Raw genomic sequence first — 144,179 nt, forward strand, 5'->3', positions numbered from 1 at the left:
TGTATTCTGCAGTTTTCTAATACTCAATAAAATCGCTATATTTGAATGTTAGACGTAGTTCCTTGAAAAAAAATGAACCAGGATAAATCATTGTGTTATGTTATTATTTTATGCTTTTCTTGTAACGTGTTTGTTTTAAGTTTCAACATTCACATAGCTAGTTTGATGAAAATTTCCATTTTCTTGAAAAAAATGTTTCATACGAAATTTTTCCCCATTATCAGAACTAATTTGCTTCACTATTCGATCAAGCTGATTTTGAATGACTTTAGCAAAGGCTTGTATAAGAGAGCGAGTTTCAAATTTACGAGACATAAGATAAACCCAAGTAACACGGCTATAATCATCAACAATGGTTAAGGAATATTTGGCCCCAGAAATTGATTTGGTTTGATACCCTCCCCAAATGTCGCAATGAATTAGTTCAAAAGGAGCATGTATAGAACTAGAGCTATGGGGAAAAGACAAACGAGATTGTTTAATTGTAATGGAACTTCTAGAAGTATGGAAGGAAAAAGAGATATAGAACTTGCAATATGATGAGTAGCAGCACTATCTATTATCCAATTGATATTTTGAGAAGAGAAAGAGGCTTAAAGGAATACCTGAAAGGTTGATAGTAGGTTGGACGATGCTACCTCCTTGATTTGCCATAGCAGGAGGTTTGAGGAGAGCAAGTAATTGTCGAACTTGTTCGGTTGTGAAAGGTGACCCTAATGATCTTGATCAAATTGGGCTGCTTGATTTATAATGGGTTGAAAATGTTTGTGTAGCCTATGTCCCGAAGGATAACCATGGAGTTTATAGCATTTTTCATAGGAGTGAGCGGTTCCGGGTACCCTGCATTTTTCGGGGGAACCAGAACCGCACAGTGCACGTTCCCAAAAAAAAGGAACCGGAACTGGAACCGCATAGTGCAGGTTCTTAAATTCAAGGAACCATAACCTAAAATGCAAGTTCTAGTTCCTCTCCCAGGTACTCTATAAAAAATCAATTACCCCCCTATTAGTTTAACAAATGACAAAAAATACCTTAATAGTTTACAAATACACCCCTAACAAATTTTGATTACTCATTCATTTGTGTCCAATGTAACTCATAAATCCTCTAATCTTTAGGCAACACTTGAATTCAATCAATTCATCAAAATTCACATAAAATTTCTCAATCAAAACCAAAACACAAACAATTATTCATCTGTAAATTGTTAATTTAATGTTATAAGTTGTTAATGTTTATAATGTAATATATTAATATTGTAATTAATTAAGTAATTATTTAATTATAATGTAATGTTATAATTAATTCAGTAATCATACTATACATGTATAATATAATGTTATAATTAATTAAATTTCTAATTATTTAATTAAGTATTGTACTAATGTTTATAATGTAATATTATAATTAATTAAGTAATTATACTATAAATTTATAATGTAATGTTACAATTAATTAGATTTTTTAACCATTTAATTAAGTAATGTACTAATGACTAATGTAGTAAATTAATAATGTTTATAATGTAATATTATAAATTTATAACTAATTAAGTAATCATTTAACTATGTAATACTATAATTAATTAAGTGATCATAATATAATGTTATGTAATAATGTTATAATTAATTACGTAATAATTTAATTAAGTAATCATTTGTTTATAATGTAATGTTACAATTAATTAAGTAATCGTACTATAAATTTATAATGTAATGTTAATATGTACTCTTGGGCCCGTTTGGATGGTTGAAATTTTTAACAAGGTATATTTGTTTAATTGAGAGTTACTGTGTTTGACTTTTGTACAAAACATTACTGAAAATAAATGACAAAAGTGTCAAAAAGGGTAAATCACCGGAATTATTACTGTGGGGGGGTGGTTTAAAATATTACTTCGGTAATCTAAATTTCTGTCCAATTTCCCCAAAATAGTGGACGAAAATAACTTGGCTTTGTTTAATTACAAAACACCCAATTTGTAAAATGACAAAAACACCCCCACCACACCAATGCCAGATTTCATGTCTGGTCGAATCTCCGTTAGACTCAACGGTCAATCTGGCCGGTGGTGTGTCGATTGGCCTTTCCGACCAGATCCACCATGGATTTGGCCTGAAAAGGCTAGATCTACGGCCCGATAGGGTCATCGACAACCGCACAAGGCAATCACCACGGATCTGCCAGAAGGCCAGATCGTGAATAAATGACCATTTTCGCGTTTTAGGCCTTGTGATAGATTTCGGCCACCATGAAGTGGTTGCGGAATCTGGCAACTAGGGTGGGTGGTGGGGTTGTTTTTGTTAATTTTAAAACTTTTTTCTGGGGGTGTTTAATTAATTAATAAACTTAGGGGTCTAAAATAATTAAAAAATAGAATAGTATTTCCCAAATAATTAAACAAACAAGTATTTTGAAATAGGATAGAGATATGGTTTTGAAATAAAAACAACAAGCCTTAATTATTTATATCTAGTAATCATCTAAAGGCATTCTATAAAGGGTATTTCAGGACATGTTATTACTATCAACCAACACATTAATTATTAATACATCCCAATTGACCAAGTACGAATAATTTAAACCGATAATCTACATTAATCTTTTTTCAGTAATCTTATTACTAAATAAAAAACATTATTGATCCAAACGCCACCCTTATATTACATTGTAATTATTATTGTTTTTAAAGATTACCAAATCTTATATTACCAGTAAGTAATCAAGTAATATAAAATGACATTACCTTAGTAATGGGGGATTACCCCCACCAAACACACCGCAAGAGTTTTCAAGAAATATTGGTGTATTTAGTAAGATGCTGATGAGTTTTCTGGGATTATCAGAAATTGATCATGACCATTGGTTTTAGTTTTCATAATGATTCTTTACATTACAAAAATAAAAAAAATAAAAAAGGCGATTTTTTTTTTTCGTTTGATAGAACAAATAAACAACCTTGTTCTGTACCAATAGAACTAGGACGTTACATAGTTGTTGAATGCGCAATCTCTGATAGCTTGCATATTTCTCTGATTAATAAATTTAAAAGGCATACAGAATTAAAGCATAATAACTATTCCATCACCAGGGCTATAAAGGACTACGATGGCATGCAGAAATAAATAATTGAGTCGTCGGGAAATCAAGTGACTGTAACCTTTAGCCATTAGGCGTGCCTTATAAAGAGTTCTCCATCATATTATATTAGGCGTGCTTTTAGGTGGGAGATTGATTAAGTGTCCAAGTTTTATTCGTCTTAAGAACACGAATTTTAGAACCATAGCATCACACCATTTTTGGTCTTGAACAGTCAACAGCCTGCTTAAAAGATTTGGGTTCTGACATAGCAAATTGCAACACAAAAAGCACGGTGAGAAGGAGAAATTTATATGTAATAAGTATGAGACAAGGATAGGGCTTACTTACGACATGACCACTATCTGAGTAGATGATGGATTATCGGAAATAAAGTGGCTAAATCACAGTGAATATCATGTAAATAGGATGTCTTTATGACGATGCTTGGAGTGACGAAGATTTTGAGGTCTTGTGATGGGAGGAGTGCTAAGTTGAAGGATGAGATCATGTTTGTTTGATAGCAAGGGATAACCATATCAGAATTTGAACTCTTGAGTTACCTAACTAAAAGGGAATATTTCTTCACAAAATGTAACATCAGGGAGACAAAAATATCATTAGTTTCAAATCATAAACCTTATAGTATGCTACGGACACCGAAATTTAACCGAATTTTTATACCGAAGGACATGGCACCTTCAGACACGACCACGTTGAGTCTTTCTGAATAACAGTCGTCCAACATTTATGACACCCGCCATATTTAATAACTCCGTTCATATTGTTGACGTATCCATTTACTATGGACAGATGGACGCCTGTCCAAAAAATTTAAAAGAAAATAATGGACGCCCGTCCATATTATGGACGTTGTTCTTTTACTATGTATAATGGACGCCCATCAAAAAATTAAAAAAAAAATATGGACGCCCGTCCATTATTCAGTGGACAGCTCATTATTAAAATTTCATTAAATTTATGACAGTTTTTGAAAATAAATAATCCAAATAACGTATCTATGCACCTAAAGAATTCAGTCAAACATTTAAACAAACATGTTCTTGCTTTATAAGTTTCCCACAATATATATCAAAAGCAAGCAAAACTAATTAAAACAAAGTACCTCAATAGCGCTCACTCAATGAGGACGGGAGCCCGTTCGTTCCAAACTGAACAAACTGTTGCCCTACTGCAACCAGGAAGAGGGAAATGCACAAGGCAGGATGCTTCTAGACATCATTAAGGACTAGAGACTCTATATCTTGTCGAAAGGGACGAACAGCACCTATGCTGGTGATGTGGCTTTCCCAAGGGAAAGAGAATTTGGCATCTGTTCTAACGCTACAAACGTCGATTGGCCAAAAACCTACTGGCAATCATGACACTTCTGGGTCACAGAAGGTAGCAACATCAGCTCCATAGGCTCAAACTTTGTCCACACCTCAACTGGATCAATGATTTTGACGCTTCTGATTTCAAAAGTAGCTCAACTGTATATGAGATTGCTAGTTGTTACAAGACACTCTCACTGGCAATCTCATGTGTATTAAAGTTCATGCTACAATTTTATCGCCATGTATGTTAATATACTAAGGATAACATATGATTTAATTGTAGCAGAATTAATGAAAATGGTTAGAAGAAAGATGGAAATTGATTAATTGTAGTGCAGATTCTATAATCCATTTAGTAGTGGGTCATAACAGATTCCAAATACATGGGTCATAAGCAGATTCCAAACTGAACAAACATGTTTATGCAATGACCATTTAAGCATATTTTTGTACCCATTTAAGAGTGAGGGACGCCTGTCGACTGAATAATGGACGGCGTCCATAATTTTTTTTATATTTTATTTTTAAACTTTACAGTGCCCATAAACATTTAGGCCAATTTTTTAAGTTTAACTGAATGGGCGTCCATTCAGGGATGACCGTCCATATAATATGGACGGGAGTCCATTTCAAATGAACGGCACATCCAATAACAATGACGTTCTTTGCCATATTTGATGAAAGCCCATTAAAAGAACCTCTTCTTGGTTTCTTTATTTATTTATTTTACCCTTTGTTATAATTAAAAGATACTAAGTAGACTTTATCCTTTGTTTATAGGCCCTGGGCTCTTCATTTGACTTACGCCCCGTCATCATTTCATTAGGCCCTGGGCTTTCTATTACAGGAAAATTGGAATACCTTACCTGAGGGCCGGCCTAAATTCTTTTGGTTTTAGTAGTACATTATTTGATAACACTATATATAGTCCCTGTCAGTTCATAGAATTTCCTATTATAAAACACTGTAATATATTAATAGATTAGGCTATTGTAACAAAAATTCGAGACCGTTGATTCAATATAATCTAATGGATTCAGATGACAAGTTAAGAGTTGGTTGTTTTTAATGTCACCTAAACAATTTCTTAGCGATTGGATTACCATGAATCAATGGTCATGAATTTATGTTTTATATATATATATTTCTTTCTTGATTTTCTTTGTGTTAAAAATTTATATATATATTTTTAATGTCAACAACTCGCCAAATACGTCGTCGATTTGTTTTCACTTCTTAGTAGGAAGCTTCATACTGACTTTGACTTGCTGGATGTGTTGGATTCTTTGATTCTTTCCATTTTAATTTCTTGATCATTTTACATAAGCGATGACGCTATTTAAACAAATTTTTTTTCCCTTTAATTATTAACACAAATTAATGATTATTCATCCCTAATAAAATTACTAATCCAGTACTACTTGATAACTGTTATTAAATTACTCTAAGTTAAGGGCTTAAATAAAATTAGTCAGGCCTCGACTTCCAGTGCGTTTTGGGAGATATGTTCCGGTAATGGCTTGGGTATCTCCTTCTCTATATTTTTTCTTTACCCCCACCTATCCCAAGCCACTGTTAGTAGCCAACGACTACTGCCGACAGTCGTCAGAATGACGCACGATGGGTCACTAGCCGTGCATCGGTAAAACCATTTATGGCGCCAGGCAAATCCGGTCGACCTTGTGTCATCCCAACGACGACCAACGGTGGTGGCTAGCAATCCTCTTAGATGGCTGGGGTGGTGGCTAGGGATCGTTGTGGTTTTGGGTAATTTGGTTGAAGCACAAGAGTAATTATGTCTTAAAAATCTTGAATATGAGGTTAAAATTGTCCCTAAATTTAGGGTAAATTGTTTAGATAAGAAGAGTATTATTGTTCTAAAATTTTATTAATAAAGGGTAAAATTATAATAAAATTAAGATTACCAAATAAACTCAAAATATCTTAAAAAATATAATTAATCATATTAGATCTTATATTGCCAATTGTAATTATTATTTCATCACAAAGGTGCTACAAAGGACCACGATGGCATGCAGAAATAAATAATTGAGTCGTCGTGGAAATCAAGTGACTGTAACCTTGGCCATTAGGCGTGCCTTAAAAAGAGTTCTCCCATCATATTTATATTTTATTGAGTAAACGACATATTCCCACCCAAGGTTTGATGAAATCCCAGGTTAGTACCACTGGTTTCATTTATTCTAGATTCACACCCTTAAAGTAACAGTGTTATGAATTTTTAGGGTTTAGAGGGTATAATTACCATAATGCCCTTAACCCTAAATTAATTAAAATTATTTTTAACCCCTAAAATAGTAGTATTACAAAACTTACTATTTTATTTTCAAATTATATCAAAAACACCCTCGGTCACTATACACCCGGGCTGTTTCCGGCGACGTCGAACCCCCTGGTCACCTCCATCACCTTCCCCATAGTCCGTCGTCCAAAACCCCTCTGGTTCCTGACTCATTTGCCCATCCAATCGCCGGCACCGTTAGGCTTAGGGTTTCGGTGTTCTTCACCGGATTCCGGTCGATTCCAGCGGTGAAAATCCAATTGGACACCACCAATGTAACCACCGTCCCCAAATCTATAAAACCCCTATGTCCCCAGCAACCGTTTCGTCGTCATTCGCCAGCCGAGAGTTCATGTTCATCGACCGTTTTTCGTTGCCGTGGCCGGAGATCGGCGAGTGATGAGGGGTTGTGAATGGTATGGTTTTGTAGAGGGGAGGATGGGGGTTCAAATGGTGGTGACTAGGGTGATTTTGGATGGAAGAATCGCCGGAAAAGAGCGAAAAACGTCGGGAACGACGGTTGCTAACGTGCGCCGGAGGACTGTTAGAGGCGGTGGTCTGCTAACGTGCGCCGCCCATGTAAAATGACCAATTTATCCCTTTACCGTTACATCAAACGTTTTTCCGTCACTTTAAGGGTGGGAATCTGGAATAAATGAAACCAGTGGTACTAACTTGGGATTTCGTCAAACCTTGGGTGGGAACATGTCGTTTACTCTATTTTATTTTATAAACTCATTTAGGTGGGAGATTGATTAAGTGTCCAAGTTTTATTCGTCTTAAGAACAGGAATTTTAGAAGCCATAGCATCACACCATTTTGGGTCTTGAACAGTCAACAGCCTGCTTAAAAGATTTGGGTTCTAACATATCAGAAATTGCAACACTAAAAGTATAACACAGACATCCAAATACCTTTAAATGTGTATAAGAAGGTTTGATACCTAAAAGTCTTTCATATGAGGTTTGCCCAGAAAATACAGTCGATGGGGGTACATAATTAAATCTGTGGCTGTAAGAATGCAATCACCCCAAAGTTTAATAGGTAAATAGGCTTGAACACGTAAAGCACTTGCCACATTGAGAAGGTGTCGGTGTTAACGCTCCACAATTCCATTTTGTTGAACGGTGTTTACTGTTGGATATGATGTATACTTCTCTTAACCTTGACGGATTTTCTGCCTACGGTGACTCATTCGGGAGGTCCCGCTCCTCGGTGAGTGGGCGACGGTCCCACTTGCCGGTGAGTGGGCAAGGGTGAGGGGGTAGCGCCCCCTTCATGGTAAGCCCAATGTATAATTGGATTTAGAATTAGTTTACTAATATTCGGGTCTTAGTTGGGTTAGATTCGAGTAAGCCTAAATGAGGTTAGGTTTCTATCATGTATTTTCTGCAATAGTGAAAGACCTAAGGTGTGAGAATAGAGAGAAAAGAGAGCTATCGATATTGTTCATTTTTGTATTCTGCAATTTTCTGGTACTCAATAAAATCGCTCTATTTGAATGTTGGACGTAGTTCCTTGAAAAAAAAATGAACCAAGATAAATTATTATGTTATGTTATTATTATAAGCTTTTTTTGTAACGTGTTTGTTTTAAGTTTCAACATTCACATAGCTAGTTTGATGAAAATTTCCATTTTCTTGAACAAAAATGTTTCATACGAAGTTCTTCTCCATTATCCGAACTAATTTGCTTCAATATTCGATGAAACTGATTTTGAATGACTTTAACAAAGGCTTGTATAAGACAGCGAGTTTCAAATTTACGAGACATAAGATAAACCCAAGTAACACGGCTATAATCATCAACAATGGTTAAGAAATATTTGGCACCAGAAATTGATTCGGTTTGATACCCTCCCCAAATGTCGCAACGAATTAGTTCAAAAGGAGCTGTCATTCTTTTTGCAAGACATGAGAGTAGGCACGATTTATTGTTGCCATTAAAAGGATTTGTCCACGAATTGCTGAATATGAGTCATTAAGACCCATAAGAAATTGCATAAGTCGATGTTGTTGATGGTACTCATTCACTACTGCCTTTTGAGCTTGACATGTGCAAGTAGGAAAAACTTTTAAACTACTAAGTTCATCCCATAAAGCTTTTAAACAAGAGTAAACGATTGTTTCCCATCCAAGTAATGGTTTAAAGATACTTTTCCACCAACGGATTTTTAAAATACTATTTTACTACTCAAATTTATATTATGTTTTCAATTCTAATATCGTTGCGATCCTATACCACCACCATTTTCTTTCCCGATCATCACTCATCAAAATGTCTCAAGCCCTACACCCATCGATCCCTTTCAAGTCAAATTCTAATCAATCCTAACCACCAAAATTCAACCTTCTACCACTAAAAAACTCATCGGTCTCCCCTCTTCAAAAACCCCAACAGTGTGGACCAAGTTTGCTCTCTATTCGCCGCTGGAATATAGGATAGTAAACTGATATTTTAAAATTTTGTGGGTAAAAAAGTGTCATGAAGTCATTATTTGGGTAGGAAAAGGTCCTTAACAAGAATTAGCAACATGTAACTGGTCTTGTTTCATGACTCTTCCTATTTCGAAGAGACGAGGTGTATTTTGTTGAGAAAGACATTCTTTAAGATCTGTCCAAATCTCACGCGCACTATCCGAGTATATCACACTAAGTGCTAATTCTTTGGACATCGAATTCAAAATCCAAGAATTAATCATGTTACTGCAACAAACCCATTCACTATAGTTTGAACTAGTCGGGTATTTTGCCTTTATGGAACCATCAATAAACCCAGTTTTATTTTTAGCACTTAGAGCCATAGTCATAGCTCTGCTCCAAAGAGAGTCAAAAGTTGGGGTACAAGAACAGAACCTGAATTATCAGAGTGATGAAGATGAAAGGGATGTTGATATCCGCGGTTGTATTGGCATCTTGTGATCCTCCAGCATCTTTACTTTAATCATGTTGATAAATCACCACTAAAGAATGAAACTGAAGCAATAGAATTGAAAAAGAAAATCAAACACGGGAGCTTAACCACTAATATTATGCTACACCACTTTTTTTCTTTTTTATATGAAGAAACTTTATTAAAGAAAGTGTTGTATAAGAGGATAGAAAGGTGGCGGTGGAGAATTGGTTTACAGGAAGACAAAGAGAGAAAGTGGGTTCACATTGTACAAAATTTGTTTATTTAATTTAGATTTTGTTGTTAGGTTAGGCGTGGCTTCTCATTACATTCTAAATTAAACCAAACCATTTTATTATCATTCAAAAAAGTTTAATTTGTCACATTCTATTTATAGTTTCTTTCCTTTTTATTTACTTTGTCTAACTTTATTAATTAATTTTGAGTAAACGTTATTTTCCCACCTAAAGTTTGCCTTAATGACACTTTCCCATCCAAAAAGTTTCAAATACCACTTTCTCACTCAAAGTTTATATTTCGTTAGTACCCAAAGCCGATTCCAGCGATGAAAATTTTCTCTGTTACCACCATTTGAACCTCCAGTCTCTTTTCTACAAAACCCTTCTCAGTTCAACACCTGATTTCTCGTTGATTGTCGACCACCGCAAAGCTAAGGTTTTCTGTTCTTAGCTTATTTCGGTAGCGAATATTCAATTAGTCACCACCATTCAATCCATCGATCTCCACTCTACAAAACTCCTCTTACCTTGGCTTCTGGTAACTCACCGAATGTCAGTTGAGAAAGTGAGTATATTTAGGGTATTTACGGAATATAAACTTTGGGTGGTGGAAAAGTGGTATTTTGAAACTTTTTGGATGGAAAAATGTCATTGAGGCAAACCTTGGGTGGGAAAAAGTTGTTTACTCATTAATTTTTATTATAAATTAAGTTGTGTGTTAATACAACCTCCTCATCTTCCTAGAAGCATCCATAAATTTCTTCTTCTTATTTAAACTATCCTCTTTTAAGTATTATTTATTTTTTAATGTCATATATCTTACTTATTCGAGTTAATACATTGACCCTCCTTCAGGGTTTAAATGAATTAATTTCTTAGAATATGGTAGACAATTTAGTCAAATAAATTAGAGTCAATATGTTGAAATGAATGAAGGGACAAGGGAGGGTGAAGAAATGAATGGTTAATAAGTTGAAGATAAGGAGACAAATAATAATAATAATTGTACTTAAAAGTTTTAATGAAAAATCTAGAAAGATATGGAGTAGTGTTGGTCCACTACTTTCAATTTTAATTTTTATTTTGGAAGTTTGGTTTCTCCACTAACCCAACTCAAATCTTCATTCAAAATGTTTTACACGCCTTTTTCATTTTTCACGCATCTTTCAAATGCTTTCACATCCACATTATTATCAACCATACGTTTTCATATACCTTTCTTTTTTTAATTCAAGTGACATATTTTTAAACGGGAGATTCTCATATTTTACCCTTACCTTTATAGAAAGAAATTTAGCATATAAGGATATTTTAGTAATTTAATCTGACATCTTTTACAAAAATAAGTGAGAGTAAATTAGTAAGTTTATATAAACTTCTAATTTTAATTTAACAGGTTTACATGTTACTAATGTTTAAGGAAACAACCATAGATCTGATCAGAAATGGTTAGATTGGAGCACGGTCGCTTAGATCTGACCAGTCGTGCGTCGTTTGACGACTGTCGGCAATGGTAGTTGATAGTCAACAATCGTTTTGAGTGGTTGAGGGTGTTTTGACTAATTTTTAAACTTTTATTGTGACTGAGATGTTTTAGCAAAATTTCAAATTTAGGAGGTTAAAATAATAATCTAAATAACAATATTATTATTATTGTAATATTAAAAATAAGGGCAATTCGGTAATCTATATAACATACCCACCAAATAATTACAATCTAACTGAACATATTTAGGGGATGTTTGTCTGAGCTTATGAAAATTAGCTTATAAACAACAAGTGCTTATAAGCATTTGAAATTTTAAGCTCAAACATGTTTGATTAAAATACTTATAAGTGACTGATAAGTAATTGACGTGTTTGGTAAAATGTAGCTTATAAGTACATTTTATTATAAAATGGCTAAAAAATGTACTACATTAAATAAGGGTATACTATAGAATTTTAAAATTAAACAAGGATAATGTGGTAATATACTTGGTCAAACTAGCTTATAAACATAGTGCTTATAAGCAAAAAAAAAAAAAAAAGTACCTCCCCCTAACTTTTTTTTTTTTTTTTGCTTATAAGCTCAACTGATAAGCTTAAAAAAGTTATAAACAAACATGTCAGTTTAATTTTAAAGCTTATAAGCTAGTTTGACCCGCTTATAAGCTTAGACAAACATCATATAACATTCCTAATTATCTTCAAGGTAGTCTATCTTCTCATTAATTAACATTCTCAATAATATAACATTCTTTTAACCAAACGCTCCAAAGGATATTTTATGAAAATCTCCCATTTTTAAATGGTTAAATTTTTTTTTTTTTGTATTTATGTTAATTATTATTTATTATTTTAAGGGTGGATTATTATAAGAGAAAAAGGCACTAATTACATTTCCTCGCAGTAAATCAAAAAAGGGTTTCAAAAAATTTCACTCGATTGAACCCTCTTCTCCCATAATTATTGCATATAGCACTCCATCCTTTTGAATTAAAAAAAAAAAAAAAAAAAAAAATTCCAGGAATTTTTTTACCAGTCTCTTCTTTATCGGTCAGCTCTGGACACCCAAATATTCTTTCTCTTCTTTCTTCAAAAAGAATTTTCTGCTTTACAATTACAACTCTCTAAACGACACCTTTCTTTCATCAAACGACACCTCTAACACCTTTCTTCTTCTTCTCCTCCTCCTCCTCCTGTTTTCTCAATCCATGTTATTATTATTCTCTCTCTCTCCAACGCCTCCTTTATCTTCTTCTCCTTATCGACCTTTCAGTTATAGCCGTTGACTTTCTTGTTCTTTGGTCAATTCTTGTAAAAGCTAAAGAAAATGGAACAAGGAGTTATTGATGATATAATCAACCGGTTATTAGAGGTTCGCGGCCGACCCGGAAAGCAGGTCCAGTTATCAGAGTCCGAGATCCGCCAACTTTGTGTTTTGTCGAGAGAGATTTTCTTGAAACAGCCTAATTTGTTAGAACTTGAAGCTCCCATCAAGATTTGCGGTACATTTTTATTTTTATTTTTTCAGTAATATGTGTATTTGGTCTGGTTGTGTTGACAGACGCTTGTGATATTTTTCCAGCAATTCTTTTTTTTTTTCCTTTTTCTTTGCAAAACCCTATTTTAATGTTGTTTCATTGATTTGTATTAGTATTTTTAGTGACTCTAGATAATATATTGACTGAATTATTAGGCTGTTTGTTCAGGTATTGGTATGACTTAGTTGTTTATCATGGATTTTTAGTACTGAGGTTGTAGAACTAGGTGAACTCTTACGAATTTTCGGGATATTTCGTGGTCTTAAAAGAGAAAGAAGATTGTGTTGGGTGCTGGAGCTTTTCATGTACTCCATTTTGCCAGGCTAAGTTTTGTTTTTTTTTTTTTTTTTTTTTTTTTTTTTTCTTTTTGGTGCTATGGTTTTATTGCTTCATTTGGAGCGCGGTTGGTGAGCTATGGTGAGGTTGTGGTGAACCCCACGTTTTCTTTTGTTTTATGGATGAATGATGTGTTTTCAATGATTTGGGCCCCTTTGTTTCACTATATTACCCTATCCTATTCCACTATTCTATCATAAAAACCCAAAAATGCATTTATTTCAATATTCCAAAATCTAATTCTACTTAATTTAACTCCCAAAACATTAATAATACATTTCTCATAAAAATAACTCAACTTTACTTTTTCCAAAATACTATTATAAAAAAACACAGAATATTGAACCAAACGGAGCATTTTTTTATCTTGATTGTTGTTAGTTTGATTAGTGAAACAAAGTATGTGTTTGATTGCTAGTTCATGAGACCCCAGCCCATTTGCTGTCTTCTTTTTTTCAATTTTGTGTCTGTTGTTATTTTGTCAGTTGGGGTATTTTTGGTGATTAATGTGAGAATATCCAGGTATCTGGTGTTAGTGGCATCTTTGTGATTGAGAACTTACATATTAGATGAACACTGCTCTGTTATAGTTGTTTTTGTTCTGAGATTAATTTGTGGTTTGGTTGTGGTTGTACTTGTTATGTTTGAGTATTGTAAGTAACCCATGACCATGAGTGTAGTTTTGATGAACTCACCCAAATGGGTTTTGTGCTGATAGTAGATTTTTTTTTATTTCTTTGTTGGGGGTTGGGGGGTGGGGGGTGGGGTGTGAATCAGAGTGGTTTGTTTTAAGTTTGTAGTTATCTTATCACAATCATGAAAATGCAAGTTTTACTGGATGAACAAGTGAATGTTATAGTGTTTCTGTGATGCGACTTTGTGCTGTGCTTAATCCCTTAAGTTTCATTGTTCTTTACTGTGGTCACCCTTGTCCTTTGCATTTATTGGCCATGGAAGGTTGTTTTTCCCATCTAAAGTGTTCATTTTATGAACCCTTAGTATATTGAATGAAGTTGTGATGAGTGTGGGTGTAGTTTTGTAATAAGGATTGTGTTTGCTTTAGGAGACTTTTTTGGTTTATGAATTAATTGTGTCACGTGGCTGTCATTAAGTGGCTTCTTTTGCTATAAATTATGATAATTTCTTTTATCATTGTGCTTTTATTTTATTATTATTATTATTTCTTTTCTTTTTTTTTCTCTCTTTTTGGTGATGTCATGTCTTGCATTTGCTAGTTTTGATGAATTTGTGACATGGCTTCAAGTTTGTTTAATGCTGTTCACATCATTGATTCTTGTGCTTTGGCATGGAATCTTTGCTTTCTTTAGATTTACTAAAACAAAAATATATGTTGTGTTTACATCACATATTGTTTTTAATGGATTTCTTGGAGTTATGGATTGAAATGCTTAATTTGGTTGGATTTTGGTCTAAGTTGGGACTTGGGCTGAGTAGTTATTTGATAGCAACACCATTCATTCTTTCAATTGGTCAGAACAATTTACGTGTAATGTTTCATCCCTTACGCTTCCTTTGTCCTCCTCCTTCAGCTTTTTCCTTTCTCCTTTCTATTTCTTTTGTTTGTGTGTGTGTGCGCGTGTTGTGTGAGGGGATCTCATTTGTGGAATAAACATTAATTTCCAGTTTCTATTTAATTACAAAGTTTTAGGATTTCAGTTGTGTGACCTAGGGGTGTAAGTCGAGCCAAGTTTGAGCGCGCCAATACTCGGCTCGACAAGCTTGCAAGCTTCAGCAAGCTCAAAAGGGTATATATGATAGTTTTGAAACTAATAGAAGGCTGCATGTAATTTTTCATTTTTTGAAGTGACAAACACACCCATATTCGAAATATGTAAAAATCAAATTGGGGATTTAGAACATAAAAAAAAAAACCCTAAACGCTGAAACCTTCTGATCTCTGTGTCAATCTTCCCCTCTCGTGATGTCGCCTGTCTCGTCTCATCGTCCTGTTTGCCGTCTAGAACCAGTAGAAGAAATTGTAACTTTAGAATCAGTAGAAGAAACAGTTGAAAGTCAACACCATTTATGTTCTTTCTCATTTTCAGCTTCTTTTTTGTTTCTCAAAACCCTCTTTCTCCTCTATATTTTCACCTGCAATTTTGGGTGTTTTCTCCTCTTTTTAGCTTGCCCCAGGTGGGTATTCTCTCTAAAGTTTGTAATATTTTGTTTTTGCTTTTGGTGAATCAGGCTGATATGTATTTCATTTTGTTTGCTATTTAAGTGTTGCAGCTTTGTTACCATATGTTTTTGCTTCCTCTTTGTGATTTGGATTTGGTTTACATGAAGACTTTTTGTTCTAAATATGGGAAAAAGGTTTTTTATCTACAAGGAAATTTTTGTTCTAAACAGGAGCAAATTTTTCATTGTATACTTAGCATATTTACAGCAGTTTTGTCGAATTTGAGCTCTAGCTCGACTCAGGCTCGATGGCTGCTCGAGCAAAAACTGCACGAGCTCAACACTGTAGCAGCCAAGTCGAGCTCGAGCAGCCAGATACTTGGCTCGGCTCATTTGCAGCCCTAGTGTGACCTGACCTATTTACCTCTATGTGATATGTGGAGAATTGTTTGATTTTCATAAAACTTACCAATAGTTTCATAAATGCATTTGACTATAACTTATTATGAGTTAATGGGCTCCATTGATCATTGTTGTGGTCCATTAGATTTTTATTTGTGGCCAATAATGTGTAAATTCTCATAGTTTGTGACTTAGATGATTGTTTTGACCGTTGATGTGCTGCTGTTTCTTGACAAGGGATACATGTTCTTATGCCCAGCTGATAAGTGATGGCACTTAGAAGATGTCCATTTGAGTTCATTTTATAGAAAATTATATCCATCTGTTCTGATGACGAATTCTGTTTATGAAATGCAGGTGACATCCATGGTCAATACTCTGATCTCTTAAGGCTTTTTGAGTATGGTGGTTTACCTCCACGAGCCAATTACTTGTTTTTGGGCGATTATGTGGACCGTGGCAAGCAAAGTCTGGAGACAATATGTCTTCTTCTTGCATATAAAATAAAATATCCTGAAAATTTTTTCCTCCTGAGAGGAAACCATGAATGTGCTTCTATAAACCGCATCTATGGTTTTTATGATGAGTGTAAGAGAAGATTCAATGTTAGGTTATGGAAGACATTCACAGATTGTTTTAACTGTCTACCAGTGGCTGCTTTAATTGATGAGAAGATTCTCTGCATGCATGGGGGCCTTTCTCCAGACCTACATAATTTGGATCAAATTAGAAATATACAACGTCCAACTGATGTACCGGATACAGGTTTGCTATGTGATCTTCTCTGGTCAGATCCCAGCAAAGATATTCAAGGTTGGGGAATGAATGATAGAGGAGTTTCATTTACGTTTGGTCCTGACAAAGTGACCGAGTTTCTGCAGAAGCATGATCTGGATCTCATTTGTCGCGCTCACCAGGTTTTGCCTGTCATAGCTGTTCCATTTATTTTAGACAATTTTCAAGTTGGGTTAATGTCCTCTTGAGTATTACTCTTTAGGGTAGTAGAAATGTAACATCAGGAGCCATGAGCATTTTATATTGGAATATTTCTTTCTTTCTTGAGCACTATTGTAATTTTATGTCTGTAGGTCATCCATTTTATTTTTGTCTACAATAAGCATTGTATCGCAGGCATTCACTCATTTAATATGCCTAAGCTGATAAGCTCCTACCCTGTGTAACAGTGTGTTTGGATCTGGCTGGATTTGATTCCTTTTGATATTTTTGTACAGTGCTTTGGGTTAACTTTAGCTGATGAGGTTCCTTATTAGTTTTAGTGTATACTTGATTGTATTTATATCGTTTTGATTATATTATTTGCAGGTTGTGGAGGATGGATACGAGTTCTTTGCCAATCGACAGCTTGTAACTATATTTTCAGCTCCTAATTATTGTGGAGAGTTTGACAATGCTGGTGCCATGATGAGTGTTGACCATACACTGATGTGCTCTTTCCAAATACTAAAGCCTTCAGATAAGAAGTCCAAGTTCGGTTTTGGAAGCACAACTACAGCAAAGCTTGGAAACCCTTCAACAGGTGTTTTTGGGAGCACAACTACAACTAAGCCTGGAAATACACCAGCAGGAGTCAAGGTAAATGCAAAATTTTATTTTCAAGACAAGAATTAATGTTGAAGGATGAAAGTTTATTAGAATTCATCTCATAGGCATTATCTGATAATTTTTAGTTTGAATGTAGATCTTGTGTTTCAGCATCCATGATTGTTGTTAGCTTCCCAGTTGTGTAGTATGCTACATCTTTTTACTGTAAAAAAAAAAAAAAAAATGCATATTGTAACAGTAATTTGATTTAGGCGGAGAGGATGGAGGGAAAAAATTACAGAATATTTCTCCATCTCTTCCATGTGGGTAAATGTGAAGAAGATTTTAGATTTTCAAGGGTTTCACCCCCTCCTCTTCAAAAAAATAAAAGAAAAAAGAAATTAAAAAAAGAAGAGATTTTGATGGTGAGGAGCAACTATACTTGAAATGAGCTTTCTCTGTGGTTTTAAGTGTGTTCATACATCATGATGTTATCCAAGGGATGCAAATACTTGTAAAATTTTCTCCATGTCTGCAAGGCTTTAGAATGGGTATGTCGATGTTGTAGTTAAATGGTTAAGCTTTAGAATGGGTATGTGGAATTTCTCCATTTCTGCAAGGTTATAGAATGGGTTTGTGGAAGTTGTAGTTCAATGGTCAGGCTGCTTGTATTGTATTAATTTTTCCCTTGAACATATGATTATGATGTGGTAATTCGGATTTTGTTCTGCATAACCACTTAGAGAAGAAAATGTGGTTCTCGGTAACCTTTGAAGTCAAAGGTTCCCTATTCCAACCTTCTATTTTTTTTTTTTTTTTTTTGCTGGTGGGATTAGTAAGTTTATGTTTATCAATAAATTTTCTTACACCCATTCAGGAATTTGGAATTGGTAGTGCAATGTTAATGGTAAAGAAAGCATACATAGAATGGGAGTAGAATTTTGCATCAATGGAGGTGAGGATTTGTGTGGTGGTTTTTAATGGTTGTGCCATTATGTTGGTGTAGACTATGTAGTTTCTTTAGTGAATGTATGTATGGATTTCAGAAGGCACTTTGAAGTTGTAGTTGTAGATTGGTTAGTCTTGTTGGCATTGATGGAGCACGTCCTTAATCATAGTACTTTCTACTGGTAGGTGATTGATACTTGTATTAGATATCTGAACCTATTTGATTTTACATTTAAGTCCCATCCATGATCAACGCAAAGATTTGAGGCTCTGCAGGTTTTGGTCTGAGTGTTGAGCCTTTTTCCTTAATTTGCTGTCAAACGTCAAGTGTCCTTAACTTCAAAGTATCTTCTAAGAAATTTCAAATCGTTTTTGTTTGGAAACATTCTAATAATTTGCTGAATATCTGCTTATGTTCCCAATGCAAAACTCGGTTTCACTTTGGACCTCAATTTTTGAGAATATTACCATGTGTGACTCCTGAATTACAAATACTTTGGTGCAATGAAATAAGTAGTTTTTCCCTAACTGGAAGACTGGAATTTTTGTGACAAACACTGGTTTGATCACATCATGTAATCATATACCGACTGGGAAACCTTTTTTCACTTAAATGCAACCGAAATCTTGGCCAAATCAGGGTAACTTACGTTGGAGATGGAAATATGATGATCTGATGATGCTTAACATTCTATTTCATTAGCATTTAACTGTGTGGATGATCGTCTTTCTTGATTTGTGCACAAGACATTTAAATATGGCATTGCTGCATTTAACGTGTGCATATGTATGCTTTCATCTGTTGCTAACTCCCTTTTATGTTGTGGATCCTGCAGTCCTTCCTTGGTACCAAGGTATGACAGACTGGTTCGCGAGATAATTTGATTGGATAAAGGACATGCCAGGACCGCCATTAAAGTAATATTCAGGCCTTTTTTCTGTTCACTATATAGTATTCTGAATTGTAAAAATTTCGGGAGGGGCAAAAAGAGTCATTAGAAACTAATGCAAAAAAATTATTTCTTCCATATAAAGTTGGGTTTGAAGATTGAAGGTTAGCAATTCCTTCTCTTCTCCATGTACACTAAACTGTGTTCAACCTAATTTTCATCCGATCTCATCTCCGAGGCAACAAAACGGATGTGATATAACTATTTGAATGCTTCATTCATAAAAGCCCTTTCTATTTGTATTTTTTACATGAATTCGATGATTTAGGCTGTGCACCAGAATGCATCTGGAAATGTAAAAACAATTGAAGCACCTGTTGGAGAAGCTTGCCTACGACGAAGACTTCTCCAAAAAGTGCTTCATGCCCTTTTGTAAAATCCTTTTGCTTGGAAGTTAATATTGTCAAAACTATGATGGAATGTGATACCGATACCATTAAATTCCATTCCTACAGACATTATTCTGAGAACCTGCACATGGATTTCAATTACAGGGCCCAAATAGCTTCACAATCCTCAGTATAATAAACCAAGAGACTTGAGGCTTCGTCTGGATGGTTCAGTATGAGGAACATGCAGGAGCTGGATGGCAATCCATGCTTCAGGAATAAAAGCTACAAAATCTTTAGCTCTTACATGTTATGGTTCTATATCGTGGGAATTCTTGGTAGAATTCCAGGGCTTTTATGAAATTTTAAATGGTTTTTCCGGGAATCAATAGTGCAGTCGAATTAATATTCAACTGTTGCACGATATCATGTTGATTGAATACCCACTATTACCCAGAAGCCCAAGAGATCAAACCATATTAAAGGGGTTTATAACTATTATTTTAGCTTATTTATTTGATAAAAAACGAAATTAGTTTTTTTTTTTATTTTTTTTTTATTTGAGGCATGTGTTACAAGTCTATTGATAGTTTTTGGTATAAAATAAATGCCTAGTCAATATTTCGACGGAAATATTATTTTGTTATAAGTTTGTTGGATTTAATTTTATTTTTCCCATTGTGACATCGCTTAATATAACTTATTCATTCTATTCTGAAATTAGACAATAGACTTATCAAAAGACAATGGTATCTCCATGTCAAGCTCTTAATGGAGTTTTTAAAAAATGCTTCTTTGAAGTAACTTTCAATTATCTATAGATGGTTCAGTAATTCCATAGAGACTCTTAGGTGTATTACTCAAAAGATTTTGAGTTCAAGCCCTTCCTCGGTTGTTAATAGATATAGTCATTAGAGTTTTTACCTGGTCAATAGTTTAAGATCTCGAGAGATTAGTTGAGGTATGCGTATGCTGGCTCGAACATCCCTGGTTATATAATAATAATAATAATAAAAGTAACTTCCACAAGGCCAATAACTTGAACCATCATGAAAAATTTGTGGGAGCTGTTCAAATTCATCAAGCTATATTCATTTTAAGTATAATATCTGACCCATCAATCCTAAAAGAAAATGTGTTGATGATATATTATAGCATGCACAGGGCCGGCAGAGGCTTGTAATTTGTATTAATGATATATTTAATTGCAAGATAATTCTGGAAGTTTGGATTAATTAAATGACCAATACTTCGTGCTCCCCACTATTATACATAACAAGGTTTTTTAAACTTAAATTTTTCATACATAATTCTTGGGGATATTATATCGTTAACCTTCATATAAAACTAAAATAAATAAATCTCAATATATATTTAAAAATTAAATAAAAAAGCCAGCAGGCAGGCGATGATTTTGTTCATCATCCTATGTCCTTGTGTTCAATATCAAATTTCTGGCGTAAATTAAGGAAAATTAAATAAAATATACATTAATTTACCATATCATATGGACCGCCATTTAAATTAGATTACTACATTTAATAATTATCTAATTGATCTGCTATTCAACTGATCTGACTTACCTAATTTGTCTCCGCATGTCTTCACATTCAAGCTTCTCTTCAATTTATTTCTGCCGTATAGACTGGTTTTATATTTATATTCATGCACATTTTTTTTTTAATTAATTAAATATGATTCTCAACACCATATATCGGGTTATAATTTTTTTCTTTTTTATGATCGGAAGTATTCAAACCAGTTTATACGTACCTCAATTAATCTTTCGGAACCCTAGAACTATCAATCAAGTAAGAGCTACAGTGACTACCTCTATTAGCAACCGAAGAAGGACTCGAACTAGAATCTTTTGAGTAATATACTCAAAAGTCTATATCAAATCTTTCAATCACCCAGAGGTAGTTGGGTTAGATGATTTCATTGAGTTATAGATTATTTTGGATAATTATTTCAAATATTTGACAATAAGTCTACATAGCTTTATATTTACGCTAATTTGAATACTTCATCTATTTTTTCTCGAAATTTTCTTTTTTTTTAAATATAAAAAATTAATAAAATTCTCCTAAAGTTTTGTCAAATAATATTTATTGAAATTCTAGAATGTTCAAAAGAAAAACCAAATCAGCATATATTCAGCATACTTTTTGAAGTCAATGCCCCAAATACTACTTAAGTCAAAAGAAAAATGCTGTAAATCAAACTTTTTTTCTTTAATTATGGATTCACTAAAAAGAAAACCTTGTAGCCCCATTAGCAGTGACCATTGGGAGACAAATTTTAATGTTGTGTACACGAAAAGCAATTGGTGAGACCAAGTATTAGTTGCTAGTTTCAAGTTAAAGAGATTTCAATTTATCAAAGGGAGAAAGACATTTGCCCACCCAAGGTTTGACGAAATGGCACTCTCTCACCCTTCAAGTTTAAAAATAATACTTTTCCACCCTTCGTTAAGTTCTGTTATGTTTTCCGTTAATATTTTATTAAAAAGATGAAAGTACCCTTAAAAATTTGACTTTATAAATTTTTAATTAGCTAAAAAGTCAAAAAAGAAAAAGTAGTTAGTTCCATCTAAAAAGTTGGGAATAATGCTATGAAATTGTTTAAAGTTAAATGATCTTAATATTTATTTATAATGTTATCAATATCTCATCACTATTATTCAATAATCTATTAAATTTATAATGTTTTTCAATTTTCCTAATTAATATAAAAAATCAATATTCATAATTAATTAAATAAACAAAGAAAAAAAGTATCTTTACACTTGAACTAATAAATAATCGAGTAAAGACTTTAACTTAATTAAATTTTAATTTATAATAAACTAATTAAGAAATAAACTATTTAAGGGTATTTTCATATTTTCAGTTAAATATTAACAGAAAACACTAACAGAGCCTAACGAATTGTTGGAAAGTGTCATTTTAAAACTTGATGGGTGGGAAAGAGTCATTTTATCAAACCTTGGGTGTGAAAATGTTGTTCTCCCTTAGATTAAAATTTTGGGCTCTACTCACATGGGTTTGTTTGTTCCTTTTCAAAGGAAATTTGTTACGAAGAAGTTAGAATTAAATTATAAAATAATTATTCAATCGGTAGTTTTAAAGTCTTTCTGTCATTAAAAAAAAAAAAAAGTTATAAAATAAGTGAAAAATAAAATAAGCATGAAAAATGTGTGATTTTGTTGGAATAGCATATAAAGATTTCTAAGTTAATGGGAGTTGTTTTTTTTTTATTTTTTCTCGAGGAAGAAGAAGACGCAGAAGAGGAGAAATTGAACATCTCAATCAAAGCTTTTGACGAAGGTGCTACTTTCTAAACACTCTCTTATAGTCAAGTCATTGTGAGGTTTCTATCCATGAAAAAGTATAGCACTATTTGCAATCAGGCTTATCAAAACTAACCCTAGATTTTTTAAATATCTCAAGCTAGTGCAAACTTGGGTATTATTTTCATCCCTTACCACCCCTATACTATTTCCAAAATTGTCATTTATCACCATTTTAAATTGTTCATAAAATTGAGAAAAACATGATAAATCCGATGGACCAACATTAAAATAAGCTTTATGTTATATATTTTTTTATTTTTTGGTGATCGGGGATGTCTGGACTAACTTGCGTGCATCTTGATTAATCCCTCGAGATCTTGAAATTAACAATCGAATAAACCTTCAGTGGTTAGTCTATTAGCAGCAAAGGTGAATCGAACACAAGACCGCTTAAGTAATACATTCAAGAGTTTTAATTAATCATTCGATCATCTAATAATGGTTAAATTTATATTTATATATAGGCAACCTACAAAAACTAAATGAAATCAGGAATAAAAATTAATAGGATGGGTGGTTTATTTATTTCATTATTTATACTGTGTACATTTTGGCCTCCCCAAGCCATAAATTCTGAAAAGATTGACCGGAGTCAACAAGAGATGGAAGAGAAATAATAACATATAAACTCCTGAATCCTGATATGCTACTGAACTGATCCAAACTCCTGATATTATTTCAAAACCTTATTTAAAAAAAGGTAAATAAATATAATATTAATTGCCTCGAAACATACATCTTCATTGGATTTGCTAGTTTGGAGGTTCAAGATGAAAATATAAACTAGTAAAGGATGGCAACAAACTCCATTATTTCTGCTTCATCCAAACAACAATCTTATTATTAATGGTAGGTTTAATTGATAATATATGTTATTAATAATGGACATCTTGTTATTATATATTAATTTAGATATATTCTTTCAAATAAAATAACAAAAAGTTTTGTTCTTTTATCAACTTAACGTTGAAAAAAATAAAAGAAAGATGCAAATTCTACAACCCATTTCCAGCAGATAAAAGATTTTATGTGCCGTTGTATAAACAGGTTCAATTTAATTCCATCAATTTTCAACTTCAATATAACATATCAAACATATGTCTTTCTGGAACGAATCTTGGTATTCTTTTTAATTTAAACATGTGAACCTTAATCAATAATAATTATTATTAATGTACAATTATCTTTGAATTTGAACCGTTAAATTTATTCAAACTCAAACAATATGTTAAAATATTTATCATTTACTCCTTCCTATCAAAAGAGATTTTCGATAAATTCAAATTCATCAAGCTATATTCATTTTAAGTATAATATCTGACCCATCAATCCTAAAAGAAAATGTGTTGATGATATTTATAGCATGCACAGGGCCGGCAGAGGCTTGTAATTTGTATTAATGATATATTTAATTGCAAGATAATTCTGGAAGTTTGGATATTAAATGACCAATACTTCGTGCTCCCCACTATATACATCAAGGTTTTTTAAACTTAAATTTTTCATACATAATTCTTGGGGATTATAATCGTTAACCTTCATAATAAACTAAATAAATAATTCTCAATATATATTAAAAATTAAATAAAAAAGCCAGCAGGCAGGCGTGATTTTGTTCATCATCCTATGTCCTTGTGTTCAATATCAAATTTCTGGCGTAAATTAAGGAAATTAAATAAATATACATTAATTTACCATATCATATGGACCGCCATTTAAATTAATTACTACATTAATATTATCTAATTGATCTGCTATTCAACTGATCTGACTTACCTAATTTGTCTCCCATGTCTTCACATTCAAGCTTCTCTTCAATTTATTCTGCCGTATAGACTGGTTTATATTTATATTCATGCACTTTTTTTTTTAATTAATTAAATATGATTCTCAACACCATATATCGTGTGATAATTTTTTTTCTTTTTATGATCGGAAGTATTCAAACCAGTTTATACACCTCAATTAATCTTTCGGAACCTAGAACTATCAATCAAGTAAGAGCTACATGACTACCTCTAAGCAACCGAAGAAGGACTCGAACTAGAATCTTTTGAGTAATATACTCAAAAGTCTATATCAAATCTTTCAATCACCCAAGGTAGTTGGTTAGATGATTTCATTGAGTTATAGATTATTTTGGATAATTTTTCAAATTTTGACAATAAGTCTACAAGCTTTATATTTACCTAATTTTACTTCATCTATTTTTTTCTCGAAATTTTCTTTTTTTTTAAATATAAAAATAATAAAATTCTCCTAAATTTTTGTCAAATATATTTATTGAAATTCTAGAATGTTCAAAAGAAAACCACAGGGATTAGTAAGTTTATGTTTATCAATAAATTTTCTTACACCCATTCAGGAATTTGGAATTGGTAGTGCAATGTTAATGGTAAAGAAAGCATACATAGAATGGGAGTAGAATTTTGCATCAATGGAGGTGAGGATTTGTGTGGTGGTTTTTAATGGTTGTGCCATTATGTTGGTGTAGACTATGTAGTTTCTTTAGTGAATGTATGTATGGATTTCAGAAGGCACTTTGAAGTTGTAGTTGTAGATTGGTTAGTCTTGTTGGCATTGATGGAGCACGTCCTTAATCATAGTACTTTCTACTGGTAGGTGATTGATACTTGTATTAGATATCTGAACCTATTTGATTTTACATTTAAGTCCCATCCATGATCAACGCAAAGATTTGAGGCTCTGCAGGTTTTGGTCTGAGTGTTGAGCCTTTTTCCTTAATTTGCTGTCAAACGTCAAGTGTCCTTAACTTCAAAGTATCTTCTAAGAAATTTCAAATCGTTTTTGTTTGGAAACATTCTAATAATTTGCTGAATATCTGCTTATGTTCCCAATGCAAAACTCGGTTTCACTTTGGACCTCAATTTTTGAGAATATTACCATGTGTGACTCCTGAATTACAAATACTTTGGTGCAATGAAATAAGTAGTTTTTCCCTAACTGGAAGACTGGAATTTTTGTGACAAACACTGGTTTGATCACATCATGTAATCATATACCGACTGGGAAACCTTTTTTCACTTAAATGCAACCGAAATCTTGGCCAAATCAGGGTAACTTACGTTGGAGATGGAAATATGATGATCTGATGATGCTTAACATTCTATTTCATTAGCATTTAACTGTGTGGATGATCGTCTTTCTTGATTTGTGCACAAGACATTTAAATATGGCATTGCTGCATTTAACGTGTGCATATGTATGCTTTCATCTGTTGCTAACTCCCTTTTATGTTGTGGATCCTGCAGTCCTTCCTTGGTACCAAGGTATGACAGACTGGTTCGCGAGATAATTTGATTGGATAAAGGACATGCCAGGACCGCCATTAAAGTAATATTCAGGCCTTTTTTCTGTTCACTATATAGTATTCTGAATTGTAAAAATTTCGGGAGGGGCAAAAAGAGTCATTAGAAACTAATGCAAAAAAATTATTTCTTCCATATAAAGTTGGGTTTGAAGATTGAAGGTTAGCAATTCCTTCTCTTCTCCATGTACACTAAACTGTGTTCAACCTAATTTTCATCCGATCTCATCTCCGAGGCAACAAAACGGATGTGATATAACTATTTGAATGCTTCATTCATAAAAGCCCTTTCTATTTGTATTTTTTACATGAATTCGATGATTTAGGCTGTGCACCAGAATGCATCTGGAAATGTAAAAACAATTGAAGCACCTGTTGGAGAAGCTTGCCTACGACGAAGACTTCTCCAAAAAGTGCTTCATGCCCTTTTGTAAAATCCTTTTGCTTGGAAGTTAATATTGTCAAAACTATGATGGAATGTGATACCGATACCATTAAATTCCATTCCTACAGACATTATTCTGAGAACCTGCACATGGATTTCAATTACAGGGCCCAAATAGCTTCACAATCCTCAGTATAATAAACCAAGAGACTTGAGGCTTCGTCTGGATGGTTCAGTATGAGGAACATGCAGGAGCTGGATGGCAATCCATGCTTCAGGAATAAAAGCTACAAAATCTTTAGCTCTTACATGTTATGGTTCTATATCGTGGGAATTCTTGGTAGAATTCCAGGGCTTTTATGAAATTTTAAATGGTTTTTCCGGGAATCAATAGTGCAGTCGAATTAATATTCAACTGTTGCACGATATCATGTTGATTGAATACCCACTATTACCCAGAAGCCCAAGAGATCAAACCATGTTAAAGGGGTTTATAGCTATTATTTTAGCTTATTTATTCGATAAAAAACGAAATTAGTTTTTTTTTTTATTTTTTTTTTATTTGAGGCATGTGTTACAAGTCTATTGATAGTTTTTGGTATAAAATAAATGCCTAGTCAATATTTCGACGGAAATATTATTTTGTTATAAGTTTGTTGGATTTAATTTTATTTTTCCCATTGTGAGATCGCTTAATATAACTTATTCATTTTATTCTGAAATTAGACAATAGACTTATCAAAAGACAATGGTACCTCCATGTCAAGCTCTTAATGGAGTTTTTTAAAAACGCTTCTTTGAAGTAACTTTCAATTATCTATGGATGGTTGAGTAATTTGATAGGGACTTTTAAGTATGTTACTCAAAAGATTTTGGGTTTGAGTCTTTTCTCGGTTGTAAATAGGGGTAGTTATTAGAGTTCTTATCCGATCGATAGTTTTAAGGTCTCAAGAGATTAGTTGAGGTGTGTATAAGCTGGTTCAGACATTACTGGTTATAAAAAAAAAAAAAATAATAATAATAATAATAATAATAAAAAAAGTAACTTCCACAAGGCAAATAACTTGAACCATTATGAAAATTTGTGGGAGCTGATCTAATTCATCAAGCTATTTTCATTGTAAGTAATTAAGTATAATATCTGACCCATCAATCCTAAAAGAAAATGTGTTGATGATATGTTATAGCATGCACAGGGCCGGCAGAGGCTCGTAATTTGTATTAATGATATATCTAATGGCAAGATAATTCTAAAAGTTTGGATTAATTAAAGGGAGAACGATATTTTTCCACCCATCAAGTTTCAAAATAACATTTCCTCACGCTTCATTAGGTTCTGTTATGTTTTTCGTTAATATTTTACTAAAAATATGAAAATACCCTTAAATATTTTACTTTATTATTTTTTAATTAGCCAAAAAATCAAATATTAAAAAGTCAAAAAAGAAAAAATAGTTAACCCCACCTAAAAAGTTATAGGTAATGCTATGGAATTGTTTAAAGTTAAATAACCTTAATATTTATTTATTTATAATGTCATCAATATCTCATCACTATTATTTAATAATCTACTAAATTTATAATATTTTTCTTTTTTACTAATTAACATTAAAAAATAATATTCCTAATTAATTAAATAAACAAAAAAGAAAAAAGTATCTTTACACGTGGGCTAATAAATAATCAAATAAAGACCTTGGTTTAACTAAATTTTAATTTAGAATAAACTATTTAAGGGTGTTTTCGTCTTTTCAATCAAATATTAACAAAAAATAGTAACAAAACTTAACGAAAGGTGAGAAAGTGTCATTTTGAAACTTGATGGGTGAAAAAGTGTCGTTTCGTCAAACCTTAGGTGGGAAAATGTTGTTCTCCCTTAATTAAATGACCAATACTTCGTGCTCCCCACTATTATACATAACAAGGTTTTTAAACTTAAATTTTTCATACATAATTCTTGGGGATATTATATCGTTAATCTTCATATAAAACTAAAGTATATAAATCTCAATATATATTTAAAAATTAAATAAAAAATTGAGCAGCAGGCAGGCGTTGATTTTGTTCATCATCCTATGTCCTTGTGTTCAATATCAAATTTCTGGCGTAAATTAAGGAAAATTAAATAAAATATACATTAATTTACCATATCATATGGACCGCCATTTAAATTAGATTACTACATTTAATAATTATTTAATTGATCTGCTATTCAACTGATCTGACTTACCTAATTTGTCTCCACATGTCTTCACATTCAAGCTTCTCTTCAATTTACTTCTGCCGTATAGACTGGTTTTATATTTATATTCATGCACATTTTTTTTTTAATTAATTAAATATGATTCTCAACCCCATATATCGTGTTAGATTTTTTTTTTTTTTTTTTTACCGGGAGTATTCAAACCAGTTTACACGCACCTTAATTAATCCCTCGAAACCTTATAAGTATCAATTAAGTAAGAGCTACAATGACTACCTCTATTAGCAACCGAAGAGAAACTCGAACCAAAATCTTTTGAGTAATATACTCAAAAGTCTCTATCAAACCGTTCAATCACCCAGAGATAGCTGGGTTAGATGATTTTATTGAGTTATAGATTATTTTGGGTAATTGTTTCAAATGTTTGACAATAAGTCTACATAGCTTTATATTTACGCTAATTTGAATATTTCATCTCTTTTTTCCCGGATTTTTTATTGTTTTAAATATAAAAATTTAATAAAATTCTTCCCTAAAAAATGTTAAATTTTGTCTTGTCAAATAATATTTATTGAAATTCTAGAATGTTCAAAAGAAAAACCAAATCAGCATATATTCAGCATACTTTTTGAAGTCAATGCCCCAAATGCTACTTAAGTCAAAAGAAAAATGCTATAAATCAAACTTTTTTTCTTTAATTATGGATTCACCTAAAAAGAAACACATGTAGCCCCATTAGCAGTGACCATTGGGAGACAAATTTTAATGTTGTGTACACGAAAAGCAATTGGTGAGACCAAGTATTAGTTGCTAGTTTCAAGTGAAAGAGATTTCAATTTATCAAAAATTAAAATTCTGGGCTCTATTCGTCTATTGTAACATGGGTTTGTTTGTTCCTTTTCAAAGGAATTTGTTACGAAGAAGTTAGAATTAAATTATAAAATAATTTAGGTTTTGAGAAATTAGTTAAGATATATGTAAGATGGTCTAGACACCTTCGTCATAAAAAAAAAAAGTTGTAAAATAAGTGAAAAATAAAATAAACATGAAAAATTGTCATTTATCATCATTTTAAATTGTTCATAAAATTGAGAAAAACATGATAAATCCGATGGACCAACATTAAAATAAGCTTTATGTTTATATATCTTTTTATTTTTTTGGTGATAAGGGGTGTCCAGACTAATTTGTGTGTACCTCAACTAATCTCTCGGGGTCTTGAAGTTAACGATTGAATAAACTTTCAGTGGTCAGCCTATTAGCAATCGAGGTGAATCGAACTCAAGATATCTTGAGTAATATATTCAAGAGTTTTAATTGACCATTCGATCATCTAATGATGGTTAAATTTATATTTATATATCGGTAACCCATAAAAACTAAATGAAATCAGGAATAAAAATTAATAGGATGGGTGGTTTATTTATTTCATTATTTATACTGTGTACATTTTTGGCCTCTCCAAGCCATAAATTCTGAAAAGATTAACGGGAGTCAACAAGAAATGGAAGAGAAATAATAACATATAAACTCCTGAATCCTGATATGCTACTGAACTGATCCAAACTCCTGATATTATTTCAAAACCTTATTTAAAAAAAGGTAAATAAATATAATATTAATTGCCTCGAAACATACATCTTCATTGGATTTGCTAGTTTGGAGGTTCAAGATGAAAATATAAACTAGTAAAGGATGGCAACAAACTCCATTATTTCTGCTTCATCCAAACAACAATCTTATTATTAATGGTAGGTTTAATTGATAATATATGTTATTAATAATGGACATCTTGTTATTATATATTAATTTAGATATATTCTTTCAAATAAAATAACAAAAAGTTTTGTTCTTTTATCAACTTAACGTTGAAAAAAATAAAAGAAAGATGCAAATTCTACAACCCATTTCCAGCAGATAAAAGATTTTATGTGCCGTTGTATAAACAGGTTCAATTTAATTCCATCAATTTTCAACTTCAATATAACATATCAAACATATGTCTTTCTGGAACGAATCTTGGTATTCTTTTTAATTTAAAAACGTGAACCTTAATCAATAATAATAATAATTAATGTTCAATTATCTGTGAATTTGAACCGTTAAATTTATTCAAACTCAAACAATATGTTAAAATATTTATCATTTACTCCTTCCTATCAAAAGAGATTTTCGATAAATATTATGAAGTATGAACCATTAGAATAGTTCTTGTTTTTTTTAAACCCTTTGGTAGTTTTTTTTTTTTTTTTTTTATCTCTATATGATTGAGTGAGACAATAGAGACTCTTAAGTGTATTATTCAAGAGATCTTGAGTTCGATTTTTCTCGTTTGCTAATACAGATGGCCACTAGAAGATTTACTCGGTTGTTAACTTTAAGATCTCAGAGAATTAATCAATGTACATGTAAGCCGGCTTGGACACTCTCAATCACAAAAATTACTAAAAGATTTATCCGATCGTCATCCCGAAAGATTAATCGAAATGCGAATAAACTGATTCAAACACTTTCAGTCACCAAAAAAAAAAAAAAAAAAAAAAACCTAACAGAGTATTTCTCTGCTAAATTTGGTAGACTTGATGTTAATTTTTGACCTATTTCAAGCTAATATGATTTCAGCTTAATTTTTAGAGATGTGAGCGAGTCCAATTGTTTTCTTTATTTTTATTTTTTGTTAAAATATTAACATTTTTTTAGACACCTACTATACTAAAGCTTTAAATGACAAACACCTGGATAATTGATTATTTAATTTATTCATATACTTTGCCGTCCATCCAAGTGTTAATATAAGTGCGTGACAGATAAGCTATGCACAAACAATGTCACATGAGATTTGGAAATATTTACAAATAAAATATTAATGAATTTGGACCAATCAGATAAATAATATTAAATAATTTAGAAATGAATTTGAAGATAAGTTATCAAAAAAAAAATACATTTAACTTCAGTCTATTGATCTGCTATTCTGCAGATCTGGCCCTTACACATCAGCACTTGAGTGGAATTGGGTGAAATTGGTAAGTTCCAAATATATAAAGACAAACTTATTGGCCAAACCTTCTTGAATTATGTTTAACTTTTGACTCCCTCTCGTGGCTTTTTTATTCTCTCAAAATTTAGGGGAGAATTAAATTTATGGGTCGATTACTGAACGATCCCCAACTTTGTATTAATTTTTAGATTATCCCAATATTTTATCTTAAAACCTTGTACCTTGTAAAAGAATGGGTACCAATAATATATATTACGGAGTAATTTATCAGTATGTCTAATTAAATACATGATTATTCAATAAAAATATTACACACTATTCAATTATTTTTTATTATAATATTAGATCCTCTAGGTGACTAAATAGTTCGTTAAAGACTCTTGGATGTATTACTCAAGAGGTTTTGAGTAAGAGTCTCTCCTCGGTTTCTAATAGGGGTAGTCATTGAAGTTCTTACCTAGTCGGTAGTTTTAGGGTCCCAAATGATTAGTCAAGGTGCGCGTAAGATTAGTCGAACATCCCAATCATTAAAAAAAAAAAAAAAACCTAACAAGGTCCAGTACCCAAAAAAATCTTGTCCTATTAGGTAGGAAATCCTAAGAAAATTTCGGGTTGGAAGAAGGGATGGCAAAAATTATGCACTCCAAAATCGGGAATGAAGGTGAGGACGGGTAAAGGTGAAAACCAGAAAAACCTAGCTCATCCCCAAGAAAAATATATAATGCATTAACTGGATATAATCGATTATAATTATTATTTTTTAAAATATAAGGATTTTTTGGTAAGGGGCTTAGGGTGGATATGCATTTCTCTGGCCCTCAATCCCGTTCCCAAAAATCTAGGGTTCGGTCAAGGCTAAAAGAGATAGTATCAAAACAAGGTCGAGGTTGAAGATGAAGGTTCCTGACTCAGTCCACTTACGACACCTCATCTAATACCCTGAGGCCTTGGAACTATTGGCTAAGTATGAGTCCTAGTGACCATCGCTATTAATGTATGGGGGGGACTTGAAATTAGGAGCTTATGGAACATTCTCTTACTCTTTTACCATCAAGTCACCCAATGGTAGTTATGATAGGAATAATACTACTCATACAATATTTCTTATACAATATTATGTGACAAAAGATGATTTGGTGAAAGTTTAATTTTAATTTAAAATTAGCCGATCATATTTTGCAGCATAATGTTATATGAGAAATGTTGTATGTGTGGTATTACTCTTATGATAGTGTATAATTTATGTTGAGAAATCATCAATACTCTTTACAAAATTAAATTATAATAGATGAATAGTATATAATATAAGTCAAGATTTCAAGTTAAAAATCTCAATCAAATATTTATTCTAGAAACTTTTGACACCTAATTTTGGTTGGCATTACTACTAAAACCTACTCAATAAACCTCTATGGTCCATGTCCATTAAGTCAAAAGATGGAATAAACTTAAGCATGTTCCATGGCTCCAATACTATTGTCTCCATCTATAGATATTTAATACCTTCTTCCAGTAAGCAACCTTTTTTTATGCCCTTTTCCAGTTTTCTTTAACCAAAGCATTACTTTCTCTTCAAGCTTTCATACTAAATAATTAAATAAATAAACGACGACTCACATATAACCAGTTTGCTTATATATTTACACTAAACAGTCTTAGATTCTCTGCAGAAAGACCTTAAAAATTTTAAAAGAAAGAAAGTTCCATGTGAACTGGGGATGAATTCAACATCAAAACAGTGTTCTAGAATGGTCATATTTAATAATAAACAATTGTGGAAGAACATGTAAAAGCTGAGAAAAATAAAAGAATCCAAGCCTCAACAAGTACTTTCTTGGCAAATAAGTACTTTAATTTTGGATTTATCCATGAAACTTGGTGAAAAATTTTTGAAGCACATGGGTAGGACCTAATTTTGCAGTTGGCACAAGAGGTGGTTGAATGATTTTGTCCTCTTTATATCATTATTAAATTAATCCCCTCCATTCACACTAAGTCATAGCTTCAACAATGTATTATTCAACTATTAATTAGTTCAACTACCAAGAAACTGTTTTCAGAAATGAAAACCCAAGCTCAAGCCTCCATTATTTGATCCTTAAAGCACTCCAATGTCAACTTAATTAAGCGGTTTTTTTTTTTTTTTTAATGACCAAGATGTCTGGATTAGCTTGCAAGCATCTTAACGAAACTTTGGAATCCTAAAGTTAACGGTCAGATAAACCTCTAGTTACCACTCTTATTAATAGACGAGGTGAATCGAACTCAAGACTTCTTAGGTAATAGCCCAAGAGTCCCTATTTAACTGTTCGGTCACCTAAGGGTGGTTAACTTAATTAGGAGTTGAGTACCAAACTCTGATTGGTCTGCTTCATTATTGTGATGAATTGGGTTCTTAAAAGTCTCTTTGCTGATCAAAGAGGTTGAGTGTGAAGTGGGTTGGAGGAGAGACTGTGGAAACTTGACCAGACTTCTTGATGAAAGATTTCTTCAAACTGAGATAACTTATCAAGATGGTCCTCTATTCTACTTGTGAAAAGTGTGAATATATATAAATATATATGACTTGTTCATCTGGTATTCCACTGATCTAAACTTTATGTCTAATAAATCTGAACCCATTTTTTTCTCATCAAACACACATTACCTCTCCTAGATTTGTGTTACTGACCGGTCCCAAGAAATATAAATAAAATCAACAGTATGGGTGAAACCCAAGATTCCTCATTCATTCATTGCATCAGAAAAAACGCAAATGCTTAGGTCGTGAATTAGTGAGTCATGTGATGAGAACCACCTTCCACATTGTATTGTACTAATATTTGTAGTTCATTTTGATCATGAATAGGATTCCGGGTACTCAGAAATGAAGTCATAAATTGTGTTTAAAGTCAATAACGCAGAAGACTGATTGGTTGATTGGCCATTGGAATGTGAACTAAAACACTCCCTGTTTTCTGGATGTAAAGTCAAATTTTTCTGGTTTATACCAAAGCATATTCCATGAACTTCCCCACTAAAAGATTCACAAATAAGAGATGAAACTTGGGAAGTAGGTAACAGCTAGATTAGCTTCTACCAAACAAAAGCATATACCACATATCAGAAATAAATGCATCATTCAGATTCCCAGCCCAGAAAGCAAAGTAAAAAGATGGTTTAAATCCAAGGACATGCCAAATGCCACTATCAAAAGATTCAAAGTCACAAAACATTCACACTCTATTATTATTATTATTACTCATAAACTTGGTACAAGTAGCAGTAGTGGTAGCAGTGAAGCTACAAACTTCATTCAGCTTTCTCACTTCCTTTAATTCTCATGTCCAAAAAAGGTAAAGGCGGGGAAAGACTGAGAATCGCTCTGCCTTTATCTATCTACAAGCTCTCGGATTCTCTTCACAACATTAAAGAGAAACAAAATAAAACAAAACAAACAAAAATACTTTTAGGCTTTAGCCTCTTGAAGCAGAGACCCGTGTGCGCATCTTCTCTTTTAACTCCTCTGGCACTGGCCTGGTAAAAATAAAAAAACTGGAATTTCTGGAACCATCCATCAGAGTTTTGTCCTGTAGAGAAGAAAAATGGAATCTCTTCCAGGGGCTGATAGGTTACATAGGTAGAAGTAATATGTGCAGTGGCAATTAGTGGTAAGCTATGCTACAAAAGTTTCTTTTTTTTTTTCTTTTTTTTTTTCCCTATGATTTTTGACTTATTTATTTCCTCGGATAAGAGAAAGTCTTTTGGGTCAGATCAGAAATCATATCAGTCCATTGAAGCTGTTTCTCCTCCATTTAGTATCCAAGGGTGCCCTGCATTAAAAAATGAAAGAAACAGATTAGTACTTGAACCCAGAATGTTAAAATTGAATTCCAAATTTAAACAAATAGAAACAAATTTGATCAAGTTTATATCTTTTCAACATTTTCCATGAAATCTCAAAGTCAAATCATAATACCCATTTGCATTATCACATTTAACATAACGAAAACCCAATAAAAATTCTAACTTTGAGAATTTGTCAACAATCAAACAATCCTTAACAAAATACTTACTCAGAGCCTGTTCGGCAGAGAATCTCCTGGACACGTCTCTACAAATCATCTTCCTCAACAAATCCTTAGCCGCCGGCGAGACTGATCGAAAAATCCTGGTTGGAAACCTCAAATTCCCTCTAACAACAGCCTCAAAAATCTCGGAAGCCGTCTCTCCATAAAAAGGCGGGATCCCAGCCAACATCGTGTACAGAACAACACCAGCACTCCATACGTCAACCTTCTCATTATACTCCATCCCCATCACCACCTCCGGCGCCACGTAATACGGCGTCCCCACAAGCCCAGTCGTGGTTCCCACCTCCCCGAGCCAATCCGCCGACCCGAAATCCCCAAGCTTTATCTTATTTCTCGAATCAAGAAAAACATTTTCCGGCTTAATGTCACGATGAACAACACCGAACCGGTGACAATGCGCAAGAGCTGAAAGCAACTGTTTCATGTACACGGCCGCACGCGCTTCCGACACGGGACCCTGTAAGATCTCGTCGTACAATGTTACCGGTTCGCAGAGCTCCATAACAATGGACAGAAACTCCTCGGTTTCGTAAACGTTGTAGATTTGAACGATATTTTGATGCGGAGACAAAAGGGTCATAAACTTTGGTTCGTTCTGTAAACACTCACGATCCAGAGGGTCGGTGAGGAGGGCCTTGTCGATGACTTTGCAGGCGAAGAAGGAGTTTGAAGAGGGTGAAAAACAGCGAGAGATTGTGCCGAATTTTCCCCTGCCGATCACTTCACAGAGCTCGTAGTTGTTCTTTAAGGCCTCACACATTGTGTTTGTGTTTGTGTTTGTGTCTGAGTTTGAGTCTCAAAGGGGGTTTTATCTGTAGAGTTTTGGGTTTCTGGTTTGGTTTCTGGTTTGTTTGTGGGAGTTTTAACTCCTTCTGTTGTGTTAAAGGCTGTTTTATAGAGGTTAGAGGAGGATCCGCTGGAGGAATATTCGGTTTGGCGGTGAGAGCCAGTTAAGATTCACCACGTTAGTGAAATCAATGGCTGTGATCTGTCTGTAAAGGGGTAAATAAGTAAAAACTCACAAATTTAATTCTACCTAGTAAATGACGAGCTTTCGGTGTTTGCCGTGCTGTGCCGGGGAACTATGAACAGACCACCCCCCCCCCTTGCATTTTGGGACGAACCGAGACAACCTAGAGAATCAGGATTTCTACTTTAAACTTTTTTTCTCAAGTTTATTTTGGGTTTTATCTAGTTTAGGGGGAATGAATTTTGTTGCCTCTGAAATATGTTAATGATAATTATTTAAAATATCTGTTTTTTTATTATTGTTTATAATATTATAGGTTAACAAAATATTAGATTAAAAAGAGTGTTTCTTAATTGGAATATTATAACCCTTTGAGATTTTCAATTATTTAAAAAAACAATTGATATTAGAATTTTTCATTCTTTTCTTCTTTGTGGAGTGCTAATGGTTTTGGAAAGTTTTACTTGGTCATGCTTGAATCCACGTTTTCTTTTTCTTTCAATTTCTCGAAAGCCGCTTTCAATGAATTGCTCTATCTTCATGCCACAACATTCATTAATTAAAATTATGAATAATTCAATATAAATAATTATCTTGGGGATTAGATACAAATCCCACAGAAGGAATTTTAGAGAATTTGAATTTGAAATTTAGTGGATATAAACAAAAAAAGATTATTTGAGTGAAGTAATATGTATTAGGTGGGGTCGACGATGTAGGCTAAATTTGTTATTAAAATTATATAGAATAATGACAATTGAAGGAAACAAATTAAACACTGTTTTGCAGAAGTAAGAAGTAGATTCACTATTAAACCCTGGTAAACTTCCATGACTTATTCACAATAAAGACAATTAAACAATGTGTCACCTTCCTCAATAGCTCATTTTACACTATCATATCCTCATCTAATATCATATCATTAATTACACTACTAGTTAATAATATAAACTGTGTAAAATGTGAGCTAGTTTCCTCCACCATATTATAACAATTCTAGCTGTGTCCTAACATAAGGTGTCATTTTTGTCACAAATATTACAAGTGTACTCTGGAAGTCCACTATCACACACTTTTTAGCCTCTATAATAGACAAGCCGACATAACAAAACTACGGACACCGAAATCTGCACCGAAATGTACCGGCCTATGTGTAAACGCGTCTTTGAATTTTTTTTATATTTTTTCTAGTGAACGGTCGTCATCAAATTTGGACGATCGTTCACTCACATGGACGCGCCATCCATATAATATGGACGGGCGTCCATATACAAGGGACGGGCGTCCCATTTAAAGGACGCCCGTCCCTCAACAATACAATAAAAAAATTTATAAACATTGAGAACGGCCGTTCATCCGTTATGGACGTCGTCCCTTTGTTTTGGACGGGCGTCCGAAAATAAGGGACGGCCGTCCTAACCAAATATAAAAATAAAAATAAAAACTTTGGAACGGCGTCATAACTTTTGGCGGCCGTCCCTTGCGTTTGGACTGGCGCCATTACGAATGGACCCAGTCCTTAAGTTTGGAGGCGTCATTAGAGATGGCGCCCGTCCATACTAAAAAAAAAAAAAATAACATAAAACCGTGCTTCTTGACCCATTCCTAACTAATTATGCTGAAGTTGCTTACCCATCCAAGCAGCATTCATGATGCTTGAGAGATGAAATATTGAGAACAAACCGTGCTTCTTGACCCCTCTGTTTTGCATCCTAGCACTCAAGGCTGCTATGACTGCTAGCTGATCACTCTGCCCACATAAAATGAAGCAAGTCAAATTTAGCAGCAGTTACTCTACTTATTTTTCATTGATAACATAGGAAGGGTAAACAGATCCACTAGTCCAAAGCACATGCAAGTGGCAAAGTTGGGTCTAGAAGTTCATCATTAGGCAAAGAAAAGCATCTTGCTATCTTAATGGATGAACGGAAGAAGAGAGCAAAGTTGGGTCCTGTTCTGGGCTGAGAGCAAAATGAAAATGGCGGGAAGCTATGCAAGATTGGGTATTGTATCTGTGGGAGCGACAAGGTTAGCGCTGGAGATGGTGGCCAGAGTGCAACGCGTCCGTTGGGCTGGGATGAGAGGTTGCTTCCAGCTCGAGAGCTGGTTGGGAAGAGGACTGCAAGTGGTTTAGAAGACGAGAAAGACGAAGAGAGAAGAATGAGTTTGCTTTTTGTTTTTTTTTTTTTTTTTTTTAGTATGGACGGGTCCATTTCTAATGGACGCCCGTCCAACTTAAGGGAGGCGTCCATTCGTAATGGACGCCAGTCCAACGCAAGGGACGACCGTCCAAAAATTTAGGACGGACGTCCCACCAAAGTTTTTTTTTTTTTTAGGTTTAAGTTAGGGACGGGCGTCTCCCTTATTTTCGGACGCCCGTCCAAAACAAAGGGACGACCGTCCATAACGGATGAACGGCCGTCCCTAATGTTTATAAATTTTTTTTATTGTATTTTAATGAGGGACGGGCGTCCTTTAAATGGGGACGCCCGTCCCTTGTATATGGACGCCCGTCCATATAATATGGACGGGCGTCCATGTGAGTGAACGGCCGTCCAAATTTGATGGACGGCCGTTCACTAGAAAAAAATTATAAAAAAATTCAGAGACGCATTACACGTAGGCCGGTACACATTTTCGGTGCAGATTTATCGGTGTCCGTAGCTTTGTTGCCAGAACATAGCCTTTTTTTTTTTAAACTAATTTACGCGCACCTCAACTAATGTTTAGGAGAAACTATCTTACAGCAACCCATCATCATGGCCCTCCGAGTAAATCATGGACAAAGATACTAACTTTACATTCAGCGGGCAATCGAACTGTGGGTTGGACCATTTGCAACCCCATTAGTTTGCCTTTGTCACGAGGAATAGCTATTTTTATAGTCATGGATGAAGCTTTTAGTAAAATTAATGTGGGTTGATATTTAAATAGTGATACTAGTGATTCTACAATGTTACTCAATGTAATAAGTATGAGTGTTTAGTTTTGGGTACCCTGCATTTTTTGAAAAAACCAGAACTGGAACCGACAGTTTCTTGAAATTTGGAACCAGAACCGGAACCGACGGTTTCGGTTCCTAGGTAACCAGAACTAGAACCTGAACAACGGTTCCGATTCTGGTTCTGGGTATCCTGTAAAATTACATGACCCTTCAAAAGTTTTTAAAATGGCAAAAAAAACCATTAAAAACTTACAAATACCCCCCACCTGACACTTGTTAACAAAAAGAAAATTACAAATTATAACTTCAAAATTACAAACTTCATTACTTTGTAAAGGTATATTCTCAAAAGTCAAACCAACTTACTTTAAATGTTATGAAATATAAATATAAATGTATTCACATTACTTTTTCTACAAAAGTTTTTATTAACCCCCCTAATCTTTAATTTTATTTTATATTAGTTCCGGTTTCTGGTTCTTGGTTCCGGTTTTGGTTCCTAACTATAGGAACCGGAACCGGAACTGCACAGTAATGGTTCCAAAAATTTAGAACCAGAACCTACCCGTTGACGATTGGTTCTGGATAGGAACCGAAATCAAACCCCAGGTACCCACCAGTTCCGGTTCCAACTGGTTCTTTTGAACACCCCTAGTAATAAGTATTACAATTCTTCTATCTATATATTCTTAAAAGTCTATTGTAAAATACTTATTATTTTCTAATTTTAGTCACAAATTCACAATTATAATCTTATAAAATGTAGCATATGAATAGGCCAATTTGATGGGATTAACTAAATAATTAAGCAACAAGACAAACTGAAATTAGGATAATTATATAGGAAAAAACAAAAATAAAAAATATTCTTTTTTCTCCATTATTGAATCCTCCTATGAGAAAAGATCACAACATAATGTAATCATTTGTTTCATACAAAAGGGCATCCTTATCCATGTGTCTATTAATTTTCTATTAAGATTCCAAATAAATTTGATTGGGTTTATTCAGTATATTTTTAGTGAACTAATATAAGAAAACTATTTTATATTTTCTTAATCAAACAAATAAGAAAATCATCGTAATAAACTACCTTTAGATGAACGAACAGTTTAATAGAAACTCTTGGATGTATTAATATTCAAAAGATCCTAAATTTAAATCTCTTCTCGATTGCTAATAGAGATTGTTACGATAACTCTTACTCAATCGGTATTTTCAAAGTTTCGAAGGATTAGTTGAGATATGCATAAGTTAGTCTGAACACTCTCAATCATAAAAAAATAATAAAAAATCTTTATAATAGCTAATTTCATAGCAAGTAATAAGCTCTTCTATTATAAGTTAAATAAGTCGTAATAAAACAAACCCCAATTATTGTAATTTTCCTAGAGTTTATCCACATGAAACTTGAAAGGGTATTTCAAATTTATCTATAAATATGTTAGTTGACTTGAAAGAAAAAGTGTTTTTAACCGTACGGAGAAGCACTCTTACACGTTCCGAAAAAGGTTGACACATAAAATTGAAATAGTAACTAATATAATTGATGAAAACTTATCCTAGTTTAGAAGGTGCTTTATAATTATAGCTACAACATGCCCCACATGTCTAAATCTCCATAAATGTGGCGGCTGCCGTGGTCCATTCAAAATCCTTACTTGCTAGCCGATAAGCCGCCCCTAATGTTTAATATGTAGTTCCCTCTTCTTTCGAAATGAGGTAAGTGATGACACTAACGAGGAGGTAACTCATGACACTAATGGGTGGTGGGCCACTTGACAACCGTGTGTCTTTTTTTATTTTTATTTTTTAAGCACTGAAAGTGTCTAGATCAATTTTTGTATACCTGAATTAATTTTTTAAGATCCTAAAACTACTAACAGAATAAGAGCCCCAATGATCATCCTTATTAATATCTAAGAGGACTCGAATTCAAGAATTTATAGAATTTTTTTTACTATTTTATCATCAGACCACCCAGTGATGGTTAAACTATATCTCTACTATTGTAAACTTTTTTTTATGAAAACCAGGATTCTCTCTAACTTAATTATTTAATTAAAAGCTTGCTTTAATTTTTATAATATAAAGTTTAGAATTAATAACATTATATTATTTTAGAGAATTTGAATTTGAAGAAATTAAAGTAAATTAATCCAATAATTAAAGAAATCAAATATAAATATATATCTTGGGATTAGATACAGATTACCACAGAAGGAATTTTAGAGAATTTGAATTTGAAAATTTAGTGAGATAATTATAAACGAAAAAGATTATTTGAGTGAAGATAATTAAGAATGAATAAGATAATATTATCGTAAATTATTAAAAATTATATAATAAAAATGACAATTGAAAAGGAAACAAATTAAACACTGCTGTTGCAGATGTAAATCAACCAAGTAGATATCAACTTAATTATAGATAACCCTAGGAAAAGTTCCATGACTTATTCACAAATAAAGACAATTAATTAATGTTGTTCACTTATCATTGTGTCACCTTCCTCCAATAGCTCATTTTACACCATCATAAAACACACAATGTGATCTTTTAACATATTCATTTTACACTATTAGTTAATAATAATATTCTTCTAGGGGCGTTTAGATCATATAATATTTTATTATAGAAGAATATTATATTAACGGAATAAAAAATCACCTTGAAGATTAGTAGGAATATTTAGAAAATGTGTTTGATTGGTTTGAATAAATTGATAAATAATATGTTTGGTTAAAAGGATAAATGGGTGGGTGAGTTATATAGATTACTAAACTGCCCTCCTTTTTAAATATTAATATAACAGTACCTTTTATTATAATTTTTTGAATAATTTTTTTAACCCCTTGCTTTTCAGATTTAGCAAAAACATCCTAACAACCAAAAACGTTTTAAACTTAGCAAAAACACCTATACCCATCCCAAGCCACTGCCGGCAGCTAGCCACCACCACTGGCATCCGCTGGCAATGCCACAAATCTGGCTGTGATGTCGACAGTGCCACAGATCTAGCAGTTTCACAACTAGATCTATGGCCGTTTCACGACTAGATCAGTCGCCGTTTCATGGCCAGATCTATGGTCGCCATATCTTTAGCAGTGAAACAACCATAGATCTGGCCATGAAATAGCCAAATCTAGCCTTTTACGAGGAAAAAGCCTCACCAGCGCACGGCCAGCCATATACGACCGATCGTATGCCATTATGACTACTTTTGGCAGCCTCCGATGGTGGCTAGCGGTGGTGACTAGTTCTGGGTATAATGACACTTCTATAAATAATGACAATAACAAGGGCAATGTCGTCTAAAAATTTTAAAAAGCTAAGACAAAAGTGTTTACATGAGTGAATTGAGTGTTTTGTAAATGTTAACAACTATAAGTTTAATTTAGACTAAATGCTTAACTGTTTAGGGGCAACATGGGAAACAAAATTGTATTACCAAGGTAAGCTTTAATAACAACACCCCCCCCCCCCCCCCNTTTTTTATGAAAACCAGGATTCTCTCTAACTTAATTATTTAATTAAAAGCTTGTTTTAATTTTTATAATATAAAGTTTAGAATTAATAACATTATATTATTTTAGAGAATTTGAATTTGAAGAAATTAAAGTAAATTAATCCAATAATTAAAGAAATCAAACATAAATATATATCTTGGGATTAGATACAGATTACCACAGAAGGAATTTTAGAGAATTTGAATTTGTAATTTAGTGAGATAATTATAAAGAAAAAGATTATTTGAGTGAAGATAATTAAGAATGAATAAGATAATATTATCGTAAATTATTAAAAATTATATAATGAAAATGACAATTGAAAAGGAACAAATTAAACACTGCTGTTGTAGATGTAAATCAATCAAGTAGATATCAACTTAATTAAAGATAACCCTAGGAAAAGTTCCATGACTTATTCACAAATAAAGACAATTAATTAATGTTGTTTACTTATCAATGTGTCACCTTCCTCCAATAGCTCATTTTACACTATCATAAAACACACAATGTGATCTTTTAACATGTTCATTTTACACTATTAGTTAATAATAATATTCTTGTGGGGGGCGTTTAGATGATATAATGTTTTATTATAGGAAAATATTATATTAACGGAATAAAAGATCACCTTGAAGATTAGTAAGAATGTTTAAAAAATGTGTTTGATTGGTTCGAATAAATTGGTAAATAATATGTTTGGTTGTTAGGATAAATAGGTGGGTATGTTATATAGATTAGTAAACTGCTCTCCTTTTTAAATATTAATATAACAGTACTTTTTATTATAATTTTTTGAACAATTTTTTTAACCCCCGACTTTTCAGATTTAGCAAAAACACCCTAGCAACCAAAAATGTTTTAAACTTAACAAAAACACCCATACCCACCCCTACGTCACGGCCAGACCCCTTCCCCCTCCCCTAGGTATTAAGATTCTCGGCAATATACCCCACAAATGTTATTGTTTGTCATAAAATATCGTCATCTGCTCAATTTTAAAAATATCACCCCAATTATCTAATATTAACCCGATCCAAACAGCCCTCTGTGTAATGAAGATAATACTACACCAACAACCCTCTCGTACAAACTTTCTCTCACAATCTTGACGTGACAGCTCACAATTAGTTAGTTTACAACGAGTTCCACATGTGTCTTGTATGAGTCCCACTAATTAATTGTAAGCTGTCACGTCAGAGTTGTGAGAGAAAGTTTATGAGAGAGGGTTGTTGATATAGTATTACTTGTGTAATGAATGTGAGCTAGTTTATCTCTATCGTATTATGTCATATTCTAGCTATGGTCCAAACATAAGGTGTCATTTTTTTTTTTAATAATTGGAAGTATCTGAGTTAGTTTATATGTATTTTAATTAATCTTTTAAAACCCTAAAATTATCGATGGAGTAAAAATTTAGTGTCTATCTTTGTCAGTAATCAAAGAAGACTCACTTAGAACCTCCTGTGTCTACCCCAATTCTTCTAATTTTCCTATAGTATATCCACATTATGATTATCTATAAATATGTTAGTTGACTTAAAAGAAAAAGTGTTTTTAGCCGTACCCAGAAGCACTCTTACACGTACCCAAAAGGTCGACACATAAAATCAAATAAGTTAAAAATTGAAATAGTAACTCATATAATTGATGAAAACTCATCATAGGTTCCATGGTGCGTTATGGCTACAACATTGCCCCACATGTCTAACTTTCCATAAATGTGGAGGCTGCCGTGGTCCATTCAAAATTCTTACTTGCTAGCCGATAAGCTCGCTCTTCTTTCGAAATGAGGTAAGTGATGACACTAACGAGTGAAGAGTGGGCCACTTGATAACCCAATGGTTTTTTGTTTTTAATCGTCAAAGGTATTCGGATCAATTGATATGTATTTCAATTAATCTTTTGAAGTTTTTAAACTATCGATCAGATAAGAGTTTTAATAATTATTTTTATTAATACATAAAAGGACCCAAACTTAAAAGTTTATGAAACCTCTTTTTACTATTTTATCATCAAATAATCCGATGATTGTTAACCTATGTCTTCACTATGATAAACTCTTTTTATGAAAACCAGGAATCTCTATAACTTAATTACTTGATTAAAAGCTTGCTTTACTTTTCATAATATAAAGTTAGAATGAATAACATTATATTATTTGGTAGCTGCACTGAATCATTTGAGATATGGAACCAAACTTTTAAGATATGATATGAACCTAATAAAAAAATAAGTAATTTTCAACAAATGGGTTAAGGGTACTTTTTGCTTTTAGGTAAGAATTAGTGCCTTAAGGTACATATCAAAGAACTAATAAAAGGACGTGGTATGCTGGGCTTTAACACTGAATAGATAAGAAAATTAAAGCTATTGGAAAGATGATCGATAAGTTTTTTTTTTTTTTTTTTTCTTTAAGCTATTGTTTCTGCCTAACTTCTGACTTTAACTTATTTCAATATTGTAAAGTCGATCGTATAATATATTATCCCTCTTATTAGCAGCCTTTTTGATATGAAACTCAATTGGGTTTACGTCTTTTTCAAGTAAAGCATTCTGTATAAGTATTTTACTTTTTATTGTCAAAGCTTGTTTTCTGAAATGCTTAGATATATATTAAACGCTCCCTGCAACAACCAAAATTTGTATAAATTTATAGTATAGAATCCGGAGATTGTATGTTTTGTAATAAACAAGTATGAAATCTATGTGCAACAAAGCCAGGCTCCAGCAGTTTGAGAAATTTTAAGGGAGATTCCAATACAGGCTGTGCATTAGTATAGATATAAAGTCAGATCAATGGATCAACACATGCCTTTACACCTTCTTGTGGGGGAAGAGCATCTCCAATGATGTTCTTTACTTTAATGAGCATCTTTCGTATAAATAAAAGATATATTTATTGATTTTTAAATATAAAGAATAAATTTTTTATTCAAATCCAATAAACTTTTTAAATTTTAAAAAAGAGAATATGTTTTATCAAGAAAGAAACTTAATAAGAGAGATAAATCATAAATAAAATGTATAAAAACTTGTAATTTATTATTTAAAATTAAGATAGAAAGCGAAATTTGATTCTCTAAATATAAATAGGTAAACTCACTCTTTAATTTATATTTAAAGAATAAAAAATTCATTAGACACTTATTTCTATAAATAATTTTTTTATAATAAATAGTTTTTTTAGAGCTGCTAAAGCTTCATTTTCGCTAATTATATTATATTTTATTTAAGTGCTTATTTCAATATCAAACCTTAAACTTTAGAGTAATTAAAAATTAATTAAGCTGAGCCAACAGAAAGGCACCAAATGTGTCATCGCAGGCCACAATTATTCAATTTTATGCAGATGCTCTGAAATTTAAATATAAACCCACTTGTCACTTCAGTTTGTTTGCTTCCCTTACGTGGATATGTTGATGTAACTTTCAGCAGTCCCATCTCTCGAATTAAGGAGAGAGTTGACATCAAGATCTGTCATCTGTCATCTCTGTCTGTGGAAACGTTTTCTTGAAGATTAATATAAATTTACTCACTCACTCTGTCTCTCTCAGTAGTTCCATGAAACAAGGGGAAGCTGGAAAGCATGCAGTCTATAATAAGTATATAGATTGTGAAAAAGCTTTAGTTGTGGAAACTCCCCATTGCAATTTGCAAAATGAAGTATTAATTACCATAGTTTAAACCTCATCACGAGTCACGCCAGTAATTTGGAGACTACATTATTATTCAATACATATCATGCCTTATTTTCATCCCCTCGCTACAAAACAAGCATGCAACTTGCTAATTAACTGTGCTTAATGTCACAATCTTAAATAATAAACACCATGAAACATTCTAGCCAACTAGAATGGGCGTGGGAAACCACTGTATCATGAAGTTAATTTGACGTGACGAATACGTCGTTTGGCTTAATAAGACCGAGTCGGATAAAAATGGGTTGAATCTTACACGTACTTTAGTATGGTAGGTTGAATTAAAGTTATATAAGCGGCTCCCCATTTCTATTACTAGGGAGACAGGTCACGTCCGTGACACTAAACAATGCTTACTCAGTCGCTCTTCTTCTTTCTTCTTCATTGCATCTTTCATTTTTCCCAGTTTTTTATCAGTGACTTTGTGGTGAACAGTGATCTTAAGAGTCCTCTTACTTTTTTGTGTTATTGACTTGTAAGAAAATATTAACCGCAAATCCAAAGGCAACAAAAAACTAGAGATAATACCACCGAAAGGAAAAGCTAAACAATCTGTGTGCTAAAGCTAAAACTAATAGACAATAATTCTCTCTGCGTATACCACTCCACCAGTTGTCCACACTCCACACTTTGTTTTTGTGGGAGATTCTTTTTGAAATATATAATTAATTAGGGTACGCAAATGCAATGACGAGGCTGAGAAAACAATGGACATTGTTTTGTCTTTTCTAACTATAGTTTAGTTGGCATTGCTTGATTAGTTCAGTTAACTATGTTTATCCAAAAGATTTACATTACAGCGCATGGATGATGACAGATTATAATCGAAATACTGAAGCTATCTGTCAGTACGCATCAGAAGAGCCACGAAGATGGAATTCGAATGGGGCCTGCCTGGAGAAGAAAATTTGTGGATATCTGGATAAGTAATTAATTAAACAGATATCAAATGCATATTAAATCATGTCTTACGTCTTATCACCTCCCCCAAAAACTTGGTGCTCTACTGCTTACTACTTAACAGCTATGACGGCATGCCTTGATAATATTGTAGTAATAGTTTATGCAAGAATAGTTGGTGGCGGCGGTTTGATGATTCCTTTCATTTCCATAATTGATCAATGATCGATCTCTTTGAGAATTGAGAGTCCTTTAAATATTACATATTAAACATTGTTTTAGATAGTCAAAATTAATTATCTTATCTCTATTGTACAATTATTGGAAATAATAGATATAATTGCCCTTAAATTTAAATATTTTATCCCAAAAACAATAAAAATAAAAACTCTCTCTTAATATTGAATCATAGTTTCTATGTATATAAGTGATCCAGCTAATAACTAGACTCCAAGTAGTACAAACTTTACATACAATATCAAGAGTTCAAACTACACTCTTGTGGTTAGAGATACTTAATCGAGCCCCGGTCGGGATTAGTCTCATACCTTTGGGTATGGTGAGACCTAAGGCTTTCACCAAAAAAAAAAAAAGAAGGTTTTTCCTACTAAATAATACCGGGGTTTGGGAAATTGTCTGAAGTACTCAAATGTAGAACATTAAGAATATGTGATCTTTGTTTTGCACTAATTTAAATTAATTAACTACAGAATCAATAATGGAAAAAAGTCATGAAACAGTTGATTAGTTTTTGAATTACAGGATTTGAATAGAATCATTAAACATTTAATTAGTTACTACTTTCTTTAATTAATATTCTTAAGGACCCATTACACATTAATCATTATTATATTTAGAGTAAACTACATGTTCCCAACCAAGGTTTCACGAATCTACAAGTTTCCACCCTTGGTTTCATAAATTTCAAATTCTCACCCTTAAATTAACAGAAAATGGTTTAATGAAATGGTTGAATGGTAAAATAATCATTTATACTGCATTAACTTTGAAATAAAAATAATTAACTGTCCACATCTCAAATTTCTCTCACAAACACCCTACACATCTCAAGTTTGAAATCTGACGATTGCAACCCTGCGACAAAAACATGACTTGACAGCTTGTGGACGGCAAACGGGGAGTGGAGGAGGCCAGTGGAGGTGTGGGTTTTGTTGATGGTGGTGACAAGGGTCTTTGCCATGTGAAAATCAGCACATTCTATATTATGTTAAAACCTAACAATTTATCAGGATGTTAATTTAATGGTGGAAATATAGAATTTATGAAACCAGTAGTGGGAACTTGTAGATTCGCAAACCTTGAGTGGGAACATTTTTATATTTAAGTTAAAAATATAAAGTAGAACTAGAAGCACGCTTAATGGAATCCTCAAAGCTGTGAACTCCTTGATGAAGAATCCATAATGCAATAGTTTATAACTAGAGCGCATGCATGATGGGGATGTACCACCGTCATCACATAAACTTAATTAAATTTGACAAATTAAAGTCTTAATTAAATTTAAAAATAAAATATCATATATTCTTTGCAAGTTTTATTCCATGATTGACATTCTGATGTCAACAAAATATTTTTTTTAATCTCGTTTCAGATGTTATTCTAGGAAGTTAGTATTGAGGTTCACTGGTTCAGATATATAATGCCAATAAACAAATACAATAATTTAATTAGTGATTGCCCATTTGCCACCTCTGAAATATATTTCCTTATTTCTTTATATGTTTACAGGTTACAACATCTGTTGAGGTTTTTCTGTGGGTGAAGAGGTTAAATATATATATTTCTTTTCTAATTAAGCAACTAATTAAAAAGTTTGATCGATTTAATATGTTTTTAATTGTCTTGAAATGTATTGCAAATCTACTCACCATTGACTTAATTTCTAATGAATCTACAAGACTTGCACCAGAATTGGCTGTCAGCTGAGTTGTTACTAATTTTTTTTTTTTTATTTTATGAGGGGGATGTTTAGGTCAGCTTATGCGCACCTCAGCTAATCCTTCGAGACCTAGAATTACGGACAAGTAAGAGTTCCAGTAGATATCCCTATTAGCAAACGAGGAAGACTCAAACTAGTACCTCTTAAATAATAATCCAAGAGTCTTTATCAAACCACTTGACCACCAGAGTCTGTTATTACTTTAATTGTTGATCGACCTAATTTTATTGTTTATTGAAGAGAATTAATAGTTCCAACTGGCATTAGTACTTTCATGCAACCTAATTAGCATTCAAAATCTTCATAAGATTACTAGCTAATTAATTAAGTAGATTATTGTTGAGCTCCAGATATTGAGGATTTACATGCCATTCACTAGCTCATATCATCATTTAAATTATAACCATTTACTTCCTCTTCAATTTACAGGTTAAAAAGAGATCAATAACCTTTATATTTAAATTTTAAATGTGAAAAATATCACAGAAATATAATTTTTTTTTTTTATTTATGTAACGTCATATAAATAATGGAATAAATATTATGCAAATTTCATAAATAATTCCTTTTTAATATTTGTTAGGTTGCTCTCTTAAGCCTTAATTGTGGTGGTAGTTGCATTATCAGGAATTTGACAAAGATTGCAATTATTGAGATAAAGGATAAGCTTGTATTTTTATATTTTATTTATTTATTTAAAAAAAAAAAAAAGGTGATTTCCCTAACATATATGGTAGCACGACACAGTTAGAATTAATGAATTCAATTAAGTCAAAATTATTTAAAAACTAATGGATCAATGGGCAGGGTTCCCTCAATTTTTACTTAAATTCAAATTGATCTAAAAGTAAACCGGCCCATAATTTTGCCAAGCCACAGAACTGGGCAACCTTTGTAAATGGATCGATTCCAGAACAAAATTCTGAGTCCTGCAATGTTAATCTTGCAAAAACAAAACCTACGAATAATGAAATGCAAAGGGGGATTAGCTTCAAAATTTTAGAAATTTATGTTAATCAAATATCCTAAGTGCAAAATCATTCCTTGGACATGTGTTATTGAAGTTTTTACAGAAAACAGTGACCACTCAAGAAGAAATAGGTAAAAATGGAAAAAAATGTAAAAAAAAAAAAAAGATTAAGAGAGAAAATTTTTTTTATTGATGATAAGGCAAACCGTAATAGTAAAGATTGTCTTAAACCCAATCTTATAAACTTTCTCACAACCCAATGTAGCATTGTAATTGGTCGAACGAAAAATTCATAAAAACCAATTGTGAATGTCACATCGAGTTTAGAAAAAGTTTGTAAGATAAAAAAATATGAATTGGTTGAATCTTAAATGAAATCAAAAAAGGTTACATTCAAAAGTATATAAAGGAGACTAATTACTTTGAGTACAATTGTAATAGTCAATAAGTACATTATAATATCTAACTCTTTCTGAAACAAAGGTTTTGGAATTCTTCCTTTAGCATGCTTAGTCCACCTTTTTGATCAAATTCAACAGCTTTTTTGATTGTTGGGAGACTTAATTTAATTGTCTAATAAAAAAGTTGAGGATCCTGGACAATCAAAGAGTCAAGATTTTGTTCATAATTGGTTGATCCTATAGACAACTATTAAGCCGACCAAAATCATTCATTGCAGAAAATATTTTTTCAAACACACCCACTTTTCACATCCATTACTAGATCATCAGATCAAAGTGCATTCCAAGCATTTCTCTCTCTCACTGAAGTTAGCTAGTTTTGCCTTAAGTCACATGTGGAATATATATAATTCTATCATATTGGATGATGTAATTAAATATCCAAACTAATATACTCTATTGATAATCTTTGTTTGTTTACGTTATCTCAGAGCTATTTTTGAATTAAATATTGAATTCAAACAAGATCATCTAGATACAATGGCTCCAGAGATAAATGGGAGTCAGAGTCATCGAAAAATTTAGACAAAGCTCTCTTGACTCTATTTATATTATATATATATGATAATTGGAGTGTGAGCTAACTAGTTTGTAGCACATCACTAATCTTTTAAGACCTTAAGTTAACACCGAATAAATTCCAGTGATCATCCCTATTAGCAACGAAAGAATCGAACTAAGACTTTAAGTAGTACATCCAAGAGTCCCTAACATCCCACCTGACCACCCAGGGTGGTTCTCTTGACACATATTTGCCACGTCTGTGAAAAGAGAAAGGCTTACCGAAACTCCATATTGCATTAGAGGCTTAAGTTAAAAGCATACTAATTTTCTTAAAATAGAACACATCGCATTGTAGAATTCTAACAAAAGTTAACAGGTTTTTGTTTGGAGCCCTGTGGAATTATATATAGATAGGTACTTATAACCTAATTTCAAGTTTAGCTTTTGTTCGAAAGATACGTATGAATAAAAAGGACACGCTTTAAATATGGTTGTCCCGTGAATGAATGGAAAATAAAAAGCAAAAAGATCCCGACATCGCTGCATCGCACCCAATTTTGACTATGGGATCAGTGGGACACCTAAGTGTTTGCCTGCTCAACCCAGAAGCTTGTGGACAATGATGCTTGACAAAATTATTTCGTCATTGCCTTATAAAGCCATACAAATCTCCATGGCGGTCGAAGAATTTCTCGATCTCCCATCCCATCACTTAGTGCCAACGTTCATCTCTCAAAAAGTTCACCATTTTTCTTAGAAAATACTTGGCTTTGCTTTGAAATCATGCACTCATCTTGGACAAAAGGCATCAAATTTAGACGGTATAAAAGCCAATAATTATATTGCTCACTGCGCGCGTAACTCATCACCATCAAAGCTAGAGACTGAAAGAGAGAGAACGCATTATATTTTATATATTATAAGATCCAGTTTTGAGAACCCTCTGGATAATTGGGAGAAGGAGATAATTATGAGGGCTCCATGTTGTGGAAGTGGGGTTGAAGAAGGGACCATGGACTGCTGAAGAAGATCAGATATGGTTTCTTCATTCAGGGAAACGGCCATGGAAATTGGCGTGCACTTCCAAAACAAGCTGGTAATTATAATTAACCTTTGATTATATATATTATACGTGCATATATCTATCTTAGTTTTGTTTAAGATTTTGTGTGTGGATTTAATTGTGTAGGATTGCAGAGATGTGGAAAGAGTTGTAGGCTTTGCTGGAATAACTACTTGAGGCCAGATATTAAACGAGGGAACTTCAGCAAAGAAGAAGAAGAAACTACATTAAGCTACATCATGTTCTTGGAAACAGGTAATTATAAAGACTGTTAGTTTATTTATATAAGTTAAGACTTATAACCTAATGCAGTTCTATATATATCTATATATTGTTTCCAGATGGTCTGCCATGCTGGAAGCTTACCAGGGCGAACGGATAATGAGATAAAAAATTATTGGCACACCCACTGAAGAAGAGACTAACTAAAGAAAATTTAATCTCCACAAACGATAATCAAATATCAAAACCAGCAGAGGATCTCACGACTCCTGAAGGAAAATTCAAAGTCCTGACGATTCGCAGCAACGCTCTGGGCAAGAATATCGGATTCCGTAAGCATAGAAGGCAAAGATATTGCTTCAGAAAGTAGTAAAGGCATAAAAATAGGCAAGTCCAAAGGGAGACAGTTCAAATGTAATGGACTTCTGGTATAATATTTTTATGAAAGTGGAAACTCCATGGAAATATTGCAACAAATTTAGGAGAATTGAATGGTGGACTACCTTTATAATTGAATTCATGGTGTCTTCTTCTAGCTGTCAAGAATAAGGTGTAAAAATCGTTATTGTATTTACTGTTTAGTTTGATAGACATAAATGTGTGTATAGACGTAGATTAAGAGTTAAATTGTTGAAAAACATGGTGCTGGATTTGATAATTGTGCTAAAACTTTTCGTGGCTTTTGGTATCCTAATATAAAACATTAATATGGTAATTTTTATCTTTTTTTAGCTTTTTTTATGATCGGGATGTCCGAGTTAGTTTACGCGTATTCAACTAATCCTCTGGGACTTTGAAACTATCGGTCTGGTAAAAACTCCAGTGGCTACCCCTGTGTAGAGAATTGTAGAGAGAATGTTTCAATCGAAATTTTCCTCAATACTATTGATGTGCTTAGTGTATAATTTATACAGAGTACATGCCATAAATTAAGGAATTACAGCAATCTAAATATAGAAGAATATACATGAGTTTTTGCTAAAATCCTATTGCACTATCTATTTACATTAATTACAGAAATCAGTAGCGCAATTCTTGGTCTGAATATCTGCATGATTTGTTGTTGATTGATCTACCTTGATACACCCCCTCAAAATAGGGCTTCCGTCAGTAAGTCCAATTTTGCTCCTAAGTAGTTCTGTTCGCTGCCTTGAGAGAGGTTTTGTCAATAAGTCTGCAAGCTGGTCTTGAGTATGGACATGTCTGACTTGAAGGGCGCCTCTTTGAACCAGATCGCGAACAAAGTGGAGGTCTATTTGGATATGTTTCATCCTGGAATGTTGAATAGGATTGAAACTAAGATGTGTAGCTCCAAGATTGTCGCACAGCAGTGATGGAGTGGATGTGAGCCTAAAACCAAGTTCTTGAAGAAGAGAATGTATCCAAATAGTTTCAGAGGCTGCATTGGCAAGGGCCCTGTACTCAGCCTCCGTCGAAGATCTTGCCACTGCACGTTGTTTCTTTGAGCTCCATGAGATGGGGTTGGAACCTAAGAAGCTGATATAGGCTGAGGTGGAGGTGCGATCATCACAGTTGCCAGCCCAATCGGCATCGGAAAAAGTTGTGAGAGTTGGATGTGTCTTGCGGGTCAGCTGAACACCATGGAAGATAGTGTGCTTCAAGTAGCGCAGTGGCCTTTTTGCTGTTGTCTAGTGAGTGGCAGTAGGCTTATGCATGAATTGGGACAACTTATTCACAGCAAATGAGATGTCAAGTTGAGTGAGGGATAGGTATTGTAAGCTGCCAAGGACTCTTCTGTATTCATTGCTATCAAAGGAAGTTGTACCATCATTGAGTTTGAGAGGTGTGCTGGTTGAGAGATGAGTGCAAACATGTTTGGCACCAAGCATGCTTGTATTAGACAATAAGTCACAAATATACTTGTGTTAGGAAAGAAAGATACCATCCTTGGTGGGTAGAACTTCCACTCCTAAAAAATAGTGTAAGGAGCCCATATCTTTCAATGAAAATTTACAGCCAAGTTGTTCAACAATGGAACTCACAAATTTGGAGTCATTTCCAGTAATCACTAAATCATCCACATATACTAGAAAATAACAGATAATGGAATCATGTTTATAAATAAACAATGAGGAATCTGCCTTTGAATTCTCAAAACCAAACTGAAGTAGGGCATTTTTCAGGGCTGAGTACCATGCCCGAGGGGCCTGTTTTAGGCCATAGATGGCCTTGCGAAGTCGACAGACATGATCAGGTTTGGTCAAATCCTTAAAGCCTAGGGGTTGCAACATGTAAATTGTTTCACTGAGTTCCCCATGTAAGAATGCATTATTAATGTCCATTTGCCTCAAACTCCAACCATTCAGCACAACAATGGATAAAACAGTTCTGATCATGGTTGGCTTAACCACTGGATTGAAAGTCTCCTTGTAGTCAACACTTGGACGTTGGTTGTACCCTTTAGCCATAGGACGGGCTTTAAACCTATCCACCGACCCATCAGGTTTCCGCTTCACTCTAAAGACCCATTTGCACCCTATTGGGTTGCAGTGAAGTGGAGGAGGTATTAATTCCCATGTCCCATGCCGCATGAGGGCAGTGAGTTCGTGGGACATGGCCTCACGCCAGTGAGGTTCAGAGACGGCTTGACTCACACACGTGGGTTCAATGGTCTCGGATAGGGGCTGTTTGGTGACTAAGTGCAGTTGTTTTGGTTTGTAGATTTGGTTCATAGACCGAGTGGTCATGGAGTGGGTTCTAGAGGGGGGAGGGGGGGTGTTGAGGCTCAGAAAGTCAGGGAAAACTATTGCCTAGGTCAGGATGAGGCATGGGAGTAGAGGTTTGATTTGGAGTAGACAACAGATTAGGGGAATTAGGGTTTGTAGGCATTGAGTGAGTAGTTTGAGAATCCAAATGCAGGTGAGAAAAATCAGGTGAAGTAGAGACATGAGAATTACCTAGAGTGGCAGTGACCATGGTAGGAGCATCAACCGAAGGCACTTGTGGCGAAGAGAGTAGCACACGCGGCACAACACCTGGAAGAGGATTAGGAACCTGCGAGGAGCTTGAGTTGGGGTTAGGTGTTGAAGATGAATGGGTTTCGGTCAGTGGGCTTTGGGCCTCATCAAATAAAACGTGCCTGGAGATGTAAACACGTCGAGTGTTTGGATCAATACAGCGGTAGGCATTTTGAGTGAGGGAAAAGCCTAAGAAGATGCAAGGTGTAGATTTGGGCTCCATTTTGTGTTTCTTGTATGATCTAGTGAGAGGATAACACAAACAGCCAAATTTTCTTAATTTGAGATAATTTGGTTGTTGTCCAAAAAGGGCCTAGTACGAGGATTTATTTTGGAGCAACGTGGTGGGTTGACGATTTATGAGGTACGTGGCCATTTGAAATGCATGTGGCCAATATGAGAGAGGTAATTTGGCATCATGAAGCAAAGTGAGCCCGGTTTCCACAAGATGACGATGACGTCTTTCAGAGACGCCATTTTGTTGTGGTGTGTGTGGAGCGGTAGTTAAATGACTTATGCCATGAAGAGAAAGAAAGGATTTTAAACGCACATATTCACCCCCATTGTCCGAGTATAAGGATTTAATTTTGCACTGGAATCGATTTTCAACAAGAGTTTTGAATTGTGGAAAAATCATTGCGACCCCAGATTTTGTTTCCATGGGATAAAACCACATGTATTTAGTGTGATGATCAATAAAAATGAGATAATATCGAGAGCCATCAACACCAACACAATGAGCGGGGCCCCACACATCAATATAAATTAGTTCAAGAGGTGCCTTACTCGAGAGACTATTAGAGCCAAATGGTTGTTGATGAGCTTTATTAATAGAACATGAAGTACATAAAAGACAATCTTTATTTGATGTGATTGGAAGTGAAAAATTACGAACAACACTGTGGACAATTTTTTAGGACGGATGACTAAGACGTTTGTGCCATCCGTCAAGAGAGATTCTTTCATGCACATTAGCAACCATTTTGAAGGAAGATGCCACCAATGACTCCGGGAAGATGTACACACCATTTTCACATGCACCTTTTACCAGGGTCACTCCCGATATCTTGTCCTTCACAAGAAAAAAAGAAGGGTGAAATTCAACAAATACATTATTTTGAGATGTAAAGTGATGCACAGAGATAAGATTTTTGCAAAGGTTTGGGACACAAAGTGTATTTTTTAGAGTAAAATTTTTGTTAGGTGATTTTAGAGTGAGAGATCCAATGTGTGAGACAAGCAAACCTGAACCATCACCAAGCACAACTTCATCGATGCCATCGTATTCAGAATGAATGGATAAATTACTGAGATCTCCAGTGATATTATGAGACGCAACGGAGTCCATGAGCCATTTATTGTCCATGACATTAGAAGTAGATGTGCAGTTAGCAGTGACTGCATGAGAATTCAGTTGGGGCATGACTTGGTTGTGTGGCCAATTTGGTCACAAAATTGACATTTTGGCTGATATCGTTTCTGATTGGCATTGGGCAGGCCCGAGTGCTTGTTTTGTGGTCGTGAGTCTTTATTTTGGCCTTGATTGCATGAGAACCCAGAGGGCCTGCCTTGATTCTTTTGGTAAGAGCTTCTAGAATTAGGCTTGGGGTTCGTATAGTTCGCCGACACCACAATGGCGGTCTCAAGTCGCCGGAGATAGCTGTCGTGGCCTACCAGAAGATCGTGGAGTTCTTCAAAGGTCAAGGACTTCTCCCTCGCACAGATTGGCGCAGCTATTTCCCTGAAATCAGAACCCAAAGCATTAAAGATGTAAAGGGTTAGATCATCGTCAGATATGGGATGATCGATCAAAGCGATCTCATCAGCCAATGCCTTTATAGCATGGAGATACTCCGGAATCGAGCGATTTCCCTTTTGAATCAAGGTAATTTCTTCCTTGAGCTGCATAACCCTCATTCGAGATCTGCTAGCATACATATGATTCAATTTTTTCCATGCCTCGTGAGATGTTTTTGCGGTAGCTATGAGATGAGTGATAGTGGGGGAGGTTGAGGCAAGGATGGCACTGAGAATTAACTTATCTTGCCGAACCCAATGGTTTTTTTGTAGGACAGATTTGGGGTTGTCATCAGATGATGGACACACCGAAATTTCAGTAGCATAATCCAGCAAATCGTACCCAATGAGAAGAGCTTCGAATTGGGCAAGCCATTGTGCAAAGATGGAGGGGGTTAATTTCTCATTGATTTGGGCAGTGATATTGAGAGCAACAAGTGGTGTTTCGGTTGGAGAGGGAGGTTGGGTGTTTGGATTCTGGGAAGAAGACATTTCGAAAGAAAGGATCGGATTCTCATTTGAGGGGTCGAGAATTGTAGAGAGAATGTTTCAATGGAAATTTTCCTCAATACTATTGATGTGCTTAGTGTATAATTTATATAGAGTACATGCCATAAATTAAGGAATTACAACAATCTAAATATAGAAGAATATACATGAGTTTTTGCTAAAATCCTGCTGCACTATCTATTTACATTAATTACAGAAATTAGTAGCGCAATTCTTGGTCTGAATATCTGCATGATTTGTTGTTGATTGATCTGCCTTGATACCTTATTGGCAACCGAGAAGGGATTCGAATTCAAAACCTTTTAAATAATACACTCAATAGACCCTATCGAATCACTCAACCACCGGAAAATAGTTCAATAATTTTTATCTATCACTAAAGAAACTAATAAAAGGTTGAGAAGTCAGAATTATTAAAATAAATTTGGAATTTCATTTTTATTTATCATATTTTAAGAGTTTGATTAACTTTATTTAATTGGAAGATTGAGTAATCACTTTGACCAAAAAGTTTAAATTATTAGATAATAAGTATCTGGCAATAATATTAAAAGTCTAATAAATAATAATAAGCTATTATAAGTTTTGGTTATTAAAATATAACTATATTTTAGTTTCGAAATTCCAAGTCATAAAATTAACTATATTAAATTATAATTCCTCTCATGTTATTAACTAAATTCTCTCTAATATATTTGAAAAAGTTNGTTGAGAAGTCAGAATTATTAAAATAAATTTGGAATTTCATTTTTATTTATCATATTTTAGAGTTTGATTAACTTTATTTAATTGGAAGATTGAGTAATCACTTTGACCAAAAAGTTTAAATTATTAGATAATAAGTATCTGGCAATAATATTAAAAGTCTAATAAATAATAATAAGCTATTATAAGTTTTGGTTATTAAAATATAACTATATTTGAGTTTCGAAATTCCAAGTCATAAAATTAACTATATTAAATTATAATTCCTCTCATGTTATTAACTAAATTCTCTCTAATATATTTGAAAAAGTTAAAAAAAATATATTTTTATGTTAATCCAATAAGCTTCAGAATTATTAAAATTATTAAATTACATTTATTGAGTTTTATTATAATAACTTAATATATATATATATATATATATTATCGTCAGATCAACAAATTCTAAATAGCTGGATTAATATAATATATATATCTATATATTATCGTCAGATCAACAAATTCTAAATTGCTGGATTAATGTAATTACAGAATGTCCGCTACCCAACCGGCCAACCCAACAAATTTAACGCTACAAAGTATGGGATCCATTCGAAGTTTCGAACCACCCGATTAACTAACTGGACCCGATCCAATTCAAAAAAAACCTGCAGTTTCTACCCTCTTGGCTCTTGACACTCTCAAAGAGGGAAAACCCCATTAAACCCTAAATTGAAAATTGATTGAATTAACGTAGCAGCTTCAAAGCAATGGCTTTGACAGTCTCCAATGTATTTCACTGTCCAAACCCAGAAATTTCACTGAGGAATTATAATCTCAAAGCCCCACTTTCAAGATTCCCATCTTCTTTTGTTAGGTAATTTACGGGAAGATTTTCATTTCAAGCATTGTTTCTTCTTACTGTTATTAAAGTGTTTTGACATGTAGTTTTTTGTATGTTTAAAAGCTAAAGTTTTTAACTTTTCACTTAAATGGTTGTTTTGTTGGATAAGGTTGGATATGAAAAGAAAGTTTCATTCTGAATTTCGTCATTTTTTTTTTTTTGTATATATTTTAGGCATTAGAATTGCAAGTGTTAAAATAAAAATATGATAAGAACGTTACTTCATGAAGTGCCATTTTTTTTTTTTTTTTGGGTAATAAATGTGAATTTTTAACATGGAAGAATTTTGTATTAGCTAATTGGGTTTCATTTATTTATTTGCCTTGAAACATATAACTATAGCAGCAGGGTGTTGTATTTAACAGGTTTCCTAGAGCAATTTCATGGAATAAACGGATGATTTGTGCTGCTGCATCAGCTGCAGGAAGTTCGAATTCAGACAGTGAGTTAAATCCTTATGAGGTGATTTTGGTTCTTGCAAGGGATTTTGGTTAAAATCCCTTGTATTTTTGGGAACACTAAGTGAATGATTACCGGCTATCCACTTGTATCGGTGTTAATAGATTTTTGATGTTTGTGCTTTTCAGGTTCTAGGTGTGAGCCCCATTGAGGGATTTGAGAAGGTCAAGGCAGCATATGCAAAGAAACACAAGGAGGCTGAGAGAAATAATGATGAAGCAACTGCTGCCCGAGTAGGTTATATATATGTGTGTGTGTGTGTGTAGAAAAAGATAAAGTTTCCATACTTTGAGATTTTTTGATTTGTAAATGTCTTCCAGCTTGAGAAGGCATATGACAAACTCATGATGGAACAATTAAGTAAACGGAAAAAGGGGGTGACATTTGGTTCATTTAAGGTATGTTTGTGATTGTTTCTTTATTTCTTTTGAAGTTTCTTGAATTGACAGGTGAAACAATGATAGATATGGTGTTTAATACTTTTATGAATGAGAGGGTACAAGAATATACAAAAATGTAGATTGGCATATTGGCTATATGTATCCATGAGAACTTTGCTTGTCTGCTTAGATTATATTGTGTGTCATGACTTGAATCGACTATGATAGAGTGACATGCTTGTCGATGCCTGAGAACAATACATCAAGGAGAGTCCCATCCACTTGCTTATGTGAAATAATAGTTAGCAAAGTTAAGGCTCCGTTTGGTTCACTTTTTTACACTTTTTAGAAAAGTTTTTTGAAAAAAGTTAAAAAAAGTTGAATTGGGTGGGTATTACGATGTAAGATTTGAAAATTAATAAAAATACCTTCTATGTTTGTTTATTTACTAAACACCCCTATAATAAAACATTAAAAGTTAACAAAAACACCCCCAACCCACCCATTAAATATGGACAACCGGCCACTCAGCCGGAGGGTGGCCGGAGTCGCCGTATCGGCGCATGAGCGACTGGATCTTGTCGGTCGTGTGCCGATCTGGCCGGCAAAGGCTGTACGGCTAGATCTGGCCATTGACGGCTAGATCTGGCCGTATTTGCTCGTCAACGACGGCCAAAGATATGGCCGTCGTTGATGGTCAACGACGACCATGTGTTGGCCGTCGTTGACAACTGACTACGGCCAAAGATTTGGCCGTCAACGGTTAGATCTTTGGCCTTAGGCCAGATCCATTGTGGATCTAGCCGGAAAAGGCTAGATCGGTGCACTACCATCCAGATTCAGCCGGTAGTGCGCCATTATACCAGATTCCGGCCATCTTCCGGCGGTGGTGACCGGAATCTGGTAAACGTGGGTTGTTGGGGTTTTTTTTGCAATTTCTTAAAAAATATTTAGGGGTATTTAATTAAATTAATAAATTTAGGGGGTTTAAAAAAAGTTGAATAATATTATGAGTTTTTACAATTTTACTGTTTAACTTTATTGGAACTACTAATAATAGTATTCCCAAATGTGAGCCAAACGAAGCCTAATTTTCTGGTAAACTAGGGAAAATTTTGTATTTAAAATTGGAGAGAAATTATAGTTAATGCTTATAGAGATAGTTAAAGGAGATATCATTTGAGATAAGTATTCCACAAATTTTATCTTGAAGAATCTTTATTACTCCTTAAAACTGCTTACTTTCCTAAATAACTTCTTTAATAGTCATTTTTAGGGATATTAACTTAAGTGGTAGTGTATATGTAGTTGTCTGTGTTGTGGGTGAAACATATTTTGTAAATTCACTCTTTTGATCCTAAAGTTTCCCTTGGCTTATCAAAATTTAATAATTCATAAAATGGTTTATGTTCATACATATGTGATCTTTGCATGAAGAAGTGTATTCCTTCTCATACCTAGTTATGGCATTAAATTATTATGTGTTTTTATATACAATGCAGGTTTCAAAGGAGGTCAAATATGCTGATAAGCAACCTATTGTACCATGGGGGCCAAGGTTTTGTGATTGCTCATAGTAGGATAATATATTACTTCTAGCATTATCCATGTTTAATTATTTTATTACCATAATTTCTCTGTTCATTACTTTGTAGTTCTGTTATCATTAGTAGATGAATAATGACAAATGTGGTTAGCAGAATCTGAATTATGCCTGCATATAGGAGAGGGTAGTATATTTGCCTAGTAAAATTGAAGATCTGAAAACTGTTTTCTTGTCAGATTTTGGAAAATACTGTACATATCCCATTCATAAATTTATAATAGAGCATTGTGCATATTTTGTGGTAATTATCAATAGTCTTTGGTCTTTTAGCCTTGTGGCTTCTGTTGACATGCTGTTGTAACCCACTATATGTTGATAATCTATTAAGAGAAGCTAAGCCAGATTATATCTTTCTCCCAGTATTGTAACAGTTGCATAGACAGCTTTGTTCTGTTGTCACTTCAAATGTATTGCACTTATTTTGGGTCCTACTTTGTTTTCAGGTACTCCAAGTCTGATGAAAAAGACATGCGCATAAACTTAGCAATATCTGCAGCATTTGTAAGTATGAAAGATTGGTGACTCTGCCTTCTTGCTTATTCGTTTCGCTAACTATTGTTGGTTGCTAACAGTGACTATCAAACCAACTACAAAGGCCTGTGTGCTTTTTTATATTAGCAATCATAAGTTTGGTATTCTTCATTCAGCTCATGGACTTTGTACTCTTTGAATCTAAGACTGTTGCACTTTTGCTGGATCATATTTTTTTTTTGTTTTCCATGTCGTCTTTTGCTTGTCAAGTCATGGCATGACTCCTCTAGTGTATGTGTTTCAATGTTGCAACAACTGTCGCTTTTTCTTTTAAATGAATGTGGTGTTTTTGCTTTACTTTTTTTTTTTTTTTGCCCTTACATTTTGCTTTTCATTATGCAGATGGCTTGGATTGCTATCAAGCGCTATGCTGAATACAAACCTTTGCAATTTTTAGCTTTTGCATTTGTTTACCGAATTTTTGAGAAGTTGAAAAAATTTGAGCCAGCTGTATCACCAACAGTTACAGTGAGTGTAACTTGGCCTGCCTTTCTCATCATTTGGAACATTTTCTAGGTTTCCTCTCATATGGGACGTCATATCCATAAGAAGTTATCCACAATTTGAGTCACTCCAATTTGTTATAATATTCAAGTTGATCTTGGTTGCAGGAAGAGGGTGAAGATGATGGACGAGCATTGCGAATGGGAAAACGGATTCTTCGTTCCCTTGGACTTGTTTTCGGTTGTATTGCTGTTTCCTCTCTGGTATGATATAGTATGCAACTTCTTGCTATGCATCTTTAAGAATATGTTGATATTAACCTGTGTCAGTTGGGTTGCTTTGTAAGTTATAAATCTTAGTTTATGTGGTTGGTTGTCAGTACTTTGCAGCGACTGAGATATTTTTAAGAAAATGCTGGCACAACTGCTTTCTATCCTTGCTTTTTGTTGAAACTTTACCTTCCTATGGTTAGGCATATATCTTCTTGCTGAGGTTGTGGCATGCAAAGGCAAACCTCACTGAACCGATGCAGTTCTTATGAATGATTTAGGATAAAATCAGGAACTACGGATCATAATTACTTTAGCAAAATGAAATATCTGAACAAGTAACTAATTGTCTTAATATTGTTTAATTCATGTTTCTAAATGTTTGATGACAAAATTTGGTATCTCATGCCTTTCGGTTGTATTTACCGTTTCATTCTTTTAACATTTCACATTGAGAAATGAAAGGAAAATTTAAGAGTGTCATTAAATTCATAAAAATTCAAAGTTTGGTGTGATCAAAGTAGATAGATACTCCTATCTGGAGAAGCTGAAGTCTTTATAATCTCTTCCTTGAACCATATTCATTGTTTTGTATGGCTGCTTCATTATTTATATGGTTTGTCATATTGGAGATTATCAGTTACGGTAAATTTCAATAAAGTATGGTCTTGAAGTTTAGATAATGAGTTAGTGCTTACTCTCTTACCTCTATCATTGGCACTGACATTTTTGTGATTTTATGTAGGCATTCACTGGTATTTTGAATTTCATTGAATATGCAAACGGTTTCATACCTGTTTTTCTCTACAACAACCAGGTATTGACATTGACCTACTCTCACTGTTATAGCATAACTTTACACTCTCTAAGCAAGATATTATTTGCTTGTTGCAAATTTTGTACTCAAAAGTGATTTAAATTATCTGTAACTGACATATCTTCAATTTGTGACATTGGGAAAATTGCTTTTTGCTAACATAATACACGGCTTACATTCAATAATTGAGGTTCTTTATAAAAATATGTATCTCTTTATCTGTGCTTATGGATCAGCAAGAATGTTTGAATTCCCTGTGAAAATGAACACTTCTAATTTTCATATATATATGTTATCAAAACTCAGAAGTGATTTCTCCAATACTTCCAGTTCTTGCTCTTCTGGACAAAGAAACTTTTATGTTGTCTGTTGGTTTTCCACCCTGATGCCAAGTTTTCATGTGCAGGAACTGATAATCACAGCTTCATCTGCGGTCATGCTCTACATAATGGCATCGTATTACAGATGATGAATCCATGGAAGCTTTCACTGGGGAATCGGTTTGATTAGTAGTTAATATGGCTGTCAATTTTGTCAAATGAAATTCTAATCCTGTATGATGGACATCATTAAGCAAAGTAAGTTGGTTATAGCATCAATTTTATTCATTTGTAGTATGCAAGCCTATTGTTATATTGTTCATCTTCGGCAAAATTGGCTTTGGAATCCGACCAATAAATTTTGGAGTGTATCTAATTTTGTGTTTTTTTTTTATTTTTTTTTATTTTTCACATGTAGAAGTGTTATATTCATATGTAAAAGATGGAGCACTGCAGAATATTAGAACTGCACAAAGTAATTTTTAGATGAAAGACAATAATTGAAATCAATGTTCCATTTGTTGAGTTTAGATAGATGTCAAGTTGTTTTATTTTCTACTTAACAGTGTCAGAAGTACACCAATTGAGAATTTAAAAAAAAAAAAAAAAAAAAAAAAAAAGATAAAGTTGGCCATCATCATCATCTTCTTCGAGGCTACTTTGGTTTGGTTGTAGCTTTTGAAGTTGGAGCTCTCAGCCAAGATCTGCATTTCTACAACTATGATGGCAGTAATTTCAAAAAGTGCCCTATCATTAGAATTGTATATAGTGTTGACTGTTGCCTTTTCTTCACAATGACTCCTCCCTGTATCTGGGATAAATCTGAGCTTATAGAACTACTGAAAAACACCATTGGAGTCCAGCAGGCCTTAACAGTAGTAGTCACTGAAGGGTTCATCTGGTCTTCAACTTTAAGGGTTTATCTGGTCTTCAACTTTAAGGTTTTGAAAGATTAGTTAAAGTACATGGAAGATGATTTGAACACCATCGGTCATTAAAAAAAAAAAAAAAAAAAAAAAACCCTCTTTTATTATAATAATACTAGAAGTAAAATTTCATCATAGAAACTCAATTATGTGTATAATATGATTGGAGAAATTAAAATTAGAGATAAATAACATAAATTAAAATGAATGATGAGACATTTATTCAGGGTAATAAATTTAAGATTTTTTTGTAGTGCCAAATGAGATTCTTATTGGTATAATCTCAATTTTTATAAGTCTTTAAGTGAAACAGAGAATATTATTCAAATCTTTGTTAATCATATTTATTTTCATGAGTTCACGAGTTTGAATCTCTTCAAACATTAATAGGAGCAATTATTGTTCATTGAAACTCTTATTTAGCTGACAGTTTGAAGATCTTGGCCCGAACACCCTCCGGTGATAAAAAGTAATGGTTATTTTTATATCATTTTATCGTCTTAGAACATCTTCAAATGACTCTTTATATGACCTAAACTCTTTATTATAATGAGTCTATCCATAAAAATAAGAGTCTAACATGCTCTTTATCTTTAAAATATAAATTAGAGAGCGAGTTTGGCTCTCCACATTTAGAGAGTCAAATTTCATTCTCTATCATAATTTTAATTAATAAATTATAAGTTCCTATGTATTTTATTTATTAATTCTCTCTCCCATTAACTCTCTTTCTTAAAAATAAAAAGCATCTTCATTAAATTTAAAGAGTCTATTAGATTTAATAAAAATTGTGTTCTTTATATTTTAAAATTAATAAAGATAATCTTTATTTATATGAAAGATGCTCTTCAAAATAAAGAGCATGGTCTTATCTTCAATGTTATACATGTCATAACCCAAACCCGGATTCTGAAACCCGAAATACCAAACCCGTCAAATATGGATCTAGATATCAAGTATTATTGTATTAATCAACAAATATACACACATGTTTCCTAATTTCTGGTCCAAGTATATAAACCGCCAGCAATATCACCACCATCTTCAACACAGATTCAGAAAGAGAAACAAACAAATAGACAAAGAAACCCTAGCTAGGGTTTTATCCAATCCAAGATAATACAGTAGCTGGGTGTTGAATCAATCAAAAGAGAGGCAAGATGAGGATTATGATAAAGGGAGGCGTGTGGAAGAACACGGAGGATGAAATCCTTAAAGCCGCCGTTATGAAATATGGCAAAAACCAGTGGGCCCGTATCTCCTCCCTCTTGGTTCGTAAATCCGCTAAACAGTGTAAGGCTCGCTGGTACGAGTGGCTGGATCCCTCCATCAAAAAAGTAAGTTCATTTCTTCTTTCTTACTTAGTTTGTCTTATCTTTTATGGGAAATGTGAGTTGTCGTTTTTTAGTCTCTATTTTTCAAAATGAACCAACATTGATGATTTCTGCGGTTGTTTTGGATTTGATTCTGAGATGAAGTTGTTAGATTGGGCGATAAGTTGAGTGAGGGTTTAGTATTTTTCGTTCATTGTGGTGCATTTGAATTTGAATTAGTTTAAGGAGGAATTTGGGACTACTGAAGGTGTTTGGAAATTTTCCATATTTTCGCGTGGATAAGATCACAGTTTAGTTGATGTAATTTGTATTTTTTGTACTTCATCATGCTGGATAATGTTCATGTTTTTTTTTTTTTTTTTTTTTTTTTTTTTTTTTTTAACTGATTATTGTGGTATTTCTAGACTGAATGGACAAGAGAAGAGGATGAGAAGTTGCTTCATCTTGCTAAGCTTATGCCCACACAATGGAGAACAATTGCTCCAATTGTTGGCAGAACTCCATCTCAGTGCCTTGAGAGATATGAGAAGCTCCTTGATGCAGCTTGTGCCAAGGATGAGAACTACGAACCAGGTGATGATCCACGGAAATTGCGTCCTGGGGAGATTGACCCAAACCCAGAATCAAAGCCTGCTCGTCCGGATCCAGTTGATATGGATGAAGATGAGAAGGAAATGCTTTCTGAAGCGCGAGCTCGTTTGGCCAACACTAGGGGCAAAAAGGCAAAAAGAAAGGCCAGGGAGAAACAGCTTGAAGAGGCTAGGAGGCTTGCTTCTTTGCAAAAGAGGAGAGAACTTAAAGCTGCTGGAATTGATAATAGACACAGGAAAAGGAAAAGAAAGGGAATTGATTATAATGCCGAAATTCCCTTTGAGAAGAAGCCTCCTCCGGGCTTTTTTGATGTTACTGATGAAGATAGGCCTGTAGAACAAGTTAAATTCCCAACAACCATTGAAGAACTTGAAGGGAAGAGGAGGATTGATTTAGAAGCTCAGTTAAGAAGACAAGATATTGCAAAGAACAAAATTGCGCAGAGACAGGACGCTCCTTCATCCATACTGCAGGCGAACAAGATGAATGATCCAGAAACAGTTAGGAAGAGGTCAAAACTGATGCTTCCTGCACCTCAGATTTCAGACCATGAATTGGAGGAAATTGCAAAAATGGGTTATGCTAGTGATCTTCTTGCTGGGAATGAGGAACTGTCAGAAGGCAGTGGTGCAACTCGTGCTCTTCTTGCAAATTATGCACAGACACCACAGCAGGGAATGACACCATTACGAACCCCACAAAGAACACCAGCTGGAAAGGGTGATGCTATTATGATGGAGGCTGAAAATCTGGCTAGGTTGAGAGAGTCACAGACACCATTATTAGGAGGAGAGAATCCAGAGTTGCACCCTTCAGATTTTTCTGGGGTCACTCCAAAGAAAAGGGAAATCCAAACACCTAACCCAATGCTGACTCCTTCCGCAACACCTGGTGGTGTGGGACTTACTCCCAGAATTGGCATGACACCTTCAAGGGATGGTTATTCTTTTGGTGTGACTCCTAAAGGAACTCCCATCAGGGATGAGCTCCACATAAATGAGGACATGGATATGCATGACAGTGCAAAACTTGAACAAAGAAGACAAGCTGATCTGAGAAGAAACTTGCGCTCTGGTCTGAGTAATCTCCCACAGCCCAAGAACGAGTACCAAATAGTTGTCCAGCCACCTGCAGAAGATAATGAAGAACCAGAAGAGAAGATTGAAGAAGACATGTCTGATAGGTTAGCCAGAGAAAGGGCCGAGGAAGAAGCAAGGCAGCAGGCATTACTTCGGAAGAGATCAAAAGTGCTGCAGAGGGAGCTTCCTCGGCCTCCGGTTGCTTCATTGGAACTAATTAGAAATTCTTTATTGAGGGCTGATGGAGACAAGAGTTCCTTTGTTCCTCCCACTTCTATTGAGCAGGCTGATGAAGTGATAAGAAAGGAACTTCTAACACTACTAGAGCATGATAATGCTAAATACCCCCTTGAGGAAAAGGTGGAGAAGAAAAAGAAGGGCTCCAAGCGTTCTGCTAATGGATCTGCTGCTCCTGTTCCCGTGATTGAAGATTTTGAAGAAGAAGAGCTGAAGGAGGTTTGTTTTTAGTCACGTCTTTTGCCAGCATACTTTCTACAATTTCTTCTTTTCCTTGTATACATATAGTTATAGCTAGATAGACTATGCCATAAACTTTTTCCCCTCTTTTCAGCGGTACCATCTTCTGATTATTTAAGGTTAAGAAACATTCTTGTTGCTATACGATAGGCTGTAAGGGTAAATTGCAGTTGGACAAGGGATTTATGGGATGTGAGAAGGCTGCCTGTCCAATGAGTTTTGTATGGATCAAAACAAAAGAAAAATAATAATTTTAAAGGTTAACTACATTCACCAATTTTAGTATAAGGGTAGAACTGAGCTGCTTCCTTTATGATTTAAAAAAAAAAAAAAAAAATTATTTTCTTTCATATGAACTTTTGTATGAATTCAGAAAGTAGCAGTACTTCAACTAATAATTTATGTTGCTCTTAATTTTTGATCTGTTGTCTGTATGAGATAAAGTAAGCGGGGAAGATGTCTTATGAATGTGGGATAAAGTAAAAATTTGGGCATTTATTTCTTATGAGTTCCAGGAATTCTCTTTCTTCTTTGTTCAACACAATTGGGAAGCTTCAATTGCATCGCTAGGGAAAGATTTTGTGTAGATTTTGAGTAGGGATTTTTTATGTTTTTGGAATAGCAGCTGCTTTATACATCTTGTGTAGTTTTTGGAGCCTTTGGGTTCTGAAACAGCTTGTACGTTTTGTGGACAATGTCTATTCTTGGATACTTTTTTGTTCTAATATGGTAACTTAGTTCCTAGCAATAAAAAAAGGGTTTGATGTTGCCTGGTTATAGAATGATGCCAGTTTTACTCCAGCCAGAATCCTTCTCTTGCTCAAAACTCCTTGTTTTCTTCAAATTTTCATTCTTAACTATTTATATTTTAACATTTTCAGTTAGAAATCTCTCGACCTTCCCCATACGTTTACGGAGTTCAAAAGTGGGTTACATCCAGACCTTACAACATATGGAGCAAATTAGCTTGTGAGATATAGTTTCTTTTGTTGGTGGTCCTAGTGTATTTTATTCCATGACTTCTTGGGTGAAAGCAAGGGCTTTACCACTAAGCCCAAGCCTGAGGTTAAATTTCAACTGTTAATGGTTCTGAATTTGGTTTGAATCATTATGTCTGGAAGTGCTCAAATTATAGGATAATAGGCAAGGTCTGATTTTAATGCATTGATTGAAGTTCTGCTGTATAGTTTGGGTCATATATCTCATAATTTAGCTTTAGGCGAATTTTTTTTTCATTACCTTTTGTATTTTGTTATAATCAACAGCCATACTCTTATGATACAAGCACTTAATATTTCAAATGATGCCTTCTTTCCATGAGTCCTCTATTTGTGATGCATTTGGCTTTATTTATGGTCTTGTTGCAGGCTGATATTTTGATAAAGGAAGAGACTCAGTATCTTCGTGTAGCAATGGGGCATGAAAATGAATCCCTTGATGAATTTGTGGAAGCACACAATACTTGTTTAAACGATCTCATGTACTTCCCCACCCGAAATGCTTATGGTCTCTCAAGTGTAGCTGGAAACATGGAGAAACTTGCAGCCTATCAGAGCGAATTTGAGATTGTGAAGAAGAAGATGGATGATGATAAGGAGAAGGCTTTACACCTTGAGAAAAAAGTCAAAGTTCTCACACAAGGTTATGAGGTATGCTGTGGTATGCCTGCTGATCATTTCTCTGTTATTATATGTATTAATTTGGTTGGAATTTTTTGCTTCTATTCTGTTAATGGTTATGTATTTTCTTTGAGAGTTTAGGTTGTGTTGTGTTTGAATGGTCCACCAAATATGATTTCTTGCATTTCTTGCATGTGGGCAAAATAAAATGCAATTATAGTACATAGGACTACAACTGTTTACTGCTATTATTACTTTTTCAAACATAAATAATACAGAGGCCTATAGCTGTTTAATGCCCTGTATTATATGTATTTGAAGATAAGTAAGCTTTGACTTGAATTAGTTTTGTAGCTCAGCATCATCGTATTGGAAGATCTACAAGTAATGATTCTACAGATGATGGGGAGTTGTTTAGATATTAATGAAGATCAGCATAGGATGTAATAGTATTTGATCAGACAAGCTGTAGGAGTTGGACCGGCATATTTATAAAAATCAGACCCTACTCTATTTTTATTGCTGATTTCTAAATTTTATGAATAAGAAACAAATTTTTTTCTCCTTTAGTTTAGAATTTTTCGAAGTTAATTTAATTTGTATAATATGAAAGATAATCAAATGATTAGTAGATTATGTGGATTAAGCCCAATTATAAGCTGTCTTTATCAGTCATGGCTGTTGTTTGAAATCAGAGTTTTAGATTTCTAAATTGTTGACATTCTGAATGATCAGAAACGGGCTGAAAATCTGCGAAACCAAATACAAGCGACCGTCAAACAGATGGAGACTGCTGGAACAGAACTTGAGTGTTTCCAAGCGTTGCAGAAGCAAGAGCAACTGGCAGCATCAAACAGAATAAATGGTCTGTGGGAAGAAGTTCAGAAGCAAAAGGAGCTTGAGCAAACATTACAAAAGCGCTATGGAGATCTCTTGGCTGAGCTGGAAAGAGTAAGCCGTCACATAAATGAATACAGAGTACAGGCACAAAAACAAGAAGAAATTGCTGCAGAGAAGCATGCATTGGAGGCGGCTGCAGCAAATCAAGCCATTGAGCAAAATTCAGAAGCCCCGGAATCTTTACCTTCAGGGGAACTTGGAAGCTCTATGCCAGTTGAGCCATCTCATGGTGAAAATCCAGGCCCACAAATAGACGGTGCTCACGTGGATGTTGAGTCAGGGGAAGATCATTTAACACCTGATGCAGATGTGAGGCAAAATGTTGTGGAAGCCAATCCAGACGTGGTCGCCCAAGAAACTGTAAAATATAGTGGTTCAGCTAATGAGGATGTCATGGAAGTTCCTAGTGCTGAAGCTGACAATGCATCCTTGGCCTCCAAAGAGTTGGAGGCCAAGGACAATCTGCCTATCATGAATGGAGATTCTACCGACAAACAAGCAGGAGATGATAGTGCTAGTTCAGAACTGGTAAACACAGAATTGGATGGGAAAAAAGAGAATCAAGAGAATATGGTGATAATACACGACGATAATTAGAAATCTCCCTATTAATACAGTAACCTTTTGGGAGTTGAAGAATTGTGAATTGAGGTTGTTATGTAATGTTTCAGGGGACATTGGCTATTTGGATTCATATGCGCATAATCTTCCATTAATGTCTTGAGCAAAACTGGAACAGGGATGCCATGTGTTTCTGTTTAAATCCTAAAAGAGAGACCAGAAAAAAGAGTTTAATCTGGTCCTTTGTACTTTGTAACTGTTACGGAAGTGAAACTTTAGTTGTGCTTTTTCTATGGATAATTTTTGTTCTGGATAATTTACTAATTAACTTTTAGAATTATATTTGCCCCGTACTGTTGTGTTGACGTATTATAAAAAAAAAAATTTATAAATTTTTAGCCATTTTATTTCTCCTTCGATAGGCTCAAACTTGTTTATGTCATGATAAATAATACTAATTGGTAGGCATTTTGATTCACTTGCACATTGTTCGAAAACTACGGAGTGATTATTCAAAATGATGCTTCCGCACCTCAGATTTCAGACCATGAATTGGAGGAAATTGCAAAATGGTTATGCTAGTGATCTTCTTGCTGGGAATGAGGAACTGTCAGAAGGCAGTGGTGCAACTCGTGCTCTTCTTGCAAATTATGCACAGACACCACAGCAGGGAATGACACCATTACGAACCCCACAAAGAACACCAGCTGGCAAGGGTGATGCTATTATGATGGAGGCTGAAAATCTGGCTAGGTTGAGAGAGTCACAGACACCATTATTAGGAGGAGAGAATCCAGAGTTGCACCCTTCAGATTTTTCTGGGGTCACTCCAAGAAAAGGGAAATCCAAACACCTAACCCAATGCTGACTCCTTCCGCAACACCTGGCGGTGTGGGACTTACTCCCAGAATTGGCATGACACCTTCTAGGGATGGTTATTCTTTTGGTGTGACTCCTAAAGGAACTCCCACAGGGATGAGCTCCACATAAATGAGGACATGGATATGCATGACAGTGCAAACTTGAACAAAGAAGACAAGCTGATCTGAGAAGAAACTTGCGCTCTGGTCTGAGTAATCTCCCACAGCCCAAGAATGAGTACCAAATAGTTGTCCAGCCACCTGCGAAGATAATGAAGAACCAGAGAGAAGATTGAAGAAGACATGTCTGATAGGTTAGCCAGAGAAAGGGCCGAGGAAGAAGCAAGGCAGCAGGCATTACTTCGGAAGAGATCAAAGTGCTGCAGAGGGAGCTTCCTCGCCTCCGGTTGCTTCATTGGAACTAATTAGAAATTCTTTATTGAGGGCTGATGGAGACAAGAGTTCCTTTGTTCCTCCCACTTCTATTGAGCAGGCTGATGAAGTGATAAGAAAGGAACTTCTAACACTACTAGAGCATGATAATGCTAAATACCCCCTTGAGGAAAAGGTGGAGAAGAAAAGAAGGGCTCCAAGCGTTCTGCTAATGGATTCTGCTGCTCCTGTTCCCGTGATTGAAGATTTTGAAGAAGAAGAGCTGAAGGAGGTTTGTTTTTAGTCACGTCTTTTGCCAGCATACTTTCTACAATTTCTTCTTTTCCTTGTATACATATAGTTATAGCTAGATAGACTATGCCATAAACTTTTTCCCCTCTTTTCAGCGGTACCATCTTCTGATTTTTAAGTTTAAGAAACATTCTTGTTGCTATACGATAGGCTGTAAGGGTAAATTGCATGAGTTGGACAAGGGATTTATGGGATGTGAGAAGGCTGCCTGTCCAATGAGTTTTGTATGGATCAAAACAAAAGAAAAATAATTTTTAAAGGTTAACTACATTCACCCAATTTTAGTATAAGGGTAGAACTGAGCTGCTTCCTTTATGATTTAAAAAAAAAAAAAAAAATTATTTTCTTTCATATGAACTTTTGTATGAATTCAGAAAGTAGCAATACTTCAACTAATATTTATGTTGCTCTTAATTTTGATCGTTGTCTGTATGAGATAAAGTAGCGGGAAAGATGTCTTATGAATGTGGGATAAAGTAAAAATTTGGGCATTTATTTCTTATGAGTTCCAGGAATTCTCTTTCTTATTTGTTCAACACAATTGGGAAGCTTCAATTGCATAGCTAGGGAAAGATTTTGTGCAGATTTTGAGTAGAGATTTTTTATGTTTTTGGAATAGCAACTACTTTATACATCTTGTGTAGTTTTTGGAGCCTTTGGGTTCTGAAACAGCTTGTACGTTTTGTGGACAATGTCTATTCTTGGATACATTTTTGTTCTAATATGGTAACTTAGTTCCTAGCAATAAAAAAAGGGTTTGATGTTGCCTGGTTATAGAATGATGCCAGTTTTACTCCAGCCAGAATCCTTCTCTTGCTCAAACTCCTTGTTTTCTCTCTCAAATTTTCATTCTTAACTATTTATTTTTAACATTTTCAGTTAGAAATCTCTCGACCTTCCCCATACGTTTACGGAGTTCAAAAGTGGGTTACATCCAGACCTTACAACATATGGAGCAAATTAGCTTGTGAGATATAGTTTCTTTGTTGGTGGTCCTAGTGTATTTTATTCCATGACTTCTTGGGTGAAAGCAAGGGCTTTACCACTAAGCCCAAGCCTGAGTTAAATTTCAACTGTTAATGGTTCTGAATTTGGTTGAACAGTAGTAGTCACTGAAGGGTTCATCTGGTCTTCAACTTTAAGGGTTTATCTGGTCTTCAACTTTAAGGTTTTGAAAGATTAGTTAAAGTACATGGAAGATGATTTGAACACCATCGGTCATTAAAAAAAAAAAAAAAAAAAAAAAACCCTCTTTTATTATAATAATACTAGAAGTAAAATTTCATCATAGAAACTCAATTATGTGTATAATATGATTGGAGAAATTAAAATTAGAGATAAATAACATAAATTAAAATGAATGATGAGACATTTATTCAGGGTAATAAATTTAAGATTTTTTTGTAGTGCCAAATGAGATTCTTATTGGTATAATCTCAATTTTTATAAGTCTTTAAGTGAAACAGAGAATATTATTCAAATCTTTGTTAATCATATTTATTTTCATGAGTTCACGAGTTTGAATCTCTTCAAACATTAATAGGAGCAATTATTGTTCATTGAAACTCTTATTTAGCTGACAGTTTGAAGATCTTGGCCCGAACACCCTCCGGTGATAAAAAGTAATGGTTATTTTTATATCATTTTATCGTCTTAGAACATCTTCAAATGACTCTTTATATGACCTAAACTCTTTATTATAATGAGTCTATCCATAAAAATAAGAGTCTAACATGCTCTTTATCTTTAAAATATAAATTAGAGAGCGAGTTTGGCTCTCCACATTTAGAGAGTCAAATTTCATTCTCTATCATAATTTTAATTAATAAATTATAAGTTCCTATGTATTTTATTTATTAATTCTCTCTCCCATTAACTCTCTTTCTTAAAAATAAAAAGCATCTTCATTAAATTTAAAGAGTCTATTAGATTTAATAAAAATTGTGTTCTTTATATTTTAAAATTAATAAAGATAATCTTTATTTATATGAAAGATGCTCTTCAAAATAAAGAGCATGGTCTTATCTTCAATGTTATACATGTCATAACCCAAACCCGGATTCTGAAACCCGAAATACCAAACCCGTCAAATATGGATCTAGATATCAAGTATTATTGTATTAATCAACAAATATACACACATGTTTCCTAATTTCTGGTCCAAGTATATAAACCGCCAGCAATATCACCACCATCTTCAACACAGATTCAGAAAGAGAAACAAACAAATAGACAAAGAAACCCTAGCTAGGGTTTTATCCAATCCAAGATTATACAGTAGCTGGGTGTTGAATCAATCAAAAGAGAGGCAAGATGAGGATTATGATAAAGGGAGGCGTGTGGAAGAACACGGAGGATGAAATCCTTAAAGCCGCCGTTATGAAATATGGCAAAAACCAGTGGGCCCGTATCTCCTCCCTCTTGGTTCGTAAATCCGCTAAACAGTGTAAGGCTCGCTGGTACGAGTGGCTGGATCCCTCCATCAAAAAAGTAAGTTCATTTCTTCTTTCTTACTTAGTTTGTCTTATCTTTTTTGGGAAATGTGAGTTGTCGTTTTTTAGTCTCTATTTTTCAAAATGAACCAACATTGATGATTTCTGCGGTTGTTTTGGATTTGATTCTGAGATGAAGTTGTTAGATTGGGCGATAAGTTGAGTGAGGGTTTAGTATTTTTCGTTCATTGTGGTGCATTTGAATTTGAATTAGTTTAAGGAGGAATTTGGGACTACTGAAGGTGTTTGGAAATTTTCCATATTTTCGCGTGGATAAGATCACAGTTTAGTTGATGTAATTTGTATTTTTTGTACTTCATCATGCTGGATAATGTTCATGTTTTTTTTTTTTTTTTTTTTTTTTTTTTTTTTTTTAACTGATTATTGTGGTATTTCTAGACTGAATGGACAAGAGAAGAGGATGAGAAGTTGCTTCATCTTGCTAAGCTTATGCCCACACAATGGAGAACAATTGCTCCAATTGTTGGCAGAACTCCATCTCAGTGCCTTGAGAGATATGAGAAGCTCCTTGATGCAGCTTGTGCCAAGGATGAGAACTACGAACCAGGTGATGATCCACGGAAATTGCGTCCTGGGGAGATTGACCCAAACCCAGAATCAAAGCCTGCTCGTCCGGATCCAGTTGATATGGATGAAGATGAGAAGGAAATGCTTTCTGAAGCGCGAGCTCGTTTGGCCAACACTAGGGGCAAAAAGGCAAAAAGAAAGGCCAGGGAGAAACAGCTTGAAGAGGCTAGGAGGCTTGCTTCTTTGCAAAAGAGGAGAGAACTTAAAGCTGCTGGAATTGATAATAGACACAGGAAAAGGAAAAGAAAGGGAATTGATTATAATGCCGAAATTCCCTTTGAGAAGAAGCCTCCTCCGGGCTTTTTTGATGTTACTGATGAAGATAGGCCTGTAGAACAAGTTAAATTCCCAACAACCATTGAAGAACTTGAAGGGAAGAGGAGGATTGATTTAGAAGCTCAGTTAAGAAGACAAGATATTGCAAAGAACAAAATTGCGCAGAGACAGGACGCTCCTTCATCCATACTGCAGGCGAACAAGATGAATGATCCAGAAACAGTTAGGAAGAGGTCAAAACTGATGCTTCCTGCACCTCAGATTTCAGACCATGAATTGGAGGAAATTGCAAAAATGGGTTATGCTAGTGATCTTCTTGCTGGGAATGAGGAACTGTCAGAAGGCAGTGGTGCAACTCGTGCTCTTCTTGCAAATTATGCACAGACACCACAGCAGGGAATGACACCATTACGAACCCCACAAAGAACACCAGCTGGTAAGGGTGATGCTATTATGATGGAGGCTGAAAATCTGGCTAGGTTGAGGGAGTCACAGACACCATTATTAGGAGGAGAGAATCCAGAGTTGCACCCTTCAGATTTTTCTGGGGTCACTCCAAAGAAAAGGGAAATCCAAACACCTAACCCAATGCTGACTCCTTCCGCAACACCTGGTGGTGTGGGACTTACTCCCAGAATTGGCATGACACCTTCAAGGGATGGTTATTCTTTTGGTGTGACTCCTAAAGGAACTCCCATCAGGGATGAGCTCCACATAAATGAGGACATGGATATGCATGACAGTGCAAAACTTGAACAAAGAAGACAAGCTGATCTGAGAAGAAACTTGCGCTCTGGTCTGAGTAATCTCCCACAGCCCAAGAACGAGTACCAAATAGTTGTCCAGCCACCTGCAGAAGATAATGAAGAACCAGAAGAGAAGATTGAAGAAGACATGTCTGATAGGTTAGCCAGAGAAAGGGCCGAGGAAGAAGCAAGGCAGCAGGCATTACTTCGGAAGAGATCAAAAGTGCTGCAGAGGGAGCTTCCTCGGCCTCCGGTTGCTTCATTGGAACTAATTAGAAATTCTTTATTGAGGGCTGATGGAGACAAGAGTTCCTTTGTTCCTCCCACTTCTATTGAGCAGGCTGATGAAGTGATAAGAAAGGAACTTCTAACACTACTAGAGCATGATAATGCTAAATACCCCCTTGAGGAAAAGGTGGAGAAGAAAAAGAAGGGCTCCAAGCGTTCTGCTAATGGATCTGCTGCTCCTGTTCCCGTGATTGAAGATTTTGAAGAAGAAGAGCTGAAGGAGGTTTGTTTTTAGTCACGTCTTTTGCCAGCATACTTTCTACAATTTCTTCTTTTCCTTGTATACATATAGTTATAGCTAGATAGACTATGCCATAAACTTTTTCCCCTCTTTTCAGCGGTACCATCTTCTGATTATTTAAGGTTAAGAAACATTCTTGTTGCTATACGATAGGCTGTAAGGGTAAATTGCAGTTGGACAAGGGATTTATGGGATGTGAGAAGGCTGCCTGTCCAATGAGTTTTGTATGGATCAAAACAAAAGAAAAATAATAATTTTAAAGGTTAACTACATTCACCAATTTTAGTATAAGGGTAGAACTGAGCTGCTTCCTTTATGATTTAAAAAAAAAAAAAAAAAATTATTTTCTTTCATATGAACTTTTGTATGAATTCAGAAAGTAGCAGTACTTCAACTAATAATTTATGTTGCTCTTAATTTTTGATCTGTTGTCTGTATGAGATAAAGTAAGCGGGGAAGATGTCTTATGAATGTGGGATAAAGTAAAAATTTGGGCATTTATTTCTTATGAGTTCCAGGAATTCTCTTTCTTCTTTGTTCAACACAATTGGGAAGCTTCAATTGCATCGCTAGGGAAAGATTTTGTGTAGATTTTGAGTAGGGATTTTTTATGTTTTTGGAATAGCAGCTGCTTTATACATCTTGTGTAGTTTTTGGAGCCTTTGGGTTCTGAAACAGCTTGTACGTTTTGTGGACAATGTCTATTCTTGGATACTTTTTTGTTCTAATATGGTAACTTAGTTCCTAGCAATAAAAAAAGGGTTTGATGTTGCCTGGTTATAGAATGATGCCAGTTTTACTCCAGCCAGAATCCTTCTCTTGCTCAAAACTCCTTGTTTTCTTCAAATTTTCATTCTTAACTATTTATATTTTAACATTTTCAGTTAGAAATCTCTCGACCTTCCCCATACGTTTACGGAGTTCAAAAGTGGGTTACATCCAGACCTTACAACATATGGAGCAAATTAGCTTGTGAGATATAGTTTCTTTTGTTGGTGGTCCTAGTGTATTTTATTCCATGACTTCTTGGGTGAAAGCAAGGGCTTTACCACTAAGCCCAAGCCTGAGGTTAAATTTCAACTGTTAATGGTTCTGAATTTGGTTTGAATCATTATGTCTGGAAGTGCTCAAATTATAGGATAATAGGCAAGGTCTGATTTTAATGCATTGATTGAAGTTCTGCTGTATAGTTTGGGTCATATATCTCATAATTTAGCTTTAGGCGAATTTTTTTTTCATTACCTTTTGTATTTTGTTATAATCAACAGCCATACTCTTATGATACAAGCACTTAATATTTCAAATGATGCCTTCTTTCCATGAGTCCTCTATTTGTGATGCATTTGGCTTTATTTATGGTCTTGTTGCAGGCTGATATTTTGATAAAGGAAGAGACTCAGTATCTTCGTGTAGCAATGGGGCATGAAAATGAATCCCTTGATGAATTTGTGGAAGCACACAATACTTGTTTAAACGATCTCATGTACTTCCCCACCCGAAATGCTTATGGTCTCTCAAGTGTAGCTGGAAACATGGAGAAACTTGCAGCCTATCAGAGCGAATTTGAGATTGTGAAGAAGAAGATGGATGATGATAAGGAGAAGGCTTTACACCTTGAGAAAAAAGTCAAAGTTCTCACACAAGGTTATGAGGTATGCTGTGGTATGCCTGCTGATCATTTCTCTGTTATTATATGTATTAATTTGGTTGGAATTTTTTGCTTCTATTCTGTTAATGGTTATGTATTTTCTTTGAGAGTTTAGGTTGTGTTGTGTTTGAATGGTCCACCAAATATGATTTCTTGCATTTCTTGCATGTGGGCAAAATAAAATGCAATTATAGTACATAGGACTACAACTGTTTACTGCTATTATTACTTTTTCAAACATAAATAATACAGAGGCCTATAGCTGTTTAATGCCCTGTATTATATGTATTTGAAGATAAGTAAGCTTTGACTTGAATTAGTTTTGTAGCTCAGCATCATCGTATTGGAAGATCTACAAGTAATGATTCTACAGATGATGGGGAGTTGTTTAGATATTAATGAAGATCAGCATAGGATGTAATAGTATTTGATCAGACAAGCTGTAGGAGTTGGACCGGCATATTTATAAAAATCAGACCCTACTCTATTTTTATTGCTGATTTCTAAATTTTATGAATAAGAAACAAATTTTTTTCTCCTTTAGTTTAGAATTTTTCGAAGTTAATTTAATTTGTATAATATGAAAGATAATCAAATGATTAGTAGATTATGTGGATTAAGCCCAATTATAAGCTGTCTTTATCAGTCATGGCTGTTGTTTGAAATCAGAGTTTTAGATTTCTAAATTGTTGACATTCTGAATGATCAGAAACGGGCTGAAAATCTGCGAAACCAAATACAAGCGACCGTCAAACAGATGGAGACTGCTGGAACAGAACTTGAGTGTTTCCAAGCGTTGCAGAAGCAAGAGCAACTGGCAGCATCAAACAGAATAAATGGTCTGTGGGAAGAAGTTCAGAAGCAAAAGGAGCTTGAGCAAACATTACAAAAGCGCTATGGAGATCTCTTGGCTGAGCTGGAAAGAGTAAGCCGTCACATAAATGAATACAGAGTACAGGCACAAAAACAAGAAGAAATTGCTGCAGAGAAGCATGCATTGGAGGCGGCTGCAGCAAATCAAGCCATTGAGCAAAATTCAGAAGCCCCGGAATCTTTACCTTCAGGGGAACTTGGAAGCTCTATGCCAGTTGAGCCATCTCATGGTGAAAATCCAGGCCCACAAATAGACGGTGCTCACGTGGATGTTGAGTCAGGGGAAGATCATTTAACACCTGATGCAGATGTGAGGCAAAATGTTGTGGAAGCCAATCCAGACGTGGTCGCCCAAGAAACTGTAAAATATAGTGGTTCAGCTAATGAGGATGTCATGGAAGTTCCTAGTGCTGAAGCTGACAATGCATCCTTGGCCTCCAAAGAGTTGGAGGCCAAGGACAATCTGCCTATCATGAATGGAGATTCTACCGACAAACAAGCAGGAGATGATAGTGCTAGTTCAGAACTGGTAAACACAGAATTGGATGGGAAAAAAGAGAATCAAGAGAATATGGTGATAATACACGACGATAATTAGAAATCTCCCTATTAATACAGTAACCTTTTGGGAGTTGAAGAATTGTGAATTGAGGTTGTTATGTAATGTTTCAGGGGACATTGGCTATTTGGATTCATATGCGCATAATCTTCCATTAATGTCTTGAGCAAAACTGGAACAGGGATGCCATGTGTTTCTGTTTAAATCCTAAAAGAGAGACCAGAAAAAAGAGTTTAATCTGGTCCTTTGTACTTTGTAACTGTTACGGAACTGAAACTTTAGTTGTGCTTTTTCTATGGATAATTTTTGTTCTGGATAATTTACTAATTAACTTTTAGAATTATATTTGCCCCGTACTGTTGTGTTGACGTATTATAAAAAAAAAAATTTATAAATTTTTAGCCATTTTATTTCTCCTTCGATAGGCTCAAACTTGTTTATGTCATGATAAACAATACTAATTGGTAGGCATTTTGATTCACTTGCACATTGTTTGAAAACTACGGAGTGATTATCTAGATAAAGAGTTTAATCTGACAAAATTTTGACAACAGTATTATATTGAATACAAAAGAGTTTATCCATTAATAAAATTCAAAATACAACTCTCTATTACAATATGATCTTACTTACAGTGGAGGCAACCACAAAACAGAATAAAAAAATTCAAAAAGAATGAAACAGTAAAGCTTTAATTATTAAACTGATCTAGTCTAGCCTAATGTCACATGCCCCACATCGATGTGAATATTTTTTTTTTTTTTGGGGGCGGGGGCGGGGGTGGGGTTGGGTTTGTTTTTTGAGTGCAAAACTCCCAATCCGTGATAAGTGGTATTAGAGTCGACTCTGATCTCTCTTTCAAAGTGTTTCGTCAAACTTCCACGCATAAGAACATCCATATGTAATTGTGGGTTCACTCGAGGGTGAGGTGGACGGGTAGGCAGGAGACCTCACCTATAACGAGGAGGTCACAGGATTAGAGTTAGTCTTTCGGGTGCAAAACACCCAGCTCAAGATACTAAGTAACAATGAAATTTGATGAAACTCTCAACCTATGATACTAAATGACAATGAAATTTGATGAAAAAACGGTAGACTCTTCTCTTTCTTGCATCACATACTCATCCACCTTAAGCTCCCAATCTTCTTTTATAAAACTTGATCAACATCTGAATCTTATATTTGATTGCTAGATTTAGTTTTCTTCTTCAATTTACAAAGCACAATATCGTCACCTTTCTTCTCCACTAGAGAAAACTCGTGCATTATCCAACTAACAAGCTTATCAGTAACTCCTTTAATCTTGAACACAAAAGTTTTCTGCACACCAATTATTCTGTTGGTTTCACTGTCAACAATCTCAACACCAGACTTCTCGCCGCGCCAAGTTCCACCCCCGCCAGTTCTGGAAACCCTTTTCTTGCTTTTGCCGGTGTTATTCAATTTTGTAAAACAATACCACACTTTTTGACCATTACTTTGGTCAAAAATCTCCCATGGAGCCTCGTTTCCGTAAAGATTGCATTCCATAATGGGACTCCATGGCAGGGGCTCTCCTCTCACTCTTCTTTGAAGAAAAAATTTCACAAGTTCATCTTCCTTTGGCTTAAAGCGATACCCTATTGGCCATACTGCTATTACATCTTCCATGCTCTAAGTTTCTTTAAAAAAAAAAAAAAAAAAGATTATAAGAAACCATGTCCGACTCTCATTAATTTATAAGAAACTATAACCTCACTTACGTAAGAATATGAATCCAAATAAAATACATATAATTAACCCTACTTAAGTTTATTAGGATTTGAATCCAAATAAAACTCCTATAATGAATTAATATTAGGGTTAACTCGGGCTCCGCATGCATTTAATTTATTATATGCTCATTGTTTGAATTGTTACATTCCTAACTATTCAGTTTCTAAAATTGAACGAAATTGGAGTGTTTTATATAACTATATATATTTCATGGAAATTGTACATTGGACAGGAAAGAACAAAGAAGAAAAGAAAAAAACAATAATAATAGAGTTAAATTTTCTATATTATATTGAAGTTAAAGGGAATTTAAACTCGTAATTTGATTAGGTAAAACTCAGTTGATACCACTCAAAAAAGAGAGTTAAGTGGTTGCGGTTGAGGTGAGTCGATTAATTAATTAATTTGTGGATGGCAAAATTACAGAAATTGATGATAATGATACCCACTTAACCCACATTAATTTAGTTTATTGTTGACATTCTACGTTAATATACTCAAGCCAAATACAATCTTCTTTCTCTGTGATAAACTTAAGCCGCCATTAAAGAACTTTAAATATAGCTTTTCTCATTATGAAAACTCATTATCCGCCATAAATTTATGGATGGCAAAATTACACAAATTGATGATAATGATACCCACTGTCCTTTCATTAATTATGAAACTCAAAGTGTCTCATTTAGTTTATTATTGACATTCTTCTTTAATATACTCAAGCCATATACAGTCTTCTTTCTCTGTGATAAACTTAAGCCACCATTGAAGAACTTTAAATATAGCTCTTCTCAACTTGCACAACTTTATTAAGCTCTAATTGCATTGCATACAGGTATGTTCACTGTATTATTGCGATTTTATTTTATTTTTGTTAATTGTTTTCTTTGTTTATTTAATTAATTGTTTAATTTATTTTATTTTTGTTTGGACCATTTGCGCTCAGAAAATTACTCTACATAAATACTCATTTTGCTAAATGCACAGATTTTCAGTATTTCACTAGCTTTTATATATATATACTAAATCTTGAAAAGTCATTGTGGCTTATTTCAATTCAATTAAGCATTACTTTATTGATTTTATGGTGTAATATGAAAATAAACGAAGTAAAATCTCATTTTTTGATTTTTAGTGGTGTATTGCGTTAGGTAGTTACCGTTTTTTTTTTTTTTTACCTATTTTAAATACAAATCACCCGTTATTATCTACTTACACAAAAAAAAAAAAAAAAAAAAAAACCTGAAAGATTCTCACAAATTATTGGATAAAATAGTAAATTTTAGACAATTAAAAAAAAAAAAGATAAATTATTGGCTGAAAGTACGAGTACTCACTGTAATCCCGACAATATATGGCTTCAAATGGAGAAGTAGAGATTTCTCTTTGGTAAAGTTAGATTTGAATTTTCTGCTGCTTATTCAAACGAATCTCGAAATATTATTTCCACTTGTTTTTGACAATTACTCAAAATATGTGTCAATTAAAGATGTTTTATATACCGTGCTTTGAAAAATGGTCTTCATGGAATTTTCTCCGTTGCCCTGCCTAGTAATCATAATTTTGACCCACAACATTACTCTATATTCCACAATTTTGGAAGCCAAAAGCAAATTTCTTTTATGTTTCCCGGAAGATTATAAATTAAAGCCACCACCACATCAAACTTCCAAAAATTCTTCCATCATCAACATAAATAAATAAAAGAGCCAAAAACTTCACTTGCCCACTACATTATTAATTAGAGTTTAACATGAACTCTAACACCAAATCAGAACAAATCCATTTTGATTTATCTAACTCTTACTATCTATTAATCACACGTTTTATTTTTACTTTTTCTGTAAATGATTTCATCCCATCAACTTTTCCTTTAAAGAAAAAGAGCAAGAAAACGTGTTGATGTATGCCGGATTTAGATACATAGTAGATGGATTCCTAAAAGTATTATCCATTTTGGGTTCTAGGACCCACACGATTTTGTCTTGAAAATACGCCTCTAAGTGGTGAGAGTGTCCTTCTACTATGTAACACGATTTTGTCTTGAAAATACGCCTCTAAGTGGTGAGAGTGTCCTTCTACTATGTAAGTGACCAAAACTCCCGTTTCCTAATCGATGTGGGTTGGCACCAACACGAAGAAATAAATTTGTGGTTATAATCTGCATTATTTGGCTTTTGGATAATTGTCAACAAATTTTCAAAAGAAATTAAATAAAGTTTGTTTGTTTTTGGCTGGAATTTTCATGCATGAGTACTTGTTTGGCAATATTTTCCTGTTCACTTTAAAGATTCCCGGGGTCCATTTATACATTTTGAAGGTATCTGAGTTGCTTTCAGTGGTGAAAAAATATTCTTGATTCTTCTTTGTGCTTTGTTATATATTACAGCTATTATTTTTTTATTTTTTTTCTGTCAAAGAGCTTCTTGATTCCGCAGAATATAAACAACTGGGGTATCGTTTGTTGAGAAATTTTTTCTGAAATCAAGTTGAGAGGTGGAAATTTGGCAGCAAAAAGAGAGTATTTTGGGTTAATTTTAAATACTTCTGAGTCTAATTAGGAAAAGAAAACGGCAAATACAATAAAATCTCTTTATAATGATACTCTATATATGAATAAACTCTACATAATTATAAAAAATTATAGTCCTAATTTGAGATGGTTATAAATAAAAATAAATTACACATTGTAATAAGTTATAATTTTTCTAATTCCTATCTTAAGGAAAGTTGTCTCTACATAGTAATAATTATCTGTATATTGCAAAAATATATATGTTATTTTACATTAAAGGTTTAAAATAAAATAAAATATTTATCTAAAGTTGTTTGGGATAATGATTTATGTTTTAGAGTTGTTGCCACATCTTTTACCTTGCGAGTACGTTTTAACTCACTAGCATAAACACTTTCTCGTTGAAGCCAAAATATTTTTAGCTTCTCAAACATGTTTAGAGTTTTATGACACAGAACTTTTTGTATTTCCGTACTGTTATCCTCGAGATTATTTCCTTTCTCTTCTTGTCTAATTGTAACAATGATTTCTTATTTGGTTAAAATATACACGATTTGATACTCATTTGAATGATCGAAGAAGACATTAATATCCATTCGATTAGTATATTGAAGTTGTCGAATCTGATCATTCAATTCTGCAATGACTCTTTTATTCTCCTCATTTACTTCATTTGTAATTTACAATTCATCAACATTGAGGGTTTTAATATTTTAGTGCTTAAAATCATTGGTAATTGTCTGTGACTTCATATCAATTAACCATGCATTAACTGTATTTACAGTTCTATCAATGATACTTATTTTTGCTGGTTCCAAGACAAGATCTTCTATCCGTTTCAAAAGTAGGCAATTGAAGCGTTGAATTGAAATTTTAATACTACTGAAATATGAATTAAAATCCTAATAGTGTATTACTAAAACAGGAATTATAAAATAAGAAATCAAAACAATAATTTTTGTAACTACACTTTCATTAATCATAATAATAAAATTAGTTAGTCCCATCATTACGACTATAGAAAAGTTTTACTGTATATTTAAGATAAAATTTCTTGAATTTCCTTGAGAATAGTTCAAAACAACTCAACCTTAAAAGGATTTGGTTTGACCAGAGCATAACTCTACGAGATTTAAGTTCAACATAATCTGAAATTATGTTCTCTTTAACCAAATGCTTCTCTTACATTCTTTAGGGCAAAAAACATTGTTTCTATTGCCTATGTCACAAACTCTATTGTTGATTTATATCTCCATTTCACTAAGGCTAAAAACACTGTTCCTATTGGCTATGTCACAAACTCTATTGTTAATTTATATCTCCAGTTCACTAAGAGATTTTGGTTTAATTTTACGGGTTTGGCCATATGTCGCTACTTCAATAATGTTAAATTCCCAAAGGCGAAGGATTTATTAAAAGGACAAATCTAACGGTAAAGTCTAGTGATTTACTAATTATATTCTTATTGGTCCCTAGATTGTTTACATTATTGGCTGAAAGTACGAGTACTCACTGTAATCCCGACAATATATGGCTTCAAATGGAGAAGTAGAGATTTCTCTTTGGTAAAGTTAGATTTGAATTTTCTGCTGCTTATTCAAACGAATCTCGAAATATTATTTCCACTTGTTTTTGACAATTACTCAAAATATGTGTCAATTAAAGATGTTTTATATACCGTGCTTTGAAAAATGGTCTTCATGGAATTTTCTCCGTTGCCCTGCCTAGTAATCATAATTTTGACCCACAACATTACTCTATATTCCACAATTTTGGAAGCCAAAAGCAAATTTCTTTTATGTTTCCCGGAAGATTATAAATTAAAGCCACCACCACATCAAACTTCCAAAAATTCTTCCATCATCAACATAAATAAATAAAAGAGCCAAAAACTTCACTTGCCCACTACATTATTAATTAGAGTTTAACATGAACTCTAACACCAAATCAGAACAAATCCATTTTGATTTATCTAACTCTTACTATCTATTAATCACACGTTTTATTTTTACTTTTTCTGTAAATGATTTCATCCCATCAACTTTTCCTTTAAAGAAAAAGAGCAAGAAAACGTGTTGATGTATGCCGGATTTAGATACATAGTAGATGGATTCCTAAAAGTATTATCCATTTTGGGTTCTAGGACCCACACGATTTTGTCTTGAAAATACGCCTCTAAGTGGTGAGAGTGTCCTTCTACTATGTAACACGATTTTGTCTTGAAAATACGCCTCTAAGTGGTGAGAGTGTCCTTCTACTATGTAAGTGACCAAAACTCCCGTTTCCTAATCGATGTGGGTTGGCACCAACACGAAGAAATAAATTTGTGGTTATAATCTGCATTATTTGGCTTTTGGATAATTGTCAACAAATTTTCAAAAGAAATTAAATAAAGTTTGTTTGTTTTTGGCTGGAATTTTCATGCATGAGTACTTGTTTGGCAATATTTTCCTGTTCACTTTAAAAATTCCGGTGGTCCATGTATACATTTTGAAAGTTTCTGAGTTGCTTTCAGTAGTGAAAAAATATTCTTGATTCTTCTTTGTGCTTTGTTATATATTATAGTTATTTTTTTATTTTTTCTGTCAAAGAGCTTCTTGATTCCGTAGAATACAAGCAACTACGGTATCGTTTGTTGAGAAAATTTTTCTGAAATCAAGTTGAGAGGTGGAAATTTGGCAGCAAATTAAAGAGGGTATTTTGGGTTAATTTTAAGTACTTCTGGGTCTAATTGGGAAAAGAAAATGTTAGATACAGTCAAATTTCTCTATAGTGGTACTCTATATCGTTATAAAAAAAATTATAGTCCCAATTTGGAATGGTTATAAATAAGAATAAACTACACGTTGTAATAAATTATAATTTTTCTAATTCTCGTTTTAAGGAAAATTGTCTCTACATAGTAATAATTATATGTATATTACAAAAAAAATATGTTATGTTATGTTACATTAAAGGTTTAAGATGAAATAAAATATTTATCTAAATTTGTTTGAGATAATGATTTATGCTTTAGAGTTATTATCACATCTTTTACCTTGCGAGTACGTTATAACTCGCTAGCATAGACACCTTCTCGTTAAAGCCAAAATATTTTTAGCTTCTTAAGTATGTTTAAAGCTTCATGACACGAAACTATTTGTATTTCCATACTATTATTCTCGAGATTATTTTCTTTCTCCTCTTGTCTAATTATAGCAATGATTTCTTATTTGGTTAAAGCATATACGATTTGATGATTATTTGGATGTTCGAAGAAGACATTAATATCCATTCGACTAATGAATTGAAATTGTCGAATCTAATCATTTAATTCTGCAATGACTCTTATATTTTCCTCATTCACTTCATTTGTAATTTGCAATTCATCGATATTAGGGGTCCTAATTTTACAGTACTTAAAACCATTGGCAATTGTCTGTGGCTTTACATGAATTAACCATGCATTAACTGCATTTACAGTCCCATCAATGACATTTATCTTTGTTGGTTCCAAGACAATATCTTTTATCCGTTTCAAAAGTAAGCAATTGAAGTGCTGAATTGAAATCTTAATGCTACTAAAATATGAATTGAAATTCTAATATTGTACTACTAAAACATGAATTATAAAATAAGAAATTAAAACAATAATTTTTGTAACTACATTTTCATTAATCGTAATAATAAAATTAGTTAGCACTGTCATTATGACTATAGAGAGGTTTTACTGTATATTTAAGATAAAATTTCTTGAATTTCCTTGAGAATGGTTCAAAATAACTCAACCTTAAAGGATTTGGTTTGACCAGAGCATAACTCTGCGAAATTTAAGTTCAACATAATCTGAAATTATGTTCTTTTTAACCAAATGCATCTCTTACATTCTTTAGGGCAAAAAACATTGTTCCTATTGCCTATGTCACAAACTCTATTGTTGATTTATATCTCCATTTCACTAAGGCTAAAAACACTGTTCCTATTGGCTATGTCACAAACTCTATTGTTAATTTATATCTCCAGTTCACAAAGAGATTTTGGTTTAATTTTACGGGTTTGGCCATATGTCGCTACTTCAATAATGTTAAATTCCCAAAGGCGAAGGATTTATTAAAAGGACAAATCTAACGGTAAAGTCTAGTGATTTACTAATTATATTCTTATTGAATGGATAAAAAATATGTTCTCTAACATATAACACTAGACTATGCTAAAGTTTAGATAGACCATGCTAATCTAAGTAGTTTAGCGTCCAACAATTTTTGTTCTTGTTATTTTCATTAAGTGCAATTTTTGAACCCGCTCAACTTTTTAAAAAATTTAAAAAAGTACTATATTTATGGAATTTATAATTTTAATCTCAATTAACTTCATGTTGACCCCACAAAAATGAATTATTAATTAACATTTTTAAAATTTTTCTCTCTTCTTCATTTACTCTCATATTATCTTTTTCTTTTGTTGGATATTAAAAAAATGTTATTCCTTTAGATTACAAGGTAAGATGATACTTATTTTATTTTATTTTTTATTTAAAATTTTTTTCTTTTAGCTTTGTTAATTGATGAAAGGTCATGAGCTATAAATTTTTGTTGATTGTAATAAATGAGTTTGAAATTGAAAGATTAAATTCCTAGATTTTGATGTGAGTTTTGATTTAATCTTATTTATGTTGAGGTATGGGTTAACTAATTGTTATTTTAAGTTAGGTTTGATAAATTTTGGTTAGTTATTGAATTAATTTTGAATGAGTTACAGAATTGATGAAACCCTAAGTGATAAAGATTTGAAGATTTGGTTTAATTTTGATATATTGGTTAATTGCTTGATATCTTGCTTGAATGGTTAATTACTTGATATTTAGAATTGATGAAACCCTAAGAATTGTCAATAAAGCAATTATGCAACTTTTCAGAATCTGAATAAATCAGCGAGGACAATTCTAGAATTGATAATTTGGTATGTAAAACTTTTAAAAGTACATTTTTTTATGCTTATTACTTCAGTATAAATTTTATTGTAAATTTACAACTTTAGTATTTTGAACCCACTTACTAAGAATCTGACTATGTCCCTATTAGTATTGAAAGGATTATACAAAGAAAAAACTAAAAGAAAGATAATAATTGTTCTTCATACACGAGATGAAAGTCATGATTGACAATGGACAGAGTTTAAATTAAAGAAAATTTAATTAAAAATAATCTCACAGATAATTTTTATTATAAACGAAGAAATAACTAAAGAAATTTGATCATCAATATATAATGAGGAAACAATTAATATTAAGCCTTATTTCAAAGAACCAAAATATATTTTTTTTTGAAGTCAAGAAAAAAAAATTAAATTTGAAAAATTCCAAATATTATTTATGGAGGCCTTGACTCAGGGTAGGCCTAGAAAAGGCTTAGCTTTTTTTTTTTTTTTGTAAGAGCTCCAATGTCACCCTATTAGAAGTTGTGGAGACTTGAACTCAGGAGGTCATATTAGATCCTTTTTTTTTTCTCTTTACCATAAAGGGACTCGAACTTGGAAAACCATATCAATTCTCCTTTTTTGGAAAACCATATCATATTCTCTTTTTGCTCTTTTCCATCAAAGAGACTCGAACTTGGAAAACCATAATAGATTTTCCTTTGGTTTTTATATCAGGCCACCCAGTGTTAGTTACATCAAAATATTGAAGTTAGGAAAAAAAAGAAAATAAAAAAATTCTTATTTTGATGCATTATTTTAAAGGGTCGAAACATAAAAATAAAATTAAACAAGTGTTATAATATTTTACTATAAAAGCTACATAAATCTCAATATTTTATTAATAGGAATTTTATTTTAGTTTAATTTGGAGGTGTTGTTATTTGTGTTGGCTTAATAACTAAATCATTAGGAGATTTTCTTGATTTGTTTTACAGTCATTAAAGTATTATAATTTTTTTTCATATCATCAAACACAATCATAAATATATAATTATAAAGAGCATATAGATAAATACTCATATTTTTATAACTTTTACCCATATAAGTTTATCTAAAATATATATTAAGTTTAATTAATGTCTTGACCCTTAGAATAAGTTTCTGGCTGCATCCTGGTTGCAATGGCTAATGTTGAAGTGATGTAAAATATTGACATATTCTTCCACTTGTAAACAGAATGGCAAAAGTTATGGGCAAGGGAACTGCTCCATACGTGCCATGTGGCACAATAGATAACCTAATTGTTTATAATGCCTACATCAATAAATGAGGGAAAAATATGTACTTTCATAAAGATGCAATAACATAAATATGACATCCAAAAAGGACAATGGTATTGAACACCAGTAGCCATCAATCAAGACTATGCCAATTTCCTATATTATAATTCTCTCTCTCTCTCTCTTTCTCTCTCTCTCTCGCTATGGATACTCAATTTCCTATATTTATGGTTAAACGGAGATTTAAATTCCATTAGGAAACATGTTGTTGAAAACCGGTTTGACATTGTTGTTTGAAAACACAAAAAAAAAAATGTTATATTTTGAAATTTTATCACTTATACAATTAATAAAATCTATTTAAAAAGCCATTTATTTTTTCATCTTGATGAGCTTGTCTTAAATAGGTCAATACTTCATTTTCGTTTATAATTATATATAAAAAATATTAATTTGAAATGAAAATTGATGTTTTTTAACAGAAAACAAAATATGAAAAAAATAAAGGAACAATTTCTTTTTCTTATATACTAAAATCATAAACGAACACATTTTTTTCATCAATTTCTATGTCCAAAACAAAAAAGGGTAAGTTAAAAATGTAACTGAACAGGCCCTAAGATACTTCTTGTCTTTTGCTTATTACATTTTAATATGTAAAATCGAAAATTAAGAAATTACAATAGATTTTGATATCATATTTTATGGTTAAAAATAAAAGAGAAACAAACAAAAATAAGCCTACTTCTCAAGAAAAATTATTGTTAAATTGTTCTTCTGTTGTGATCGAATAACAAAACATTTAATAATTGAAATTAGTTATATTCGGAGGTCTTGTATTTAAATAATCAGAGAGAAAATTACCGAGTTTACCCAAAAACAAAATTTTACTTTATAATAATGAATAATATAAGCACATATAGAATTTAACCGAAAAACAATCTTGAGCACCGAGCAATTATGTATTTTTGCTTAATTGGACGGCTTTCCTTAAATTTAGTTGCGTATGGCTCTAATCAAATTGGGATTTGTATATCAATTATAAGCAATATTAATTATAAAAGCAGCCTTTTAAGATTGAGATTCCAACGAAGCACACACAGCAAAAAGACAAGGTAGCCAGTGGAATTCAATTCGTATCATCCCAAGTAAGCACAAAGCCAAAAGCATTCTTCTTTCTCCCCATGCAGATAAACTTGAGCCGCCATTGAAGCACTTTAAATATAGCTCTCTTCTCATTACTTCTGACATCTCTCTCGAGTTGCATGAACTTTGCTTAAGCACTAATTGAATTGCATGCAGGTACGTTCATCATATTTTACTGAGATTTTGTTTGTTAATTGTTTACTTTCGGAATCATAGTAAGAGCTTTATTTATGGTCTACAATAAGAGATATTGAATTAACATTAAATATAACTATTTGTAATTTTTCTCGTATCATGTTAGATCAACAAAGACAATTGGTATACAAAGAGTGTCTAAAAATTAAGTTAAAAATTTTGTTACAGCGTCTCAACCCATATTAAAATTTAAATGTACGAACAATTATTTCTTCTCTTTGTTTAATTTATTTTGATTGTTTAATTTACTTTACATACTCATTTTCTTAAATCACATTATACAATTTTTACTTTATGCTGTAGTTTTGAAAATAAATTTAGTAAATATGTCATATTTTTTTTTAAATTTTATAATGGACATGTATTTAGGGAAACAGTACAAATGGTAACTGTAATCCCAACAATATGGCTTCAAACAGAAAAGTTAGATTTCTCTTGGTGATGACGTGGTGTTAGGTTTGAAATTAATTTTGCTTCTTATTGAAACGTATGTATACTTTAGTATTAAAAGTTAACCAAAAAAAATTCTTGACAAATATCATTTCCTAAATTGTAGGGGATCAATATAACAAATATAAAACCTGATAGTAAAAGAGGAAAAAAATGTTATATAAATTCATGAGTTCGAGTTCCTTCAGGCATTAATAGGGATGGTCATTGAGGCTCTTATCTGATTAACAATTTTAGGGATCCGATGGATTAGTTGAGGTGTGTGTAATTTAGTTCAGACACACCAATGATCAATATATATATATAACAAATAAAAAAAAAAAAAAAAACTCTAAGATGGTTATTCTTATTCTCATCATAACCCTTAAGAAGTATTTCCCTCTATTTTCTATGAAGTTAATAAAAAAGAAAAGATATTAAATACTCTTATTTTTGTTGATTTTGATTGTTATATTTATAATGTACATTTTTTAATATTCTTATTAGTAGCGTCAAGAAGAAGATTAAGTATAAGAATCCAAAGATAATTATTTCCACAAATTAGATGTCAATTAAAGATTTCTAATCGTGCTTTACAATTACAACTGCTACGTTGCCCAACCTAGTTATCATAGTTTTGAGTCATAATCAAAAAGTCTTTTTCCCACTATGTGGGAAGCCAAAACCTAATTCTCTTGTGGAAATTCTATAAGCCACCACCTCACCAAACTCAACAAAGATAATAATCAAATTTGAAGATGACTAGTCAAAACATGTCTCATATTTGATGCAATTAATCTTGATTATACTTTTGGCGAAGTTTAAATGCTTTTTCCTTTAAAGGCCAAAAAATTTACCAAGAAATATAATAGGAAAGAAATAAATGTGTTGTCATTGTCTTTGCTGGAAGGCACTATAACTGGTTCAGAGTTTTAATGTGATATTTCATCAACTTTTGCATGAAAGACAAATACAGAAAAGTCCAAACCAAATTAGGTAATGCCACATTATTAGGGTGTGTTTCACCCACAAACAGACAACATACATTCATGCATGCAACCTTACATGGCTACACATTACACATCTGAGTTGTAGGTTCTTGGATTTTTTTTGGAAACAAATCAAATAGAGTTTATTTGTTTTTTACTGGAATTTTCTTGCATGAATGCTTGTTGGCAATATTTTCCTGTTCACTTTAAAGATTGGAGGGGTCCATTTGTATATTTAAAGGTGGGGTGATAAGAGGTGTCGTAGTACAAAGCTTCCTTGAGTTGCTTTCTGTGGTAAAGCTTTTCTGCATGTAGTATATTCTTGATTCTTCTTTGCGGTTTGTGATATTATAGATAAAATCTTTTGATTCTGTTAAAAGGGTTTTATAATTGTTGTATTTCTGCAGAAAACAAGCAACTGGGGTGCCGTTTAAGTTGAGAAAATTTTCAGAAATCATCTTGAGAGGTGGGAATTTGGCGGCAAAAGAGAGATTTTTTTGGGTTAATTTTAATTACTCCATCTGGGTTTAAGTTATAGTAGAAAGGTATGATCTTGTTTCTCTCTCACGCTCTCTTTGGTTTCTAGAATTTCCTCAAGAATAGTTCAAAATGATTTGGATAAAATGGACTTCTTGTGATTCTTACTAACTCACCCATTTTAGGATTTGATTTGACCAGACCAGACCATAACTCTACGAAATTGTTGGCCAGGACAAGTGTCACGCTTGAATTGAAATTCGACATAATCAGAGATTATCTTCTGTTCAACCAAACGTTGCTTTTACGTTCTTTTAGGGCTAGAAAAAATATTGCTTTTTCATATGTCAAAAACTCTATTGTTAATTTTCTTTTCCACTGTCACTGCAGAGATTTTGGTTTCATCTTATATAAATTACTTGGTTCATTGTCTTTCTTGATTGTTATTATTTGATCATTTTTGTTAATTTTATCCAACAATGGTAGCTGAAAGAAGATTCTGTAAGCATCAATTTATTGAAGAAATCATTTTTTCCCCTTTTGTAGCTTTTAAGAAATGCAGAGTTATTGAATTTTTTTAATATATTTTGAACTTCTTTCTTTTTGGAACAGTTTCAGCGAAAATGGTAACTAAAACAGTGGATCTCCGTTCGGATACAGTGACCAAACCAACTGAATCCATGAGGGCTGCCATGGCTAATGCTGAAGTTGATGATGATGTATTGACATATGATCCAACCGCCTTCCGATTAGAATCAGAAATGGCAAAAGTCACGGGCAAGGAAGCTGCCTTATACGTTCCATCGGGCACAATGGGTAACCTCATTAGTGTCCTTGTTCATTGTGAGATAAGGGGAAGTGAAGTCATTCTTGGAGACAATTCTCATATACATATTTATGAGAATGGAGGCATTTCGACAATTGGTGGTGTGCATCCAAGGACAGTAAAGAACAACAAAGATGGAACAATGGATATCGATTTAATTGAAGCTGCCATCAGAAATCCAAAAGGGGAGCTTGTGTACCCAACTACCAGGCTTATCTGTTTGGAGAATACACAAGCAAAGTAAGTTTATTATTTCCGTGAAATTGGCCTGGAATTCATTGCATAATGTTGTTATATGTTTGACTTGGGCTGTTTCTGGACTAGACTGTACATATATGTTGCACATATTGGCTCCAATCCACTTCCATCAATATCTAAATACTCAAATTGCATTTGATTCCTTTGAAAAAGAGGGTTCAGTTTTTTGCGGCTTAGTGGATTGTTCTGTGTTCTCTTTTCACATTAAAAATTAAAGCTTATTTATTAATAGTCTGATTAGCAGTTATGTGAGGTGAAATGGATGTCGGATGCTTCTTCAAAATTATATTATATTTGTTGGGATTTCCATTTATTCAGTTGGGTGAATATTAGTTTGCTCTGTTTTGGAGACTAGTGAGAATCATATTGTCACTTATCCTGTATTATCTATGCATTAGAAAGGAAGATATTATTAACCATTCTTGTTTCTTTCTTTTTATACTTAAACCAAATACTGTCAACCATGTATTGTAACACTAGATGAATGCTCCATTTACTTTTTACTTAGAAATTCAATAACTATGAAGAGCTTTTAAAAAATTGCTTGCGCAAAATGGGTGTTAGTCTGTACAACAAAAGTTCATTAACCATAGATGGGGAAACTAGTTATTGTACTTAATACAGGTCCTTTTCAATTGTTTAAGCAATGGTTCTTCTCTTGGATAGCGTATCATATATCAATTATAAATGTATATTAAAGTATAAAAATAGCTATCCAGCCAAAAACTGAGAAATGGAATTATATCATATGCTCTGTAATTGCAGAATATTTGTAGTATCCTCTTACTGGTGTAATTGAAAAAACTAATATCACCTACATAGTTACAATATTACTCCTCTTTGCAATACACTATATTTGATTATTCTTTTGTCCTTTGTGGTTCATAATTTTTTTATCTGGTATTTTAACTGCAGCTGTGGCGGGAAATGCCTTTCTGTAGAATATACCGACAGAGTTGGGGAGCTAGCCAAGAAGCATGGTCTAAAGCTTCACATTGATGGAGCTCGAATTTTCAATGCAGCAGTTGTGAGTTAATTTCTTTTCCTTAAATAAGTCTTTACGACTCTATAACATTGGATGGCCTGCCTCTCTATAATGATATAATCCAACATGGAAATAGACATGAGGAAGCTGATGTCCCTAGAATTAATTTTTCTTGGTTGGTATAAAATTTCAGGTTTGACATCTTATCAGTATAAGAATTTAATATCAAGGACTTCTAAGATCCAAAATTTGAAGTGGCTATATTTTATTCTTTTATGTGGTAAAATATCAGCAATATTAGCATATTTCCAAATTAGAACAAGGAAAAGCAATCTAGAAACTTTATGGATTTTTCACATAAAGAATTACTTTTAGCAGAAATGTTATAATGAGAAGCAGATTGAAATGGTAAACTGTTTAGAAGAATGAATGCTTGGAAGTCATATAAGCCATAAGGAAATGTAGTGATAGGTTATTGAGACACATATTATAAATTACTGTTTTTCATTTCTGGAAATTTTCAGCTTATGGTGTGAATTCGGAACTACTCATTAAAGGTTACACAAGGAAACTTGGTTTATTTCCTTACACAGAAAGCATCCTGAAATAGCTTATAAAGGAAGTAGTCCTTTGCAGCGTTGCATATGAATACCACCGTGGGAAAACTGTTATTGAGAATGTTGTTTTTGGGGACATTCTTTTAAAAGGACAGTGCCTTTTAGAGAAATAACTTGAACTTTGATGGTTATCAGGTTGATTACTCTAATAAGATCATTTCTTTTGATTTTTCTGGGACTTGGATCAGCTCTGTTTTCAACTGGCCATTGTTTGAATGAGTTTGTCAACAAACAAATTTAAGAATGATTTTAGTGGCTTTAAATCTGGCTTTTTCACATGTCAACTGAGTGCTCATCATGCAGTGATTGTGTCTGGATATTTCCAGCTCTCATTCTTCTCACTGGATCTTAGAATGGAAATTTTCAATCTCATTTTTGTCAAAACTTCTTGTATCTAATCCACAGTATGATTCTGCCAGGCACTCGGTGTACCTGTTCATAGGCTTGTACAAGCTGCTGACTCAGTTTCGGTATGATTACTCAGTTTTGATGTTATTAATTAATTTCATTGATGCAATTTTTTATAGTTCTTAACTTCTTATCACATTTGGTAAGTTCCTATTATCTATATGTCTGCACTCTCTGAACTCATCTCAATATTCTGAACCAGGTATGCCTATCAAAAGGTCTGGGAGCTCCAGTTGGTTCTGTTATTGTTGGTTCTAAAAGCTTTATCGACAAGGTGATGGTGAAAAGTTTGCAGTCAGGATATTAAACTCTTATCTTCTCCGAGTTCCGAAGAAAATTTATTAAACATTTCCCTCTCTGCTCCTTTAGGCTAGAAGGCTCAGGAAAACCTTGGGTGGGGGGATGAGACAGATTGGCATCCTTTGTGCTGCTGCCTTGGTCGCTTTACAAGAGAATGTTGGAAAGCTCGAGTCTGATCACAAGAAAGCCAGAATATTAGCAGGTAAATAGTTCTCCAGTGTCAGTGTACTTATGCACCTACATCTTTGGTTGGTGAAACAGATATTTTCCCTCTCGAATTTCACATTATTAAAAATTACTCTTAAACTTTTCAAATTAACAGATCTCTTTTGGCTACTGTTATTTGCAGAAGGATTGAATCAAATTAAGGGTTTAAGAGTTGATGTTGATTCAGTGGAGACAAATATCGTAAGTGTTTTGCTTACCAAAGTTCAAATTTTGGCAAGTTGTTATTTGTTATATACTCGAGGTTAGAAAATTTCTGATAGATTTGCTATTCACTCTTTAAATAAGAAATGAAGCTACAATCTTTTAGTAGCCATGTCAGTTTTAACTTGTTTTTGTATCTATTTTTCCTCATAAAGTCTAAAACCATAGATGAATATTAAATAGGGCTCATATCTCATCTTCATATATTTGTTAGAATTTCAGTTAGCTTCAATCTAAACTTCAATCAGAGTTTTTGAAAAAAGTACTGTATTAATACACCTCTGTTCATGCATATTACCAGTTATATTTTGACATAGAGGAGGGCGCAAAAATCAAAGGAGACAATCTATGCAAGAACTTGGAAGAACATGGTGTACTCGTGATGCCAGAGAGCTCATCAAGGTATGCCTAAATACTCAAACATGATTATATTCTTCCCATTGTTCATTTTGAATGTTTAGATAAGTCCACCTAGCTTGAAACAAGTACACATTAAGTTCATCCAAACTAAATACTCAAACATGATAATATTTTTCCGATTGTTCATTTTGGATGTTTAGATAAGCACTTAACTTTATCCACCTAGCTTGAAACAAGTACACATAAATTTCATCCAAACTCTAGAAGTTTTTGCTTAAATAGAATAAAAGTTAAAAACTTTTTATTGAAGGGCCTTCTTGTGTTGCTTTTCCCCATTTGGTGGTAGTATACCAACCATTTTCTACATCTAATACCAAAAGGTTCTGCAAAACCAAATCACAATCATGGCTCTTTAGAGTAGTGGCTTGACATAACGTGTTAATTTCTTCCACGCTGTTGAAAAAATCATTGATAAAGCACAGAGGGATATATATAGCAAGGTAATCCTGGTATATATTTTTGGTGATTTCAGAATTCGAATTGTTCTCCACCATCAAATTTCAGCTAGTGATGTGCAGTACACATTGTCATGCTTTCAGGTGACCAATATCACATTGTCATCCACCTCCTTCTGTTAATTTCTTCAATCAGAATTAAACTTCAAAGTTATAACTTAACATTTCTGTTTACTTGCATTTTGCAGCAAGCTTTGAGTGGAGCACATGAAGAAAATGGGAACTAGCGGGAGAACTTGTAATCTTTCACTTTTAAAAGTGCTTCCATAAAGTTAAAAAAAAAAATGTTAAAATCTTTCTTGTCAAATCTATTAAGAGACATTGATTACTGTCTAAGAACTCATAACTGCACCAAGCCCTTGCTAGTTATCAACATTTAGCAAGTTTCTATAAAATGCATTTTATTTATTTAATTTGTTTTTGGCTTGATTATTAATTGTGTGATTAAATTTGTATTTGACATGCCTTATTTATTATCTAAGCTTCATTTAGTTTGCTTCTGGGTAAATTTTGATATAATATTTTCTTTTAAGTTCAATTATTTGAGGGGATAATTGTAATTATTTAAAGTATTAAGGACGTAACTGTAATAAGTTACTGGGCTTTTTGGAAATCCAAAGGAGGGCGCGGGTCCACGCTGGGCTTGAACCCCTGGCAGAAGTGCTCATCCCAAATAAGATGGGTAAGTTCAGAGTCAGAGCCAAGAATATCTTTTTTATCCGGGTTAACCATTTGACACTAGTTTAGCAACATGGTCTTTGATCTTTCCCGGTGCAAATAACCATGTCGGAATATGCCATTTATTTTGATGTCACTGCATCGGAATTAAGAATCCACGTTATGACCATATAAAAACATCTAAAAACAATACTAATTCAAGAAATTAAATTTAATCAAAATACAAACAGAAAAAAGTAATGAAATTGTATCTCATTATAATTAAGTTTTCCTATGTATTACTCTTTTGTTACACAATTTGTTATTAAAAACACCAGCAATTGACCCATTTTTACAAATTTAAGTAGAGTAACTAATTAATGAAAGGGGGCCAAAGTGTCAATTATCGAACTTAATAGTAGTGACATAATTTCTAAAGTTTCAGGTGGTGTAAATGCTATTTGCCCTTAATCAAAGAAACACAAGGGGAAATTCGTGAAATGTGTCCAATATATATCGGACAATGAGAAGTAGAATCTCTAACAGTAATAGCAAAACAAGCCCATCTGGATAGCGTGGGATTGGGCCCATAACAATAATAGCAATAAAAAGGCCCGTCTTTATAGCTTGGGAGTGGCCATTAGTTTTGAACTACACTTACTGACTCTGTGTATCGAATCCTCATCCCGACTAACATAAAGTGCACATGATCGACATGAAGACTTCCCACGTTGCATTCCATGTCAGTCGGGATGGAGATTCAGTAGGCAGAGTAAGTAAGTTTAGTATTTCCCATATTCATACAAATATAAAGAGAATAACTTAAATTTGACTTTCATATGGAGAAGGAGAAACTATGATTGTTGGTTGTGAATAAAGTTTCTTTTGATGCTTTTAACTGATCCTCTTCTCTGCCACAAACTATATATCCAACATTAATTAAATATAATTAATGGCCTTATTTAGCTTCAATTTACTAATTACTACCAATAATCTAACTAAGCTTGTTGTAAGCATAACTTTGTAAATTATTAGGAGACTGGGGCATAAGCCTGAGTTTAAGTTTCTCATTCTCGTCCTTGCGTTATGCGACTATCTAAAACTTATATAAAATTATAAAATTAAGTATATATCAATCATCATAATTTTGAAATATGAGTAATGAATTGAATTTAGACATTAACCATTCAAGGAGAGAGACAAAAGTGAAGATAAATAAGTAATATTAAGATTAAGAAGTTAATTAACAAGGTTACTCACTTGTGTCCCATACATACATACATACATACGGGGTAGTCGGATAGGACAATGCCATGGCAAAATGAAGTCTGTTTGATTTGATTTGATTTTTTGGGAATTTCGGCCTTGCCTAATGGGTGGGGAGTCTTTAATAATGAATAAAAATAAATAAATTCTGTTATTAAGAGACAATAGAAAATAGTAATTCATTTGCATTAGTCATGGTAGTGTCCATCTCCATCATACTGAAATACCAATACTATTTATAAGATTTTACCATTTGAGATTCATATGAAATGGATTTATGAGTGGTTATATTTGTTCCCATAACTAAACTAAAGGAACTTCATTTGATATCGGTGGTTTGAGCTTAAAGGAACCGGAAAAAATGAATGTTGGCTTAGATTCCTTTATTCGTATCCTCCCTTTTAAAAAAAAGGGAGAAGGATAAGTAACCCTTGTGTTTTATTATACTAGATCTAGATCAATTACCTCTAGTAAAAGGAAGTCCATTCCTAAGGAAACTAAAGAAAATACTATTTTAAATATTCAAATTTAAATTAGCAGGCCAGAGCCGAGAAAATCAATCCTCTTGTGATTGTGATCCTACTAAAGCTCGTGGTTGCTGCGATTTCATATGCACTGTTCCTACGAATCATATGTCCCTTTCATTCTTATTTTTTTAATTCACGAAACTTAATGAGAATAAAGAAAATACTATTTTAAATATTCAAAAAAATAAAAGTGCTTTTTTAAGTAGGTTAGTACCGGCACATGATTTATTAGCATTGTCAAAAATTCAATGTCTTTTAGCATTATCAAAAATTAAAAGTCTAAAGAAGGAAGAATGAAAGAACAGTGCACTTTATAGGTAACTGCATGTATTCGCTGGATCTAGTGAGAATTATTTTCGTGTACTAATCAAAGATCGATCAGTTTATTGTCTCTGTCCACTAATTTCTATTTTTGAAAAATCAGTAAAAGTTGTGTATGGACAAGTTGAATTGTATTAACAAAGACTAGGTTGATGTGGTTCACCCAAATTATATCTATAATTTAATGAATTGAATTGAATTGCAACCTCAATTATCTCTGAATTTAGAGATAGTATTCCGTTTTTTTCATCATAGCTACCGGGTGTCCTTCCTGCCAAAGAATGATTAAGTGAAGTGAAGAAGAAGCCAACGGAAATGGAACAAAATTGGCACTATGCTTGATATTTCTTTACAGTGGCCCATCCAAACAGTGGAATAATTTTGATGTGAAATGTGAATGCCTGAGTAGATATAGTGGCTAGGTTTGGCTTTTCCCCATAATAATATCTCACTGTTCCCACTTGAATGTCTACAGTTTGATATGCATTTGTCAATAATTCTCATTAAATATGAATTATAACGGCACCATGGTAAAGAAGCAAAATTATGCAATAAATATTAACTAAAGAAAATTATAAAGAGTTATAGGGAGAAAAATTACAATTTATTCTTAATTTCTTAAAATTATCAAGTTGTTGTTATGTTTCCTATACATTGGCTGAACCAAGGTCATAAATTTTTTCTTTTTTTCATTTTTCTTTTATTTAGGCTAATATTGGTATTTGAAATTTAGACATTTGACTTTGATATCTGTTAAGTATCATCCCACACCTTATTGAGGGTTCGACATTATTTGGTTTAGAATCTTCAAATCATTCCTAGCAAAACAAATAGTTGAAGCCTTCCAAGATAAGACTGCAACTATGTTATTATGAGGGAAGTTGTTCTAAAAAATATCAAAATTCAAAGTCTAAAGGAGGAAGAATGAAAGAGCAGTGCACTTTCTAGGTAACTGCATGCATTTACTGGATGAGCATTTATAATTTAGTATGTTATGTATTGATTGATTTTCCTAAAGGGAGATCAAGTAGTGACAATTATTTTCATTGTACTAATCAAAGATTGATCAGTTTCTGTCTTGTCCACCAATTTCTACATTTGAAAAATCATGAAATATTGATACAGAATCCAAAATCCTTTTCTTGTAAAATTCACGGTGTTTAAAAAGGTTTAATGCCAGTGTTAAGGTTGTTGCACTAATTCTTCCACATAGATAATATTTTCCATCCTGTTTCAACTTAGGCTTTTATGCCTATCTAGACACGGAATAATAAGGCAATATTAATGTCGGACAATAAGACCCATTTAACACTACACACATCGTTCATTTTCTAATTTCATGTAGTATAGCTGAAAAAAAGACTTCAATAGCTGAAATAATGGTAAATATTCTGATTTTAGAATTCCTATTTATGTTTTTTTTTCCAACCCAATTTCTCTTATAGAAAATTATCAAATAAAGTTGAAAGGACAAAATCATTTTCGTTACTCTAGATTAGTTGGAGAAGAGTCATGTGATACTAAATCTTTTTATCGAGGGAAGTTGTTCTGAAAATTAAATCTTCATTTAGTTAAGTATTTTAGTAGTTAATTCTCTTTACCTACATTTATATTCTTTTGTGACAAAAAAGGGTTCTTTCAACTTATTGTACTCTTGCACTTGTTTATTTTATTTCTTCACTTGAAGGTAGCGTTTGGTTCGGAGTGATATAGATTAATCCTATAATCTTTGTTTAATTTTCAAGATTCCCTCGTTTGGTTTCAAGTAATAAAGATTCCGTCATATTTTATTGTAATATAAATTTGGGTAGTAACTGGTATTTTAAAAGTCTGTGGTATGGAAAGTGTCATTAAGTCATTTTGGGGAAAAAGTCGTTTACTCTATTTAGTATCTAACAAATGAATTAGCTGAAATAGTGTTGTCTATCATCTTGAGATTCCTTCTTTGGTCAAGTGTTTTTTCCTTTTATTTTATTTCTTTTTTACGTTTCTCTCTTTTTTCCATTGTCATTTTCCTTATTTACTTCTCTCATTAAATAATATTTACAATAATGCTAGCCTTACTCCCCCTTCCTATCCCTTTTCTTACCCTCTTACGTGGCAATATGCCACCTTATCTGCCACGTAACCCAAATGCCACATCATCAGGCAGCCAAATAAAAAAATAATTCAAAACCCTGCCCCATTTTCACATATAACAAACCCTATATAAATTCCAATGTTCTGAAAACCGGATCGGACCGTCCGGTCGAACAGGTTCGACCGGTAACCAGCGGCATATCCGGTCTGGTATCCTTTGAAAACCGTTAATTTCATTCAACCAGATTGGATCACAGTTGGACCGTCAGAATAGTATTGAATCGTGGTCCAATTGCAGTCCAATAGGAGCTCAATCTCATCGATTCCGACATCGTTCGGGGAAAACACCACCATTAGACTTGTGGCATCTCCATGACAAAACCCAGCCATTTTTGTGGCCATCGTCCAGCCTTCGTCGCTCATGGTCCACCTAAAGTTTATGCGACTGTCGGACTTCTTTCTAATTCCGGCTAGTTTCGGCGCCGATGGAACTCCCTAGCACCACCATCGATTCGCCGGCACCTATACGTCAAACCCAGATCCAAACCTGATCGGCCGTCGATCATCGCTGCCACCACCATCACCAGTCTCTTCGCGTGACAGGTTGTTTTGGACAGATTTCAAACCTTAAGGGAGTATTAGGGGTGTTTTTGATGAATTTCAAACATTTAAGACGAAAAAATAATTTTACAGAATACGGTCCAACCGACCAATCCAACCGGTCAAACTAAAATCGGACCCTTGAATGGGTCATACTCCGGTCCGGTTTTCGGAACATTAATAAATTCCTTTTCCCCCAAAATTTCAAAACCCTAAACTTCAAAATCTCTCTTCCTCAAAATCATTTAAACCCTAAATCTTCATGCCTTGCCAACCCAATTCATTACAAACACCCAAGGGAGGATTGAATTTTGTTGTAGAAATCTGAAATCGGTAATTTTTTACTCTTTTTCTCATGTAATTTATTCAGAATTTAATCCTCAAATACCTCTCATGTTTTTCATATAACGGTTTTTGATGATGGGTTTGGATTTGATGTTTCTGTGCTTACACTTGGGTGTTTTTTATATAATAATTGAAGGACTTAAGTGTTTGATAAAATTCCTCAGTGATTGTGTTTACCTTTGCTAAAATAAGTTACGATTTTATAATTTTGAAACTTTATTGCTCGAAGATTGTGGTGGAACCCTATTGATTTATACTTTCATCTTTATAATGACTTTGTTTCATTATTCTTTCTGTTTTTTTGTTTGTCTTCACCTTATAAATTGGTTTACTTTAGTTTGTGTCCTCTGCTTTGTTCACGAGAGTCACTAGTTGTTATCTGGAATTCAAGGGCTGGCGTGGGAAATCACGTGATGGGGTGACCTCGCTCCCGCAAATGGTAAGCCCACTCAGCCTGTAAGACACCGTGGAGCTCCCACGTGTCCATTCCCTACTCCAAATTGAGTGAAATCAGCTTGGAAGGTGGGCAATGTGAAGTAAAGCCGATTATTCCTAGATTCACACCAACCCACGGATTTAATGTGTTTATTTGCACTCATCTCACTATAAAGGGAAAGACCCCTTCATTAAGGGGATTCGGCCATTTTACTCAGAATTAACTCTCTCTCTCTTATACCTTTGTATTTACTTTTCCCTAATCATTTGTCAAGTCTGAAATATGGTATGGATAAGTTGAATTGTATTACAAAGACTAGGTTGATTAACAAAGACTAGGTTGATGTGGTTCACCCAAATTATATCTATATTTAATAATTGAATTGAATTGCACCCTCAATTATCTCTGAATTTAGAGATAGAATTCGTTTTCATCATAGCTACCGGGTGGTCCTTCCTGTCAAGAATGATTAATGTAAGTGAAGGAAGAAGCCAATGGATGGACACAAAATTGGCACTATGCTATGTATTTCTTTACTGTGGTCCATCCAAACAGCGGAATATTTGATGTGAATGCCTGAGTAAGATACAGTGGATGTGCCTGAGTAAGATATAGTGGATGTGCCTGAGTAAGCTTGGCTTTTTCTATTATAATAATATCTCACTGTTCGCACTGAATGTCTGATATGCATTGTCAATAATTCTCATTAATTGAATATTACAACGCCACCATAGTAAAAGAAGCAAAATTACTATAAATAATTTACTAAGAAAATTATAAGAGAGTTATAGGGACAAAATTACAATTTATTCTTAATTTCTAAAAATTATCAAGTTGTTGTTATGTTTCCTATTACATTGGTTGAACCTAGGTCAATAGATTTTTTCATTTTTCTTTTATCTAGGCTAATATTGGTATTTGAAATTTAAACATTTGACTTTGATACCATTTTAAGTTATCATCCCACACCTTGTATGCATTGTTTATAAACCGGACCGAACCGACCGGTCCAACTGATTGGACCGTGAACCGGTCACGTGTCCATTCGGTTCACTCTCAAAATCATTATGCATTGAACCGTTTTAAACCGTTAAAAACCGGATAATATCTTAAACCGCCGGTCCAACCGGACCAGTAGAAAAACCGGTCCACATATTAACAATCCCTAAATCCTAAACGCGAGCATTCTCATGCCCCTTTCTCATCTTCTTCAATCTCAGTTCTTCTCTTTCAATCTTTCTCCGTTTTTCTCACGAATTTTCTAAGCAACACTCTGTTCTCTGTGAAAATTGTCACGGTTTTCGGCTCTATCTTTTGTTCTCTCTGAAATCCCACCCAAAGCGCTTTGAACTCTCTGAAATCGATGACGTCGTCCTCCCTCGCTGGAAATCGACGACGACAGCTCCGTTCCTCGCTGGAAATCGATAGCGACAGCTTCATTCGTTGACATAGCTCCATTCCTCGATCCAGTATGCCATTCCTCGCTCCCTTTACATTTAAGTTAACACCCTTTACATTTTTCAATCTAAAGGCAACACCATAGCTAGAAAGTGTACAGCTATCGGTTTTTTAGTCTGAAATTGTTAGGGTTCTTGTGTGTTGAATGAGCAATTGATTTGGGGCTTTTTGCTGGGGTCTTTCTCGTTGTAATCTGGGTAATTTGTGAGAGGGTTGCATTTCCTTCTTGAGGCTAGGATAGGTCTCGATTTCTGCAGGTTATAGAGAGTTATTGAGTGATTAGGCTTGGGTTTAAAGCATTGCTCTATTTCGACAGATTGAGTGTGTAATTCTTGGTTTTTGGTTTCTTTGAATCTTGTTCGTGAAACCAGCATGCATGCATGAAGATGTGGGAAATGGAGAAGAAAGCATGAAATGATGGATTAAAAAAAGGGTTTTTAATACAAAGCTTGAAAAGAAATTATACCTACTCCTTTGCTTTGGATTGATGAAGATTAGCTTCAAAAGGATGAAACTTCACACTTTAAAACCACCTTGAGAGATTAGAGAGTGGCCGTGAGTTTGAGAGAGAGTTTTTAGTTTGTGATTTTGTGAACAAGTCAAGAATGAACAAAAATGCAACCTTTTGCACTTATAATACTTGGGCAATTTTGCAATTATTTATTTTTCACTTCCAAGCCCAATAAAATCTTATTTTATAAAGGATCCCACGAATTTAATATGCTACCTTGAATAATCAATATTATTCAAGGGCCCATGTAAACTAAACTATTTACATTAACAACCCATAAATTTACCCTTTTTACCTTTAACTATTAAAAGGTTATTTTTGTTCATCTATTAATCTTAACACTTTAAGATATAATAATTAAATATATTAATTTTGCTTGACCATTTTAACCCTTAAATGTCCACAAAAAATTTTCTATGTAACTATTACTATAGAATCCCGTCTAACCCTCGGAAGTTGCTAGCCCTCTTCGGATAATCATATCTCTCTCCATCCTTCTCTAACTTCTCAAGGCTATTGGTGTGACTATAAGGTCCACCGTGGATTAGCCATGAGCCAGTTCTGGATGAATCCAGAAACCTGTCCGAAGGCCCAACGACTATGGTAAACATCTAGCAATATGCCATATCCCTAAACCACGATGAAGAAATACTTCATCGAACCCATTTCAGATCTACGTAGCATGCAGGTAAAGTCCCTCCATTGAGATATCCTGATCGAGCTGGATTCATGGAACGTCAAAATCCTAAACTCGATCTTCTACCGAATCGCCGATCAATATGTCTGGAACTCGTCACACAAACTTGCTTTTGTATGACTAATAATAAACTCTGGCCAAGATTTTTCTTTTCCGCATTTATTGATGTTCTGACCAAATAGGCTTTATTATCAAAACATGATTAGTCTCGTACTTATACACCGTATGAACCATATGCATCCATACGGATCCGACTACGATTCTCGATCAAAGGACTACATCGTGCACTGATATAACCAAATGATAAATCATTGACTACATGCTTTTCCAAGTGATTGTCGTTTTCGGTCACGTTCAAAAACGTTCACCAACCGTTAATCCATACCAATGCCCTAGTGACATGACTATCATCGTCATCCGTACTTATATCAACTCATATATCTTTCGAAAGTATCTGATATCCTACTATGCAATAAGTTGCCCATTATATTACTTCTGATGGAACCCTTTTTGATAATTCATTTACCGATTAAATGAATCATCTGGACAATTCATATCACTACTTTATTTTAAACGCATGACTGAATAAAGGAAGCATTTATATATTAATGAAGAACTTTTTTCTCTATATTTATGATATATATGATACAAGACAAAATGCTTTGAAACTGACAACGCAATGGTTTCTAGGCTACACTAATATACACTAACAAACTCCTACTTGCACTAAAGCCATTCGATTTTGTATCTCATACCCTCTTCTCAAGATGATGTCCAATTGCTTCAGTGTCATCGCCTTAGTCAGTGGATCGCTACATATTCTGCTGAAGGTCTTCAGAATCAAAATCTCTCCAGCTCCAACGAATTCTCTCAAAATTGATACTACGCTGAATGTGTTTGGATTTTTTGTGTGCCCTTGGTTCCTTTGCCTGTGCAATAGCTCCAGTATTGTCACAGAACATTTTTATTGGTAAGCCATGTTCGGAACCACAACAGTTCAATTACGAACTTTCGCATCCAAACACCTCTTTCGCTGCTTCTGAAGCATCAATGTATTCAGCTTCTGTGTGGAGTCAGCTGTGGTTGTCTGTTTGAAACTTTTCCAACTAACAACACCTCTATTACATAAAAAATGTACCCTGACGTAGACTTTCTATCATCAATATCTGATTGAAAATCAGAATCTGAGTATCCTTTAATGTTACTCTGAACATCCATACCAGAACTAGATCCTTGTTCTTCTCAAGTACTTAAAGATCGATTTTACAACCGACCAATGTTTCTCCCCTGGGTTTGACTGATATCTGCTCGTAACTTACAGCATAAGCTATATCAGGTCTTGTCATAGCATTGCATACGTTAACTGCCTACGGCAGATGCATAAGGCCACTTACGCATCCGCTATCACTCTTCATCGGTCTTTGGACCCATCTCCTTAGAAAGATGAAGACCGTGAGTGAGGGCAAGAGGCCTCTCTTAGAGTTCTCCATGCTAAATCTTTTTAGCATTTTCTCTATGTACAATTTCTGGGATATCCAATTACCCTTTTCGTTCTATCTCTATAACACGAATGCCAAGGACATATGTCAGTTCTCCTAAGTCTTCTATGATAAGGTTTTGGACAACCAAACCTTAACCTCTGTCATCATGCCTATATCATTTCCCATCAAAAGTATGTCATCTACATATAATATGAGAAACGTAATGGCAGAGTCTTTAACCCATTTGTATACACAGGGCTCATCTGGATTCTTGACAAAACCAAATGATTTGATTATGTCTCAAATCGAATGTTCCAGCTTCTTGAAGCTTGTTTCAATCCTAAATGGATCGATGCAATTTGCATAACTTATGTCTTTCAGCAAGGATACAAAACGTAGTGTGTTCCATATAGATGTTTTCCTCAATAACCCATTGAGGAAAGCTTTTTTGACATCCATCTGCCAAATTTCATAATCATGGTATGCTGCGATGGCTAGCATTATGTGATGGATTTAATCTAGCTACAGGCAGAAGGTTTCCTCATAATCCAATCCTTGTTTCTGAGTATAACCTTTCCTACCAATCGACTTTGAAGGTCTCTACCTCCCCATCCTTGCCAACTTTTCTCTTGTAGACTCATTTGCAACCTATAGGAACTATTCCCTCTGGTGATCCACAAGCGACCATACTTGATTGGCATGCATTGATTCTATCTCAGAACCATTGCTTCCAGCCATTTTCCGGAATCTTCCAGTATTGCTTCTTCGTAGCTTCTAGGATCATCACCATGATCATCTACTCCCACTAAGTAAGATTCAAAATCTTGCTCATGTAGGAATATCTCTTTGGAGGTTTCGATATCTAGAAGACTTTCATACTAGAATCATAGTATCTGATACTGAGGTTCGCTGAGTGACGTTCCATCTTCAGCAATCTCGTTTCTTGGCTTTCGAACTCTTCCTGAATTCAATATTTCTTCCAACACTGCCTTCCTCCAGAACTCGTCTCGAGAAAGCGTGCATTTCTACTGATCCAAATTCTTTGATCACTTGGGAAATAAAGTAATATCCTAAACTATCTTTAGGATATCCAATGAACCGACCCTTCTTGGATTTAACATCCACTTATCAATTAACCAATTTAACATAAGCTGGGCAGCCCTAATTCTTCTATAATTCAGACTTGGACGTTTAACCATATCTCATATGGCGTTTTCTGGACGTTTTAACGAACCCTATTAGATGTGCACAGCGTTCTAGAGAGCTACCCCCACAGAGACATTGGTAAGTCTGTAAACTCACCATCGATCATACCATTCCAATAAGGTACGATTCTCCTTTCAGACACCCCTTAAGCTAGGGTGTTAAGGAGGAGTCAACTGTGAGATGATCCCATTTTCTTTTAAGAACTCTTGAAACTCTGTACTCAAGTATTCACCCCCACGATCTGATCGTAGTATTTTAATACTTTTTCCAGTTTGATTTTCTACTTCATTCTTGAATTCTCTGATTTTTCAAAGTTCAGATCTGTATTCATTAAATACAAATACCCATATCGTGACATATCATCTATAAAAGTAATGAAGTATTCAAATCCTCCCGGTCCACATACATCTGTATGTATGAGTTCTAATATTTTCTTTAGCTCGCTCTCCTTTACTCTTAAAGGGAGACTTGGTCATCTTTCCTTGAGAACATGATTCAGTTGGATAGGTTCAGAACCCAATGAGTTCAGATCCCATTTCTCCAAGCTATACTAATCTTTTCTCTCCTATTGACCCAATCATGATGCCATAGAATTTTAGGATTGATTCAGATCGAGTTCTTTTTTTGAAATGGTATTGATTCAAGCATAGTCATTCAATTCTAAGACATACAAACCATTTGTATTCACAGCTTTACAACTAAAACATTTCCAAAATGTATTGAACATTCATTTCCATTAAACACCATAATAACCGGCTTTACACAAAGCAAAATAGAAATGATGTTTCTAGTGGCTTTTTCAAAGTACAATACTTTAAACAAATTCAAAACATGTCCTAAAGGTTCTTAGTGGCAAGTCCCTAGGGCCTCGGCTGCAACTCGTCCCATTTTCCATCCTCAAAGATTCCGCCCTTTGTCACCTCAGAACATTCTGAAGTACCGGCAAGACATACAACATGAGATGTTGCTGTGAATCTAATATCCAAGAATGACTATCTGAATTAACACTTAATTCTATTCATCATAAGACATTGGTTCGTACCTATTTTCCTTTGCCTTTCTTCAGACTGTTCAGGTATTGAGGACAGTTCCCTCCAATTTCCATCTTCTCCCACTGGAAACATTTTCCCTTTGCATTAGCCTTCTCTGCCTTTGCCACTGGCTTCTTGAAGCTCTTATTCTTGGGTCCAATTTTTGGACCTCTCTTTGATAGCACTTTGGGCTTTTTATTGGCCTTGCTCGTGGAGGCGGCAAAGACATCCTCATGTCCTTTCCCTTTCACATTCTGTCGTGTGAAATTCTTTAGCTCATTTAGCATTCAGAAAGGTTCTCTCAATCCTATTGAATTGTAGTTAGTTATAAACGGTTTTAACTTGGAGGAAGAGATTGTAGAATCAAATTCACTTTGAGGTGGTCTGGCATACCACCGCCAGACCACCCCATATCCATCCAGTCGATCTAATCCATTGATCATTTTAAGAGTATGATCAGCTGGAGTACCCCTTCCCTCAACTTCATGCTAAAGAGGGATGCACACAATTCATACTCAACCACTCTTGGATTTTCGCTATACAACTCTTATAGAGCTATGAGAGATCATAAGCTTTGAAACCTCTTCATGCTTAGTTTGAAGTTCTTTATTCATGGACTAGCATGTAATTTTTAGCCCTCCTGCTATCCTCTCTCCACTTTTCAGAGCATCAACTTAGCTTGTGGAGCATCCGATCCAATATCAAGTGGAAAGGTGCTTCCAGGACATAAGCAATTCTTTCAAAATCTAGAACAATTCTAAGATTTCTTAGCCAATCTTTTAGATGGGTCCGATTAACATGTTATTGTCCATTATACTTACGAGAACATTGTTGCCATTTTCAATTATGTATCACAAAAATGAAACTGCAAAGAAAAGTAATTTTATTAGGGTCTTGTATTTTAAACTTTTATGTATATCAAATTAGCTCCCACTATTTATTCGAGTCCTACACCCCAAATAGGATCCAGAAATTTTGTGGGATAATTTCTGGGAATCAATTCTTATCAAATTCATTAACCTTACTTAGAATTCTTGGTTAATTAAGTCTAATAAGGAGGAAACCTTTTCCTTTATATCACATATAAGGTTTGATTCATATTCCTTGTCCTAGCTTCGGATACCTCACATAATAGAATTCTTGGTACCCTAGGCTAGTTAAATCCGAACCATTGTGCTTTCTTAGGATGGCATTTTCATCATGTCCTCACATAATAGAAATCTGGTCAAGGTGAAAATATCCACTAAGAACATTCATACCAATATAATAAACAATTATTTAAAGGCATGGATATAAACAATTATTTAAAGTGTGTATATATTATATATTATATATATATATATATAATATATATATATATATATATATATATAATAATAATATTATAGCATGTGGTAATTTATTATAACTTTGGGTCATGCAACATTACACATTTTATAGGAATCATTATACAACACTTTGTCATATTCCACCCAAAGATATATATATTTAACTATATCTCATTTCAATACTTTCACAAAAGTCATGCATGCATAGATAGATGGGATATATACCCAAGAGTAATCATTCTATGACACAAGTTCTTTTAACTAAAGTAATACTTTTTATGACACATTTGTCTTCTCAAGACAATCATGTCATCTTGCATCATCAATTTTTGAAACCATTCAAACAACCAATTATTACATTTCAAAAATATATAATTTATGTCATGCAATGAACATTATAGATAATTTAATCAAATTAAACATCCTACATTAAAATTACCACCATCATACATACATAATATCACAATTCATCATATGAATTAATAATCCATAATTTTATGCTAACATCAAATTCCACCACTAAACACTTGCAACATTTGCATACACTTATGCAAAAATATACTTTAATCAAATTAAAGATAACACATTTAGCATGCAAAGCATAAACCATTTAATCAAAGTAATGAAATGAACATGCATGAACATTTTTCTAAATGAATCACATGCAACATTTCCTAAAACATCATTCATCAATACATGAATGAAATACATATCTATGGCAAAACTAGTCATGGCCGAAAATGACTATATGCATGCAGTAGTTCTCAACACATCTCATGCATAATCATCCTCCAAACATGCTTTAAATCATATTCTAACATCCAAACATATTAGAGCAAGAAGAAAAACTGTTTTCCCCAAACAGAGATGGCCGACATACACATGCATCAAACATGCTTATCATCAAACAACTATTCAATACAAAGGCATGCTCATATAAACCATTATCATCATTCAAAAATATAGAATGAAGAAAAATGAACATATACCTCTGATCTATGTAGGCCGAGACATGCATGTAAAGATCTATTATGAAAAAATCATTTTTGAACCATATCACTAACATGCAAACTCAACCAAGTTTGATGAACATATGAACACATGGAAATGTCATTTTAGCTTATAAATTCGACATGCAAGGAGCTTTTAGCTCTAATACCATTTGAAAGACCAGCATGAATGCATGAAGAGTGGTGGAAATGGAGAAGAAAGCATGAAATGATGCATTAAAAAAAACGGTTTTTAATACAAAGCTTGAAAAGAAATTATCCTACTCCTTTGCTTTGGATTATGAGATTACTTCAAAAGGATGAACCTCCACACTTTAACACCACCTTGAGAGATTAGAGAGTGGTCGGTGTTTGAGAGAGAGTTTTTAGTTTGTGTTTTTGTGAACAAGTCAAGAATGAATAAAATGCAACCTTTTGCACTTATATATACTTGGGCAGTTTTGCAATTATTTATTTTTCACTTCCAAGCCCAATAAAATCTTATTTTATAAAGGGATCCCGAATTTAATTGCTACCCTTTGATAATCAATATTATTCAAGGGCCCATGTAAACTAAACTAGTTTACATTAACAACCCATATTACCCTTTTTACCCTTTAACTATTAAAAGGTTATTTTTGTTCATCTCATTAATCTTAACACTTTAAGATATAATAATTAAATATAATTAATTATTGCTTGACCATTTTAACCCTTAAAATGTCACAAAAAATTTTCTATGTAACTATTACTATAGAAATCCCGTCATTACCCTCGGAAGGTGTTAGCCCTTCGGATAATCATTTCTCTCTCTCATCCTTCTCTAACTTCTCAAGGCTATTGGTGTGACCATGTAGGTCCACCGTGGATTAGCTATGAGCTGGTTTTGGATGAATCCGAAAACTTGTCCAAGGCCTAACGACTATGGTAAACATCTAGCAATGTGCCATAGTCCCTAAACCACGATGAAGAAATACTTCTCGAACCCATTTCAGATCATACGTAGCATGCAGGTAAAGTCCCTCCATTGAGATATCCTGATCGAGCATGATTCTGGAACGTCAAAATCCTAACTCGATCTTCTACTGAATCATCGATCAATATGTCCGGAACTCATCATCACAAACTTGCTTTTGTATGACTAATAATAAACTCTGGCCAGAGATTGTTTTCTGACATTTATCGATTTTCATCTAGGAACTCGAATCCGAATGGAGTCAGCGATACTCCCGACCTATATTTTCGAGTCAATGGATCCCTTCTTGACCATCGTTCATTTCCGCATATGAACAACACATGACCAAATAGGCTTTATTATATGAAACATGATTAGTCTCGTACTTATACACCGTATGAATCATACGCATCCATATCGGATCTGACTACATGTCTCAGGTCAAAGGACTACATCGTACACTGATATAACCAAACGATAAATCATGACTACATGTTTTTCCAAGTGATTTGTCGTTATTCGGTCACGTTCGAAAAATAGTTCACCAACCGTAAATCCTACCAATGCCCTAATGACATGACTATCATCGTCATCATACTTATATCAACTCATGATATCTTTCGGAAGCATCTGATATGCCTACTATGCATATATTTGCCCAAATTATATTGCTTCCGTAGGAACCCTTTTTGATAATTCATTTACCGATTAAATGAATCATCTGGACAATTTATATACATACTTTATTTTAAATGCATGACTGAATAAAGGAAGCAATTTATATTAGAATTGAAGAACTCTTTCTTCTATTATCTATGATATATATAGATACAGACAAAATGCTCTAAAACCGACAACACGAATGGTTTCAGGGCATACACTAATATACACTACAGTTTGTGTTGATTGATTATTTGTTGGATTACAGGTTAATTAAAAATAAAAGTTAAATAATTTTTTTTTTAAAAGTGGCAACGTTCAATCCAAACGATTCTAGTTTTATTTGTGATCATGCACAAACGTTGTATTTGTGCATCATTTGCTTTTTAAGTAGCAAACTCTCTCCCCTGAACCTGACAAAATGGTGATGGTTTTCTCTCTTCTTTGTGATTGCATTTCTTTATTTCAATCAAAAAGGTAATATTAATCATTTACATGTTAATTTCTTTTCTTATTTGCGGTTGCTAAAACATTGCACCTGTTGGGATGATATAAACCCATTGCCAAGTTACAAGATTTAGTTTTTTTATTTGTCTAAAAAACTTATCAGATCAAATAAAAAATATAAATCTTGACATCCTTGCAAGGTGCTTTTTCCATCAAGGTATCTTCTAATCTTTTAGAACCCTTCTATTTTCATTGCTTTTAAATCTTCCCAACCGTCAACTGTAGTCAGTTGTATTCTATTATTTAATGCTTATAAAATCTCTTTTACTATATTTCTTTTTTTGCTTCAGTCCTTTGACTTTCTGCTTCATCTTTATCATATTTTCAGCTATTTACATATTCACTTAGTTCTGTTGGTTACAATCTTGGATATGTGAGTGTTTAATTTACTGGATGTGTGATTTAAACCTAGGTCTATATCATTGTCCAAGTATTAATGAAGGTTATACCCGGAATGACTTTGGACAATGCAGTTAATATCATGTAAAGAACACACTACAATGGATTGTCTGTTGTGATTATTTGTTCTCAAATGGATGCAGAGGATCACTGCATGCAACTAAGAGGCAATGGGCTACTGAGTTCTATTGAACCTGCAAGTGGTGGTGGTTGCTGAAGAGATGTAGCCCTAGTGAAAAATCCCCTGGGTTTATTCTTCCCACAAAGTCATATAAATATGTATCAACAGTTCAGTCTAATATTTTATTTTTGATTTTATTTGTAATAGGTTTTTTTTGTAATTTGTTTTGGAGTTTATTGTGTGTAAGCACAATGTTGATTTTGTTATAAGGTTTTGATATGTAAATACAACATCATGTTTGGATTTGGACTTTGAATTGTTGTTAAATACTTAAATTATGTTAGGATTGTTGTTGAATTTGAACTTTGAATCATGTTGGACAGTAATTAAGTTGTTATTGCCTTATTGAAAAATAGAAATCTAAAAAAAAAAATTATTTTTTTTAAAATGTGCTAATGTCATCATGATGTGTGATGATGTCACCGGTCCAATCAGCGGTCCAACCGGTTGAACCGTGACCCTACCATCAAAGCGGTTTACCCTACGGTCCGGTTTTTAAAACAATGCTTGTATGTGAGGGTTCCACATTATATTGGTTTAGAATCTTCAAATCATTTCCTAGCAAAGAAACAAATAGTTGAAGCCTTCCAAGATAAGGGACATGCAACTATTGTTATTATTGAGGGAAGTTGTTCTGAAAACTATCAAAAATTCAAAGTCTAAAAGGAGGAAGAATGAAAGAACAATGCACTTTCTAGGTAACTGCATGCATTCAACTAGATGAGTATCTATAATTTAGTATATTATGTATTGATTGATTTTCCCAAAGGAAAAGATCAAGTAGTGAGAATTATTTTGTGTACTAATCAAAGATTGATCAGTTTGTTGTCTTTGTCCACTAATTTCTATCTTTGAAAAATCAATTAAAGTTAATGAGAATAAAGAAAAGACAATTTTAATTACTATTTTAAATATTCAAAAAAATAAAAGTGCTTTTTTAAGTAGGCTAGTACCGGCACATGATTTATTAGCATTGTCAAAAATTCAGTATCTTTTAACATTATCAAAAATTCAAAGTCTAAAAGGAGGAAGAATGAAAGAGCAGTGCACTTTCTAGGTAATGGCTATTTATCTATTTTCATTTGATACAAATCACGATGAGTTAAAAAGAATTTAATGACTCTGCACTAATTCTTCCACACGGATAAATATGTTCCATCCTAGTTCAACTTTTAGGCTTTTATGCCTATCAAAGATGTGGAAATTACAAACAATAAATTCATAACCATTTGACACTAGTTTAGCAACATGGTCTTTCTTGGTAACTATATGACTTTTGACCATTAACTAAACTACTGAAATTAATAAAAAAAATTCACTCGAGGTAAATGATTGGAGAGTTTGAACTTTTAATCCAGTTATCATGGACTGATTATTTACTGTTCCATCCCTTTCAAAAATTCAAGTAGGCCAGTACCGGAACATAGATTTAGCATTATCAAAAATTCAAAGTCCAAAAGCAGGAAGAATGAAAGAGCAATACACTTTCTAGGTAACTGCGTGCATTCGTTGGATGAGTATATATAATTCAGTATGGGTCTTCCCAAAGAAAAAGATCAAGTAGTGAGAATGGCTCTTCATCATCTGGTGTTGTTGCAAATCATTTTGTTACTCTGGCCAATCAAAGCATCAGACGCTTTTTTCTGTCCATACCTTTGTGGTAATGTCAGCATAAACTACCCCTTTGGATTCGGAGAACAATGCTGCTTCAATAAAGAATTTGAAGTAAGTTGCGACAACTCTTCTAGCCCTCCAAAAGTTTTCTTAACTAGCATCAACCTTGTACTAGTAGAAGATATGGAATATAGAAGCTCTAGTTTTCGGGTCAACTTCCCTGTAATTTCTTTGCATAATAACAAGAAATTTGTTTTTGAAGACTTTAGCTTGTCAGGAACCCACTTTGCCCTCTCAAATACCCTCAATACGTTCGTTGCCGTTGGTTGTGACAGCTATTATGAGCAGAGTAAATCAACTCTTGCTACATGTCAGTCCTTCTGTCATTGTGATCCTACTAAAGCTCGTGGTTGCTGCGATTTCATATGCACCGTTCCTAGGAATTATACGTTTGATAGTATTGCAACTATATCAGAGGTATATTCCGCAAGTATTCCCCCAGAAATGGAGTGCAATTCTGCATTCATGGTTGACAAAGAATGGCTTCAGTCAAACTACCAAATAACGAATTCATCGGTTTTGAAAGGTAAAGAACATTCTCCTGCAGCGCTGGAATGGGGAAGATATAAAGGGTCATGTGTGGAACTATATAATTCAGACACAACTTGTGATTTGGATGGTGACTGTATAATAAAATTAGACGCAGGCTATATTTGTAATTGCCATCAAAGCAGATCTGACAGCCACAAAGGATGTTCAGGTACGTTAATGTTAAAAAAATTACTGTAAATCGAAAAAGGGAAGATTTAATTTGTAGCCGTGAATTAAATTAATTTTTTTTAATTTTCTCAGGCGAATTGATCTGTAATTCTACCGGCGGCTACGATTGCTCCGGATGTCCTCATGGTTATAAAAAAGATGGAAGGGAGTGCTCTTCACCAAAAAAAATTGAAGATATATTTATAAAGAAATCTCGGGCCAGATTTTTTGCTATCATAGGTACGCTTCTCACAAGTATCCCATGCTGTTTCAAATATATTATTATCCAAAATAAAAAATGTAGAAATAAATATACTCCATGATGATGGATATGCAGTAAAAAATAAAACATGATGCAATATTTATCCTTGAGTTGTGCTGCAGGTTGTTCTACTGGGCTTGGAACCTTGTTGCTCGTCATTGGAGTATGGTGGTTGTACAAGGTCATAAGAAAGAGAAAAGCAATCAAGTTGAAGCATAAATTCTTTAAAAGAAATGGTGGTTTATTACTGCAACAACAGTTGTCTTCCACTGAAGGTAACATCGAGAAAACACGACTGTTTACTTCAAAGGAATTAGAAAAAGCTACCGACAACTACAATGCGAATCGAATCCTTGGCCAAGGAGGCCAAGGCACCGTGTATAAAGGTATGTTAGCTGATGGCAAAATTGTAGCAATTAAAAAGTCCAAAGTTGTAGATGAAAGTCAAGTTGAGGAATTCATTAACGAGGTGGTCATAATATCTCAAATTAATCACAGAAATGTGGTTCAATTATTGGGGTGTTGCTTAGAGACAGAAGTTCCGATTTTGGTGTACGAATACATTTCTAATGGAACTCTCTTTCATTATATACACGATGAGAATGAGGAGTTTCCAATCACATGTGAGCTACGTCTACGCATTGCCTTAGATGTTACAGATGCTCTATCATATCTACATTCAGCAGCTTCCATACCTATATACCATCGAGACATTAAGTCAACAAACATACTCTTGGATGATAAATATCGAGCAAAAGTTTCAGACTTTGGGACTTCCAGATCCGTTACAATTGACCAAACTCATTTGACCACTCAAGTACATGGAACCTTTGGATATGTAGATCCAGAGTATTTTCAATCAAGCCAGTTTACTGATAAAAGTGATGTTTACAGTTTTGGCGTTGTTCTCGCTGAACTTTTAACTGGACAAAGGCCGATTCTTTCAACCGAATTTGCTGAAGATAGAAGTTTGGCTTCTTATTTTCTTCGTGCAATGAAAGAAAATCGACTATTTGATATTCTTGATGTTCGAGTTTCAAAAGAGGGTGAAAACGAAGAGATTATGAATGTTGCTAATCTTACAAGAAGATGTTTGAATTTAAATGGAAAGAAGAGACCTACAATGAGAGAAGTGGCAATTGAATTAGCGGGTAATACTAGAGCGAGTGGAGCCTCAGTGGTGCAGCAAAACTACGAAGAGGATGATTTTGCCGAGTGTGAGACAACAGATCAATATGTAACTGGTTCATCTTTCAGTACTGGATCCTTTTTTGACGGTGTCACTTTAGATGTTGACCCTCTTATTTCCAATTAATGTTGAATTAGTAAATTTCTGATATTTCTACTATATGCATCCTATTGGTACTCGTTGTATCCTTTATGAGCTATTTTATATATGTTGTTTGATTATTGTTATGTAATGAAATGCTCATCAGATTGTATGGATAAGTATAATTGTCAAGCAAATTTATTCAATAGCAAATAAACCATTGATCATATATTTGCAAGAAAATGATTAGCGCCTTGGGTTGGAACCTCAGAAAAAGGAGACGGAGCGAAATCCATAATAGCTTTTCTTCTTCATCATTTGGGAGAAGTTTGCTACTTTTATCAGTAGTTTAATGTATCCTCCGAAAGAATTAGCATCTATATGGAACTGTCTGAAAATACACAGGATACATCAATCGATTTCGTTACTATCAATAACCTTAAAATTCCATAAACATTTTCAAATTGTTTTCCAGGTATTTTCTCGGGTGTGTTTGCTTAACTAGAAAATTCAGCCATAATGTTGGTCTATCGGCTCTGAAACCATGAAAAATAAAGAAACAGAAAACTTAGATTTGAGGGGAAATAAATTGAAGATTGAGAACTTTGTTACAATTACTGAAAACTAATCTGCTGATTTCGCTACCCAGCAGTCTAGGGTTGTTTGCTTTGCATGAGATATACCACGAAATTAGGAACTAGAAAAACAGAATGATTTTCTTTTTTAAGGCAAACCTTGGTGGAACGAGTGAAATTTTATAATAGAAAAAAGAAATATGATACCTAAACAGGGGATATATCAAGTAATGAACCTTACCCCTCGAATAAGACCAAATAAGATAATAAAAGAAAAAAAATGAAAGAAAACAATGCAGAATGGTTAAAATACAATAATGAATATTTGCTTAAGAGGAGATTTAGAGTTCAGAAGCTGAGAAGTAGCTTTAGCTTAACTGAAGAACTAAATACTGTAACAATTTCTAACTCATAGTAAAAAAGATAACAGAACTAACAGAGTTAACTAAACTGCTTTGTGAGTTTAAACACTGAGTCAACTCACTTTGAGCTTTACATGTTCTCTTTGTTGCATACTATTAGTAGAGCAAACATTATTCAAATTTTATCTAACATAATTAACATAAATATTAATGGGTCAAGTAAATTAAATTCTGAAGCAAAGCAAGTTCTTATGTCTGCTACGGCACTGGTTGGACCAAGGCCAATAGTTCTTCAATAGTTCTCATGTCCAACAATGAAACAAACTAGCGGGGGCCTTCCAAGTAAAGGGGTGCAGACAGGTATTCTAATTATTATCCCCCTACTGACTCATTCAATTATTGAATCAAATGGCCCTTTAACTCAGTGGTACAGTAATGCCATGGTAAGGCGTTTGAATACATATGGAGGGTCGGAGGTTCTAAATGTTTTTAAGAGATTTTCTTTATTTTTCGTTTGGCACTCAGATATTTCACAGAATCCGTCTTGGCCTCCTGATTTCTTAGGAGTGCCAGGATCTTAAGGATACAAACGGTCAGGATAGATCCTATTAATTTGGTATCAGAGTTTAGGTTTGAGATTTTGTGAACATTTGCATGATACACACATTTAGTTTGCATTATTGCCATTGCATTTTGTAGATATCATTATACGTCAACATGGCCAACCTCGCACAAGACTTATAGCACAGTTGGGGATGCAAGGGAAAATGAATCTAACCGAGCTAGTAGAAGAGTCAGTTGCCCATCCGATGGTATCCTCAGTAAAGGTAATCGCACTTGAAAATACGGAACAGGCACAACCTACTGCATCTAACGTAGAAGTCGCAAGAGCACCAGTGTTTTATGTGGATTTTATTAACAGATCTTAACGGTGAGTGAGAAAGTGCCTTTTTTAAACTCTTAGGGTGGGAAATAACTTAGGCCAAACCTTGGGTGGGAAATTGTCATTCTCCCCTTTTTTAGATGCCATTTTAATGGGCAGGGGATATTTAATACTTTCCTCAAAACCTTGGATACATATAGCTGATCTCTCAAGGGCTGGATAATAAAAATCTTTACTTGGAATATAGTGATTGTTGGGCTTACAGATTCAATTACCAACCTAATCATTAAAAAAATTTAAAATATTTATATTTATGTATACATCACAAAAAATACATTAACATTAAAAATTATTCCAACAAATAATGATCACAAAATATATAAATAAATAAGGTTTCAAATAATATAAAATGTCTAATTAATTACATAAATAACTAATTGTCACTTAACACATTAATACCATCATAATTTTAAAAATAACTTTTAATTAGGATGGGTGTATAGTGGGCCAAAGTCTGATAATACAATCATGTACCTGAATTCAATAGTGGTGTTATTTAAGCCCACCCAAACTCTTTCCACAGGCCAAGATTAATTAGAAAAAAAAAAAAAAAAAAAAGTAATACTATGTTCATATACTTTTCTTATTAACTCTTTTCTCATAAATGCGATGTGACAGCTCACAATTGATTAGCTCGTAATATATCTCATCTACCTAGTAATGGATCCCGTCTGATCAATTGTGAATTGTCATATCACATTTGTGAGATAAGAAAAGTTTGTCGACTTATCTTTATTTAAAAAAATAAATAAATAAATAATGCTATTGTTACCTCAAAAATTATCTTATTAGACCAATCTTATTATTTTTTAACTACAACTTTATCCTTAAAAGAAAATTACTTAAGAGGACGTTATGAAAATTATATTTATAAGATAAACCATTGTATTATTATTCCAAAAATCTCTTATTTTCCTTATTCATGATAATTATATTTAAAATATAATTACTCTTTTTCATGAGTTATATGTTACCTTTCTTAAATAATGAAGATGAAATTCTATGGTTTATTTTTCCTTTTCTTTATTTAAATTTTATTTTATCCCTTTGTGTGTAACTTTTAAGTTTCGTTGGTTGTGAGCACTGGAATTGCTTTACGAAGAAATGTTCGTCTTAGAATCTTCTGTATTTTAGTTTTTCTATATATATATAAAATTTATTTTATCTGTTAACTTTTGTGACATCTTCCATATTGGTAGAACGTCCAAATAAATTGCTATATTTTAATGAAGAAAACTTTATTTACTATCTTCAACATCATTTCATGCTATAATAATAGTCTCATGAGCAAAAGGAGATAAATATTAAAGCTAATATGGAAATAAAAAGGGTTTGCTTAGATATTTATATAGCTCCAAAACTGGTAATGGAGTATATTAAAAAATGGGGCTTAATATAATCTAGCCTCGATGAACTATGGATTGACTGTAGGCCTTGCATAGGTAAAATGGGCCGAGTCATTTTTTGTAGGCCCTAAATGCCAGCCAGCCAAGAAGGGCCCTGCTTTTATCTAATTAAATTACTCCTCTATTTCTATTCTCATACTTTCATTTCTATCATGACTAGAGATGTTAAAAGGGCGTGAGGTGAGGGTGGGTGTGGGACATCTGCCCAACTCATCAATTTAAATTCAACCATTCCAATTTATTTGATGACCTAAATCCGTCTAGTACTTAATTTGAAGGAAGTGTGGTTCAATATGGGCACTTGGTATATTACTCCAAGAGGTCATGAGTTTGAATCTCCCTTCAATTGCTAATAGAAATATTCACTAGAGCTCTTACATGACCAGTGGTTCTAAGGTCTCAAATGATTAGTTGAGGTATGCGTGAGCTAGCTCGAAAACCTTGGTCATAAAAAAAAAGAGTGAACAACATATTTCTATCCAACGTTTCGCGAATCTATAAGTTCTCACCCCTGGTTTCATAAATTCTAGATTTTCACCCTTAAATCAACTCCATTAGTAAGTTTTGCGTCGGATACAGTATAAAGATTGCTATTACCAAATTGCCCTTAACACATAAATTAATAAATTAATTTTTATCCCCCAAATTAGTAGAATTAAAAATAACCATTTTACTTTCAAATTTATTTTAATAACATCCTCTTGTTCAACTTTTTTTTGGGGGGGCTCTTCTTCAACCTTTTTTTTTTTTTTGTTTTGTCTCTTCTTCAACCCTTCCTATTCTCTGGCCGTTGCATCGCCAAAAATCACCTCCGACCCCACCAATAGACTCACCAGTGTCCCCCCACCAAAACCCCTAACCTCCTCCACCTCATTAGCACACTGATTGTTGTCACCAACCCCTTAAGGTTTCACGCGATTATCACATCTTGCCAAATTTAAGTCGATCCTGACATCGAAAATCACCCCCATGATGGCCAACTGCACCACCAACATCCTCTCCAAAAGCCCCAACACCCCCAACCTCGATTGCTTGTAGTTTGCCATCCACCACTCTCTTAGGGTTTCACTTAATTGATGAAATTAGGTTTGATTGAGGTTGATTTTGACAAGAGATCGGTTTTTTGGAGTGTTTGTGTATTTGTTGGTTGTTTTTAGATTTTTTCGAACATTTTCCCTTCCAACGTCCACCAAAATCCCTACCCCCAAATTGCGCCCAACAATTGCTCGACCTATTGCCCCAACCAACAACAAGCCAACCCAACACCAACACCCTGCTGTGCACCCACCTTCGTCGCACTTCCTTAGTCCCTAGTCAACACATGATGTGTGCTCCCTCCTGATCGACACACTTCCACCCATTAATGCAGTCATTTGCTCAAACTGATGTTGTGTATCATATACCAATGGTGTTGGCAGTGGGGGTGGTGGTGGTGGAGTTAGAGGCGAAGAGGAAGGGTTGGGTTGTGAAAAAATTTAAGATGTAGAGTGTTTTAAAATTTTACTAATTCAGGGGAGTGAAAGAAAATATGGTTTACCCTTTTTTAGACAAAAAGAATATCCTTTGACCTTTATATTAAATGATTTTATGTTAATTTAAGGATAAAAATTTAGAATTTATGAAACCAGAGCTGAAAACTTTTAGATTTACAAAACCTTTGGTAGGATCATGTTTACTCAAAAAAAAAAATTTTAAGTAAAGGCTTATCCTCATTGATACAAATTTAAAATAATAATAAATTTATGAAATGAAAAAAAAAAAAGTGGGGCCAGAAACTCCATAGAGCGAGGCTCACAGGTGTGCCCCCCATAAATAGCAAAGGACGGCCAAGCATATAAGGTAAATAATCAGACACGCACATCAAAGCTTAGCTCTCGCGTCGTACGGACACAATGTAGCACCTCAAACGGTTCAAAAATCTCCACGTGTAATTTTCAACTAATATTTTAAACACGAGATACTAGGCAGACGCACACATCAGTCACATCAAAGCCCATTGTTTATGGTGTTTACCATTAATATTTTATTTAAATTTGTTTTGGTTAGTGAGAATTATCTGGTCCCAACATCCAGTACAATGTCCACGTGCGAGCACGCGGTAATGGGACCATTTTGATGCCCACGTGTCAACTGTTGACCGTAGATTGCGGGATATTTTGTACGGAATTTTAATAAGTCAGCTTTTTGTATGCCGTGACAAACTTACACTTGAGCTTTTTCTTTTTTATTTTTTAAAATAAATTAATAAATTAGTATCGGCAGCAAAGTTGGCAGAAACGCACTCAGTAGTCAATTATGGTATTCTTACGACCCAACATTATTATTATTATTATTATTATTCTTTTTATTGATCCTCGTTCATTCAAATTTCTCAAATCTTATTATTTTAATTTTATCAGTCATCGATAATTGAATAATTTATGAAACGTACAGTTATCTCTCTTAAATTAAATTTTAATTAATTCCGATCATAAAAATTCAATTTATCATCACCAAAAAGCTTATTAATCTTCTCTTTTCAATAATCCTAATAGTTTATTCTTCATTTGTCATCGAATCACAAACCCCAAGAGAAATATATTTTAAGTAGTAACGAAATATAAAGTTTGAGTCATAATTTTATATTTTAAAACTTTTTAGGTTGAGAAAATGTCATTAAAGTAGACTTTGGGTGAGAAAAAGTCCTTTACTCGAATTAATATTACAAATATAGTTTAATAAAAATATCTTTCACTAGGTGATTTGGTATTAAGGAATTTATAGCATTTATGTTTGGTAAACTAGGTTAATTGAGAGTCTTGTTTTCGATGTGTAATTAGGAAAAGGATCATAGCTTTTAAAAATACTCGTATTATGGATAGAAATAATATTACACATACAAAGAGTTTATATAAAATCTTGTATACAAGTATTGCGGAGTACTATTGCATTGCCACGTTATTTACTATCATTTAAATGTATATTTATTCACTTTATTTTTATATTAATTTATTCAATCATATCTTAGCATATTACTTTATATAAACTCTTTTTAAGTATTGTATTATTCTATAAGTATAAAAGGGTTCAGAACTACTAAAAATAGCCGAGAGATTTTATTAAGATATCTCATCTCATGAGGTTTACAATTATTATCCCCAGAGAAATTATGAAATCTTTAAGTTAATTACCCATTAATTTATGAACTAGCTTATACGATAATAAAAATTTAGGATTAGTACCATTAGAATCTCTATAGTTTGCATAATTGACAAGTCAGTCCCTGTGGTATTCGAAATTTCGAATTATCCAACTATCTCCCTTGTTGTTAGTTTTTTATGTTAAAATTAATTTAGCATTATCAAAAATTCAAAGTCTAAAAGCAGGAAGAATGAAAGAGTAATGCACTTTCTAGAAATCTTAAAAGTACTAAAAAAATCTTAAAATTCTATTAAATTCTTAAAAAAAATTAAAAAGAAAAAAATAGAAAAGATTTTAGAAAAAATAAAAAAAAAATCTGCCAATTTAAAAGAATTTCTTTAATTTATATTTTCTTTTTACTTGTTTTAAATTTTCTTATGTTTTAGATAAATTTATTCAATTTTTTTTATGTTAATTTTAATTTTTTTTTATTTTGAAAACTTTAGATATTTTTCTTGATTTCTAAGTAACTTAGTTTTAGGAGTAATTTGGTCATTCCATAAGTCAAGACAGATCAAAAATTAGTTTTAACGGTAAAAAAAACTGACGGCATAGGAAGTAGTGGGATAATTGGGATAATATAAGGACTTAATGACTTTCGAAAACCACAGGGGTACCGGATGGTACAAGTCATAAAAATATACTTAAAAAGTTAGGCATGAGTGACATTGTTTAAAGTGGAAAAAGTTCTGATGTTGATGTACATTTTTTATGACTTTATTGGATTTGAGGAAGTGAAGTGACACCTCCTTTGACCTTTTAATTTAATTATGACGCCAATGTTCCCACTTGAGTTATATTTATGTAGATTCATAAAAGAAAAAATATATATATAAACATACAAACCAATAAATCCAAAATTAAACTCTATACACATAACATATACAATTACTCTAGGATAGAGTTTGGTTAAGGGAATGTTAGGTTATTAGGAATATTCGATTACTAAAATCTTATATTATCTTAAGGAGACATTTGGTTGTGGGATATATGGGATTATCGAGATAATATCATCTTATAGTACTTAATTACTATATTTGGTTGTCAAGTAATATAATATACCGGTAATCTTCAAATACTAATAGTGGTTACTATTGGTAATATTGGAGGTAATCTGATTACCTCTATTTTCTTAGGTATTCTGAGATTACCAAAGTTATTTTTTTTTTGTTACAATTTTATCCCTTATAAATAAAAATTTTGAACAATAATACCCCTACTTTAAAACAAATTTACGTTAATATCCTATTTCAATTTTACCCTTGATTAATTAAAATTTTGGACAATAATGCCCTTATATTTAAAATAATTTACAGACTATCACTGCCACCCAGCCACCACCACCACTGCCACCCAGTCAGCACCGCCGATAGCGGGCCAACCACCATGGGCCACCGATGAAAAATCACCGGAGTCCCTAAAAAAGAACGAGACTCGATGGGAGACTCCGAAAGGCTTCGTATGGCCGTTTCTGGCCATATTGATGGCCGAAAACGACCATATTAGGCCAGATCTGGCCGTTAATGGCCATGGACCTGGCCGTTAGCGGCCAAATCTATTATGGCCGTTAGCTGCCAGATCCATCGATCTGGCCGGAAATGACCAGAATAGATATGGCCTGATATGGCCGTTTTCGGTCATCAATATGGTCAGAAACGGCCATATTGAAGCCTCTTGGTCACGGTCAGCTGCTGATGGGAACTTTCAAAGACTTCCAGCGGTGGTCTGTGGTGGCGGCAGGTGGTGGGGGTGATTTTGTAATAAATTAAAGTTTTATATAAGCGGGAAAGTTTTAACTAAATCTAAAATATTGGGGGTTAAATAAAATTATTCAAAAATTAATAATAAATATTATATTATATTAATATTTGAAAATGGGACAATTTGGTAATTTAAATAACACACCCACCAATTTATTCTCCATAACTAAACATATTAATATAACATACCTACCAACTAACCAAACACATTTTTCTAAATATTCCCAGTAATCTTCCAAGGTAATCTATCTTTCCAGTAATCTAACATTCCTGAACCAAACGCCCCCTAAAGATTATTGAGAATCTTTAGAAAAATGTGTTTGGTTAATTGGTGAGTATGTTATATTAATATGTTTGGTTAGGGTGAATAAATTGATGGGTATGTTATTTAAATTACTAAATTGTTCTCTTTTTAAATATTAATATTATATTATTTTTATTATTAATTTTTGAATAATTTTTTTAACCCCCAATATTTCAAATTTAGCTAAAACACCCCCGCTTATATAAAACTTTAATTTATGACAAAATCACCCTCATCCCCTACCGCCACTGCAAACTAGCATCGGAAGTCTTTGAAAGTCATCATGAGTAGCTCACCGTGACCACGAGGCTCCGATATGGCTGTTTCTGGCCATATTTATGGCCGAAAATGGCCATATCAGGCCAGATCGATGGATATAACTGTTAACAGCTAGATCCTTGGCCATTATCAGCCAAATCTGAGCGAGATTTGGCCATTAACGGCCATGGACCTCTCTATATAATGCATGTAACTCTGTATTAAAAATCAATGAATTAAAACATACAATTCTTCAATTAAACAAAAGCATAATCCAAATGTACTCATTCAGGATTGGAAGGCCTTATACTTAAAAGGAAAGCTTGATAAAATTGAAAGATTCATCCCTCGATATTCCTTCTATGATTATATGGTTCCTATTAGGGCCAAAAATCGTCTTGGGCTTGATGAGGCCCTATAACGAAAAAAATATGTCACGGCCCAAGGCCTCAACCCAATCCCGATTGGGCCTACACTTAAAATCACCTTGCGACCTACCCACTCTATAAGTTGGGATATCCTATAAGTTAAGCTAAACTAGGTTTCAACCTATTAGCCTACAACAATCTATAAATAGAAAATCAGAATCACATTCTATTTCCTCTTCTACTAAGATTTCAAATCTTACTCAAACTATTAAACTTGATCTGATAAGGTCAAGAAATCATATCTCTTTCATGATAGGGATTATCTCCCAAAATAGGACTTAGTGTCCTACTAAGATTTCAAATCTTATTTAAACTATTAAACTTGATTGATAAGGTCAAGAAATCATATCTCTTTCATGATAGGGATTATCTCCCAAAATAGGACTTAGTGTCCTACTAAGATTCCAAATCTTATTTAAACTATTAAACTTAATCTGATAAGGTCAAGAAATCATATCTCTTTCATGATAGGGATTATCTCCCAAAATAGGACTTAGTGTCCTACTAGGATTTCAACCCCTGAGTTCACTATAAAAACAAAGGCTTGCCCTTTCATTAAGAGGCAATCTCCCATAGTCAATCTACACTACTCAAAACTATCTATTTGTTCCTAAAGTTCTTGCTCCCAAGAACTCGACACCTCTGCCGTAGTCCTAGCTTCTGACAAGACTCCTGGTAATTTTTCATCTTCTTAATTCTTATCAAATAATCTCTTTCAGTCTTGCTAACTTGAGCGTCGGAGTGCCTATGGCAAACATCACCACGGTGTTTTTCGGAAGCTTCACGCTTACCCTTTCATGTGTACAGGTCTAGTGGATTGTCAGTGGCCACAACCTCATGGGATCAGACCCTATTTTCATGATGGTAGATTTTTTGCATCTTCAGTTCCAATGTAAATTCAAATAAAGTCTTCTTTTGCATATGTTCCTTCTTCTCTGAGATATATAATCGTTCATTTTTATTAATCCAACTATCATACAAAAATGTAGAATTAGTGTTATAACAACTTTGTTGCTTTTTTTAACAAGATTATAATAAGTTCAATTTATAATGTGAATATTATTTTTTGTTTCTCGTCTTCTTCAAGTAAATTACATATTTTAAATAATAAAACTCGCTATATTGAATATGTAATTTTTTTAATAATGTAATTTTCTCATATCGACAACATAAATACATTTTTCGTTTTATTATGTATACTTCAAATTGGTTAGCCTTCCGAAAAAATAAGTCATAGTTATGACCTTCCAACCACGTAGATATTAATTATATATATAATATAAGTTTTAGGTCTTATTGTCCTTTACTAAAAACACATCTGCTTAGTTGAAATGGCCTCCTCAGGTTTATAAATAGATCCAAGAGCTCATTCGCGATTGATGCAAAATGTATCAAACTCTATACCTTATTGAGATGACCTCCTCAAGCTTCTAAACAAATCCAAGAGCTCATTCATAATTACATCAAGCTTCTAAACAAATCCAAGAGCTCATTCATAATTGATGTAAGAGGTAGGGTTGCAAACAAACCGAACAGTTCGTGAATAATTCAATGTTCGTTCGATAATTGTTTGATACTGTTTGCGAACAGATGTTCGAGAACAGTTCGATATTCGTGCGATAATATGTTCGATCGAGTTCGAACATAGACTGTTCATTCGATTATGTTCGCAAACATTATACGTTCGATTAATCCATTTGTTTGCAAACAATCTGTTCGATTGTTCATTCGTTTATGTTCGAAAAACATGGTATACATTATTATAATTTATATTTTTTTTTCATTTTTATATTATGTTTGGTTTAGTTTAGTTTGGATGAATTATTTTTAATGGCAATCAATAATAAAATATTATGATACTTTTTTTTTTCTTATATATATAATATTTTTGGATTTTTTTTTCCAAATGTCATCAATAATTAAATATATAAGCATATAACATTTCAATTAAAAAATAATAAATTATTATCATGCTATGACAGATTTAATAACATAATAGATTGTATAATCAAGTGATATATAATATAGTAAATCCAATAACAGAATAGCTTCATATTTTTCCAAATGTAATCAATAATTAAATATTATAAGATAGCATTTCAATTAATAAATAATAAATATAGTGTGATAAATTAATGAACATAATATATTGTATGATCAAGTGATGCATAGCATAACAAATTTAATAATATAATAGCTTAGTTAAATATAGTATGATAAATTGATGAATATAACATATTGTATAATTAAGTAATATATAGCATGACAAATTTAATAATATAATAGCTTAATTAAATATAATATGACAAATTTATGAACATAACATATTGTATAATCAAGTGATATATAACATAACAAATTTAATAACATAATAACTTAATTAAATCTAAATTAATCATACATTTGTATTGATCATATATTACAATAAACCCTCGTACCACTATGAATTTATAGGTGTTGATACAAAATATATATGTAGACAGTAATGATTTTATATATATATATAATTTTGATAATTCAATAACATATTTAACCTATGATTAATATATGTATGATAATAATTTTGTGTATATATATATAACAAATTAATCACACATGTGTATTAATCATATATTACAATAGACTCTCATTCCACTATGAATTTATGGATGTTGATACAAAATATATATGTAAACATTTAAAAGATTTATGATAATTTATGTAATGATAATAAATATATGATAACCTATAATTTTAGTAATTTTATAACATATTTAACCTATGATTAATATATGTATGATAATAATTTTGTATATACACAATTACACATTATATATATATATATATATATGTCTATATAAAATGTAAATTCCTTTTATTTGTGTCATGTTTGATATGAAACCAAATTTGTTTTGAACGATTTATTATTCTGTTAAATTTATTTTGAAGTTTTATTATTTATAACGGTTAGTTACTTTAATTTACTGAGTTTTTATTGATTTATTTAAAATATAAATATAGATAGAGAGTTGGTTTATTTTCAAATGTTGAATTAAATGGGTATGAATTATAAATTGTTTTATATTTGTTTTTTAGAGCATGAATTAGAAAGTTGGTGTATATTTTTTATTCTAACAAGTTATTTGAACAGGTATTTACAAGTTATCAAACGAGTCATTCGAACAGGTATTTACGAGTTAGTCGAACGATCACGAACTGGCATTTTGTTAATCGAACGAACACGAACAATCAACATGTGTTCGTTCGAGTTCGAACACAAAATCGAACACCCCTTCATGCTCATCGAACGGGTTTGTTCATTTGTGTTTGGTTCGATTGTAGGCCTAGTAAGAGGTAACAAACTCTACACCTTATGAAGCTTGAGTTCTCATTAAATCGTAATGCATTATATCATTGAATGGCGAGTCATCTTTGATACTAATTGTAATAGCCTAAGCTCAATTAAGTAGATATTATCCATTTTTAACCTAATATGAATGGATTGTTTTAGGACTTAATGCATCTATTATTGACCCAAAACAACATCTACTTATTTAATGAGACCCAAAAATTATATATTATATTGCAAGAACTTTGAAAATTCTCTACATATCTTAAGTATTTTAATTTTTTAATTTTCATTAGGATCAACATTTCCTTTTGTATAAAAGATGCATCAATACTATCTATGTTCAAAGAAGTGAAATGAGGGGGAATAGTCCAGTTATGAGACGAGTTACTTTAGCTTCTACACAAGTGTCCTTCACTCAACAATCCAGCTAATTAGTTAAGGGACACTAGCATCCTTGACCTAAAACGCGCATCAGTTTTCTAAGACTCAAGCTTTAAAATAGATTGAAACAAACTCATTGGCCAACGATGGTGATGTGACAAAACTCCTATCTAATAAGTTTGTGAAAACCCAGCTTTATGAACCCATATAATAAGGTATGGGAATCCAAGCTTCATGAAAAGAACCCGTTTCGTTCGCTAGCAACGTGGGATAACTTTCCTTGCTGAGTATGGGGTATGCTCACCAAGCTTTATAAATAGTGAACCCATGCTCTATTCACTAGCAATAGAGTTATGACAACTCTTCTCGCCAGCAATGTAAAGTGAAAAGTCCCACCTTATGTCATGAGATGGTCACATCACAATCCCAACTAGGGATGGCGTTTTGACCAACCAGTCCCAAAATGTAGGCGTGGGGTCAAGGATGGGCCTAGTAATTCCCCGACTCCAGGGCGGGTGTGAGGACAGAGGTAGGCTATTAAAAAATTTATATTTTTCTCATTTATTAGATTTTATATTAAGAATTAAGATTTAAGTATGTATCAAAATTGTTGAGTTGTATCTTAAATTTATTATTATATATTTTACCTGTGGAATAAAGAAACTTAAGGAAATAGTATGAATAATATTAACTATACTCTTATAGATGATAGTTTAATTCATTTATTGTTACTTTGTTATACATTAGGTTTCTTTAATAAAAAAATTAATTACATTAATATTTTATTTATTCAATGCTTTACAAAATTAAAAATTCGAAAGCTTGATGCATGATGTATCTCTAATATATTAATAATTTCTCATTATTAAACTTCCAAATTAACAGGTAATTAATAAAATATATGTGTTAGCTTACCTATTTGATTATGACAAAAGAGTGTTATCAATCTTGTAACTATTTTTAATTTGATAGAATAATAAAACATAATATAGTTTTGTAACCATTTAAAAAAAAATCATCAAAGTCATACTGGGAATTCAAAATCCGCATACGGGGCTAGGACAAAGATCATCCCATCCCCGCAGGGTGGGGATGGGGATTCCCCGACATCCTTATGCTCATGAGTTGGTCACACCACACCATCCTTAACTAAGTAGATAACACCAACAAATTTGCTTTTAGGTTTTCAATAACACTACGGACACCGAAATATTTACATCGAAATATTATACCGGCCTACGTGTAAGACATTTCTAAATTTTTTAATAATTTTTTTATAGTGAACGATCGTCCATTAAATTTGGACGGCCGTTCACTCACATGGACGCTCGTCCATATACAAGGGATGGGCGTCCCCCATAAATAAAATACAATAAATTTTTTTTTTTTAAATATGGACGGGCGTCCATTCGTAATGGACGCCCGTCCATACTTAATAAAAAAAAAAAAAAAATTTCTAAACATGGATACTGCTTCTTCTTCTTCCTTTCGGAAATGTTTACCTTCTTCGCTCTTCTTCTTCTTCAAGCCAAGCCAAAACTGATCGTCTCTCCAGTCACTATTAATTTACTTTTCCAGATAACCATGATCCCTCTTTACACGCTACAAACTAAACCATAAAACCAATGCCAATAACTCAACTAAAGCAAACATCACACTGAGAAATCTACACATTCACAAAAAACAATTAAAAAGAATATCCATGAGAGGGATATATCCAATTTTGCTCTAGAAAACTTGGACACATCACTGCTGAGCACGTTAGAATCCATGGCAGCAGATTTCTTCACACTAGTGAGCTCTGAGCTTAAACCAGATACAACTTGCAAGCCTAGCTTCCTACACTTGGCATCATCAGGATTTTGGCTAGTACCCGAAAGATGAGCACCTTTAGTTCTTATAATTTCTTGTACAACAAAATGCTCAGACGAAGAACTAGCATGAGAACCCAGGAGCTGGGGAATGAAGATGAAGAAGACGAATTTTTTTTTTTTTTTTAAAGTGTCCAAATGTTTTTTTTTTTTTTAAAGTATGGAAGCCGGTCCAAATGTTTTTTTTTTTTTTTTTTTAAGTATGGACGGGCATCCTAATGGACGCCCGTTCAAACATAAGGGACGACCGTCCAAAATTTATGGACGACCGTCCCCAAAGTTTATAAAAACTTTTTATTGTATTTTATTTATGGACGGACGTCCTTTAAATGGGGACACTCGTCCCTTGTATATGGACGCTCGTCCATATAATATGGACGCCCGTCCATGTGAGTGAACGGCCGTCCAAATTTGATGGACAACCGTTCACTAGAAAAAAATTGTTAGAAAAATTAGAGTTGTCTTACACGTAGGCCGGTACAATATTTCGGTACAAAAATCCCGATGTCCGTAGCATTATTGTTAGGTTTTACACAAGCCTTCTTCAATTGAAACAAATCTACTTAGTTATGGAGACCAAAAACCTTATAAATTGAACATACACTCTATTTGCCAGCAATNATATGCCATTTATTTTGATGTCACTGCATCGGAATTAAGAATCCCCATGTTATGACCATATAAAAACATCTAAAAAACAATATTAAATCAAGAAATTAAATTTAATGAAAATACAAACAGAAAAAATTAATGAAATTGTATCTCATTACAATTAAGTTTCCTATGTATTACTCTTTTGTTACACAATTTGTTATTAAAAACACCAGCAATTCACCCATTTACAAATTTAAGTAGAGTAACTAATTAATGAAAGGGGGCCAACGTGTCAATTATCGAACTTAATAGTAGTGAAAGAATTTCCTAAGTTTCAGGTGGTGCAAATGGTATTTGCCCTTAATCAGAGGAACACAAGGGGAAGTTTGTGAAATGTGTCCAATATGTATATGACAATGAGAAGTAGAATCTCTAACAGTAATAGCAAAACAAGCCCATCTGGATAGCGTGGGATTGGGCCCATAACAATAATAGCAATAAAAAAACCCGTCTTTTATAGCTTGGGAGTGGCCATTAATTTTGAACTACACTTACCGACTCTGTGTACCGAATCCTCATCCTGAATGACATAAAGTGCACATGATCGGCATGAAGACTTCCCATGTTGCATTCCATGTTAGTCGGGATGGAGATTCATTATGCAGAATAGGTAAGTTTAGTATTTTCCTATTTTTATACATACAAATATAAGTAGAATAACTTAAATTTGACTTTTCATATGGAGAGGGAGAAACTATGATTGTTGGTTGTGAATAAAGTTTCTTTTGATGCTTTTAACCATTGTTTTAAAACCCAGCCCGGACCGGCCGATTGAACCGGTTTAACCGGGACCCGGCAGCTTCAATGGGCTGGGTTTTACTTTTCCGATTCACCCCCAAACCCTAAGATTTGGGAGGATGATCGGCGAACAATCGACGGCCGGAAGGTTAGGGCTTTTGAAGATTAAGGTCTGGCAAATACAATGGTGGTGGCATCGTTGATTTCCTGTGAGTAAATAGGCCGGAAATCGAAGAAACTTGGCAGCGGCAACAATGAGATTTTTCCGGCGATTGGCTAGGCTAACCGGGGTGGGGTGAGGTGGGTTTTGGTCGGGAAAAACAGGGGAGTAATTCCTGGGTGATGGGGAGGTTTGTAGGTGCCGACGTGGATGAGATCTGGCCAAAATCAAACCTATTTCGGCCAGATCTTGGGTAGATTTTAATGGAAATGGGCTTAGGGGAAGATTGGGGTTGCATCTGGGGTGTCGCCACTGCCGATCAGTCGCCGGTCGATTTTCAGTTGGGGTGTGTTTGAGAAGTTCAAACATGTAGGGACTTGAAAGTAATTTTTAGGGGTGTATTTGTTGAGTTTTAAAATTTTTTGTCAACCGGTTAAACCGGTCAACCCGGGACCCGAAAACTTTGCCGGGTTTCACCCCGGGTTGGGTTTTAAAACATTGTTTTTAACTGATCCTCTTCTTTCAAATCCTCTGCCACAAACTATATATCCAACATTAATTAAATATAATTAATGGCCTTGTTTAAACTCAATTTACTAATTACTACCAATAATCTAACTAAGCTTGTTGTAAGCATAACTTTGAAATATGAGTAATGAACTGAATTTAGATATTAACCATTCAAGGAGGGAGACAAAAGTGAAGATAAATAGGGGGAGTTTATTAAAACAANAATTAATATTAAGCCTTATTTCAAAGAACCAAAATATATTTTTTTTTTGAAGTCAAGAAAAAAAAAATTAAATTTGAAAAATTCCTAAATATATATTTATGGAGGCCTTGACTCAAGGGTAGGCCTAGAAAATTGGCTTAGCTTTTTTTTTTTTTTTGTAAGAGCTCCAATGATCACCCCTATTAGAAGTTGTGGAGACTTGAACTCAGGAGGTCATATTAGATCCTTTTTTTTTTCTCTTTTACCATCAAGGGGACTCGAACTTGGAAAACCATATCATATCCTCCTTTTTTGGAAAACCATATCATATTCTCTTTTTGCTCTTTTGCCATCAAAGAGACTCGAACTTGGAAAACCATAATAGATTTTCCTTTGGTTTTTTACTATCAGGCCACCCAGTGTTAGTTACACATCAAAATATTGAAGTTAGGAAAAAAAAGATAAATATAAAAAATTCTTATTTTGATGCATTATTTTAAAGGGTCGAAACATAAAAATAAAATTATAACAAGTGTTATAATATTTTACTATAAAAGCTACATAAATCTCTAAATATTTTATTAATAGGAATTTTATTTTAGTTTAATTTGGAGGTGTTGTTATTTGTGTTGGCTTAATAACTAATTCATTAGTAGATTTTCTTGATTTGTTTTACAGTCATTAAAGTATTATAAATTTTTTTTCATATCATCAAACACAATCATAAATATATTAATTATAAAGAGCATTATAGATAAATACTCATATTTTTGTATAACTTTTACCCGATATAAGTTTATCTAAAATTATATTATTAAGTTTAATTAATATTAGAATAAGTTTCTGGTTACATCCTTGGTTGCAATGGCTAATGTTGAAGTTGATAAAATATTGACATATTCTTCCACTTGTAAACAAAAATGGCAAAAGTTGTGGGCAAGGGAACTGCTCCATACGTGCCATGTGGCACAATAGATAACCTAATTAGTTTATAATGCCTACATCAATAAATGAGGGGAAAATATTTTACTTTCATAAAGATGCAATAACATATAATATGACATCCNAATTTCAAAACCCTAAACTTCAAAATCTCTCATTCCTCAAAATCATTTAAACCCTAAATCTTCATGCCTTGCCAAACCCAAATTCATTACAAACACCCAAGGGAGGATTTGAATTTTGTTGTAGAAATCTGAAATCGGTAATTTTTTACTCTTTTTCTCATGTAATTTATTCAGAATTTAATCCTCAAATACCATCTCATGTTTTTCATATAACGGGTTTTTGATGATGGGTTTGGATTTGATGTTTCTGTGCTTACACTTTGGTGTTTTTTATATAAATAATTGAAGGACATTAAGTGTTTGATAAAATTCCTCAGTGATTGTGTTTACCTTTGCTAAAATAAGTTACGATTTTATAAATTTTGAAACTTTATTGCTCGAAGATTGTGGTGGAACCTGCTTATTGATTTATAAGCTTTCATCTTTATAATGACTTTGTTTCATTATTCTTTCTGTTTTTTTTGTTGTCTTCACCTTTATAAATTGGTTTTACTTTAGTTTGTGTCCTCTGCTTTGTTCACGAGAGTCACTAGTTGTTATGCCTGGAAATTCAAGGGCTGGCGTGGGAAATCACGTGATGGGGGTGACCTGCTCCCGTCAGAATGGTAAGCGCACGTCAAGCCTGTAAGACACCGTGGAGCTCCCACGTGTCCATTCCCTACTCCAAATTGAGTGAAATCAGCTTGGAAGGTGGGCAATGTGAAGTAAAGCCGGATTTAGTCCTGAGATTCACACCAACCCACGGATTTAATGATGTTTATTTGCACTCATCTCACTATAAAAAGGGGAAGACCCCTTCATTAAGGGGATTCGGCCATTTTACACTCAGAATTAACTCTCTCTCTCTTATACCTTTGTATTTACTTTTCCCTAATCATTTGTCAAGTCTGAAATATGTGTATGGATAAGTTGAATTGTATTAACAAAGACTAGGTTGATTAACAAAGACTAGGTTGATGTGGTTCACCCAAATTATATCTATAATTTAATGAATTGAATTGAATTGCAACCTCAATTATCTCTGAATTTAGAGATAGAATTCGTTTTCATCATAGCTACCGGGTGGTCCTTCCTGTCAAGAATGATTAATGTAAGTGAAGGAAGAAGCCAATGGAAATGGAACAAAAATTGGCACTATGCTATGATATTTCTTTACTGTGGTCCATCCAAACAGCGGAATAATTTTGATGTGAATGCCTGAGTAAGATACAGTGGATGTGCCTGAGTAAGATATAGTGGATGTGCCTGAGTAAGCTTGGCTTTTTCTATTATAATAATATCTCACTGTTCGCACTTGAATGTCTGATATGCATTGTCAATAATTCTCATTAAATATGAATATTACAACGCCACCATAGTAAAAGAAGCAAAATTATGCTATAAATAATTTAACTAAAGAAAATTATAAGAGAGTTATAGGGAACAAAATTACAATTTATTCTTAATTTCTGAAAAATTATCAAGTTGTTGTTATGTTTCCTATTACATNGGTGTTGATACAAAATATATATGTAAACATTTAAAATATTTATGATAATTTATGTAATGATAATAAATATATGATAACTTATAATTTTGGTAATTTCATAATATATTAAATATATTTAATTTATGATTAATATATGTATAATAATAATTTTGTACATACACAATTACATATTTTATATACATATATAAACCCAATTTCACATTTTCCACATTTTCCCTTACTAGCCCAGCCCAAAAATCCAAAGTCCAAACCCAATTCCACATTTTCCCTTACCTAGCCCAAAATCCAAATCCAATTCCACCTTTTTCATTTTGCATATTGCGACAGCCTCACTCACATTACAGTTCACATCCCTAATTTTTTCTACAATTTTGAGCTTGCTCAACGCGACAGCCCCAGCGCCTCAACACTCAGCAGTTAGGCGGGAATAAGACAATCAAACAAACAGAGACAGAGTATAAAGGACTAAAGGAGAGAGATTTCAATTTAATTCGCAAACTTAGATCCAATGAAGCTGTAGTTGATTCTCGTAAGTTATTTCGCTTTCTGTTTTCATAAATCGTTGTTTGACTCTTGAGAAAAGTCCAAATTCGTTTAATTTCGCTCATTTTACTCTAGAACAAACAGACCATGAATTCAGTTAGTCGAACGATCACGAACTGGCCTTTTGTTAATCAAACGAACACGAACAATCATCCTGTGTTCATTCGAGTTTGAACACGAAATCGAACAATCCTTCATGCTTATCGAACGAGTTTCGAACGGGACAATTTGTTCGTGTTCAGTTCGATTGTAGGCCTAAGTATAACTTTGCACAGAATCATCACAAATTACCCTTATGTTTGTCGAAGGTTATCACAAGCTACCCCTAAATGCTAACACTTGTAATTACCATTATTGGCAAAGTTGACTTTTTTAGGAAAAATACAAAATTACCCTTACTTTTAGGGGGCGTTTGGTTTGCGGTAATGAAAGATTACTCCGATAATCTATCTTTTAATCCAAACATTATTTTACTTGGTTGTTAGGTAATAAAATATTTCGATAGTCTTCCAATACCAATAATAATTACTGTTGACAATTTTTAGGGTAATTTGACTACTGATTGAAACAGTGGTATTTTAAGATTATTGAGGTAATCTAATCTTTATTTCCGTTTTACCATTAATTAATTAACATTTCGAACACAAATACCCTCGTATGTCTATCAAATAACAATTAGCCCAATTGTTCAAAATGACTTCTGTAACCTCATAAATTAATTTGTTGGACAATAGTGTATCTCATTTACATAAATTAATCTTAATTTTGTTACTATTTTACCCACAAGTAATTAAATTTTTGGACAATAATGTCCTTATTCTGAAAACTATTTACTTGAATACCACCGAACCGAAAACACCCTAGCCACCCAAGACGACTGTTGGCCGCGGGTAGTCGTCGGAACAACGCACGACCGGTTGGGTCTAGCTGGTCGTGCGTTGATTTGACCAAAAACGACGACTAGATCCTTGGATCTAGTCAGAAAAGAATGCCTATATCGGCACATGCTCAGTCAGATCCGATCGATTGTATGCCATTCCCGTGACTGTCGTCTTGGGTGGTTGGCGACCGGTAGTCGTCTTGGGTTGCTGAGGGTATTTTATAAAATTTTAAACTTTTATTGTGGCTTGGGTGTTTTAGCTAAACTCTCAAAATGTAAGGGGTTAAAATAATAATATAAATAATAAAATAATAATATTATTATTTTATTAATTATTAAAAAAGAATGGCAATTCAGTAAAAGGCCTCTCCCAGGATTCTTTTATTCTCCCAACCAAACATATTAATTATTTATACCCACAAATTCATTCCAATCTAACCAAATATATATAATATAACATAACATTAAGTAATCTTAAGATAATCTATCTCAATAATAATCATATCTTTTCAGTAATAAAACATTCTCCAAACCAAACGCCCCCAAAGTTAAAGAACATATCATTTTTCAAAAGGTTTTTCCTGCGACCCTTTGAGGTTTAATAGAATAACAAATTTCCCTTGAGATTTTAGAAATAACATAAATCCCCTACCGTTAGTGTATCGTTAGAATTTAGTGTCTGATGAGTGTATGAATATTTACCTAATTACCCCTTTATTTTTTATTTTAGAGCAATACTATTCTTACAAAGACAAAAACAAAGAGGGCATATAAAGACAATTCACACCCTTCATCTTCATGATTTCTCTCTCTCTCTCTCCCTCTTTTTCCGTTTTTTCTTTGTTTTTTTATTCTTGCTGATGTAACTTTGTAACCCTCTTTGTATTATCTTTGTAAAGATAGTATTTTTGTTTATTTTAACACAAAAAACTTTATGGTAGTAAGATTTTAGTAATTACTATAACTATAGTGAGGTTTTTGTTGTAAACCCACTCGCTAGGAAATTACATTTATATCTTATATTGTTCATTGATCTTACAAATATATAAATAAATGGTTAGGATATTGTAACTTAAATTATTGACTTAATTTTTTACACACTGGTTAACCACTTTCCATTTAATTTTAATTAAACAGTTAAGATATAAAACTTGAAAACTAAAAAAGCCTCCATTCCATAACTATAGCTAATTTCACAACTTCCATTAACAAACTGTTGGATCCCTATATTTTACAATAATGAGAAAATGCAAAAAATAAATACTGTCATCCTGAGTTGGAATGCTATGATTTAAATTTTTGACTCTTATGAGTCATTCGTCTTTTTTTATCCAAAGATAAAGGTTTAAAATGGTTATATATTTAATGTCAATTCAATATCTTTTATTATTGTTAGATGGATAAAGATAAACAGTTCACCATAAGTGTAAAAAAAATTAAATTATAGTACCCTAAAAACAAGTTCATTATTCCAAATCTTCTAAAACATTCAACGCCAAATTCAGAACACGAACAATACAACTCATGACTTTTGAAACTCCTGGGTTATTTCTCTGCAAAAAAATTGTTATTTTGGGCTGCATATGAGTTCTTGTGGGTGATTTGGGTCGCAACCCAAAAGGCTTAAATTGGGATTTAATCAAATGGCGTTCAAAAACACTTACAAGAGTAAAGCCTTCTACAAGTAATTCTTTGGTGCCACTAAACCAAT

General features: G+C 33.5%; 8 protein-coding genes across 9 annotated transcripts; 6 read left to right on the forward strand and 2 right to left on the reverse strand.

Annotated features, from left to right (window-relative positions):
- The first annotated feature begins 12,394 nt into the window (after positions 1–12,394).
- Positions 12,395–19,645, forward strand: LOC116105995 (serine/threonine-protein phosphatase PP1 isozyme 3-like). The gene is made up of 4 exons (XM_031392366.1): positions 12,395–12,838; positions 16,109–16,668; positions 17,075–17,344; positions 19,078–19,645. The coding sequence occupies exons 1-4, from the start codon at positions 12,664–12,666 to the stop codon at positions 19,099–19,101; spliced, it is 1,029 nt and encodes a 342-aa protein (XP_031248226.1). The 5' UTR covers positions 12,395–12,663; the 3' UTR covers positions 19,102–19,645.
- A 15,844-nt stretch (positions 19,646–35,489) lies between these two features.
- LOC116107000 (phosphoenolpyruvate carboxylase kinase 1) lies at positions 35,490–36,718 on the reverse strand. The gene is made up of 2 exons (XM_031393317.1): positions 35,848–36,718; positions 35,490–35,604 (listed from the first exon to the last, which is right to left on the reverse strand). The coding sequence occupies exons 1-2, from the start codon at positions 36,623–36,625 to the stop codon at positions 35,558–35,560; spliced, it is 825 nt and encodes a 274-aa protein (XP_031249177.1). The 5' UTR covers positions 36,626–36,718; the 3' UTR covers positions 35,490–35,557.
- Positions 36,719–59,634: 22,916 nt separating this feature from the next.
- On the forward strand, positions 59,635–65,278 carry LOC116107181. The gene is made up of 10 exons (XM_031393486.1): positions 59,635–59,915; positions 60,308–60,404; positions 60,530–60,634; positions 60,722–60,799; positions 62,284–62,339; positions 62,831–62,888; positions 63,261–63,386; positions 63,530–63,625; positions 64,377–64,448; positions 64,855–65,278. Exons 1-10 carry the CDS (start codon positions 59,809–59,811, stop codon positions 64,915–64,917), a joined length of 858 nt encoding a protein of 285 aa, XP_031249346.1. The 5' UTR covers positions 59,635–59,808; the 3' UTR covers positions 64,918–65,278.
- A 1,422-nt stretch (positions 65,279–66,700) lies between these two features.
- On the forward strand, positions 66,701–72,516 carry LOC116105937 (cell division cycle 5-like protein). Its single transcript, XM_031392302.1, has 4 exons — positions 66,701–67,031; positions 67,433–69,154; positions 70,543–70,824; positions 71,530–72,516. Exons 1-4 carry the CDS (start codon positions 66,855–66,857, stop codon positions 72,289–72,291), a joined length of 2,943 nt encoding a protein of 980 aa, XP_031248162.1. The 5' UTR covers positions 66,701–66,854; the 3' UTR covers positions 72,292–72,516.
- Positions 72,517–76,058: 3,542 nt separating this feature from the next.
- On the forward strand, positions 76,059–81,866 carry LOC116105965 (cell division cycle 5-like protein). Its single transcript, XM_031392333.1, has 4 exons — positions 76,059–76,289; positions 76,691–78,412; positions 79,801–80,082; positions 80,788–81,866. The coding sequence occupies exons 1-4, from the start codon at positions 76,113–76,115 to the stop codon at positions 81,547–81,549; spliced, it is 2,943 nt and encodes a 980-aa protein (XP_031248193.1). The 5' UTR covers positions 76,059–76,112; the 3' UTR covers positions 81,550–81,866.
- An 820-nt stretch (positions 81,867–82,686) lies between these two features.
- Positions 82,687–83,160, reverse strand: LOC116106398 (NAC domain-containing protein 68-like). The gene has a single exon (XM_031392771.1). It carries the CDS (start codon positions 83,158–83,160, stop codon positions 82,687–82,689), a length of 474 nt encoding a protein of 157 aa, XP_031248631.1.
- Positions 83,161–95,022: 11,862 nt separating this feature from the next.
- On the forward strand, positions 95,023–100,300 carry LOC116107347 (probable low-specificity L-threonine aldolase 1). 2 transcript variants are annotated; one of them, XM_031393639.1, is made up of 10 exons: positions 95,023–95,257; positions 95,802–96,255; positions 97,189–97,300; positions 98,295–98,345; positions 98,486–98,557; positions 98,653–98,785; positions 98,933–98,991; positions 99,314–99,414; positions 99,905–99,971; positions 100,076–100,300. In XM_031393639.1, exons 2-10 carry the CDS (start codon positions 95,813–95,815, stop codon positions 100,112–100,114), a joined length of 1,077 nt encoding a protein of 358 aa, XP_031249499.1. In that variant the 5' UTR covers positions 95,023–95,257; positions 95,802–95,812; the 3' UTR covers positions 100,115–100,300. The 2 variants fall into 2 exon arrangements, with proteins under 2 accessions (XP_031249499.1, XP_031249491.1); XM_031393631.1 differs by lacking the exons at positions 99,905–99,971; positions 100,076–100,300 and having other exon boundaries at positions 95,024–95,257; positions 95,808–96,255; positions 99,314–99,428.
- An 18,754-nt stretch (positions 100,301–119,054) lies between these two features.
- Positions 119,055–121,580, forward strand: LOC116106408 (wall-associated receptor kinase-like 10). Its single transcript, XM_031392781.1, has 2 exons — positions 119,055–119,895; positions 120,279–121,580. Exons 1-2 carry the CDS (start codon positions 119,055–119,057, stop codon positions 121,469–121,471), a joined length of 2,034 nt encoding a protein of 677 aa, XP_031248641.1. The 3' UTR covers positions 121,472–121,580.
- The last annotated feature ends 22,599 nt before the right edge of the window (positions 121,581–144,179 follow it).

This window comes from Pistacia vera, unplaced genomic scaffold (assembly GCF_008641045.1).
Source record: "Pistacia vera cultivar Batoury unplaced genomic scaffold, PisVer_v2 Contig117, whole genome shotgun sequence".
In the NCBI taxonomy this organism is placed as follows: domain Eukaryota; kingdom Viridiplantae; phylum Streptophyta; class Magnoliopsida; order Sapindales; family Anacardiaceae; genus Pistacia; species Pistacia vera.

Excerpts from the sequence above, each read along its gene's own strand:
- LOC116105995 (XM_031392366.1), top strand. The coding sequence starts at position 12,664 with ATGGAACAAGGAGTTATTGATGATATAATCAACCGGTTATTAGAGGTT. Across the intron at positions 12,839-16,108 it reads AGCTCCCATCAAGATTTGCG|GTGACATCCATGGTCAATAC; the intron begins GTACATTTTTAT and ends TATGAAATGCAG. Across the intron at positions 17,345-19,077 it reads ATACACCAGCAGGAGTCAAG|TCCTTCCTTGGTACCAAGGT; the intron begins GTAAATGCAAAA and ends TGGATCCTGCAG.
- LOC116107000 (XM_031393317.1), bottom strand. The coding sequence starts at position 36,625 with ATGTGTGAGGCCTTAAAGAACAACTACGAGCTCTGTGAAGTGATCGGC. Across the intron at positions 35,605-35,847 it reads CTCTGCCGAACAGGCTCTGA|GGCACCCTTGGATACTAAAT; the intron begins GTAAGTATTTTG and ends TTTTTAATGCAG.
- LOC116107181 (XM_031393486.1), top strand. The coding sequence starts at position 59,809 with ATGGCTTTGACAGTCTCCAATGTATTTCACTGTCCAAACCCAGAAATT. Across the intron at positions 60,635-60,721 it reads ATGAAGCAACTGCTGCCCGA|CTTGAGAAGGCATATGACAA; the intron begins GTAGGTTATATA and ends AATGTCTTCCAG. Across the intron at positions 64,449-64,854 it reads TTTTTCTCTACAACAACCAG|GAACTGATAATCACAGCTTC; the intron begins GTATTGACATTG and ends TTTCATGTGCAG.
- LOC116105937 (XM_031392302.1), top strand. The coding sequence starts at position 66,855 with ATGAGGATTATGATAAAGGGAGGCGTGTGGAAGAACACGGAGGATGAA. Across the intron at positions 69,155-70,542 it reads AAGAAGAAGAGCTGAAGGAG|GCTGATATTTTGATAAAGGA; the intron begins GTTTGTTTTTAG and ends GTCTTGTTGCAG. Across the intron at positions 70,825-71,529 it reads TTCTCACACAAGGTTATGAG|AAACGGGCTGAAAATCTGCG; the intron begins GTATGCTGTGGT and ends CTGAATGATCAG.
- LOC116105965 (XM_031392333.1), top strand. The coding sequence starts at position 76,113 with ATGAGGATTATGATAAAGGGAGGCGTGTGGAAGAACACGGAGGATGAA. Across the intron at positions 78,413-79,800 it reads AAGAAGAAGAGCTGAAGGAG|GCTGATATTTTGATAAAGGA; the intron begins GTTTGTTTTTAG and ends GTCTTGTTGCAG. Across the intron at positions 80,083-80,787 it reads TTCTCACACAAGGTTATGAG|AAACGGGCTGAAAATCTGCG; the intron begins GTATGCTGTGGT and ends CTGAATGATCAG.
- LOC116106398 (XM_031392771.1), bottom strand. The coding sequence starts at position 83,160 with ATGGAAGATGTAATAGCAGTATGGCCAATAGGGTATCGCTTTAAGCCA.
- LOC116107347 (XM_031393639.1), top strand. The coding sequence starts at position 95,813 with ATGGTAACTAAAACAGTGGATCTCCGTTCGGATACAGTGACCAAACCA. Across the intron at positions 98,558-98,652 it reads CTAAAAGCTTTATCGACAAG|GCTAGAAGGCTCAGGAAAAC; the intron begins GTGATGGTGAAA and ends CTGCTCCTTTAG. Across the intron at positions 99,415-99,904 it reads ATGCCAGAGAGCTCATCAAG|AATTCGAATTGTTCTCCACC; the intron begins GTATGCCTAAAT and ends TGGTGATTTCAG.
- LOC116106408 (XM_031392781.1), top strand. The coding sequence starts at position 119,055 with ATGGGTCTTCCCAAAGAAAAAGATCAAGTAGTGAGAATGGCTCTTCAT. Across the intron at positions 119,896-120,278 it reads CAGCCACAAAGGATGTTCAG|GTTGTTCTACTGGGCTTGGA; the intron begins GTACGTTAATGT and ends GTTGTGCTGCAG.